This window comes from Strix uralensis, chromosome 6, assembly GCF_047716275.1.
Source record: "Strix uralensis isolate ZFMK-TIS-50842 chromosome 6, bStrUra1, whole genome shotgun sequence".
Taxonomy (NCBI): domain Eukaryota; kingdom Metazoa; phylum Chordata; class Aves; order Strigiformes; family Strigidae; genus Strix; species Strix uralensis.
The window spans coordinates 3,120,432-3,264,610 of NC_133977.1; the positions used below are offsets into that span (position 1 = coordinate 3,120,432).

At 42.5% G+C, this 144,179-nt stretch overlaps 1 protein-coding gene across 4 annotated transcripts; it reads right to left on the minus strand.

Annotated features, from left to right (window-relative positions):
* Positions 1-508: 508 nt before the first annotated feature.
* On the minus strand, positions 509-112,287 carry DRC11 (dynein regulatory complex subunit 11). 4 transcript variants are annotated; one of them, XM_074872515.1, is made up of 20 exons: positions 112,159-112,287; positions 101,125-101,449; positions 97,459-97,572; positions 95,079-95,267; positions 94,287-94,358; positions 92,363-92,482; positions 82,530-82,717; positions 58,906-58,990; positions 50,641-50,769; positions 45,658-45,733; positions 39,402-39,508; positions 39,093-39,188; positions 32,080-32,141; positions 29,202-29,284; positions 26,261-26,368; positions 22,681-22,880; positions 13,089-13,175; positions 8,959-9,136; positions 5,504-5,742; positions 509-1,088 (listed from the first exon to the last, which is right to left on the minus strand). In XM_074872515.1, the coding sequence occupies exons 1-20, from the start codon at positions 112,167-112,169 to the stop codon at positions 984-986; spliced, it is 2,574 nt and encodes an 857-aa protein (XP_074728616.1). In that variant the 5' UTR covers positions 112,170-112,287; the 3' UTR covers positions 509-983. The 4 variants fall into 4 exon arrangements, with proteins under 4 accessions (XP_074728616.1, XP_074728619.1, XP_074728618.1 ...); XM_074872516.1 differs by lacking the exon at positions 509-1,088 and adding an exon at positions 1,523-2,597; XM_074872518.1 differs by lacking the exon at positions 92,363-92,482.
* Between the last annotated feature and the right edge of the window lie 31,892 nt (positions 112,288-144,179).

Consider the following 144,179-nt stretch of genomic DNA (forward strand, 5'->3'; position numbering starts at 1 on the left):
ACAGGCTACATCTGTACACAGCTTCATGCGTGGGTCTGAATGTGATGGGGCAGCTTTCCACCAGTGGGCTACTTAAACAGGAGCTGGCAGGACTGGATTTAGAAGAAGCTGAAGCAGGCCTAGGTGGATTGGGTTTAACGCAGCATGAAACAACCTTTTAGAAAGCTCAACAGGCCTATTTCAGATTGCCATTGCAGCTGCTGTTCTGTTACATATGGGTTTTTTAAGCAACAGATATATTGCTATTTGTGCAAACAAGGTAATTTGGCATTGTTTTCTATTGCAAAACAGAGTCTCAGGACATCCACCAAAATGAACACCACCTGACTGCTTTGCTTTTGCTTCTGTTCTGCTTATTAATGTCTTCTGCTGACATCCATGGATATGAATTTGTTCATAAGGCACCAAAAGGTGAAACGGTGCTGGTCCTCATGCGGCTGTGTAAATATTCAGCTTGTGGTAGATTGCATTAAGTGTCTTATAATCCATCCCAATTAAAAAGCAGTCTTTATAGCTGTAATAGTTTTATTGAGAACTGTAACACATTAGACCTACAGATATATAAAGCAGTTAGTTTTATAAAGCATATAGGATATTAAAGTAATGAAAGACATTAATGTGACATCAATTTTTAAGGAGAGTTACTTGCTGAAATAAATGAGTATAGCCTAAAAGTTGATGGCATGTTACAGTCCTGAGTAATGAACCCTTCTGCCCCCTAAAATGTCTTAGAATAAATAATGCTTGAGCAAGTCAGTGGTCATTAACTCTTTATCCTCTGAGAGCTACATGTCACATTGATGTCTCATCTGATTTTTTTTTTTTTTAAACTTTAAAAAATTTATTCAGAAAGGAATTCTCTTTCCTGGAATACCTATAAATTGGGGTGTGTTGTTCTGATGTGTCTGCTTTCCGAACATCTTCCCCCTTTCAGTGAAGTAGAGCTGTGACTGGTATTGACAGATGCAAAATTCTTGAGGAAGTTAGTTTTTCCCTTTTCCTTTATTTGTTTTTCCTTTTCCTGCTTTCTTACTGCCTTCCAGTGCTCTGATTCGTGCTCTACCCAGTGGTGTCTTGGCATACCAAGCCTGGAGAATCAAAAAGCATGTGTATGTTTTAATAAAACTTAAAAAAATAAAGAACACTTAAATTTTTTACTGGTATGATGGAGCATTCCTTATAAAAAACAAAACTCTTAAAATCCTGGCTGGCTTGCGGAGAAGCAGAAATGAAATCCTTAGATCTCTTGAGGACATTATTATAACAAGAAGTATAGCAATTGCTTGCTTGAACTGTGTCTCATTAACAGGAATACTTAGCTGGGCCATTTGTGTTGCTATAGTTATGGAAATGTTAGAACTTCTACGATCAACCCTATTTCTGAGGTATATAGCTCTTGTCCAAACTCCCTCTGGTCTGAAACTTGGCAACAGTCAAAGCATATACTTCTCATGGCTCTGCAGATCAATCCAGACAGTTTTTATTTCAACGAGAGAGCTTAAGAAGTAAAACAAACCCCGAACATTAAAAATCTGTTTATTGCTTTCAGATGCCTGTTCACAGTCCTGTGACTTGTAAATGATTTTGGTATAGTTGCTCTGCAAACTTGCCAAGCTCCTGGACTGTAATGTCAACAAGGCAGTTCTAGGCCATGTGAAAATAATGTAAAGTGAAGGAGAAGGCAATGCTTTAGAGTTCATAGTGTGTAGGAATTAGTCTTTCCCCATATATACATACAGGAACCTTTATCAACAAAGTCCTGCCTACACCAGAGATTAAAATGCCACTAGGTGTTGACATGATTGATAAAATGCCTTCCTTCTTGACCGTATTCATCCATGCGCTGCCTCAGGAATGAATGTCTTTCCTCTGACCACAGACCACTATTTAATGCCACAACTGTGTCTCCTCTGCCCTTCACTTGGGCCCCTGTTGTCTTCAACCTTCCTACCAATGTGGCATTCTGTAAAGTCTGCCTTTTCCATATGACCCATACAAAATGCTGTTTCCAGCTTGAGCCTGGTAAGGGTACCCCTAGGAATTTGCCTTGTCTAGTTTCCCAGTATGTGTTACAGACAGGCAGCAGCAAGAGAAGAAGTTGGGAGAAGAGGTATTGGAATTGTACAGGGAAGAAAAACCCTTGATGTTCCTCTCCTGGCCCCAGATAATCTTTCTTGGTGTCATGCTGCTCAAAGCCTTCCTCTGGGTCCTGGAAAGGGGCTGACGACAGGCACCTTCTTTGGATCTCTTGTCTTGCAGATTAAATACTGTCACCAGGGAAATGAAGTCTGACAGCTGTCAAATGTCCAGCTCTAACACTGTGATGTCTCCTCTAACTGCCTGAATTAGCTGAGCGCTCCTCCTCCAAGAACCCCAACTCCACTGACTAAAACATCATGCAACCTCTCATGCATCCACACCTAGATGGCGTCATGAGAGGTGTTTGGGAGGAACCCCTGGGCTCTCAGTACAGTGGCCTGGGCAATTGAATTTTACTGTCCTAAAGATGGTCTCGGGCCAAGCTATTGCTGTGTCAGGGAGAACAGACACGGATGGGGCAGGGAGAGGTCTGGAGATGGCTGTTTCTGGTCCTTCACCTGTGTGGGAAAAGAAAGACAAGGTGGTGGTTGTGACTATTGTCTTGGGGAGGAGTTGACTTCCCCAGCAGTGGCTAGCAATCAAGCAATGTCTCTGGCTTTCCATGCGTGGTAGGCCATAGAAATTCTATTTTCCCCTCAGCTTTGTTGTTCTGGGTATAATGTTGTCCAGAACTTAAGTGGGAGATGCAAGGAATACCACCACCCCGCCAACAGGTTGCTGGGTAGGGTGGAAAGCGTTGTTTGGCGGGTGCAGACTGGGGAGGTCATCTCATTGCTGCATGTGGCAGGAGGAGCCGAGTCACTTGTGATGTCTCCTCTTGTTCTCTTCCCATTTCTTTGTGCATATATTTCAATCCACAAAATTAACCTGCCTGTTGGCATGTGACAATGGCTGCTTTTGGCTCTTTAGCTAGTGGAACTGCTATTGTGGGATTAATGAAGCCAGCTCCTCAGGTATGGTTAAAATAAAAGCAGATTTATCACTAATGCACTAGCATCTGAACGGGGGACGTTAGTTACTGACAGCAAGTGACTGATCAGTTAAAATGTTTGCTTGTTGGAGGAATGATGTCTGCAGTCCTTGGTATGGGTTTTATTACATATTGTAAGTATTTTGTACCAGTCACTGCCAGGCAGAACTAGTGTGTTAGTGGGACTGCCCTTTGCTCCTCTAGGACTACTGTTATTTCTGTGTAAGGATTTGTATCGATCACAGTGGTGCAATAATTTATAATTTCAAAAATGCGGAGGTGTAATTGGGGCAGAAATTTGAGTGAATTGAATGAAGAAATCACATTATCACAAATTTTGCATTATTTATATTCATTTTAGAACACTGGCAGAATATAAATGTCAAGCAGGGAGATTCATGTTTCCAGTGAACCGAAATCAAAGATCCATCACAGCGCTAATCTTCACTTTGAATACTGCATTTTAGCTGCCCCACTTCAAAAAGGACAAAGCAAAGCAACAGAAAAGGTCCAGCGATGGCAATGATTAGAGGCTCAGGAGGAGGGGCCTCTGTGCAAGAAGAGAAGGAGATACTGGAGTTAATTAATGCACGAAGCCATTTTGACAATCCTCTTCCCCTGTGCCATATTACAGGTGCTGGGGCAAGGTTCCATGACATTTAAGGGAAACAAATTTAAAACAGATAAAAGGAAATACTTTCTTAAGGGCTGTAATTAATGCAAGGAAATGATTGCCATGGGACGCTGAGGACAGTATCGTTTTAGCTGTGTTCAAAATGAAGTGCTGCCTGCGTACTTCGTGCTGTACAAAACAGGCACATTTATAGTAAGTGGAATAATATTTTCAAGTTAAACTTGCGCTAAATACTAGCTCTCATGTTTCAGGGTACAAATGGATTACTACTTGGAGCTGGGAATGATAGGGGTTTTTTCTTTGCTGCAACAATGAACCATTAGCCTTTCCCTGAGGAAAGATATTGGTTTAGATAGGAAGCATGAGGAAAAAGAGTAATTTGCCAAATATCACAAATGCTGCCTATGTTGAGTGAGCCAAATGGCTCTAAATGGAAATTGGAAAGTATTCAACAGGGCTGGGAGAAATATGCACTATCATTAGGTTAGCAGTGGAAGACGACTTGGACAAAGTTGTTAGAAACCACATCCTGTTTATTGTGCGAGGTGCTGTGGGGATTCAAAACCAGAGGGGGGATTCAAAGAGCAAAACGAAAAGGAAACCTTTCAGCCAGGAGAACTGGGTGGTTTATAAGTGGGTTTGGGTAGAAGTTGGCAGGGTATGGGACCAAGAAAGCTCTTTTGGGGTCTCTTGGCTTCAGCGCACAAGTCCTATCCTGTTTGGAGCCCCTCGTGTGGGCTGCCTGCAGCTCCTTGGTACCCAGCAGGGTCTTCCTGCCTGGCGGCCAAGGCTTTTACTACAGCTTAGTAGGCTTGAAGTGCCTTAGTCAAGCACTGTGCCATTTTTCTGGGGTGCCAGTGCTGCTAAGCTGTAGTGCAGCTAGTTCAAGTAGTGGACTTGAACTAGCTGTAGTCGCTAGCTAGTTCAAGTCCAGTTCAGCTGTCCCTAAGCTACACTGAAGTCACTACAGTAAATAAACCGTAGACCTGTACTTAAGCCTAGTAAACTGTTCCCATCAACAGGAAAACCAAAAGCAATACAGTGAAAGCAGAATTAACCACTACATAAAGATAATCCTAGTCTAGGGGAAGAAAGAGTAATTATTACTGAGCTACATGTGGAAAAAGTAGCTGTTTGCAGGTTGATCCATGTATATTTGAGGTAGGTATAACGCACCTCAAAAGCACTAGGTTTTGCCTTCAGGATTTTATAGCCCTGAGGGTGGGGAGATGGACTGAGTTTGAGGCAGAAACTATTTTTTTTTTTTAAACCCTGAAATGGAAACTCTCTTAAGGAAAATTCTTGTTTGAAATAATTTAAAATAAGGACTTGGTCCCTATGTGGAACACCCTGCAGACCCTGCACACCCAGGTTTTTTACGTTCTTGGGGCAATAGAGCTAGGCTTCCTGAACATGTCAGCTCTGAAAGAAAAAGGACCAATGCATTGTACTAATGACACCTGCATAATTTATCCATGCATGTGAAGGCCACTCTGAGATGAGCGGGGTGCAGGCGGTCGTTTCAGCAAAGCAGTATGCCAGGCGTGTTGCCGTGCAGAGTTGCTGCCTGTAATAATGACCATTTGCCTGGCACGTCCAGCTGTCCAGCAGCTTGGGCTGCCAAACATCTCAAAATGGGGGAGATGGGTATTTGGTGCTGCTGAGCCATACATCATCATTCAAATAGTGATGTGCCAACCCATCAGCGGAATTAGCAGGTCTCTAGATCAAATGTGCCTGGACAAGGACATGGCAGGGGACGATGAAAGACAGCCAGTTAACATAGCTCTTAAAGTCACCTTAAATGTTTCTTCCTCCTCTTTGTACACTGGGTCCTGTCTGGCCAGAGAAGTCATGAACTCGGCAGTCTTCAGTGGCTTCCTGGTCATCTGCAGGAGGCGTAGCTCGCTCAGGACAGCTTGTACTGCCTGGACAATGTGTCCCTGGGTGAAACCATCAGACACCTTTGCGAGGCAGCTTATGTTCAGCAAGTTGGTGATTGCTCCACCATTCTGCAGGATGATGTGTTTCCATAACACTGTTCATCAGGACCCAGAAAATGAGAGAATGCCAAAGACACGTATTAAGGAAAGCAGGAGAAATATTTTTGCATTTTGAAATTGAAAAAGGAAAATAAGGGATATCAGTCAGGAAAGCCAAGATTCAAATTTTTCTTGTTTGCCGTTTCTTTCATCTAAAGATTTGTAGCACAGAGGCCTTTAGGCACATCTGTTCTTAAACCATTAGTGATCATTTGTTGGCTACCAGTAAGTACTTTTCAGAAAGTCATTAAGGGCACATAATGCGAGGTGGATATGTGTGGAAAAATGGAGAGAGCTACTTAACTATGCCTGTGTGCATACCCAGAAAGAGAACCTGTCCAGAATGTTCCCATTTGGGTGCGTGGAGTTAAGTACCTATATTAAAAGCCTGTTTTTATTTCTGTGACCCCGATCACAGGTTACTCCTGCTGAACTGAAGGCTGCTATGGGGACTCAATGTCTGGTTTGGAAGCCAAAGCCTTTCAGTTATGCAGGCACATGTTGCAAAGGCCAAGTGTAAATTTCTGTGATTGGCATTTTGCTTGTTATTTAAACGGTGAACCTGTTTGTATCTTTTAGCTGTGAACCTCTGACACAAAGGTTTTCGTAATGCTTGTGAAGCACCTGAGATTTTGTTTCCAAAAATAGATAGGAGTAATAACTTCTTTTGTTTTATCCTATGTAAAGTAACAGTCTGTCTCAGAGAAACTTAGTAAAACTTTCATGTCATTTCACCATACTTTCCTTTAAAGCCTGATATGAAAACATTTGGAAAAAAGACGTATTACGCATAGGGATTAAAAAGGGTCTTGAATGAGACACCCAAATCACAGATTGTCTATTGTGTGTTTGAATGCTCATATGTAATATGAAAATGTTGGGTGGAAAGTTAACGGTACTGGATGTTGGGACACTCATGCAATGGAGAAAACCTGTCTTATTCTTCCTTTGATTGCAACGTTGATACTATGGATTTGTGTCCATAACTATTGACGACTTTGTACTACGTTTTTCACTCGGGCAAACTGTGATCTTCCATGTGAATTATATCTATGCTCAATAATTATTGGTGGATTCACTAATTCATAAGAGAGGAATTGATGCACGCAACAGCGAGCACTACTTCTGCACAGCTTCTGTTGCAGGTAGGATCATGCATAGTACAAGGCACTGACTTGCTGGGTGATTAATAGCAAGAAACCAGTATAGGACTGTGTATCTTTCAGTTTAATTATTTCCATTGTATGTTTACTGTTTCCGTCATGCCTAGATTAGAATATTCTGGTTTGTAACAAAAGGGAGGGTTGTAGCAGACAGGTAGCTGTGCACTATGGCTATGAATATTTGTTATGTTCATGGCTTTTCTGTCAAAACAAGTTTCTTTAGTTTCCAAATTGGGTGTCGGGCAGTGAAAACTGTCAAGATTGGAAGGTGAGTGCTCTGTACTGTAAAGATCATGTTTCCATTGAACTTCAGGAAAGGTTGGAGCTAAAGAAGAAGCCAGGCACAATCTTAAATGGGACAATGTCAAAAAAGTAAAGCTACCAGTTTAATCTGCTTTAAAATGTCAAGGGTTAACTTTTTCAGGCATTCTTAAGTTTGCATTTGAAATCCCTTTAGCTGGCCCTTTTTTTGACTCCAAATTAGTGGTGAGAATCCCAGAATGTGACAGTTCCATCTCCAGAAGTGAACATAGCTAAATTCAGCTGCTATCACCTCCTTTCTCTAGGTCTTATTCATGTCCCTTATCTGTTAGCAATTTATCAGAGCTGTAATGTAACATGAAACACATGTTAGCTTGCTTAGAGACCATTTCCCATCCACACGATGAAAATTACTGATCGTGGGAGAGATTTACAATGTGCTAGGCAGTCAAAACCTGTCTTGAGCCTGCCGAAACATGCATCATCTCGGTACCTTGGCTCCCTCTGTGAAAGGCAGCATGAAACTGGACTTTGCAATACCGTTGTATGATTTTTGTAATAAGGTGACTCTGCAGAGCAATATTGTAGTCAAGGTACAATTGTGTAGTGAGGTCCCTGAACTGAATGTGGCTTCCTTTACCACTGAATGTGGTATTCTTCTGGGACATGATCTATCAGAGATCAGTGGCATGAAGAGAGTCTGTTTTCCTTCATGTGGTGAGCAATAGGGATATTCATGCTAGGAGCTGCTGGTAGGAGAAGCGCACCACTGAGAGTCCTAACTGGGAGTGTTTGGTGCCATTCTGAATAGCTCAAAACCTCTTTCTATGTTATCTTTAGACTGAACCTAAACAGCCCTTCTGCTCATGAGTCACACATCCAGACTCCTTTGTACCCAGAAAACTGTATTAAACCATGTGATATCTGTGATTAGACCACAGGAGAAAAAAAAATTATATTTTTGGGAACAAAAGCCCTTCCACCAGCCACTTATGAAGGGTGTGGACAAAATACCATTTTTCTTGTAGTAATTGATTCACATTACTAAGCTTAATTTGGAGCATTTCTTCCTAGTCAATGCTGAGAAATGGCAGACTTCAAGGTGATTCAAATTTGAAAACAAACTTGCGTTCCTGGAAGTTTGTCTTTTTTCTAGCCATGTAAATTTGTCTAGTAAAAGACACAGTTTTCCTTACAAGCTTTGACTCTCAGCGTATGGGGTACTCAATGAATTTGTTAGACTTTGGGAGGGCCTGTCTATCACTGTAAACATCTGATAGACTAGACATGCAAAGTCTTGGATGCCTTTACGATTTATCTCATGATCTCTAAGTACAGAAATGGAAGTTGATAGTGACAACTCAGCCCTCCAGACATGGTTCTGTTTATGGAGAGGCCCTGAAATGTATTGTTTAGAGTATGGAAACTGGATAGGAATAACAGAAATTCAGAATCGCCATGTAAAAAAAAAAAAAGTTTAAAATAGAAAATGTGCACTGAAATAGGATCTCATCCTTCATACAGGGAAAAACAGCTTGGGCTGAACTTGCTGCACACTAAACTCGTGGAAAAATATTAATCACTGCTGAACAGTATTTTAAATTCTTCTCCCAACTTCCTCTTTTATTATTTGACCTTTCAGGTAGCCTGCATCAGTATTATCTAAATTTTCAGGAATTAAGATGTACCTGGGGTATGAATTGAGTTTGTAGTCAGTTTTGAGGATAAACAAACAATAAGCATGGATTTTAAACAGTAGTAATCATCAGGATGACTTGAAATACTTGCCAAATCTTGAAGCGTAGTCAGGCCTAGGAATCAGAATAATTTTTTGGTAAACTTTGCAGAAAGGTTTAAGGTTAGCATCAAAGGGACGGTTGGTGGTTCCCACTAGCAGCACTCTGTCCTGTGCTTTCAGAGCCTTGAGGAATTTGGGGAGGATCTTTTCCAGTTGTTTTGGGTTCATCTTCAGCATGTACATGTAATTACAAGGAGGAAAGAGTTGTTACCAGTGCTGACAGTTTAGTTAATGAGGTGAAGTTGTAGACATGCTATATACAACAGGATTTTGTGATTTTTAGTAGTCTAGTTGCATTTAGCATAAGCAGACTAGATGCTCAACCTAAATAGAAAGCTTCTGTCTTCTGAAAGTCACTTGAACACTCGATTTCTGCTTATGTATTTGTGGGTTTGTGCTAGTGTCTTTTACTACTGAATTTGTTGGTCCTGTTATTGAAAAACAGGAAGGAAACCACTCATTTAAAGAAGGAAATTCTGATTTCCAGTTTGAGGAGAAATATTGCTTGGACCCCAGTACTTGATGGACCTTAACAGACAGAAAAAGTGCCAGAGTATGTAACCTGGTGGGAATCCTCCCAGGTCTTGGAGGTTATGATCTACCAACTCCTACCTATGGTTTACATGTGAAAAATACACTCCTTAATTTTTGCTGTGATTTCTAGCTTGATAAGGCTCTAACCTGAGAACACAAGGTCTCTGAACTCAGGATTCATTTCTTTGCAATAATTTACTATTTGACTTTTATAACAAATATTTAAGTACTATTTACAGAACAGATGAGTATTGAGCAAAACCTGGTATTGGATAGTTGTGTTTGATAATGTTTATGTGAATATTGGTTGAAGAACCTTAATTAAATTGCTGTGGTGTCACTCTACTGTTAATAAAGCTCAAAGTGAATAACTGGGTTAGGATAGTGTATCAGAGAAGTCTTGGAAGCCTCTTTTCAGAAATGATTGAGACTTAACATCGAGTCACCAACACTCACTTGGAAACTTTATTCTCTAGATCACCTTGTGATTTTTTTTTTTTTAGCTTTAGTAGGCAGCTTCCTGAAAAACTTGAGCTTCAATTTCAGATCAGTCTTCCTTAATGTCAATAAGGAAGAGACTATGTCCTGAAAACCTTCTCAGCTGAGAGGCAGTAATAAACACCTGTGAGGCTACATTGTATGTACGACCTTTGTGATCCAATTTTTCTGTTGTCTGTAGCAGCAGGCAGCTGACAGGAGACAAAACTCTGTTCTGTGGAGTGAAAGCTACAGAGGAGGGTAAATTGGGAAATCAATAAGAAATCCCCAAAGTCTTGGGGTAGTCACAGTTATTTTCTAGCTAAACTTGTCTTAATTACAATACATCTGTTTTCTCATTCTTTTTATTCTCATGGTCATACTATGCAGCTTCCTAAGTCTGCCAATTGCTTGATTATGACAATGAGTTGAGCATGTCTTAGCGCTGGGGTTTAGGTCCCACTTTGGAGCACGGGCACGTTGCTTGCCAGGACAATGCATCCAGCTCATGCTTTTGCTCTTGGACGAACTATTCCTGTGGCCATCACTCAACGCCAGCTGCCATCTTTTCACTCCCTCTTTGTTGTGCCCATGCACCCAATGGTCCCCGGAGAGTGGGATGTCTGCCCTTACTCCCAAAGAACATGCCTTGTAACCGCAGTGTATCTGCCCTGGAGCAAAGGAGAAGTCTTGGCTTTTCTCTTGCTCTGAAAGAAAGGATGTTGCTCTGTCTGCACCCAAACAGTATGTTTGCTGTCTGAGGGCATGACTTCAAATCACAAGTTCTTATCCAAACTTTGCCATTCCCTTGCTGGGAAGCTTTTGGTAATGAACTTGACTTCTCTGATGAGTAAACAAGCTTTTGTTACATATCTACCTTGGAAGTTTTAGTTAACCTTGCCACCTTTGCTCTGTCAGGGAGATCTGGTCACAATAATGACCAAAATGTGGATTTACTTTGTTTTTAACACATTTTATGCTGGATAAATTACTCTCCATGATTTATATATCCGTTGCTACCCGTAGGCTTCAAACTTTCCTTCTCTTCATATTGAAAGGAAACACAATCATTCTCCAAGATGTTTTGAGACATCAATATTGCTAGGAAAGTAAGAATTATCAAATTACTTTAGGTCTGGAGGTGGGTGGGTAGAGGAATCCTCTCTTGCTGAAATGACTGATTGACTGATAGTTGCTTCAAGTGAGACACGGTGTTTTCTGGGCTTGCTTTCTTCTTCTGGAAAAACTGAGTCTATCAGGAGATGCAGAGAATTTTTAAAACAACTGCCTGACTCCTATTTTGCCTCTTACTCATGAAAGTAAGTCCTAATTTATCCCCTGCATTTCGGATGTAATTTTTTGGGGTGACAAATTATATTAATGGATTCCCGCTGATCTAGAGTTGGTTACAACAAGTGTTCATTGCTCGGCTTGTAGGAATCTTAATTTTAAAATTTGACTGAACCAGTCTCAGAGACCAAGCTAAACACTCCACCCATGTTAAGCCTATTAAGCCAGACCGGCATTTATGTGTCAGCAGCTCCTGTTATGCTTTGTGAAACCAATGTGTGTCCATAGCTCACACATTTCAGGGATATGTCCTGAAAGCTAATAATATCTCCTCCACTTGGAAAGAAATCTGTCAGTAGCAAGAAGGGCTGTTGAAGAGGCAAGCTATGATTTCAGCCACCATGTGGACCTGAGCTGGAGAAGAGTGGGGTGAATTGTGAAGGTGACCCCTATTTGTTTAACTATGAGAGAGATACTACTTTTCTAGTGGGTATTTGAAGAACTTAAGGGTGCTTTTTACCAGATTCTCAGTCATGGTGCCAGAAATGTCACACTGGGATGAGCAAAGTGACTTCTACTCACCTCGGCTTCTGAGGGCTGAGCTTAGCTCATCTTCTCTAAAATTCTAGTGCTCCTAAGGAAGGCTCCCCAGATTGCCAGTTACCACTGTCTGTCCCTCCTGTTTCGTGCTCTCTGGCTCCAAATATGGGTTATGCTGTGAACTATGTGGGACATGAGTTATGTCGAGCCTTGAGCCATCTACTACCACCAAGAACACAAGACACCTTGTGTTAAATGCCTGCAAGTCTTAAGATATGATAGCAGGGACAGAGGTGATACCTCCAACTCTGAGGTGGGCAGGACGAGAAACTTTTCCACATTGGTGGCTATCAAAGCAGACAAAGATCATGAGTACTCCAGGCAATCTTTGGCCCCTAGTCTTAATTTTAATCCCTATCTGCACTTGCTGTCAAGGTTTGAGACCAAAAGAAAGGTTCCCTTTTGGAATGGGGACCACTACAGGGCATCAACCACTGCACACCCATCATCTCATGCAGTCCTCACAGAAGTAACAGCCTCATTTGAGGTGATGCTTCATTGGTCTTCCAAAATACAAGCCTGCATCCATCCCACAGCCTAAATGTACAGGACTCACCTCAACAAAAAAGGCTTAATCTTTCATATGGAGCTCTAAAAAAAAAATATTTTTCAAGCAGCATGAATCTAATCAAAATTTGGGTGAATTGTGCTCTGCTGTGGTGGCTGAGTTGCTGTGCCTATTGGGCAGTGTTTTAATTTTCTTTCTGGTGGGGAAGCTACAGAAGAGAGGAAGGAATGGAAGCAATGGCAATAGGACTCCTGGGAGCCCAAAGAAAATAATCTGTAAATGTAACTATTTAACACAGGCTCTTTGTTTTCACAGTGGAAATTTATCCTTGTTACTTTATTGTTCACTTTGGCTTCATCCAATTTCTCAAATTAATAGAGCTGAACAATTTAAGATCATCTTAACTTTTAGTTTCTTGCCTCATACTTTGAAACTCTCCATTATTCCCTTCTACTTTTCAGTGCACTGATGAGCAGTGACTGGACTATTTTTAAATAAAGCAAGTATAGGTGTAGGAGAGAAATGTGACCTCTTGGGGGCTCTTAAGAAGTCATAAGACTCTCTTAAAAGAAAAAAATGTTAGTGAGACAAGCTTTGGCAGGTCTGGTCATACTGGTATGTGCTAAGCTAAGAAATACACTTGTTCCTTTGTGTTGGTTGTAATGCAACAGGAGAAATTATCTGCACTGAAATAAAAAAGGAGCAACTCACCTCTTCTTCAGCCTTTGGCACTGCTTTAGAAAATATTTTTTCTGTGTCTCCAATCCACACAACTGAAGGCTGCAATTGCTTAGCCACCTAAGAGAAAATGGGGGAGAGAAGGCAAGAAGTTGATTAAAATGGCTACAATTTCATACCTGGGTGCCTATAATTATGCTTTTGAATCCGTATTTCAGCAGTTAAAATTAGCTTGGTTTATTTTTTTTCCAGAAATATTCAGCACTCATAGATAGCACTTGCTCTGCTCAGCAGCCTTGGAAAACCAAGCTCTCTCTAGTTAGAAATCTAACATTAAGAACCCAACCCAAATTGGATCATTTTGACTGCTATGCTTATCTTTCATTTCTCAACCCAAATTCAGTTGCAGTTTTGCAAAAGGAAGCCTGGACTTGGGAGTTCAGTGGCAACCACCAGCAGCTTTAGACTGGCTGCTCTTGCCTGCAGGATCCCTCCCTCTTTTTCTGAAGGCAATACAGGCAAGAGGTGGTTATTGCATGAGAAATAAGGGTACTAATATTTAAGCAAAATAGGCCGATATGGGATCTTCTGGATTACAAAACAGCGTTTAATTTGCAGTTAGCCTAAAAAATAAAATGAAACCTGTTAAATTTGAAGCGGGGGGTGTCTATACAAATGGGCTTTCCAGCTCCAAAGTCAGAGGCACTATACCTCTGGTTCACAGCAGGATGGCAGCAATGCTACAGGCTTTTTCACATCTTGCACTCTCCCTATTGCTATAGAAACGCCAGTGGTTTAGACATTCTGCTGCCAAATTTTAATCACTTTCCAGTGGCTCTCAGAGCCGTGCTAGTTTGCTCAGCAACAAAAGTGATTGGCTTGGAGTCAATGGGTAATGAGAGAGACAGCATTCTTCTGTCCTGCTTTTTTTTTTTTTTCTCCCCCCCCTCAGCTGAAACTGCTGCTTCCAGGAAGGAAGCTTACAAAATCGATAGGTTGTATACATCATAAGCTCAGTGTCTGATTGACAGCCAGTGCAGGAAGAATGAAGTCATGAACATCTTTCTTCAAAGCACTGCAGTTCATTTTTTTTTTTATGGACGCATTTCAAAAGTACCAAGCGTGTGTGTCCGTACAGTAAAAATGGATTGAAGATAGGGGAAAAGAATACTAGATGATGGCTGTTAAACTTGTTTGCTCTGCTGTGCTGCTGATGGGGTGAGGTGGAAACAATGCCAAATTCAGCATGTGACACTTTATTTGTGGTAACTCATCAGTCCTAGAATATTTCAAGTGGTACCTCCCAAGTTCAGAACAGTTTCATTGAGGAAAACAGAGCTTCTTCCTTTGTTGGAAGGCAGGAACTCAAATGTTTAGCATTAGTAATGAAGATTTTAAAAATAAAAACATCATATGGAAGATAATATGAAAATCCTGCAGAAACTGGCGTGTGGACCTAGGTAGTTATGTGAATGTTTATCTGCATGTACAATTTAAGGAGTAACTCCTCAGTCCAGCAGTGTATTGAGTATACAAGCCGGAATGAAATGACAGATTAAAATTGTACAGCAATAATATCTGCCATTTTAAGGCCAGATGCTTCTTTACCTACTTCCTATTTACCTATTATCAGAGATGTTCTTAAGCCTGCACACACTGCAAGGTATATTTGAGAGGGAAAGCTTGTGGCTTTCATTGAACCGAGCTGTTGCAGTAGCCTTAGACTTGGGGATTTTCTGCTGAGTATCCTGCTAGTCAAGGGCTCAGATACCTGCAGAAAATGCAAGTCAGTCCTACCGATTGGCCCTTGCAGGTGAATTCAGTTAGCTCCTGGATGTCTGTAAACAGGCTTGGAGACAAGTGGTGGAAGAAGAGTAATGTGGTAGCATGGTCATATAGCAGAGATGGGGCAAGTGACATTGTTTGTAAAATTAGACTTGGAAAGAAAAATAGGTGTAGTTTAAGTTGCTAAAAGAAACATACAGCTTCTTAACGAACTGCATTTGCATTTCATGCACCTGCTATGAAATCTACTGTGACGTGTGGAAACTCTGACTCAGAGACCCTTACCAAACCCGGCATCGCTAATGAATGGATTATCAGCTGGCGCTTTCTGATGCTTCTGATGGTGACTTTTACCTTCTGAAACGTAAGATAACAACCATTTTTTGCTCCTGCTCTGTGCGTGCCTGGAGAGGATGTCAGGAGGCAGATGAGGCAGTGTGACACTGTTTCCCTTGAAGCCTGCCTTTCCCCCGAGTGAGGACTGGGCTGGTGGCACGCTGTCTACTCAGGTTTACAGACTGAGTGATTGTGTACCACCCCGATAGACTGTCACTGTGGGATTTGCTGTTGTTGTGGTGCTTTCTCCCCACTTTACTCACGTTTACAACCAAAAAGGTGCCGTGTGTTTGCTTCGCAAGGAGAATAGTGGTGTTCTGGTATTTTTGCTTTGTGAGGCAATGCAGCTGTATGAAGTCTGGGGAGCTGTGTATCTGTTCTGCAACGTGTTCTCCATACCTGTGTCTGATGCTGCAGTGGGATGTGACGGGGGAATAAGGGTGGAGGAGGTTACAGAGGCCATAAAAGCTGTTGGCAGTGGTTGAACTCTGCTTGTGTACTTCAAAGGGAACCATGTTGTCCTTCCAGTGGGGCCACCGCAGTCAGGGAGGTGGAGATCTTCCCCATTTGGCTCAGCAATGGCCTCTGTGGTTAGCTCCCTAAAATGGAGCCTTAAGTTTTAAATCAGACTATACTTTAGTTTTAACTCTTAAGGAAGAATGCCCACTGTTGTCACACCTGTCATCATTTTTGTCCCCTTTATTTCCCCAGCGGGTAAGTGGAAATACAATGAATAATGTCAGTTCTGGCTCTTCCTTAAAGAGGTACTTTCCTGTGCTTTCTGTTTTGGGGCAATGATCTAAATCTATAAAGTGGCCTGCATATATTTTTCTGGTGTTGATACACATTAATACGACCAAATTCAATACACTTTTTTTGGGCCTGGCCGTTTCATTTTTGAAGACAGATCAGACACCCAGAATCCATCGGCATCTAATTTAAATTGTTGGCAGATACGTAGCAGACTGTATATCCCCCGTGAAAGTGCTTCATTTGAATTATCCATGGACAGTTTGAATCCATGGATAATTAAATGCACTGTACATAATTAATTTGTAATTGAAATTTTATTAGCTTTGCTGCATTCAACAATTTGTTGGAGCTGCCAGCAGATGGCTCCTTAACCCTTCTAATACCGCACCGAGCCAGCAGCCACCTGCGCTGCAAACCACTCTGGTGGGTCACAGAGGCTTGATTTGCTCTTCAGGAAAATAACTATGAAAAAAGCCTTCTCGTCCTGCTGTCTGTCAACATTCATCAAAGATCAAACAGCAGTTTTGAAAGCCTTGGGTTAAACTTTTCAAACTTGAGAGCCAGAGTTTAACGGTTAAATTGTTACACTTGAAAATACAGAAACCTGATTCTTGCTGGGCACATGTGCACAAGGCTCCTCCAAAATTGAAGGTTTTGGAATTTTTTTAAAAGGCCCAAGACTAAGATTTTCTGGAAGCTCAAGTTGTTGCTGAAAACTGCTCAATACTCTGTAGTTTATATTCACAGAAATGCTTCAAAGCGGCTAAAGCAGCAAGATGCTGAAACCTGTGATTAGACCTTATCTGTGGGAGCCTCACCAGGAAAATATTCCAGTGCTACAGTGATGATGCTGCTGTTTTCTGGTTTGTTGGACAGAAAATAACTATAAATACTATCTTCCAACAGGATGCATTTCATTTTTTGACATTAGAGTAGCACAATGTAAAACTGCTTTGTCACAGAAATAACACTATAGTTGAGCGCTGGTGACATTTAACACTTCAAGGGTCTGGGCTTCTAGCACACTGAACTGCACTAAGAGAAAAGAACTGCTCTGGGATGCCTGGAAGAAAGGCTGACTGTACTGTTCCAAAATTTCAACTGTAATAGAAGAGTCTTGTGAGGCATGGAAATGCTAAATATACAGAAACTAGGGTTTGCTAGGGTAAATTGTACCTGGTTCTTCAGGCTGCTAGAAAAATAACATGTCTGAAGGGACAATACAGCAGTGGTTATGAATAAATGAACCTGATTCAGTGGGAAAAACCTGACAGACTTCAAAATTATGTTGTCTCTAAACGCTGGGATTATATAATTTAATCTTAAATAAACTCCATTGCATTCCTTTTTTTGGTATAACACTTTTCTAATCACCTCTGACTTGCTAAATAGCATAACCAAATAGCCTGATAACAGAGTTCCCTAACAGTGATGGTGTTGAAATACTTCTGCAGCCTGCTGCTCTGGAAAACTCCATGTTCAGTAGAGATGGCTGCACAGCACACACTGAGCTGTTGATACACATACACGACTTCTCCGCTGGTATTTCCTCCTGGCCACCTCTTTCTCAACCTTTTAGCCTGGTCAGCATTGCACTAATAACATTTTCCCATGTGTGGCTTTTTGTACAATGTGCTTTCTGTGTGCTGCTGCAGCCCTGGTAAAGGACCCGAGAGGGGTTGTCTCACTCTGGTAGTGATTAACCTGATGGCTGCCTTATGGTTGCTAATGGAAGGCCAGTGCTTGTCATTTTTATTGCCTCAGAGTTAAGCCTTAGGAACAACCTGCATTTTTACACTTCTGTGTTGCAGAGTCATACATTCTACCTTCTCTCCCCAGTCCTTTCTGGATTTGTTCTTGTTTCTAAGCATTCTTCGCTATCCTTCTTTGCATCTTTTAGATAAGCTGTTGCACTGCAGCAGTGTTTTGTGCCCTGATGGGAACACAGGAGAGCAGAGCCATCAGTTGGTATGAGCTGACAGAAAGCTCCACTGAGTTCAGACTGGCTCAGTACATGGAAAATGTGGCTTAATTGAAATATTCCAGCAAGTTCTGGTTCATGCTTGAAGGATGAGTTTTGTTTTAGGGTTATAGTGCTTCTATATTAGAGACAGATCCTCTCTTTTCACTCCGAAGCAGAGCTGACCTGGCAGGCTTTGCTGTGTCTATGGAGAACACAAGTGCTTGGGCTTGGTGTTCGCAGCTTTTTTCAACAGTTTTCCTATTCGATATTAATCTTCCTTACATTTCCTTTGAATAGGCAGATTGAAACGTTGGTGTTTTCCTGTCCTGGTATACGAAGTCATTTCCTCTGTATGACACTTAAAATGCCTGCTTTGAGTAACACACAAGCCTCTCTTTTGGGTCAGGGCTGGTATGTCTCTTGAAAGTCTCCTCCCCAAAATCTGGGAGGGGGGGGAAAAAAGAATTTGGCTCTTGCATCTGAAACAAATTAAAGTTTCATTTTTTCCAATGCTATTCACTTGTTTAGGGTGTCTCCCACGAAACAAATGCTAGCAGCCAACACTCAGTTATGGACGGAAAGTTTCCTAATGGTCATTTTATGCTCTCCAGAGTTTCCTTTCATTACAGAAACCCCGTTTGCAGATGTGATAGGTAATCGAAAGTGCAAGGTTACTTCACCTTTACCACAGAGCACCATTAATTCTTATTTACTAAATCTTGGTGTTTAATGATGGTTATATGGATCATAAGATAACAGAAAAAGAAGTGTCATGTTTCCTGTCATTCACCTATAAGTGCAAGGTCTACATTCTGCTTGACTAACTCTATTATATAAAGGCACTTCTGGAAAGCTGGAGTAGAAAGCTTGCTTGACAACAGTCACAGTTGTTGTTTGCAAAAAAGTGTCTGATTATGGAGATGTGGTGAATCTTTCAGTGATCATCTGCACATGAGGCACTTTAACAAGGTGTACCACGGTGTGTCTGACTGAGAGGTGGGAATATGAAATACTATGTCAGCTGCAAGATACCATTTGCTTTCACGGCTTGTCTGCTATATGTGCCACTGTATACTGTAGTCTTACAATAATCAAAATATATTTACAGCAAACTTTTTTTACCATGGTGAAAAATAAACTTTTTTTTTGGCAAATACCAATGTTCAGCTTCCTCTTGTCAAGGAGTTTTGTTTTGCTTGTGTTTGCTTCAGTTTGGGTAACAGTGGATTCCTGAAGATCAGGATATAAAAGATTCCTTATACTTCGATTCCTTGTGAAACTATTTCCCTTGCTGCAACTTGTGTCTGTTGCTTCTTGTCTCGTTGCTGTGCTCCTCTGGGAAACGTCTGGCTCTGTACTGTCCCATGAAGCCCCTGAAAACAGCAGTTAGACTCCCTCTCACTCCAGCCTTCTCTTAGGCTGAAACAACTGGGTTTGTTCAGGTTATTTCATGCACTCCAGCCCCCTTATCTTCATGGCTTTCAACTGCACCTGCTTAGCTTGTCAGTGCCTGTCTTGTAAGAGGGTAGCGCAATACTGGACACAGTGTCCAGCTGTAGTCTTATAACTGCCAAATAATGGGGAATAATTAACTGCTTTAAGATGTTGGCTATACTCTTGCTGATATAGGCCAGTGTTTGACTTTGCTGCATGAACATGCTGTTGGCTCATGTTCAACTTGTTGTCCTTAAACTTCTCTGGGCAACTTGTTCCAGGGCCTCACCACCCTCAAACTGAAGAATTTCTTCCTTATCTCTAATCTAAGTCTCCCCTCTTTCAGTTTAAAACTGTTACCCCTTGTCATATCCCTACACCCCCTGATCAAGAGTCCCTCCCCACCTTTCCTGTAGCCCCTTTCAGTACTGGAAGGCCGCTATAAGGTTTCCCTGGAGCCTTCTCTTCTCCAGCTGAACGCTTCCAACTGTCTCAGCCTGTCCTCGCAGGGGAGGTGCTCCAGCCCCCTGAGCATCTTTGTGGCCTCCTCAGGTCCATGTCTTTCTTATGTTGGTGCACCCAGAGCTGGACACAGCACTGCAGGTGGGGAGTAGAGGTGGAGAATCCCCTCACTCGCCCTGCTGGCCACACTTCTCTTGATGCAGCCCAGGACACGGTTGGCTTTCTGGGCTGTGAGTGCACATTGCTGGCTCACAGTCAGTTTCCATCCACTAATACCCCCAAGTCCTTCTCCTTGGGGCTGCTCTCAATCCACTCCTCAACCAGCCTGTATTTGTGCTTGGGATTTCCCTGACCCATGTGCAGGACCTTGCACTTGGCCTTGTGGAACTCCATGAGGTTCACACGGTCCCACCTCTCCAGCCTGTCCGGGTCCCTCTGGATGTCACATCCCTTCCCTCCAGTGTGTCGGCCGCACCACACAGCTCAGTGTTGTTGGAGAAATTGCTCCCACTGTCTGTGTCCCAACACCCACCCCTGAGGAACAGCACTTGTCACCGCTCTCCACTTGGATATCGAGCCATTGACCACAACTCTTTGAGTGTGACCATCCAGCCAATTCCTTATCCACTGAGTGGTCCATCCATCAAACCCACGTCTCTCCAATGTAGAGACAAGGATGTCACGCAGGACAGTGTCAAAAGCTTTGCACAAGTCCAGGCAGATGACATCAGTTGCTCTTGCCTTATCCACCAGCACTATAACCCCATTGTAGAAGGCCAACGAATGGGGAACAATTTGCCCTTAGTGAAGCCATGTTGGCTGTCACTGATCACATCCTTATTTCCCATATGCCCTAGCATATTTTCCAGGACCATCTGCTCCATGATCTTACTGGGCGCATGACTTGTAGTTCCCTGGGTCCTGTTTATTTCCCTTCTTAAAAATGGGCATTACGTTACCCTTTTCCCAGTCAGTGGGAACTTTGCCAGACTGCCACGACTTCTCAAATGTGATGGATAGTGGCTTAGACACCTCATCTGCCAGTTCCCTCAGACCTGCAGCTGCATCTCATCAGATCCCATGGACTTGTGCACCTTCAGGCTCCACAGGTGGTCTCAAATCTGATCTTCTCCTGCAGTGGGAAGTTCTTCCTTCTCCCTGTCCCTGCCTTTGCCTTCTGTGTCTTGGGTGGTGTGGCTGGAGCCCTTGTTGGTGAAGACTGAGGCAAAAAAGTTGTTGAGTATCTCAGCCTTCTCCATGTCCCAGGTGATCAAGTCTCCCTTTTCCTTCCAGAGAGGGCCCACATTTTCTCTAGTCTTCCTTTTATCACTGACATACCTGTAAAAGCTTCTTTTCTTTTTTGTTGCCCTTGATGTCCCTGGCCAGATTTAGTTCTATCAGGGCTTTGGCCTTCCTAACCTGATCCCTGGCTGCTTGGGCAGTTTCTCTGTATTCCTCCCAGGCTATCTGTCCTTGCTTTTACTCTCTGTAGGCTTTCCTTCTGTGTTTGAGCTTGTCCAGGAGCTCCTTGTTCATCCATGCAGACCTCCTGCCAATCTTATCTGACTGACACACACACATTTTAACGTATGTTCCAGTTATTGTATATATTATATATACGCATGTATACAAAAAACCTTAATATCTTCAGATGGAATCTTCTGTACGAGTAAAAAGGCTGCCCTACTTTCTCCTGTGCTTAAAGGCCTTGTGCTATAGCAGGGACTAAATGATGGAAAAATGGTGTGTGCGCTGTTCCTGCAGCCAGAAATGTGCTTTGCTATTGATGAGGACAGAGAAACTAAGTGGAGAAGGGTGAAATTGCAGAGTGGAGGGAGGAGAAGGGAGTATTAACTCAGTCTAATGGCACTAGCTTGTGTCAGGGAGTGCTAGACCCAGTGTTAGTGTTATGTCATCAAAGGTACATGATCACAGCACCGTCGTTTTTCCTTAGGCACTACTCTGACCAGCAAGAAATGGGGTCCTTGGGGACTGCTTTGCTTTTAACTGTGAAACCTGTCTTTTCTGGGCATAAAGGCACCTGTCACAAAACCTGCTATAATACTGGATTTAATAAACCACATCTGATAAATCCCAGGGAAAGCCAATTTAAATTCAGTCTTTTAGTAGGCCTCTGGCACTGGAAAAATATTGTATCTTTTTCTAGTGTATGTGCTGTGTTTTTTCTAAGAGTATTTTGTCTGGAAATGTTTACCAGCTTCCTTCCTTAGCAAAAACATTGAGGACTCACAATGTGGAAGAAATCCTCCCAGAACCGTGTCTTTTTTCTGAAGAGGGTGTGGGATATGTTCTTCACAGTTCATATGCCTACTTTCATTTCCAGACTTCTCATACATTTCTGTTAATGTAATCCTGAACTAGGATTCCCTCTTTTGAAAAGCTTGCTGATAGGTAAACAGAGAGCAGTTTAGGGGAGAGTTGTTTTACAGCAACAGTCCCAGAGAGGAAATTTTTGACCACCCCCGGTCTAGTATTTGATTAAATGCTGCATGGCAAACATTCCTGACTGATGTGCATATAAACAGAGAACAGAATTTTCTCTATCTATGATGTTTTTCATATAAGGTAATATAAAGCTTGCACAAATGTTAATGTGAAAAATATGCCTACTACAAGCGATTTCTCAAGGGGCATTAGATCCTCTATGACGGTGCACACACTGGCTGTCAACAAGTGGTTTTTAAAAGTAGGAAGCAGGGAGGGAATTTCAAAGTGGGTTGGCAGTCCTTTGAACCTTGGGCAGCTTTGCCCTCGTATGACTGGTGTGCACGTTCCTCGGTATGGAGGAACTACAATTCAATTCCCTATTTGTTCCACAAAAGATGTGAAGAAGTGAACCAGCTTTGTAGAGAAGTACAGAAAACACAGTACCTTGAGAACCATGTGAAGCATGATCTGCACGCCATTCTTGCCTGGATATTTCCCAGCAATGTTGGAAGCAGATAAGTTGAAGAGATTGGCTCCTGTTTCTGTGCAGATGGCATGGACCAACATTTTCTTTCCAACACCAGCAGGTCCAGCTAGTAACAAGGCTTTCACCAAAGGAGCCTTCTCATGGACGGTTTGGGAACCTGTAAAAAGTTGTATGGCACTATTACTGCTCTCATTTAAGTCTGCCATAAAGGTGATTCTTCACTGTAAATAATGTGAATTCATTGTTTCCTTAATATGGCTCTTGAGTTCAGTTCTGTATAACCAGAGTTGTGGCTATAGCACGTCTGAGTTAACATCCCTGTTAGCAAGACTCAACCATCCTTATTTGCACCTTCTGATGGGCAGACTGGAGCTCTAAATCTATGTGAGCTAAAAGAACGGTAGTTTATGAGTAAATTTTTGAGGATGGACACAAGGTAAGAGCACTGAAATGAAGCTGCCGGTGGTGGCTATGTGTACAGACAAGCCTTGCACAGGGACACTTGCCTTCAGTGACACAGCAGCTGCCACCTCCCTCCCTGAGCTGTCAGGCAGAGGCAGTGCTAGAGATGTACCTGTGGCTTTAAGCTCTGCGTTGTTGTCAGAGCAGGTCCTCGCTTTCTGCAACTGGACAACGACGTAGACTCATGTTGCACATGAGACCAGCAGAATTCCTTCCTCCTGCTGTCTGAAATGACAATTTCCAGCTTGCCCATCTTTAGAGAAAACAAACTAATGGGACTATCTGTTGGAGCTGCATTCGTCAGTAATTTTGAAACCAGCTGTTACCGTGTGTTTTATTTTCTCTCCTTTAACTTCTGCATGCGCCTCCCTTTTTTGGGGTAATTTTTCCTCTTAAATGTAACTGCTGTTCAGTGAGTATTGGAGGCTCTGACTGTTTGTCACTTTAGGCTAGCTCTGCGCCAAAATCCTTCGCTGCTGTTATCCCCCTCTACGCATGCCTGCTGAGTGTAGTGTTAGCTTACGTGCAGCGGAGCTAACGTTATTCCCCAGTCTGGAGCGTGGCAGCTGCATGTTGCAGAGCAGGTACGATATATCTGCTAGGAGAAGAAGGATCCTTTTCTGTTCCCTTCATTTTATCTGGGTGAGCAAATGCAAATACCAGGGTTGCTATGCTTCACTTGTTCTGCCACCAGCAGTGACTGCTCAGCATTTCTAAATCTGTCTCTACGGCCGCTCCAGGTAAATTCAATCTGGGCTGTATGAAATATGCTCCATCACCTGGGAAAGCCTAGCAGAAATGCCTGCATTGTGAAAACAGAACTACAGAGAGAGATTTAGGTGGCTGATGGTGATAGAACTTGCCTTCCCTGCAGCTCTGTCACTGTCACAGGTGAACCTCCAGAGATGGAAGAAGCAGGAAATGTCAAATGCTTTATCTATACCCACTGGTAGTCCAGTAACCTCACTGTCTCGATGCCTAAAAACATCCTGGCAGTAGTGGTGGTGGTTACAAAATCAGATTTGAAAATTTCAGTGAGCATCCACTACTTCTGAAGGTCTTTGAGACTGGTGTTCTATCAGGCTACGGGACTCGTGGGGGAAACCAGCTCCAAAAGTGATGGGCTGTGGAGGGAGCCTATGGCTTAGCCTGGAAAAGTTCTCCAGGTTAAGGGGGACAGCTAGGTAAGAATAGTATTTAAAAACAAATCCAATCAGGCTGCCTATCTATGTCCTAATGGTTTAACATCCTAAATAAATGACAATGGACTGAGTGCTAAGATGAATGCCATTATTTCAGCACTGTGCAGGATGTAGTGAAGTTGTCAGCCACTCAGGCTTTATTAATATTTGGTCGTTCCATACCAATCTATTACTATTACACATAGATTTATTATGAGAGGAGCAGCAGACTCCTCTGTGGTTAAAGATGAAGTATATCTTCTACCATTATTTCTCCTTTCAGCTGCTTATAATTTTCTCAGTGCCATTTAAGCTGGAGCTTTCCTTGCCATCAGGTGACTATTTTGAGAAAAACTTTCACTTCTACACATACACAATTATATAATGATCAACTAGTTCTGAGGCCAATTAAGTAAAATGTCATCCATAACATATCACCTAAAAGGTGAAACCATTCCTGTGCCTTTTTTTTTTTTTTGGCTCATGTAATATCTTTTTTTTTAAATTGAAGGCATTTTTCAAACTGCTATTGTAAATACATACTGTTTGTTTAACTAGTCCAGGGTCTCTTCTCCCTAGATTTTTAGACAATTGTATAAAAGGCAGAAAATTTATGGGTTCTCTTTCCTCTTGCCTTGGGGGTGTCTTGGGGCTTGATTTAACTAGATTAGATGGTGCTAAAACATAACCTTGGAGGAGTTATCTGATATGTGAAATACCACATTGCAATCAGTGCAGACAGGGATAACTGCTGAGCTCTCTCAGCTGATTGCGGTCAAACTTGCAGCCAACCCCTGAGGGTTTACCCAAAACCAGCTGAGAGTGTTTTAGATGGGAAGAGCCCCATCTAGGTTGAAGGCAGGGGTGCTGCCAGCATCCTGTTCGTTAACCTGACTTCAGATTGAACTGTAGGGCAGCAGGAGCACACTTCTCTACCCGAAACCTGAATGAAGCAGACTTGTGCCATAGAGAGCTTGGTGCAGTAGTGCACATGGAGCCTGCTTTGGGGACGGGGAGCTGGGAAGTGCCTGAGGAGAGCCACAGAGCACGTATGTACAGAAGAGCCCGAGCATCAGTCTTTCTGGAAGGTGTGCAAGAAAAGCAGAAGCTCTGTGTCAGCTTTGCTCCATTTGCCAGAATGGGAGGCAGGGAGACATCAGCTATTTTGCCCTATAAAGGGGATCAGCAGACAAAATGAGACAGCCTGGGGGAGGATATGCCTTGTTAAAATCTCCCTGAAATCCAATCAGGAATGGAAAAGGATGCAAGCGAAGTATGAGCAGAGGCCCTTGAGACAGGCACTTCTTGCAATCACTAGAGTTTGACTTAATGCCATTCCCAAGTAAAATATGGGATAGATTTTACATTAAAAGCAAACAACATGACCCAGCAAAGCCTTGTTGGATATTGGCTAAGCCTGGCATTAAAACTGCAAGGGCATTTAAAAGTGTTCTCTCTGATGTACAAAATGTATTCAGACTAATTCCTTAAACGATTGCATTGTTTAGTGCTGAGTAACATTAGCCAGCTTGTAAAAGGTAAATTGCAACCTTAGCCCTTCCCTTAACTTGATTAATTTTGATCACTGGAGCTTGTTTTAGCTATTATCTTTCCCAAGTGATTTCCTTTTATGTGCTGCCATTCGCAAACTGTTAACATGCAAACAGAGATGGTATGGAAACGCAATACTTGACAATAGCATGTGCAAGCTCCTTTATGCACTATTAAAATGATATGGTCTTCACTCAGAAGGCTTAATTGAAAAACAATTATACTGCAAAATGCTTTAGATTACGATTAATCAAGCCCTGTCAAAGCCAGTAAAAATGCATGTTACTGACAGGAAGCAAAGCCATTGTATTCTGCCCTCTAGTAATTTTTGCTGCGCTCTTACCTAATGGCAATATTCCATAGAGCGCTATTAGCTGTCTGACATCTGCAAGAGAGGGCATTGGCTCTGTATCTGCCTGACGAAGTGTGGTCCCCAGATAGCTGTACTCGCCTGTAGGGAGGAAGCATGGGCTTAATAAATGTGACAGTGCATTGTTATAAAATGCATAACTCAAGTAATGAAAAACTACCATAGAATACCAATATAACGTGCTCTCAGCCAACGCAGTACTGTCAGGGGACAGGGACTCAAACGGGGCAATATTGTTGTGGAATGTGGCCCTGAGAAATTTGAAAGGTGAACTGCAAAGGAAAATGAAGTTAAACACACTGTGGACTTTCCCTTCCAGACTGTGGAAGGCAGTCAGTCTCGAGTAACCTTTTAAAGAAACTTTGTGGAGAAGAATCATTAGTAGCACCATAAATCACACTGCTGGCAAAGGATTTCCAGATTTGGGATTTTGCAGGGCTGGAATCCCAGTGAACCACGCTCTATCAAAAGGATTTCAAAAAGGGGGAAAAGAGATTTTTAACAAGCTTTCCTCTGGCTGCATCACATCTCGGCTTCTCACTATGTTAGACATTTAAGCGTGTCACCTAATTTGGTGGGGCTTTTTGCTTTTTTGCAGTTCACATTTTTGGTTCAGAAAAACCTCCACAAAACAATCCAAGAAAACTAAAAGTCACTGACATGAACTGAAACAATCTAATCTTGCCTCAGCTCTTGTTACAGAGCCATAATCACGTTGCTTGCCCTGTCAAAGTCCATATACAAGACATGCTAGAGAACAAAGATCCAGAGGATGGGCCGCAATCAGGAAAACTAGTTGTAACGATGCAGTCAATTATTATTTTTAGCATAAATTACATGTAATTATGGTGAATATTATTGAAAAATAATAGTATATTATGTTTTATTGGAGATAAAAAGGGAGAGCACTAGAGCTCTCTGGAGCAGAGGTAAATTAGCAATGGTTAAGAGAGAAAGTGGAGTTGTAATTTGGGGGCAAAAAGGCAGAGAAGCCCTGGTGCAACTGCCCCATCCCCTCTGAAGAATAAAATTCATTTCAGGTTTTATCTTTTATTTAAGGAGAAATCAAAAGAACTGGATAGGAATTAATCTTCACAGATTTAATTAGAAGGCATCAAAGGGTTTAATTGCAACTGAACATAAATCACAGTGGATATTCTCTGACTAATTTAGATAAGGTCACCAAGAAAATTAGTTCAGTGATGTCGGTTTGTCATAGAGAGGGGACATTTTCAGTGCCTTTACTTGCTGTGTAGCACAATTCCACTCTTTGTCCTTTTCCCAGGAACTGGGAGTAGGTGACCTTCCTTATGCTTCAGCCCTGTAAGAGATGAGCAGATGAGGACTTCTTTCTCCGCAGGCTTTTACTGTGTCCTTGGACCCTTAGAGGGAGGGGTTTTTTGGATTTTTTTTTTAAAAAAAAGCTAGATCCAGATCCTAGGCTAACTTTAAATACCTTCTGTATCTCGTTCTGGCAACTCAGAAGCATGACTGAGTTTGAGTGGGGAACAGCTGGCTTTGACAGTCTGGGCCACCTCCTTGCTGTCTGCATGGGTCAGCATTTGTGCTGGGACATGGGAGGGACCTGGCACGAGTGTAGGCAGCCAGGTGAATGTTGCTGGGCTCTGCACTTCTATGCCCAGTATCTTCTGCTGCTGGGAAGTGAATATTCCTAATGTAACTTGGAGCAGTCCTTGTGTTGCTCTATGCTGCAGAGGAGCCAAGGCTTCAAACCTCAGGGTCAAGGGAAGATGGCCCAAAGCCATCTGAGCCTGTTTCAGAGTTTGATGTTACCAGCTGTTAATTATTATCTCCTGGCTAAGATGTGCTTTAAAAGCATCTGTGGTAAGAAATGTTTGGACAAAAGCAACCTTGAAGGTATTGGTTGGGTGAATGAAGGAATAATGAAAATCTTCCATTACTTTACTTTATGATCCTTAATGAGCATAAAATGGATGGAATTACTTGTTAATTCAGCCTTCAACAGAGTGGGCAAAGACTCTGAAGGCAATAATTGGTGCTTCTAAGAGTTTGCATAGACATGGCGTTTAGAGGTGTTGTACAACAATCTAGCTTTTCTGGCCCAGACACATACTCTGCTAACAGACAGTGGCACTGTGGCTTCTGGATGTCTGCAAATTCAAATAACGGTGGCCTTCGAAACAACTGAATCTTGAGTTTTTTGCTGCTAAGGTTTCTGTGATTTTACTGTATATCACCAAATGCTTTTGGAGATGGTGTCAGAACCCTGTGCAGCCTGCATATGGCTTTTTTTTTTTTTTCATTTGGTCTGTGTAGAGCATAGGCAAGCATGTCTGACTGCAGCTGCAGGTAACAGAAACTGGACAACAGGACTATGAAATGCAGAACTAGGTAGAGACACATCTTACTCAAATCAAAGGCCAGATATGCCTCAAAGCACTGCTCAAAGTTCATGGGCAGTCAGGGAAGTGGAGGTAAGGGGGCGAGTCTCCTCTGCTGAATGAACAAATGCTGAAGGTATGATTTTTGCTGTTCTCTGGGAAATATTCTGCATGGATTATGACCCCTAGTCTGATAGACTTGCACTGTCTTGCCAATGTCTGTCCATTGCCCCTTAAAGGATGTCCTGGTTCCACCTCAGAGTGGCGTGTGACATCCAAAAACATTCAAGGCTTCCAGGTGCTGGTGCCTGGAGCGAAGCACCAGCTTTGCAAACAGGTCCTGGTTTCAGCAGCAGAAGTGAAAGGTACTAAGCACTCTGCAGAAAGAGACTTGATTTGCATACATGGCTTTAGATATTCAAGTTTGAAAGTCCTGAAAGCGTAATTACTCTTGAACTCACTCTTGACTGGAAATAGGGGTCAGTGAACACTGCATGGCTGGAGGTTTGGTTAGATTAAACGCCATATTAGCTGTAAAATGTGTACTTTACCAACATAATCGGAGAGATTCACGGTCTTGGCTTTTATTAGTAATCCTTCTTCTGCTAGTTCCCTGTACAGAGAATCGATGGTCCTACGGACAAGAGACATCACTCAGAAATTCTAGGGCACTGTAAGTAAAAGCTCAGTCCTTCAATAACTGAACTATCTTGAGAGTTATTTATGTTTCCTAGCTTTATAAATGTGTTTTGTAGCTCAGAGGTAAAGATGATTAGTGCCATCAATATGAAATCAATAAATACTGTTTTCTGCGTTATGGTGAGGAATCTCTTTTACTACCTCACACACTGCATGGCTCCCTCTCACACCGATTCCATTACCCATTTCCAGGTGATGCAAGATCAGTTATGACTTGTGTAATAGACTCATTCATTAATACCAATTACTGGGAAATTATTTTTAAATTATACAATAATAGCAACCCTAACACTACTATACCTATTCATTTAGCTCTCCAATTAGTAGTAATGCATTAATTCTTCTTGGAATTTATTCTGTTTGCAATAGACAGCCTCATCTCATCAAGAACATACTGGGAATGACTTGATCAGAGCAACCAGTGGTTTACCTACTGCAGTGTTAGGGTAGTGCTGGCCAAGGGGGGACTGGGGGAAAACATACAGTGGAAACCAGCAGAACTTTTCCAGTGGAGTGGTTTCTTTCTCTCTTAGTGTCTGAAAATAGCTCCCAGTAACTGAGAACTTAATAGACTTCCATTTGTATCTGGTTTTCTGTTGGTATGGAAGTTCTCCACACTCTCAGAGTTCTATCTAAGTATTCATTTCAATGCATTTTTGGCACTAGGTTCTACAGATTGATACTGCCTCAAGGATGATATAAAATGAATAAGCCTGTTGGAAAGCCTTGTTGTACTGTTAGTCAAAACGATACTGATTTGAACCTTTTTAGGTCTTCCACTGTTTGTGCACTTTTCACATCCTCTTCCTTCAATATCTGAGCATTGTTTGTCTTTGTCGCTTTTCATCTTTGTCACCTATCTTAATTGGACATTCTGGTACGGCTACAATAAAAATATTTAACAGCAACTCTCAGCTGGCTAATAAAACTACATATACAATTTGAGGTCTGCAGCCTTTTTCCATTTCAGCTGGGAAGTTTTATGTTTATGCAGTGTTAGTGGCACAATTAATATAGCAGTGGTAATAAGCAAATACAAAATTTAATGCACCTTCAACAATGTTGATTTTGCCACTCTGACTCTTGCTTTCATTCTCGGTGATTTTTGTATTGAGTATGTGTCATAAAACAAGCAGAAGGTAGAATGGGACCAACCTGACAGTTCTGTTGGGAGCACGACTTCTACTTTTCCTGTCTTATTATTTTTACTGTGCAAGCTTAATGATGCATGCCCTGAGTCTCCTCCAAGTAAGTGTGCTGTGATCGGTCTTTGTCGACTAAAGCCCCCTGTGCCTCCTCCACCATACCAAAACAGAGATGAACCTGAGCTTCTGCTCGTGGTTATTTCTGAAATGCTTCCTCTTTTCCTGCTCAGCAGGGAAGAGCAAAGCATGGAGCCAAAATGCGACATAAATTCTGATGAAAAACCAGCCTCTAAAAAGCTTGTGTTCTTAAATGGCTGTATGTTGTACTAAGTTTATATATAAAGAAGAATGTATGTGCAAGAGTAATTTTAAAAGCACAGACCTTGGCACTGTTCTTGCAAGAGAGGTCATGCTCTGTCATAATCTGTGACGCATTTATTTTAAATATTTGCTTGGAGAGGTTTTTTATTTTAAAGCAGGTAAAGACATCATTGACTGATTGTGTAGTGCTAGTACCCAAATGATCTAGTCCAGGTCTTGCTATGCATGTCTTATACAAATGGATTTGTGGGGTGAATCCTGTGTGCTTTCTCCTGCAGTGATTGAGTGTGTTTGTCTTCAAGCTGTTCTCCAGCCCTGCTCTCTTGGGAACTGGGTCTGCTCCTGCCCTGCACTGCTGCTGGGTCAGCAAGTCCTAGCAGTGATATCTCTGTGTAGGTGTCTGTGTTGTGTGTACGGGTGAAAAATGGCTGGATTATCAGTGAATGCATCACGAGCCCACTGAAAATGTAATGTCAAAAGAAGAAATCCTCTCAAATCCTCCAAATAAAATAAGGGTGCTTCAAAGAGCAAAGGTACACAAGAAATTGCCAGGTCTGCCAGAACTTTTATTGATAAATAAGGCTGACTTATGACATGTACATTATACCTCAGATGTGAAGGGTGATTTATAGAGTACAGGGGCCTGTCTGCAGCCTTCCTTATCAGGCTTCAGCTGGGGTGGAAAAATCTGACAGTCAACAAAACAGCCAGGTGCTTCTGCACCTGCAGAGAGGATGGGAAGGAGGCAAACATGTCCAATATCCTGCCTAAATGTTACATGTGCTTAGCTTTGCAACTGGAATTCACCTGACTGAAGTTAGTAGAGACTGGCCCTAATGGCGTGTCGTTGCAGAATGGGGATCTTAATTTGTATCTGTTCTTGAAGATGGTGAAAAACAAGGTCTGTGCTGTGTAGCATTAAAGCAGTGTTTTGTTGTCCTGTTATTTGTGGTGCTGCGAAGCTGTTGGCCAGGCAGGGGCAGTGGGAAGGTTGTAGCATTCACTGGGAATGCAAAAAAGGTTTTAGCTAAAGTGTATCTGCTCTAAGTTTATAAAATACTTTCTTAATTATCTAGGCTTTGAATGGATTTTATAGCTGTTAGTAAAGAGGTTTTATGTATTGTAGGGCTCTTGATGCTGGTAGGCGTAGCAGTGTTGAGATGCTCCTTGTGTAAATAAAACCTAAAAGGGTTGATAGCATATCTAATGCAAAGAGGATGCAGTCTCATTGTCTGAATCTCAGGTAAACAAGTTCTCTCTTTACCTGTCAGGAGTTAGATCTTCCTCCATCTCAGGTATCTTTTTCCTCATGACCGTCTTTTTTTTCTGAGGACCACAAAACCAGGCAGGAATTAGTGACCTTAGTACAGATATATATATTTGAATGTACTGAAGCAAAGTGAGGGCCAGAACAGCAAATGTTTCAGTGTTTGAATGTGGCCTTTGTTACTGAAGGAACCCAAAGGGAAAAATCATATTCTTGAATGCTCTGAGGGAAGGAAGTCATGTCCCTGTTTATAAAAGCACAGATGTTCTCAAGTGCCTCACCAAGGCACAGGAGAGGTGGAGCACCCCTGGGCTGAAGAGCTATGTCCAGCCTACGAGTCTCATGCAGAGCCTGTGGCAGGTACCCTTGAACCGGGCTCTGCATGAAGTAACCTGGTGGCTGCTGCTTTCTCCTAGAATACAGCTGTTGAGGGAGCCTGTACACCTGATCTGCAGCTGCCACCTCCCCAAGAGCACCGTACTTCCAAGCCATCAGTCCTGCTTCTTCCAGTGTAGGCTGTATACAAAAGATTACCAGGGTCATTTGCTCAGAGAGAAAACTCTTCTCTCCTTCCTTTTTGGAGCATGACTCTGTAGTTGAGTGGGTATGGCCCTTACCCAAGAGGGAAACAGGAAGGAAAAGGGTGTGGGGTCCAAGTAACTGCTCCAGAGACTGTTCAAGCTTTTTTTTTTTCACGTTGGGGTAAAATATATAGGCAGCTTCCTTGAGGGTCACACAGGGTGCTTACAGCTGGACCAGGACCCAAAACCAACCCTCCCGAGTCTCTGGCTAGTATCCTAACCATTAAATATCCTTCTGCCTTCTCTTTCCTAATACCTCAGGGAAGAAGCTTGAAGAGGTCAGAAAAACACGACCTGCTCTTCTCTTGATATTTTCACCACACTTTCACTATGGGAGGGCTTTGACTTGTGTGACTAGTTTCTTTACACACTGCAAAAAACCCATGGAAAACATAAATAAGAAAGATGTGAATCAGTGATGTCAAGCGCCTCCATTAATTAACTGCTCACAAGCCATAAATATGATTAGGGATAATTAGTAGTGGAGAGGGCATCATTAATCCATGTTAGTGCCCACCACTGGTGTCCATACTTAAGTTCTGCAAAGCACTTTAGAATGACTTCAGTGGAACTATTTACACCATGACATTTGTGCACCGTGGGATTTCTTCAACGGCTTAAATTTAAGCATGTGCTTAAATGCTTAGTTGATCAAGACAGCTTATTCTTTCCAAAAGTTTACATTCACTTTCCTGGGAATACAGTCGTTTACTTTATTATTTTTTTTTTTTAATAGCGAATACTTCTGCAGAGCTCTAGAGGCTATGTTGTTCAGTTAAAAAATCCTGTCCAATTATCTGGAAAATGCTGTGGTGGCTTTTTTTTTTCTAGAATGGATCAGTAGTGTCCAGAAATATATCAACTGTAAGTTTTCAAGGACAGTCGCAATGTAAATAACCTATGGTTCAATCACCTGTTAGTGTTTACAATACACAAAGATCATCTAGATGAAAATGTAAATTAAACCCAGAACTATATGGGTAAGCTAACTGGGAAAAGGTGATGTTTTTATGTTTTGGATTAGAATAATGCAAATAACTCTGTATCTGCAGAACTACACCTCAGGTTTCTTTACATAAATAAGCTTAGCAGCAAATACTTGTTAGAATGTGCCAGTGGGGTTTTGTTTTAAAGGAAAGGAATGGGAAGAACAAAGCATATGTCATGCTGTTTTAACAACTGAGGAAATACTGAGACTGTCAGCGGTTTATTTCTGCTGTTCCTCCAGCTTTGTCTCTTTAACCTTTCTTCCAACAAGCTAGAAATTACATATCATGAGGTCTGACTGGGGAGAAAAGCTCATTTCTACCTATGTAAAGACACTAAGCATATGTTGAATTTATTGGCCAACTGGTATTGTCCTCAAGGCAGCTTCACCAATAAAGTAACTCCAGAGCAAAACAAAAATGAACTATGCAGGGGAAAAATGTGTTTTCCTAATTAACATCAGCATTTATGGGAAATTTGGCAAACACTGAGATGCGATAAGGGGAAATATGAATTGTAGACAATGGCTTTCCTCCAAAATGTCTTATTGGGAACTGCTTATATTTAGAAAATGATAATGTTTAATGAATGTGAACATGCTCATCATTTATAACAGAAATCTCCTTGTTTCTATCTCTGAAATGTCAGTCTAGCTTCTGTGTAGCCATCCGTTTACTCGGTTATTTTCTGCTTTGATAAGTCACATGTAGTGAACTGCATTAGCTATTAGCTGGCAGATGACAGAAGACTGCCTTCCGTGCTCAGTGTGGTATCTTGTCTTACTGTGTGGGCACATGAAAATGTTTTGAGTAGCGCAGAGGTTGCTACGAGAAAACGCAGAGCTAATTTCAGTCCAGATTCCAGAGTAGAGCGTCTCTGGCACCAGAAGGTAGAGGGTAGCCAAAATGTCTCATTGAGAGAATTGTTCCACATTGGAACTGCAGGATCTGTGTCACCCTTTGGCTGTGATCACACAAGTCCTGCTGCTATCGGTTGTTTGCAGCTACTACCACCAACTATGTGGAAAAGTAACGAGAGGAAAGCACTCCTGTGATTTAAGGGAAATGACAGCGTATAGGCAGCAGTCTGTGAAGTGAGTGAGTGGATTCCTTGGATCATGGGTGATGCCTGGATGGGAGGCTGAGTAAGTGCAGATTTGCATTGTGTGTGTATCTGCTCTGGGTTGAGAAATCTTTTTCTGGCAATGCCAAGATACAGAGAGTAGTCTCTGATACTTGCACTAAAAAAGTCCTTAGACAAAGATGTTCCCACTGATAATTAAGCTCTTGCTAAATGAGGGGCTCTGATCTGTAATCCCTGTTGGATTTAGCTATAGCATCCAAAGAGGTTCCAGCCCCCACAGCTGGCTGAGAGCTCTGAGTGCTAATCTCCATCAGCTACAGAAAATCCAACACGGGTTGTTAATCACTGTCCTCAAACCCACCCTTTCCTCAGTTCTGGCCCAGCCTGTCTTCTGGGCTTATTCACTATGGCTCTTCTCTTATCAAGTCTCCAGACTGATGTCAATATTTTTGTCATAGCTATTGCTATAGTTAACCTCTTGTGGTTTTCTTTGTTTCTGTCTGGATGCATCAGAAAGGGGATATCCAAAGCCACACTGAGATGCTAGCAAGGCCTATTTCAGAAGCAACTTTTACACACTCAGGTTCCCATGTCCCCTCTTTCTGTTTTTTCTGAATTCTGGCCATGTCTTTGTCTATGTGTGGGTGTGTGGTTGCTTTACCTGCAGTGGGATCGGAAACAAATCCTTGGGGGAGCAGAGCAGGAAAAGCAGTACAATGGGCTTGATAACAAGCACTCTGATAAGCACTCAAATGTAACTTCCAGGTCACTAAATGCAGAGAGCAGATCTGTCAGCTCTTATGTTGGGTGGAAGCCAGTTTAAAGAAGTTAGGTCTGTGCTGGTTTACTTGGCTGCAGATTCCTAACAGAAAGACACTTGGCTGTAAGCCCTCTGCATACCATGGTTGGGTACATGGCATCCATCTAGAAGAAGTACTTGTGAAGCTGGTGGGTTGTGTTGAGCCACCCAAATCAGAAGCTTGGGCTGAGAGCAGAAAGGGGTGTACTCAGAACAACAACACTTCACTGAAAAGTTTGCGCTGGCACGAGGATGCCACCAACTTTTTAGAAATCAACTACTTTGGTAAATGATAGTCCTGTCTCCTCCACTTCAGGTGCTTTATAAAAGGCTTCTCTAGGCTGTGTGGGGACTTAGACCTTCTGACATCTCTTTGCCAGCTTTCCTAGACATCAATGCCATATCCCTCACTAGGAGGTAATCTCCCTTCAAATCTTTCCTCAGCCTGTTTTTACACAGGTTCTTACAGTACCAGCTTGCTGATCCATGGCTGGGCGGATGACAAGCTGCCACTGTACACAGCGAAGAAAAATGTAATTTGCAGCAGAGCTGAACCACATTCCTTTGTTTCTGTTGTATCCTCATCCCCTCTCCTGTGACAGTCAGATTAAGAGCTATCTGAAACAATTGGAATCCAGCACAGTGGGCCTCTTAATGAGGACACTTGTGCTCTATACCCCATCAATGCTGGACCATAAGGACAAATAATAGTGGGACAGTCTGTGGTGTGAGATGCTTCCAACATGGATAGAGGCACAGGATCTGTGCCTCACACGACAGCAGTGTGGCTTGCTGCATATTATCAGAAAAAGATTTGGGTTGGAAGGGACCTTAAACACCATCTAGTTCCAATCCCCTGCCATGAGCAGGGACACCTTCCACTAGATCAGGTTGCTCAAAGCCCCGTCCAACCTGGCCTTGAACACTGCCAGGGAGGTGCAACCTAATTAGTTTAGGTATTTCCAGACCAGTCTACTGGTCTGAAGACCTATTTGTACTGAGAAGAGCAATCTGCCTTTCCACCCAAGATGATTCTTCCACAAAGGTGGCAAAAGAGCTTTTTATCTTCAGGGGCAATAAGAGCAATTCTTGGTAGGGTTAAGTGTCACCTTTTAGCATTAAGTGGTATTTGAAGGTTTGGGAGTCAGTGATAAAGTTCAGCCTAGAAAGCAGACTGCATGGAAATAAAGGAGTGGCCTACTGATATGCCTGGAGCTGTTAAATTTTGTTTATTTAAGATTTGAGACATCTGAAACACTGACTGGGAGGGAGTTTCTGCTTTTCCTTTAGAGTGCAATTCTAAAATGTCCTTGCTGAATCACCCACAAAAGGGGCTTCCAAACAGAATTTCAAACTCAAATTACCTCTTGTGGGTAAGACAGGTTTGTTTGTTTTTTTTTAATATGGATTTGACAGAATTTTTAAAAGTTGTAAACTACTTATCCTAAGGTGTGCTTGAAAAGGCAGAGGACATCTATCCTGAACACCCCTGGGTAATGACTATTCCCTGACAATGAAAAAAGCCCTAGTTCTACTGGGGTGTCTACCTATGAAGAATGTAGAAGAAATCCCTCCTTACAACAGACAGGAGGCCAAATGTGGCATTGTGAATTTGGGGTAACTGCCCCTAGGCAGAAAATTCCATTTTTAAGAGTTCAACTTAAAAAAATTACGCTTGCTACCCATTCCCCACTGACAGAGTGCAGACAAAGGTTTGACTTCTCTGAAGAATGTTGAATCCTTCTAAGAATGCTTTTCTTTGCAGAATATCCCTTTTGGGTGAAAAAAAAAGTTTTACATTGTGCTCCAGATGTATTCATGGCTACGATGAGAATCCAAGCCTGCTGTTATTTCACATTGCATAGTTGGGGGGGAGACATATGGGACCTAGGATGTGGTAATACATGCCTTGAAGTACTGGAGGCTTTTTGCTGAATAACAAATGAATAAGCTGCTCCCAACACTTGCCAGCTCCTATTAGTTTTGTTATATAGGCCAGATTTTCATAAAGCACACCTGAAGTATGTCTGCACAGATATGTGCACACTGTGTTGGTTTATGGACTGAGATATTTATGCAAACGCTAATTAGAAAAGGCCTTTGCCAATGCCAATTGGACATTTCAAATAGTTCTGCACAAGGAAGATGTGTTTTGGCTAAAACTGGATACCTCCTTCCATTCCCCACCCGTAAAATAGAACCGTTTTTCTTCAGAGAAAATCTGTAGGGAACTTGTATTATTTAATTAGTACTTCTTTCCTCTCTTCTCCCCTCCCTCATTCTCTCAGGCTACTGGCACAACTTGGGAAAACAAAAGTTAAATAACCTCCCTCCACCCAAAACCATTCCAACGCTATATTGAAGGAGGAAAACCCCACCCCAGGATAAAGCTTTGTAATTCCAATGTGACATTTTGAAGCAGAGTTTTGACCAGCTGACCCGAATGCATCTGCCCACGGCAACTTTGGGAAGATTGGTGCAATATTTTGTCTGTATATCTTAAGCCACCCTATTTTTGAAACAGATTTAACAATCCAATTGGTGTCGGATTTCAGAGTCGCTCCAGTCTTGCATTATTAAATTGTCCCTGTACGTTTGTCAGGTGAAAGAGCATTTTTAAAGATAACTTGAGTAGAAGTACTGCAACAGCAAGCATTTGCATGCTAAATGGATTATAGAAATAAAATACAACATGAGATTAGGGTTGGCTATTTGCCCTGAGGATTTTAAGTGGATCTCCTGATTGAACAGTAGGGTTTGTAAGCTTTGAGTTATTTTGCACTGACATGATCTATAGTTTAGATGCTTGGGTGAGGGATTTGGGGAACCACAAACTGTGGAATTCTGCATATGGTAATACTGTGAAACTAGATGTGAATGTGACACGTGCTGTGTTTCAGTGGGTAACACACATTAAAAATAATGTATGTCTTTAACTTATTTTATATGCTTAAATAAACTTGGATTAATTGCAAGTTCCCAACCCCTTCAATAATAAGTAGTAACACAATTAAACAATGTGTACCTGGCTTTATGTGATATATGTGCTGTTACAGATAAATGAAAGGTTACACCAGAACATTCAAAGTTAATTTTTTTGGTGTACAGTTTTGAAACCAGTCCTCATTTAGGAGAACAGCCTGCAGCTGGAAAACTTACTGGCACCCAGATCCATCTTGGAAAACTGTATTAATCTGAAGCTGTCACCTTAAAGAGAAGGATTGCTTGGATTTTCCTGTTTGACTGGACCAGAGGATTTCAAGAGGGTGTGTATCCCTTTTGAAAATCTGACCTATCCTCTAATGATTTATCTCTGGAATAGTTCAACATGTCCTAAGCAGTATTTATAAAGTTCAAGGAATAATAACAGCTAAAGGAAAAGGCCCTGAAAAAAGCCACAGGTGAATAAATTTTTAAATGTTTCTGACTTGAGATTCAGTCAATGTTTAGGGTGGACATTTTGATACTGGTATCTGTGAGACTAGGGTTTGCACTGAATACCGTGGTATCTGGGCAGAAAGGGAGATTTACGCTGAATTCTCCCAACTTGCTGCTCTTACCTTTTCACCTTTTCTTCTTTTTTTCTGTTTGTCACTCTTCTCTCCATCCACAGCCAGTTTGAGATTCTCCAGTTTCTCTTGCATCAATTCATCAACCTAATCAGACAAACACAGCTGAATTTTTCTAAGTCTTCTGTTCTGCCACCACACTTCAGACAAACGTTCAGCTAAACAAGCGTTAAAGCAAAGAACAGATAGTAGGGAGTCTGGAAGGAGGTAAGGTCTATGCCAGGGCCAGTTCTTACAGCTGTAGAGAAATATACACAGGCAATGCACATTATTAGTGTCCTCCTACTATTGTAAGCACACCTGCACTCTGATCTCTTCCTCCACTTCTTCCCGTTTCTCTTCTTTGATCAGCTCCGGGTCATGATCCTGGAGAAAATCCCATCCCTCATCTCTGTTCTGCCAAATGGCTGTTATCCAAAAGACAGAAGAAAGGGGAAAAAAGTTACAGAAGCCATTGGTTTCTCCATCTGCTTCTGGAGGCAAAAAATAGGTAGTTGTAGGCAGCTTTTATTAAATTATTAGCTGTATGAAAGTATCAGGCTCTAGGGACCCTTACCAAGTTCAGAGCAGTGTTGTGTTAGGATCTGTAAATCTTGAGGTTAACTTTTTTTGCCTTGGGCTATAAATTGGTATCAGATTTCAGGAGGATAATGGGATATGGAGGCTGTCATTTTCTGGTTGTAAAACTGAATACCTGGAGTGTTGTTCATCTTTAAGAGCAGGTAGTACAGTATTGGCTGAACCATATCGTGCCTGCCGTTGGCATTCTTCTTCTCTCTGTTTAATAGCATAGTGCTTAAATCTTTACCATGAAGAAGTCCCAAAGATGGCTCCTGTCCTGAGGAGTGTGGTCTCTATGCATGTCTCTTGGCTGGCATAATGCAGGCTTGGGGACCAAGGGAAGGTGTTTAGTTTAAACCAGGGAGTTTCCTTGTTCTCTCCTGCTCAGTTATCTAATGCTAAGTTAAAGCTGCTGCAACCTTGTGAGTTAGCCTTTGTAGTAATTCACATGAGGCTGAAATATGGGCCAGGAGTACTGGTACAGGCATAAAAGCCTGCACAGAGAACATGGAAATGGGAGTGTGAGGGCACAGTGAGTCTGTGACAGAGCAATAACCTGCATCCACCCCACAAGTGACATACAGCCACACAGAGTTTTAACTTTGGGGAGTTTTAAGCTTGATGCAGTAATTGAGAGGCAGTCGAAGTCTCTTCCAAAAAGAGACAAGGCCCACCTGATATAGCACCTCTATTTCTTAGGGTTGTGTAAAGGATAAACAATGAGACCTAACTTCAGGAACAAAGCAAGCTTGTGCAAACTGATGATCAAAAAACCCACCCCCTGTTTATCATAAAGTAGCTAATGATCCTGAGGTGCAGTTTTTTATTTTTGTTGAGGCGAACCGCAATTTGCTCTTTAGAAAGAAAACTAAATTAAGTCTGGCAAGCTCAGTGCATATCTGAATTCTCTGCTCTTAGCAAAAGGTACCTTTTTTATTGGAAATGTCTCCCTTCTTTCTACAGTTTTTGAGCTAATTTGAAGGAAGACAAGTGATATCTTGCATTTCCTTGCATTTCAAGCCCTGATAGTATCTTTATAAATGACAGCTAATCTCCAGCAGTATGTGCTAATTCAATTTCCAGATGATTTAAAATGACAGCTTTCCACTTCAAGACATAGGCTCCATTATGAACCTGTTTTGTACAGGGTACTCTTTCCTGTACCCACTGCCATTTCTAAGGCACTATAAATTCAGGAAGGTTTTCACAGTACCCATAGGAGATCATTCAAGTTTTAGTCGAGTTAATATAGTACTGGCTGCTATTTCCATCCCCTACAAATTTCCAGAGTCCAATTACGTGCAGAGTATTTGTGGCTTTACACATAGGGAATAGTTTTTGCAGGTGAGTAGTCTTAATTTCATAACTGAAAACAGTAGAGATGGAGAAGGGCAGTGGATTTTTTGGTAATGAGGAAAGAAACTCAAAGGTATAGACATTAATTTCTTTAAATTACTTGCGGGTCATCAGATGGCATGACAGATGTCACGTAGTATTTCAAGAGGGAAAGCTGATTTGCCCTAGTTAAAAGGTACCTCCTCCAGGGTTACCAGCCTGGAATTTCAGCCTTGGGGAAAGGGGATGTTACATGGGAGTTATGTGAATTTTTAAATGCTTTCCTCACTGGGTCAACAGGTTGCAAGTGCTATGTTTTCACAGGAGTACTAGGTTTTAGGTATTTATTTTTCATAGAGGGATCTATAGATTTTTTTACTGTTTTTTTCATAATTGTTTATTGTCATTTTGTAAATTGATTAGTGGTTAATATCCACTGCAGGCAAACCGGTGACAGTCCCCACAGATTAGGCAGCTGCCTCTGATACTACCTGGCAATGAGTTTTCTGAGTGCTATATTAGCCACTAGGTTAGAGGTCCCTAATTTTAGAAGAGATCAGTAACTCATAGGTGTTAGATGCTATGTTGTTCTTTTATAGATCAACAAAATATTTCAAAGTTATTTCTAAAGTAAGGTCAGGAGGCTAAGGATGTTATGTTTTCACTGGCTGGTCAAAAGAGCCTGGTATTTTGTTACAGACAGGGTCCTCCAGCAATGGGAGCTATTTTTGTGCGTGTGTGTACGCAGTGCAGTTTATATCACCTCCTCTAAAATAGTGCATGGTTATCTTTGGATTATTTTATATGCATACCTCTCTAGCTCAGAACTCAAAAGACAGCCCAGTCCACTAATGTGACTGCTAACAACGCCAGCATTAGATTTTACTCTGAAGACTAGTAGGTAATTCCAATATCCCTGAATTTCAGCGAACAACTTGTGACTAATAATTGAAATATATTTATCTGAAGCATGAAGCTTTTTTAACATTACGACTTTCAATCTCCTGGTAAAAGGATTTGAATCCTTTAATGCCTGGTTAAAAAAACATAGTATCACCACACCTTAAAGTCTGGGCCAGGGAGTATTTGGGTTGAACTCAAATATCCTCTGCAACACTGAGCAAGTCATAAATATCAACTCGCCATCTGTATAGTGGGGGGGATAGCACATTGCTGCCTCACAGCACAGGGTACTGCAAAAACAAACCCTGGGAAGGTGAAGGTAATGAATCTGACTGCTTACATTTGTTCCACATAAACTCTTGCTGTGCCAGTGTAAAAGTAGATGTCACACAGAAACTGGCTGTTTCCAACATCAGTGTATAAAGAAAGTGTTTTAGGTAGAGCTTGGCAAATGTAGTTTAGCAACTAGCAAAACTGCTACCTACAGTTCTAGAAGAATACAAATCTTCATGAATTCCAGTGAAGTTTAGGTAGTAGTTCTAGCTTGGTAGAGGAGAAAAAAAAATTGGGGTGGAAAAGTCTGTAACTGAAATGCTTAGATATTTGTGAAAACTGATCTACATATTTTTAAATATTTAAGTAACCTAAGAACAAAGTAACCAGTTTCAGGGGATGGGATGACTTTCTTAATGGTAAGTATTGGGGGTGTATGTGTGACTAAACAATGTTTGTGGTTTTAGGTAAACTTTAGACACACTCATAAGGGTCTTTATCAGATGCCTACAATGGAATAAATTATAAACCTTTCTTAATCAAGCTCCCTTCAATAATGTTTTCAAGATAGATGCAGTAATAAATTTGAACTTCTGTGCAAATTGTTATAGTAACGGAGCTATTTCTTACATAAGAATAAAGTTCCTAGAAAGACCAAACTCAAACCTCTTTTTTCCTAAAAAAATTCTGCTACTGAAATGAAAGCAAGATAAAATTAAAACAAGAAACTGCTTACACTATTCTGGTCAGAAGTTATTCTAGATTTGATTCTGGAGGCCTTGAAAAAGGAACCTTATCCATGGCCAGATTGAAAGCAAACTTATTCTGAACCACCACCAGGTAGTATTGTGATAGTGTCCTGTAATAAAAAGCACTAAGTGCTTGTGAATGAGGCAGGGGATTGTGCTGCATGGAGGAATTAACAGCTGTTTACTGAAAATAAATACGGTGTTGAACAGACTTGGTTCACTAGAAGGAAAAAAACCCACATGAAGTTCAACTGAACAGCTATAGACTCTTACAAGTGCATAAGACAGAACTGTAGCTATTCTTTGAAGCTTGCAAGTGAGCTCTTTCCACTCTGAGGATTTCTGGTTGTGCTCTGTGTAGAAAATGGTTCCTTCTTATGTGCTTTTAGAGCTAGGGGAGTAGCTGTCAGCTCTGGCAGGATGGGCTGGTGATGAGCATCGGTGTTTAATTCTGAATGCCAGGCTCGAGTCTTTATCTATCACAAAAGGATGCTGCCCGTGCCTGACCTACCTGAGCACATTATTGCGGTGTACCTGCAAGTGCTGCCAGTACATAATGGGGAGATGGAGGTACTCATGCTGACTGGCTTTAGGCATCCCAATTCAGGTGCCTGAATAGGAACACAGGCTCCACAGACAGTTAATAGGCTGTGGAGTTGCCCCTGGGAGGCCTTATGAGATATACAGGAACTCAAGACCCTCAGTTCAGCACTCACCTTCATGCAAAAAGTTAGCATGAGTAACCCCAATATGTTATATACTTGCAGAGCTCAAAGCAGGTATCTTGTTAGGAATGGCAGTACTGGTGTTTAGATACAGTTTGGTGACAAACATGTCCCCCATCCTCTCATGAACCTTCTGCCTTGTTATTACTTGAGATAGTTGCGAAATTTGGGAGTCTCTGTTCCTATTAAACTAACCTATTGACCTCTGCAGTGTTTTTACTCCTAACGCTGGCATCCACTGCCATGTCGGGAAGCGCTGTTTAAACCCTCTGTGGGAAGTTACAGCCCAACATGAAGGAGAGTATATGGGTACAGCCTACAACTTGGAGGAGAGTTATTTGCACAAATACAAGGAGTTTGTGAATTCGCAGTTCAGCATGGTATCGAAGACTGTTAGACTGTAAAGCCTCAGCAGGGGATCCAAGCAGCACTGTGGGAGCACTGGAAAGCAGCTACTACATCACCTCCTCATTAGCAGAGTGCTGATGAGCATATTGCCAAGCCTACGTAGCAATGTGAAACCCTCCTGCCCTCTTGTTGCTATTTCACAACGGGTAGGGCCTCTACACTGCTCCTTTATGGCTCTCAGGACTTGCTGGATGGGAAACACTGGTCTTGCTATTGCTGGTCTCCAGTTGCAAGGTGCCATTTTGTCCCGAGTGCTTAGAAAAGCAGAAGTAAAGTTCTTGGCCAGTTAAGGAAAGAAGCACAGATTAATGTGATCCTTATTTAAAACTCTTGCTGACTTTAATGGGGTTCTGACATAGCATTCAAGTCTGGGATGAATAACTCCTCTTTAGCCATAAAACTGCTTTATGATTTATAATGTGTAAGAAAATCCTAATTGATAGAAGTCAGAGATCAGGCAAAACTGTGTTGGTGTGTATTTAGAAAGTAAGTTGTAAACTACTTTCTCTCCAGCCAACCCAAATCAGGCAGAAACCCTGATGTCAGTAATTTGTCAGCAGGAGGGAATAATGGAGACTTTTCATATGAGGAATTTTAGCAAGCCCCCTACTCTGCAGAGCAGGGAGCAAAAATTTTTAATTGTTTGAAATCAAATATATGCATGAAATATAGCAAAAATAACCCTGAAAGCTTTGATCAGACAAACTGTACAACTGAGAACTTCAAAGGTCAGACAAGCCAAACTAGAGTGCTATCATGCTGTTCACTTACAGTTGATGGGACAGATGCTCCTTTCCATTTCAGGCAAGTGCATGACTTCCTTGCTCACTGCCAGGCCCAGCACAAGTAATTGCTAACTCACTTGTGTATTAAGGGCACACACTGAAGACAAGTGGTTAGAGATAGACAAAATCATCAGGTGTAGAGGAGAGGGTAGAAGAGATATGGAAAAGAGCAAGATGTCCTTTTGTGAAAACCACTTTTTAAAATTTCAAAACCCCTACTTTTGGATGCTTTCTCAAAGTGAAGAAACAGCCAGTCTCCTAGCTGTGAGTTGTGTTTGTTAAGTTGTACACACTTTGAATGAAGGAAGTGTATTCATGGTCCAGCAGCATTTTTGTGCCTTTGCTTGAACAGATGATCCTCCTACTGAAAAACGTAATCAAAAATAATTTGACTAGCTGTAGTTTGTGTAGGTGAATGAATCTATGGACACTTTCCATGAATGAGAGGAAGACAGGATAAAGAGTTTCCAGGAGCATGAAAACATTGATGCTGAAGCCTGATCTACAGAATAGGGCTTCTGAACTATTTGCTATTCAGTTGTCATTTTGTTGTCCTCAGAAAACCCAAGAAAGCCCCTGCATGAACATCAAAGCACTTTGGTTTTAGTTTGGCCACTTTCACTTATATAGATGACTCCTAAGAAGACTCGAGGTACTGACAGACACCCTCCCTAAATACCGTTTTTATCTAATGTCCTCATTTCTATAATGTTCTGTAGTTTGGGCGGCTGCACTATTTGACCTTATAGGAATGACATTCAGATTAAGCTGAATTAGAAGAACATTCCAGCTGTAATTGTTATCTTTTTCTACTGACCTTTGTATTGACTGTTTCCTTCCTCCATTATTGAAAGGAAATTACTGGGAGCCATTTTCCAGCCTTCCTCCTCTTCCTAGAGGAGCAGGGGGGCATGGCGGGGTGAAAAGAAAAAGCAGAATATTAAGATGTAGAACCTTTGCAAGTACAAAAAAGTGTCATAGTTTTCATTGGATTTTTATAGATTTGGTTTAATTTGAGGAATAAAATGCTGCTGTCTCATCAACAAAAATCTTCCTAGAAGGCTATAAGGAAGTTTTATCCCATTGAGAGAAGAGAGGGGGGTGTCTGTTCATCAGTTGACCTACTAAGGTCACAATAATTAAAGTTAGGCTTGTTTGAACATGTAATATAGGTAGGAGACTTGCAACATGTAAATGAAATTACTTTGCTATTTGAAAAAATAATCTTACTGTAGGGCTGCTTCCCCCCCCCCCCCCCCAAAAAAAAAAAAAAAGAATTCCCAACTTGTGGGTAATTCAAAACTGTTGAAACCTCATTTTAATCTGTAATCAGAAAGAAAAATAGTGATCTTGGTGTATCTTGCAAAACAAAATATTTTGTTTCAACTTTATCAAAACATTCTGACATTTTCCTCTGTAAATTCAGTGACATTGACATGTTCCTGAAATAGTTTAATTTCGCTGAACCAGTATTTCTGATGGAAAAACTTGTCAGAAAATGATGAAAGTTTCTTCATGTTGTATCAGTCATAAGTCCTCAAAATGCTATAAGGTAACAGTTATTAGTGGGAAATTAGATAACTGTTTGGGGAGGAGATGAACACGGATTTATGCAAGACAACACAAGTTGTATCAGACTGTGCTAACCAATGTGTAGTCTGTAACCTACTGGTTATCAGTAAGAGATAAAGTGTAGTTCTTAGAATAAGTGAAACAAAACCCTTGTATATGCCTCTAATTAGGTGCCATTGCATAGCTGCTATCAGCAGATACAGTTGCAGCCAGGTCATGTGAATTATTAAATATCTGGTTTTAATTAAAGTGTTATTATAGTAATTAAAGTTTGGGTCCAGAAGGACATGCAAACCCTAAATACATTTATCACTTCTACCCTATGCTCTGTAGATGTATTTGAAAGAGATTCAGGAGTTTCTTGAGTAAACATTAAGAACCGTTGGGGTAAAATATAAGCAAGAGTTTGAGGATTTGATACTCAGAGCTCATTCTCAGTTACTTTAATATATTTGCAGTTTTTGCAGGGTGTGGCATTTTGAGATTCATCCTTGGGTCTTTTGCAGAGGCAGAATCCATTCTTTTAACATTTTTTCCATGGTATTTTATAGGAAATGATTAAAACATGATGTTAGTAATTATGAGTATTTCCTCTTAGAACTATTTAAAAAGAAAAAAAATCCCTTTCAAAACAGCCTAAAAATGGGTTATTCATTATTAGTCTGTTAATAGCATAGGACACATTAATGTTTCTTTTGTTACAAATAAGCCAATAAATCATTTTAATTACTAGCTTCAGTGATTTTATACACTGATGTAAATAATATTGTTGTGTCATTTCCATTGATTTTAATCAAAACCACTGTGTGTCTAAAGGACAGTTGCAGAACGCTGTTCTGTATTCCCTCTTGCCTCTATTAACAGCGTAACAGTCAATGTAATACGAAGAACTTCTCTTCCTTTGAAGTCAGTTGATGTATTTTTCTATGTTCAGTTGATTGATTCCACGCTTGTTCTGTGTTAAGTGCACTAAGGCACTTTGAACCAACAATATACGTTTCAATCTAAGCAGAGATATGGAAATAACAGTTTGAATATATTTCTGAAGCTTTCCAAAGCCTAGCCCACACTAGGTGATTCTCATTCAAAAGCAGGGAAAATTTTGAATTGACTCAAATGTGCGCTTTCGCTATGATTTTGCTAATGGGTTTCACTAAGCACAAAACGAGTCTCACTGTTAAAACATTTCTGGATGAAATCTAGGGATGCACACGCAGACTTGCTCATGTTTGGTGAGACAGACAGGTTGCAACATGTCACTGGGCGAAGCAGTACAGACCGGTCTAACGTGTTCTGCTATTGAAAAGAGGGATCACACGGTGCTGAAGTTGGGTTTTTTTTAGGTGCCCAATGGGAAATCAAATCAGCACCTTATAGAGAAAAGAAAACTAAGTTACTTTGATACCAAATACGCCTTTTTAAAGATTGCTATCAGGCTTTTCAGAAACATTTAAACTTCCTTCTGGGATCAAACTCTTGTTTTCTTTAAGAACTGAAGTTAGGAGCAGGGCTTTTTTCTGCCTGCATCACTATGACTTATAGCCTATACTTATTTTAATAAGAGTCCTGCTGTTAGAACTTTTCCAAATACTTCTCAACTGGTCTTAGATACTATTTTTTTCCCCTGTCAGTATTATAACCTTGGAGAGAATGTTCCCTTTGTTCTTTCTCAATGAACCATAGAGAACCTGATATAATGGCTCAGAATTTTACTTGACAGGACTTGTGATGGCTGAAGAGATGAGAACGACGTGAAGTTATAAAGCCCCAGAGCTCTATATTGTTATTTCACCCCATTTCAAAACAACCTTGCAGAGACTGTGAGGGGATTGAGATTCATTTTTGGTATTGTTGGTTCTTACGTAGTAAAATGTGCACAAACAACAAGGGATCAGATTTATACTGTGAAAGTCAGGTTTTTAAGCAGATGAGTGAGTCGCCATCCAGTTTCAGAACCTTGGGTTGGATTTGGCATTTTTAGTGTGCCTGAACATCAGTGTCTGACTTAGACTGAAGTGTCGGTAATAGCCTTTTCCATCGCTGGTGTTCTGGGGATCACAGGGCTTTGTTCTGGTCCAGCTGAGTAGGGAAGGAGCGAGGACAAGGGCAAAGCTACAGAAAACCATTAGAGGACACCCTCCTGAATGCTTCCAAAAGGAACTGGGCTGTCTGAGATGCTACAGGATTCTATAACTGTGAACGACAATGGTCTTTAGAGTCTCTAATTTCAAAAGCTTTTCTAAGCTTTTTGCCTTCATACATGTACTTTTATCTGATCTTTCCCATCGAGTTCTGCGGTGCATGTGCTGATTTCAGGGGTTACACCATGAAGTGGTCCCACAGAGCTCAACTTGGCACTGGTACAAGTCACCAGAAGTCTTATGGACAACAAACAACTTGGTATCAGTATTATCAGGCTTAGGTCTGCAGATACTACCCGTCTTTTCTTTCTTGTTGCTCCCCCAGGTTGGCTCTGTTCTGCCACTAAGATACAATGAAGTGGTACCAGTAATCACCTTCCACTGCTTGGAGTATGATGCCTTCACTAACGCTGTGATAGTGTCACCCTGATGACAGATGACTGTCTGAAGACATGTGTGACCAGAACTTAAAAAAATCTCCTGTTTGCACAGGAGCAGCCACTACCCGTCCTAGTTGGCAATGCAAGATCAAGCTTAAAGAGTTTGGGAAACAGAATCACAGAATCATCTAGGTTGGAAAGGACCTTGAAGATCATCTAGTCCAACCGTTAACCTAGCATTGGCAGTTTCCAACTACACCAGATCCCTCAGTGCTATGTCGACCCTACTCTTGAACACCTCCAGAGATGGGGACTCCACCACCTCCCTGGGCAGCCCATTCCAATGCCTAACAACCCATTCTGTAAAGAAATACTTCACATTTATGTATGCTGCTCCTTCAGCCTGCTGTGCATTTTCATTTACAAAGGGGAAAAAACACAACCCCAAAACCCCAAACGCTGTTTTGTATGACCCAAATTTTCAAGAGCAAAGATGTTATTTAAGTTACAAGTTACTACTTAGATATCTACCTCCCAATTAGATAGACTGATGCTTCCTAAGTTCATGTAGTTTAGGTTCCTGTTATGAGAGCTTTGGCCAGATTAATGGATCTTGTCCAAGACAAGCATCTTTTTTTGTTACATGGCTGTTCCAGGGTTAGGACTTAAAATTAATTTGTGTAAAAGCTGGAATGAGGAGTAAGCTTTGCACCAGAACACTCACCCTTCTCCTCCACATACTCAGTGAGAGATTAATGACCCTTATTAAAAATATATATATATTATTTCAACTTTGTTTATACTACAAAGTAAATGAGAAACAAAAGTTGCTGCTTCAGCAAAAGCCTACAATTTTTGTCGCATAGCTTGCTTTTGAAGATGCCCTCTGGTCATTGCACTGTTACACAGGTGTTATCCTCAATGAAGTTGCTCCTGAAATCATTTGGAAACATACCTTCTGTGAAACCAGATCTTAGCATATCAAAGATTTCAGGGAGTATATCATACATTAAGCAGTGTCGGCTGTGACTTGAAGCAAGAAAATAGTACACACCCTAAGAATGTGGATTGAAAATGCACGACCACCATTTACAGGCTTACAAAATATTGGCTTGTAGTACAGAAGATGCAGCTGACAAATACAGAACTGTACTTATAAATTAGTTTGAAATCCACACAAGCTCTGGGGTGGGTATCTGAGTGAGACTAAGGTTCTTGTTTCCTAGTTCTTGTGTGAAGGGGTGGTAGTCACTAACTTCTCAGTGCCCCACATTAGAAGTGGTAATACTTGGTTAGATAGCTGGGCATCCTTTTGTTATCTCCACAAAAAAAAAGCAACAGTGCTTTGAAGAGTGCTCACACACTGTCTTGGCAACAATGTCAAAGCCATAAAGTGTATTTTTCCCCTTCATCTGTGTCTCTGGCAGTCTGCACCTACGTAAGCTCTTCCCACTGAGCTGAGTCATGACCATGAAAACGGTCATGCCTAAGATATGAGAGGTAAAATTCAGTTCCCCAGAATCAAGGTAATTGGAAGGCTGAGAGGGAATGGCCTCAGGCAGTTCCTGTGTCTTCTGAACCCAAGCCTGAAGCCTTGGTGACCACTCTAATGTCAACTAATAGCCTCTGCCCACATGTGGCGGAATAGGCTGGACTCTGGTTCTGGTTTCACAAACTGCTAACTGTTTTCACTGCAGGAAGCCTTACTTTAGTTCCAGATTTCTGTGGGGTTTTTCCTTTGTTTTTTTCCTTTTCTTCTTTTTCTTTTTCTTTTTTCCCCTTTTGGGCTTTTTTCTGTGAAGCCATCTCCTTTTTGGCAGCCAGTTCCAAAGCAACCTGAAAGAGACAGGAAGGAATGTGAAGAGCTGGTCAAATGTTTTCATGTGCGAGGTGTGTTAGATATGTGCTGTAAGAGTTATGAACCACTGTGTATTTTTCCTCCCTTGCTTTCAGCTTTCCAATATTGGGGAAACACAATGTCCAATACGCTGCTTGGTAGCCCTCTGTGAACTCCAGAGCAGCTGACCATTACAGACAAGTCCTTTTAATTTATGCCGAGGGCACTCCCACCTGCAAACTTGAGCATAGGTGCTGACTATCCCAGTATATCTTTGGGAAAGAGGTGATTTCTAAATCCCAAACTGCGAGGGCTGTTATGGAGGAAGACCAATTCCTGAAACCACCCAGAAGCACAATATCCTAATGACATACAACTTAAAGTTCCCTCTGGACTTGGACTCAGATTATGAATTTGTCTTAGCGTTTCTAAGGCAGATGGATTTTATAGAGATGGATTTTGAGAGATTGCCCTGAGGCGTGTCTAATTTCAATATGTGGCTAAAGACTGAAATCGTTCTAGTGAGTGAGAGAGATTCAATAGAGATATTGTGACAAACTCTGACAGATATACACGGATAGCCCAGCATCTTTATCCCTGCAAGCTAGTAGCAGCTGATAACTGGGTATAGCTACATCAATTTCCATAACTTTAGTTCCTGGCCATTTATACTTTATTACCTGAAAAAGGCAGAGGGTGAAATTTGCTTTTACTAACGTCCTCTTGTTCCCAGGCATCTTTTGATGTGCTCTCTTGTCCCTGAGAGGAATTCTAAGATCATTTACTTATTGAGCGTAAATCAGAAAATCTGTGGCCATTGAAGTTTATTAATGGACCATTAATATTGGCAGTACCATGAAAGAGTAGAAAATAAAACATTTCCAATTGTAGGACATGTTTCCTGTAACAGTAAAAATATTTGTTTTCTAAAGAATGCCTTTTAATGCATTGACGATTGGGCAGTGGAAGGGGACAATGACAAGGGCTACGCTTTGCAGCCAGTGAAATTTCATTAGTGGATTTCCCCAAGCATTTCAGTATCTTACATTTAATTAAATATGGTAATTTAAACCCCAAGCACCGTTCAGTCATGTCTTGCGGTGATAAGCAGTGAAGCATTTCATTCCCTGGGATAGATTAACAGATTGACTAGAGTTCAAAATAGGTTTTTAGTGTCCCAGCAGACCTGTTGTATCCAAAACCAACAGAGCTACTCAAAGTGTATCCTTTACTGTAGTGCTAGTACCCTGTCAGAAATCCAACCTTGTCACCTCTACCTCCACCCTCTGCTCTGACTGCCTACCAAAGGGCAACCGTAACAGTTTCCAGCATATCAGGGGTGGGTTTATCCGGCAGGACACCTGTAAGCACACATGATTGACAAAAGGTTTTAATTTTAAGCAGTGTTTTTGAGTTCCACCGGTGATATTTTAAGTATATCCAGACTGATTGGAATTATTTGCTTTCATGTTTTTATCCAGATGACTGATACTGAAAGGGGTTATACAGAGTTTCTGTTCTCATGAACCTGCTACAACGGGCCTGAATTGTTGAACTGTCCGTATCCTTCTGTCTTGCCTTCATTTGTTTTGTAAGGTGGCAAGAGAAAAAGTTTGTGTTTACTATTTTCAGAACTGCAGTATGAGCTATGGCACTAAGTCTTTAACTGCTTGTAAGGGGAACAGAAAAACGGTGCTTGCAGTTAGCACTGAATGAAATGTACAGTAACAAGGGAAGCCACATCTAGAAACATGCACAATGCCTGCGGGCAGGGGTTGAATGCATCCAAATAACACCTGTACAGTCTCTCTCCTGGATGCCTCGGCAACATACATGTAGTCTGAGACGCCAACTTTTGGTGAAATGCTCCAAAGCCATGCAGTTGGCAACACCGTCAGCGTGTGGAGCTTGACTTTTCTGAAGTGGCTCTCTGCTTCCCAAAAGAGAATGACAGAGCAAACATAATTTTTCCTTTACCATGTCAGATACACCTTCTCCTCTATACTCTTTTGGTGCAGGCTCTCTAGCTCTGCTTTCACCTCTGCTCTAAGCAGCTCCATAATTGCAGAGGACTGGGAGCTGGGGTGAAGCTAGCTGTGTATTAAGCCTTGAATGGCTAGTACTCTTCTGTACAGAACAACTTCCTCTCCAGCTACAAGAAGATGCCTGAGGAATGTGACAAAAGAGGATTAAAGAAAGGGAAGGGCAAGCAAAGGTTAGTGTGAGATACTAAGCAATTCACCCACATTATAATATAGGTTTTTTTTCCCCTGACGAAAACTTCATAGTGGAAAGAAAAGCCAACATCTTCCTAAATTATTTTAGACTACCCTTTTCTTTGCTAGTTTTTTTTTTTTTTTTTAATTATGCTTAAAGCACTTAGAAAACTCTTAATATTGAGGAAGACATCTTTTTTTCCCTACTCTTGATGCAGGAATCCTGTTGTGCTAGTGATGACTCTTCTCCAGTAGCATTTTCTTTCATGGCTGGAAAGACATTTTCCTCTAAACTGATATCCCACAAAAGTCAAATTGACTTTTCTATTCATGCATCAGTTCAAGTGTGTTTCCAAACTCCTGCAGTGCAGATCCCCTTTTTTGGGAAAGAGAGGCACTGAAACAGAGTGTGGCCTATGAATGGAAATGCCTGATGTCAGTTTATATGAGCCAAGTATATGAAAATCTTCAGCTACCAGTGGGACTCACTTATGTTCTCTGTCCTCAGCCACAGGAAGCTTGGTGTTGGTGTCACAAACTGTTCATAAACAAGAAACTGTTCGTAAAGAGCATGTCTCAAACAACTCCAGTGGGATGCCCTGTGGGGCAGAAGCGGAGTGAGCTCTGCAGAGGTGGGGTGGTAGGCCGTTTCTCTCCCCCTCCCTCCTGTTGTTGCCCAGAGACAGAACTTGCCTCACTGTGCAGGTACAAGCCAGGGAAAATGAGAACCTTCTGGAACAACCTACTGCACATGTGTAAGAAAGACTATATAAAGACAATACCCCACGTGTGTCTTTGTCAACCCACCACCTACAGACCAAGCTGGCTACTCTGCGACAACATGGGATCCAAGGGATGTGATTTCCCCTTTTCCTATCCCCTCCTCCTCTTTCTCTTTCCTCTCTCGTGTATATATATATATATTCATGTGTATAAGTTTTGTAGGAGTTGAATTGTGATCAGTTGATCATTGATGGGTTATTAGGAAAGCAGTGTCATCACCAAAGTGCCTTTATTCGTTCCCCAGATGGTTTTCAGTTGATTGTTGACAAATTGTCTCCATTCACTCACTAAAGTGGTCAGTTAATAAAGTCACCAGCACAATAGTTCCTCTGAGTCATTGTGGTGACACGGCCTGCCCTGCGGCTCTGCCGAGCAGAGACCGGCTCTTCCACCTGCATGAGGAATTCAAAAGATTCACCCGCCTTGTAACCCACCGCATGGGACGAGACAGTTGGCTCTGGCAAGCTGATACTCGAGGTAAATGTTTCTTCCTCAAGAACAAGCCCTTCCCTCATTCCTTGAAACAAGACCTTACTTGAACTTGTTGTCTTTATTAGTGGTGTGGGCATAAATGAAATGCAGGGATAGAGTGAATTCGGGAATTCTGGATCTCCAGTTGCAGTGGGTGAGAGACGGGCTCAGAGCCTTGTAATTCTGGCTCTAACACCATTTTGAACAGAAACACTTTATACGCACATAGCCTAATGTTCCTGGAGAGAAAATGTGCTCTCTTTGAGTATTAACTCTACAAGAAGCAGCTATTTTGAAATCTAAGACCAAAAAAAGTTTCTTCAAGAAAACAGGATGATTTGAGATGGGGAAAGATGCTGTCCCCCTGTCCCAGCCTGCCAAACATCGGGCTCCCTGTTTGCATCACTTGTACAGAACATGAAATATGCTGTAAACGTGCTTCCCCCTATCCTGCCCCCCTAGCTTGAAGACACTTAATTACAACTCCTTCTATAGGCTGATTATTTCTGTAAGGTGATATTGATTTTTGTCAGTTAGAGATGTTATTTTTCATCACGGTGGGTCTGGGACTCTGTCCCATCTAGCTAGCTGAGGGCCAGTGTTTTGGATTCATTCCCTCTCACAGGCATTTGTGAATCTGTGTAGCTTTAATAATAGCGTTCTCCTGGCAAGGCATTTTTGGGTATGCACCTGTAAGCAAAGCTTAAGCTCTTAAAAACAACCCCAGTGATCTGTTTCTTGCAGGAACGAATCCAAAATTTTGGGTGGGATTTCACAGCTCTCTGTTTTAATAGCCATGCTTTTTTGTCCGTGATCGATATATGCTCTAGTCTTTTGCCACCTGGCAGATGCTGCCCAAATGTAGTTTAATTCAGTCTTGAGTTTGTTTTCTGGCAAACACTTCAAAATTTTAGTCTCCATTGAATGTGTTTATGAAAAACCTGTTAGTAGATATTTTTTTTTTTTAGGGAAGGTGGGTGGTAGAGGTGAAAAAGGGTCGTTGATATTGCCTGGCTTTAGGCATACAACCTAGGCTACTGACTTCAGCCAACGGCGATCACAATCAGAGGTAGCGGAGAGCCGCTGGCCTATGAGTCTACCTGTTGAATGGCTTCCTTGCACTGAATGCATCTGCCCACTGTGTAGCCTAGCAGTCTGAGTACCATTTCTGTCCTCCTGCATGATTAACTTGAAATAATCAGGATATTTTAAGGCTTTGAGGTGCCCAGCCCCAGCTGATGGCACTGTGCATTTAGCACTTGTGAAAATCCAGCCTGATAATTTCTAAAAGGAGAATCCAGAATAGTGAGGAACAGAGGAAATAAAGGGGAGCATAACTGCAGGCATCTACTTCCACGACTGAAAAGTACGCATGGTATATTTGCTGTCAGATTAAAAGCATATTTGCAAACTGTTGGATACAAAAAAGTACAACTCCAGAGCCTCTTGAGTTCTTCTCTGACATTTAAAGCTACTTGTGATACATTCATTTGTTAAAAGTGAGTAAGATATTATATTTGTGTGTGTGAATATTGCAGTACTTGATTGCATAATAGCATTTTACTGTCCCTACCTGGAAAATAGTCACTGTTACTAATAAATTTTAGCTAACTATTTGGGATCTCTTGCACTGCCATTTACAATCAAACTGATTACTGGGATTCATGGGGATCTTTAGCTGTTGGTAATAACGAATACTAATTAGCAGCATAGTATTGCACAGAGTGCCAAGTGAGGATCAGGAACATGTGTTTGCACAGCAGCTAACACATACTTTTTCTCACTCCTCTAGATGCTGCTGGATCAGATACCGTGATTACAGTAATGCAGAAACAACTTTGTTCTCCATGCAGCAATTGAATGTACTACCAAAATCTCTGTAAGTAAAAGCATTTTTTTTTCTCCTGATAGTTATTGAATACTGGAAATGAGGCGGAGTTGGGAGAGGGGGAATGTGCCTGCTAAATGGCAACTCTCTTGGCTTATTTTCATGGTGAGTGAAATGGAGACTTAAAGAACTACAGGAAGCGATCATAATTTTGTTGGCAGCAGTATAAGGGCAAAGCTAAAAATTGTCACATGTGATGATTATCTTCGGAGCAAAACGTAAAAAACCATTAGGGATAGACATCTGGAAGAGATGCAGGGAAATCACACTGATGTCTCAGAATCTTAAATTTCTCTTGCAGAGTATGTAAAGTAAAGAAAAGCTTCTTTTCAGTCAAGAGACAGTAGATATTTTTCTGACTAACCTATCAAGTACTTTGCATTGGGATCTCTTTGGCATACCTTTTGAAAGGTATTTGTAAAATGTCATGAAAGCAGTTTGTGCAGAAGGCCAGCTACATTACAAAGTCAAGTAAGGTCAGAGTTGTCAAAGGATAAAGAAATATAGAATGTATAATAATGCAGCAATGGTTCGTGAAGTGATTAATTTGTATTTTATTTTCCCCAAAGTGTCTTTACCTAAGTCTTATAAAATGCTCACTTTTTAAATACAGTTCAGTCTTGATTTTTCATGGAGTTTAACTTGGGAGTAACCAACCCATTCACAGAAGGTAATATATACAAGAGGTGAAATCCTGTCTCCCCTGAAGTCAAGGACAAAACCACCATTAACTTCAATGGGGCCAGGATTTCATTTACTATGTTGCCCAGTAGACCAGTGTGGAACAAAACCAGTTGCCTTAGGGATTTTTAATATGCAGGCTGACTCAGATGAACAAAAAATATTTTACTTCTCTGACATTCAGGTAGAATCACGAGCATACTGAACTTTCTTTTGCCAACTGTATCCTGATTATCTGTGAAGGTTGTGTGAAATACATTCTGCTCTTGGTTGTGCTGGCCAAAAAGGAAGGAAAATGGGCCTGAAAATCTTTGAAAATCAGGTAATTGATAGTGAAAATTGCTGCAAATATAGTTCCTTTTTTCTTTTTCTTCCAGGTATTTTTCTTTTATCAGGAAAAAACAGTCAATAAAGAAATCTCTCTAGACTTTTGGCTCCTTTTTTTTTTTTTTTTTTATGCAAAAAGAAAGCAGATGCCCAGGAAACACAGCAAAATAGCTGAAGGAGAGAATTCAAAGCTGGGAGTAGGACAGGAAGAATATATTTTTCCAGAATCTACTACCATATCCAGTTTTGCTCAGTATAATTTCTTGTAACAGTTTCTTTGAGTTGTGTTTATCCTTGTTGGTAGCATGTCTAATTAGCGTCATGTTCCCTAAAGCCTTCTCCAGTAATAAGCCATACTTACTGGGTGGCTCCCCTGCTGCTCAGAGCAGCCAACAAAGCCTTCTTGACTCTGGCATGTGTTTCTACTTTAGAAGCTGAAAACTTAACCGACGGGTCTCCTTCACTCTGTCTGGGACTGAACAACAGAGTGGCTTAGATACAGAGGCCAGCAGGGTTGACCTTAGCATACTCTGAACTTGGCTAAAACCAGGGGCGTGCCTTGAGCTCAGTTTTAGTGAGGCACGAGAGCTGTTTGTAGTAGTTTTATTGCCTTTTGTAAGCAAAGTAACTAATGGTTAGAGTACTGTGCTTTATGCTGGGCTAGTCTGTATTTATATCCACTCAAACCACACAGACTGCTAGTATGCCCTAGGCTTTTCCCTATGATTCCAGGAAGGACTGAATCCAAAATACTTTATTACCATACCTGTGTTAGATCATCAGCTGCAGGCAGCTGATGAACACAAAGGTCTCAATAGGGGAGCTTTAAGGACCGCAGAGGTCAGGTTTTGGCAGTTTAGTTTTCCTAGCCCACTAGTAGCCACCATGCCCAGTTCACTCAGGGGCTAAATCCTGCTCCTGTGTGCAGGGCTTCCTGTTTATAATTTCCTTCAACAGATTCATTATCCTGCTAAGATCATTGTGGTGGGTGGAAATGGCCCCAAGTGCCAGTCATTGCCTTCACTGCTTCAACTGGTCTTAATCACTTTCTCTGTGTGACACCCAGATGACTGGAGGAAGAGATTATCAGCCACTTCTCTTAGCCAGAGAAGTCAGAAGAGGGATTTGACCAGGAAAAACAACTGAGTTCACTACAAGAATACATAAGATAAACTAAAATACTTCCTTCACTTGAATATTCAAGTTCACTTAATGATCCTTGGCAATAAATCAAGGCGTAGGCCTGCCTGCGTAAGAAACTCTTCTCTGCTTAAACAAAACTAATTATCACTAGATTCTGTTGGTACTGAATGCAAACACACTGGAACCTATTTCAGCCTCTGGGGTAGATTTGGAGGCCTGTTTTAAAATAAGACTCTTTAAACTCTTTAATATATATTTCTACTGGTAGCTAGCATCAGTCTAACTACATGGATTTTGCAGCAGGAGAGCAACTCTCTGTAGCAGAGTCCTTTCCTCTTAGCTCCCTCAGACATTTATCCGTCCGTAACTTGCGTGCCTGAGTACCTTCCACCATGACTAAGTAGCTGCACATCCTGATAGGGAACAAATTTTGGTACGTGACTTCCATGGTTTACCCTGGAAGAACACAATTCTTTCACTTGCAGCAAAAAGCTTTTTAACTATAAGGTTCCTGGAGAACTAGAGGCCATTTTTATGAAAAATTGCTACTTTAAATAAACAGATGTGTTTTGTGGTAATTCCTTTCTTAATCCCATTAAACTTTGTTGTTAGAGGAGTGACAATACCTGCTCTGGAGTCTTCTGAGAAAGCATAGCCATTGAACCTCCAGCCTCTTTAGTGGGATAGTCAGGAAACTTGCCTATGATATGCCTGTGTGAGAAACAAAAGTGGAAAATGAACTAAAATACACAGTTTTTGATCGGGTTGACAAAGATGTTAGATGGCAGGGAAGCACACCCTCCCTCGCTTCCTGTTCAAAAACAGAGAGATGGATTGCTTCTCATGACAGTAGCTTTTTGTCCAGTAAATTCATTAAAATCATTATCAACACATGTCTCTTGCCCCATGGCTCATCAAACACTGAAAGTTCTTAGGGAATTTAAGACTGCTGAGAGGCTTCGCTTAAAGTGTTTATGTTTATAGCTCTGCTCTCTGTTTTCAACATCCAGCTTTTAAAAAAAAATTGATTTTATTTAAATCAGGTTTTGATCTACAAATTCCAGATGGTATTTCTGTGCGAGGATGTCCACCCTCAAAAATTTTCAACGAACTTGCACAATTAGGTGGTGATGGAAGCTGGTGAGGTGGCAATAAGTGACTTTGTGATAAGGTTTCATGGATGACACAGATAACACAGAGTGCTTCCAGACATTTCAGAAAGAGCCTAAAAGATATAAATAATAACCACAGTCCAAAGACCATTTATATTGTCAAGACTCTTCAGCTTCTTTCACTTTTGTAGCTTTTTGGGTTATATCAGTATATATCTGTTTGGTAATATCAGGAAGGTTTTCTGATTTTCTGTTCCAAAGAAAATTCTGACACTTCAGAAAAATCCTTGCGCTACTTTCAAATAGAATGGTAATGTTTCCTCTAAATGAAATGAAATTTCCCTTGAGAAGAAAATAGCTCCGAAAGGTCAATGTGATTCATAAAAATTGCTTTCATTTTTTTAAAACAACTGGTACCTTAAGGGACTTTCCTAGTCTACTGTTAAGCAGCAGAATCAATTTTAAACTGAGATCCTTGGAACAGAGCATCTGTTATGTTTCTATAGTACCATGTGTATCATTTGGATTCCTAGCTAGTATTAATGTAACACCAATTACAAAAGAATAAACAAGCATTCATCTGTGATTGTAAGCTCTCACTTGCATGTTCAACAATTACTGGTTCTATATGCAAACAGATGCAAAACTTTGCTCACTGCATTCCCAGAAACCAGTCTGCACGAACAAAGGGGTGTCATTGTTAGTGCATTTTTTAAAAAATCTAGTAAGAATGGGATTTTGGCCTCAAGAGCCTGCATCATCTGGTTTATTTAATGTTAGATCATGTTTCATTTTTTACAAAGAGCCAGAAAATAGCTCAATTTTATGTTAAATGCAGTTTTGTTTTAAATGCTGCTACAAGTCTGGCTTACAGCAACAAATTTCTCAAAATCTGATATTAAGGCTGTTGCTACTTTACTAATGCCAGCTGGAAGGAAGGAAAGGCAATATGCACTGCGGGTGAAGAATCAGTTTGGACTCCACTGCCCACTGAATGTGGTATCAGTGCCAGCTTTCAGTATTTATTAGTGTTACATTTGGTATTTGTATTAGCTTTTTAACTTTTAAATTATTTACAGCTCTTGGGAGATGGAAATATTTACCCTTTGGCTATGAATGATGAGCATATATCTGAATGCTGTAGAAATTCTATCAAATTCTGCAATTTGGAAGTGGGTTCCAGTTTGTTTATAATCTGTATTTTCTGTGTGATTTTTCTGCTTACAGCTGGTGCAGCTGTTTGGGATGACGTGGCTCATACTGTCTTTTTGTAGCAGCTACAGCAAGCGCTTCTGTTGAAAAATAACTTGAGGTGAAGAGCAGGTAACGTCAGTCTCTTCACACAAGTGGAAGAAGTGCCAGCTGTTTACTAACCAGTCAGCTGTCTGGGGTCTGGGTCTTCGGTTGAGGGCAATGAAGAATGTAAGTTCCCATGGTCATCAGTGACCTTGAGAGCAGATAGCTACCACACGTTTCAGTCATGCTAATTCTTCAGGGACATCTGTTTTTTCTTTCTGGATTTCATCCTTTCCTGTGTACTGTTGTTTAGCATATCAATTGCTGTCCAATGGTCAGGGAACCATATTCTTAAGTTTCATTTCCTTATCTGACCTCTTGTGGGTTTTTCTCTTTCTCTTCTAGGTTTAAATTACTACAGCTTCAGTCTGGTAATGCCTGGAAAGCATGCACATGCATGACCCTTACAGACAAATTCCCCTCTTTATGAAACCCTCTGAGTTCAGAGGTTAAACCAGGGATTCATTTGGCCTGTAAATCTGCACAGAAAAATGCAGTCATTGATCTTCCTGGTCAAAAGTCCACTTTAAATGTAATGAATCTCAATTTTCTTTTTCCATTCACTTTTTGGCAGCATTCTACTCGGAACCATCACAGTGGGTTGTCTCATGCATTTGTCATAAGATGTTAATTTGGATTCAACTGGATATAAACTATTTTGTATAAGCCTGTTTTGGTAATGACAAAACACCAGACTAAAATGAGCAGCCAGCATGCACTCCACGAACAGCCAAGGATGTTCTTACATCTTTGTTCCACCCATCATCTATGGCTCAAGAGGTTTCCCCAGGCATGTCCCACACTGAACAGCTCTTGAATCAGGAGGATCTCCCAAATATGTAGAATGATTTTGAGCTTGCTTTACAATAATAATTGTTCAGAATTGTTTAAACTGCACTCCCCTTTTGAAACTTCCTAGAAATAATGAAGTATTCATGATTAGAGCCAGTTCTAAGGCAATAATACTGAAAGAAAATTAATCCAGATGATGCAAGAACTTGCTCCAAACTTAAGCCCAGCATGCTGTTTTGTTTTGCTGGAAGTGTAGAGAAGAGCTTTATGGTGGAAGTCCTTCTAGGTTCCATCTATGTGGCACTAATGGCACAACCACCTTGTAAACCAAGATAAAGTAAACAGAAGTGGAGCTGCAGAGGTTCCCATAGTCAGCAACTAGCCTGAAAACTGAACTGGGGAGTAGAAGAGCATTATACCTGCACCTGCGTTGCTCATTGACTCCAAAAGTTGAGTTACAACGACAGTGGTGGTAAAGCTTTAGCCCACTGGAGATCGCTTGAGTGTGAATTTCAGACTGGTGTTTGTTATTTAGATTGCTCTCTTGGTTGAGTGAAAAAACTACTTGGTCTGCATTTCCTCTAATCTGCCCAGCATTTATTTTTGATATACATAGGACCTTGACACTTTCTTTGCACGTCAGTCACTATATCTAGCTGATGGATTACCCACAAATTTCACACACCCTGATGCTTTCTCTTCATGTCACTGAAAAGGGAGCACTATGCAAAAACTAAACTGGTGGTCAGGGAAGTCTGAAAGTCTTGTTGCATGTTAATGGGGAGAGGGGAATGTAAAAAGCTTAAGCTCTTGATAAGAAGAGTATTGGAGTGTGTAATATATTTGAGACATGGTACATGTCAGAAACACCTGGTTCTGAGGCAACTCAAAACTCAATGAATCTGTTACTTATTATTGCCTCATCATTTGCAGGGGGAAAAATATATCCAATTGTGCTTTTCCAGTATCTCGTAAAAATGTGCAAATGCCAGAACTGGAAGAAGCAACTCTTATTTTCAATGTGATTGCTTCAGTGGGAGTGCTGACAATGTGTTAAGGACTGCCAGCAAAAGCAGAAGCAAATTCTATTGGATTTCATATGGAGGATGCAGTTCTAGTAAAACTGTTTCCCTAAATGAACAAATGAAATTTGTAAGTGTGGCTGCTCGGTAGGACTGGACTCGGTGGCTGCATAGTAGCAAATAAGGTGAGACAGAAGGGTAGGGCTAGGAGGAAACCTCCACCTCGGGAGACAAACTTCAGCCCTTATAGACTAAGGACTTATAGACTAAGGGGAAGCCCTTATAGACTAAGGACCCCAAAGCCTGTCGCTTCCCAGTCTGCAGGCAAGGAGCTAAGGATGGTTCTTGTGGGTGACCTGCTCCCCGTTGTGTATTCACAGGCCACTGAACAGAAACTTGTGTTTGGGAGCTTTGCTTGCACTGCTGCAAATCAAACCGATGAGTGCCAGAGTTCATGGTAGGCAAAATATCTTTCTTTGGGTCAGAGCCACTGCTTGAACAGAACTACTAAATGTTTGTGTTGTGAAGGACATTGCTAAAGAAGGGACCTTTAGAAACTGGTATGTGAGAAATCCATTACTTTTCTGGGAAGCGGTGAAATCCTGTCAACGAGAGCATAGCATGGGTCTGGTAAACAGCTTTACAGAAAAGCCATCTAATTAGAATGAATGGGGGCCCTAAATCTGAATCAAACCAGCTCAACCGGAAGAGTAAGGGGATGAACAAAGATGGAGGAGTGAAAAGAACTGATCTTCCACTCCCAGCTAAGAAAGAAAAGGATCCGATGAGATTTTTGTGCTGTTTCTCAAGTTACATTCTGTTCTCTGGTTCACTGTTAACTGCTCTCCCCCTTTCCAAACCTACTCCTCTTATAATAACTTAGATCTGTCAAGTGTAATTGAAAAAGAATGATCTTTTATGGTCTGCAATGCAAACCCTTTTGTCTCCAATCATGTAGCATAGAGTTCTGGCTCTTCTGGGTTCAATTTTTGTCTTAGTGCACATCCCACATACATGTCCAAGTTTTAACTAGGTTCGAATGGTTCTTTAACATCTCCAAATCACCACCAGACTTGGTATGAGTCTGTGTGATTGGCAGGCTCTGCTGAAGTCTCTGCTCGGCCCCAAATGCTGCGGCACCTCAATTCTGACCTATCAAATAAATTCCTTGTCTGGGACATGACCCTACACTGTGCTCATCTCATCTGCAGCTTCCTCCCCTCCTCATTTCAGGAGCATCACCGTATTTTCTCATGTCTTTTCTCTCTTTCCACATTGCTCAGGGATGGTTATAGTTAAGGCTAAATATGGTTGTTGATTTATGAGAACACACCATTGATTTAAACGTTTTGTCTGGTAATAGACTCAACAAGTTACTACCTACTCTCTTCTCTGGCATGATTTTACATGTGTTATTCTTTCTCTTTGGCCATGGCTTCTCTAGCTAATTGCATAAAAGGCCTTGTCAGGAAAAATAAAAAATTGTTCTTTGGAGGAAAAGAGCATTTAACTCTTTTCAGCGTAAGAAAGGATGTGGGCTGTGTGCAGAAGAAAAGGCATGAATGATGGCTGTACGCTCTAGGCGGAGGGACAGGAGAATGCTCTGTGCAGAAAAGGAACAAAACAAAGGGTGGGGGAACCCTTTAAAGAAATAAACCCCTCATTGTTTTGTAGTCCTTGCCTATTTCTGTAATCCCACCTGATATGAGTTATCTCAGACTACTTAAATAGCAGTGTTAGTTTATTTTAAGTGTCTTTTCTGTGGCATTTTCTTTCCTTTTGTGTGTGTGCTTTCTTTAGCTCTTTGAAAATCACTTCCAGAAATAATAACCTATGCAAATACAGAATTACTTATAAAGCAAGATTAATTTCCACAGGCTTTTTGTCATCTTTAATGGGTTTGGACACAGACATATTGCAATTTATGTTTTATCGAAGGTCCTGATCCTCCAAGCATTTGCTCGTTATGCATGGAAGTAATTCAGCGGAGTGACTTGCAGGGAGAAGTGTTTGGAGGATTGGAGACTTTATTGTTTTGGATAAACATGAGGCTTTAAAAATTTAAGATCAAGTGTTGTGAGGCCAACAATGTGCAAGAAGAAACATTCCCATGGAGGAATGAATGTGAAAGGTTTGTGGGGAAAGGTGATATCCTTTATTACAGTAACTATCATAATTAGAAACGATAGATGGTCTTTTGGGTACCCAATGCCTGCCTTAGATCTAAAATGGTAGAAGAGAGCTTCAAAGCCAAGTAATAGTTGGGAACAGTCGTTGGAGGGGACAGACCTACATGTGGAATGTGGTAATTCTCTCTGATAGCTTTATTACATGTAGTATTATTGGCCAGGAAAGGTAGAACTTTGGCTGACCCAGTAGAGTTGTTAAGCTTCTTGAGTTCTTACAGTGAAATAGTCTGTTCTGCTTTGTCATAAAGCTATTTTACTTTTTCAAGGACCCTCCTGGTCTTTTAAGGATAGTGATAGGTAATTCGTGTACTGGAAAAAAGGGAATCTCTGTTCCCCTTCAGAGGGACTTGGGCATGAGCTTTCTCTGCTAGGACTCCTGGTTCTCCTGCTTCCTCCTGTAAACCATAAGGGAAAAGGAGGGACAAGGATTTTTTTGACCTATTGGTACCTTCAACATTCTGACAAACTATTCCTAGTTTAAGATGGCAATAGGTTCTTCTCCTTGAATTGCATCAGAGACATGGGAAGGCAGCACTGCAAATTACTGCTAAGTTTTGGAAAGAAAATAAAAGGCATTATGGGCATGAATAATGCCAAGGAGAAACAAAAAGATTTATTTTACAGTTCTAATATTAGCTTAAATTAAAAAAATAATTGGAAAAATCAGAAGAAAGATTTGGCAATATCAGCACTCACATAATGTTCTGGTGCTCTGATTTTGGATGTTCCTACCCTCAAAAAATGTTGCCAAAATTTTCTCAGAGCTCAAATCTGAATTCACTCAGGGCTGGGAGAAATCACATCCTGACCTATGTAACTGAACTCCTTTGCAAGAGCTAGTAACATCCAACCCATACTGAAAGCTTAGAAACACCTAGAGAAGATGAGTATTAAACTTACCCACCATGGCACAGAAATGGAAATAAAGGGAACTGGAAAGCAGATTCCTATAATCTGCCTTTTGACTTGACTCCTGCAATGGAGAACAGTCTTGAGCAGAGCTGCTGGCAAGCCTGGTGTAAGGCTCTCCGCAGTAACAGTGAAAGCATCTCCTTCCTGGTGGACCCAAGGACAGCTGGTTATTCCATCCCTGCCCTTGGAAGGAATGGTTTCTGAGCTAAGAGCAGGACATGTCCTGGTGTCACATGGCAACCTCTAGTCTGCAGTATTTCTGCCATTGGCCTTGTCAGGCCTACCAGTAACTGCCTTGTTAATGAAGAATTCATCAAATTGACTGTACGTACCTGTGTTGGGGTAAAATCTTGCTTATCAGAAACAGGCCTGAGAACCAGAAATTCTGCCTTTTTGCTTCTCTGAGAGCTACAGAACAGATAGTGAGAGCCAACACTGCACCTATGTTTTGTTTTCTAGATCTACACTTCTTAGTGCCTGTTCTCCTCTTTTGGACTTGTTCATCATCCTGTGTTGACCAACGCCATGAAGCAGGCTATCTCCCTCCAGGGGCTGTCTCAAAAGGGGAAGGGCTGCTTCCCCTCCTTCACAGGCAGCCTGCCCCCAGGCTTATTTCCAGTGTCAGCTTCCTGTTGACTGTCTACAGCCTTTCGAGGAATGTGATCCTGTCAAGCCAGCTGTAAGGAGAGAGTGTTGAGCAATCCTTCCTGCGGAGGAAGAACTCCCCTCAGGGCCCAGCACCATGTCTGGGGGACTTGGATGATGGAGTAATGAGTACTCTGGAGTGCACAACTCACATTAAACTCTCATCTGTTTTGATTTTCTTGTATCTTTTCATTCTCTTTAGAGCAAGGTCAAAAATACAGAAGCTGGCTCAAAGAAACGCCAGGTCAAATTCCGCTAGCATTTACTGAATTCCTTACCTTTGGTCAGCTTAACCTGCCTTTACAGAATGTCGGATCCTGACTCAAATTGGCAATATTTCCTGTGTTTAGTATTAAACTTAAGAGACTGAAACAATTATGGCCAGTTTTAAGCAAGATTACTTTAACTCAGTCTAGAAGCTTTGCGAGAATAGCTTTCCTGCAGAGTCAGCCAGAGGGAATCAACAGTACTTTATTAACACAATATGAATTCTGTAAAGAGGAAAATAAAGCATGCGATTTTTGTAGGAAGGCCAGCCAAAAGAAATAACTTGCCCTCCAACATCACAAGTTTCTTTGGGATTTGAAATGAAATGGAGTATAGAGAGCATTTTGTCTTACAGAATTTAAGACATTTGAGCAATCACTTTTGCTTCTTATAAGTCAAGGTGTTAGCAAAAAAAATCCATCTCAATGGAAGGGAAAGATGGCTGTAAACTGGGCATGGCTGCTTTCAATTGTTTTGTTATGGCCCATCGCTTTAACCTGAAGATAATGCTTTGGGGAGGGTTGAGAAACGGTGCCCTGGACAGGTCACCCACCTGGAAAAGTGCCACTGGCACCCAAGCTCTGTGTCAGCTCTCTCGAGGCATTGCCCTCCTCCTTGTTCTGAAATGGTTTTGCATATGCTGTATTTCTTCTGCCACCACCTGACTGTGAAAGGTACTTGAAGTATTTCAAGGGTATTAGTGGTATTAGCTGATCAAACTCTTTGAAACGACTGCGCTCTCCCTGAACCTATTGCTCATATGTTGCATGGATAGTTGTGCGCATGGATAATAAATTCAACACACTTGGGGCATGTCAAACTCCCTGAACGTGCTATGCAGCATGTGCACCCTTTATATCTGTCCAGAAAATCAGGGACTAATAGCCTGAAAATGAACAGAGAAGCCTTGTGCTTTGATCTATCCTATTTATATACCGGAATAAATACAGCATGGCATGTAAGAATAATACGTAGCCTTCTGTGCTGGTGGTTAAAACAACCCTGCCTACTTGATGCAAGTGCAGCTAAATGCTGTGATTTTTATCTGGTTTGTAACTGCTTGCATCATTTCACAGTGTGATGAAGATGGGTAAATGTGAGGTGATATTGAAGGTGGCATCAGACACATTTCAGTAGCTAGATCTCTTAAGTCTGCCTTACATCTATGATATCAATGCAGAAATAGTCCAGTCTAGCATAATTCTAACTTGCCTTGTTTTTTGCCTCCTTGGATTAAAATGATCTGTATGTGCATACCGTCCTCTTCAACCACTATATCATGGCTGTCCCATTCACGGATCACTGTGCCTCTGACCTGCTGCCTGCCCATGATTTGACTTTAAGCGTTTGTAAAGGACAATGTGTAATCAGCATCTGTCAGGCATCACATTACTGCTTGGGAGAGTGGCTTGCTACTTCATTTAGGACCCATATCGTAGTGCTGTGCTAATGGCACTACTTGTAGCTAAGACTGCACTTCCTTCAAAAGCACTTGTGATGCTAAAGAAAAACTTCAGTGGGGAATAAGAAGCTGAAAATGGCACATAGTGTGTTCCTAAGTTTTAAAGACAGCAACCAAATCTGCTGCTCTCTATTTCACTGCTGCTAACATTCTTGTCCACTTCAAGAGAACCGTTTCTCTGTGGTTTGCATGAGTGTCTAAATGAACTATTTAATGATAAATCTGAGGCAATTTCATGCATATGAAACCAGTCACAGTGCTTGATTTTTCAATGTTCATCCCAATTGGCTTGTGCAGCCTTATTTGAATAAATCATAATCAGGTGTATACAGAGTATAAAACCAGGAAAAAACTGAGATTAATATTGAAGAATGTTGCAGAGAATCCATATATAAAGTTAGAGATGTTTACATAGCTCAGTAGCAAGAGAAATAATTTAGAATCTCTGCTTTGGCAATTTAAAAAAGTGTGAGAAAAGACAAGGAGAAACATTCCAGATGAGCTCAATTAGAAACCAGTGTCAGGCTGGTATTAAGAGCATTCATTTATCAGCAGTGTTAACTGAAAAACCCAGTCATCTCTGCAGTCCAGGAAACACATTGTAATACCTTGAGATGCCAAGTTCATTAACCTTCACCTTTTAGTTTTGTGAAAGACAAATGGGAGTACTGAGTTCTGTACCTGTTTGGTGCATCTCTGGTGTATCATCTCTAGTCTCCTTAAACTGGCTGAAAAAGTGGACCATCTTAGACACTAATAAAGAATCAAATACCTTTTGTAGGACTGTGGTATTGCTTCTCTAAATGACTCGGTTCTTCTGCATGTGCTACAGTGGGATGCACTCAAATTTAATCAGTTTGTAAGCACAAAATTGAGCTTTTTAAAATTATTGTTTGTTTACATGGTGGCTTAACAATGTGCTTTTTAAGCATCTCTCTGGTAGATGGGGCCAGTGCTACAGAGAGTTGTGGGCAACGTGGCAGAAGAGGTGGACACCTGGCTGAAGACCCACGGACAAGCATGGGGTTGTCCTCTGGGAATCTGGAGGTGGGCCTGCAGCCCACTCTTGGTAGAAGCAAGGTGCCCCAACATCAGTCATTTCCTTCTACTACAGTGGTGTAATAGGTAAGGTGGTGTGGGAATTGCAGTTTGAAGGTTGAGACTTGAAGGGCGGGTTTACTCGCTAAATCTTAGGGCTCTCTTGTATTCTTTCAGTACTGGAGATTTGAATGTATTGCTTCACAGGCCTGTATAGAGGATCAGTTGTCTGGAATGGCCTTATTATAGGATAGCAGAGCTCCCCCAGGCAAAGAATGTAAAGATTAGGTTTGGACAGGAATGAAATACAGGCACATACGTGGGAGAGGCTACAATCAGCTGCTCCCACCTTCTCTCCCACTAGTTCCCAGGCCTCCCGCAATTGCAAACCTTGCAATACATAAAGAATAAAACCATGCATTATACATGATTTCCCAGAAGAGGATGAAGGTGAAATGTATTTTGGGCATAGCATTACCCCCTCTGTAGCAGCTATGAGAGCCGAGCCAATGATGGGAAGCACATGTATGCAATATGAAAGATGGCAGAGCTCCGGCTCTGGAATTTGCTCCCTTGGAGCAATTGTATTTTGACTTGGAATACTTTGAGGACTCCTGCAGCTACACAGACTGCAGCCTTTAACTTACAGCCATGCTTTAAACCAGTATCTTCAAAATTGGTTGCTGGATTAGATGCTTTCCAGAAAAATCTGCAGGAAAGAGCCAGTCTCCCTGTGTGATGAGGAGCACAAAACAAGAGAGTAAACTTCCTTTCCAAGTCACCAAAGGATTACAGAGTCAGTAAGACACTCTAAGAAGAGAGAGGAGAGTATTTGAACAGATTTTAGTTAAGGGTAATGCAGTTTCCTAGTATTACATAAATAGCTCACTAAATACTGAAACAGTTCTTCTCTGGTTCTATGCTCTTTGCTCAAGCCAAACAATATTGTATTTGGTACGGTATCTTACTGAATAGTATTATGCTGATATAGTTATTTTGTACAAGTAGAGCATAAGGAGAACTAGCAACCCCCTTATATGCACTGTTAAATGTCTCTTATTCAGCCTAGGATGGCAACTCTTAACACTGCTCTTGCACAAGTCTTAAGGATGCCCGACACAGCAGATAAAATATAGCTAGTTTGTGATGCTAATAGCTGGGTGTGTTTAAAGTAAATTACTATAAATAATTAGATTTTCTGTTGTTGTATCTGCACAGGACTGAAATGCAGCATGACTTAAAAGCCCTGGACTCTGACCTGGATAATAAAAACAACCTGCTTGATGGAGTCTGACTAATCTCCCCTCTGCTGAAATTCTCAGTAAAGCTGAAACATATTGACTCTGGAAGGAATGGATGAGACTCAGGTTTCAGGGAAGTTCTTGCTCTGCCCACAGAAACACTATCTTCAAACCTTTTCAGCACTGAGATTCAATCCAAGTATGGGATTTGGATGGACCAACTTTAATGCTAACCTTGCATTGGGAAGAGTTTACCTAGATGCTTACCAAACTGTGCAGCACACTGCCCACCTAACAAAGGGGAATTCTGGTGCTTTCAAGGGAAATAATCAGCTCAGGGAAAAAAATATGCCTTTGCCTCATGTGCCCTTGATGTGCTTGCCAAGCCTGGGATTGCAGTCAGTGTACTGCTGTCACCTGGAGCTTGTCCCAGCTAGTCCACTATGGGGACCTAGAGGCTGATGGGGTAACCTGCTTCTGCCTGTGTCCTCCCCCCTCAACTGCCCAGCATTTCTGCTTAACCCTGCTGGAATTTGACTTATGGCCCAAATGGAAGGGCATAAGATCATTCTATTTAAATGCCTCTGGAGGTTTTATTAACCACCTAAGAACCCACTTTCACTGCAGCTGTGCTCTAACCTGAGCGGTACCTTAGGGCAGCTGAGTTTGAGACTAATGGCGTATTTGACGTTTGACTCAAAAAGAGATAAGCTGTTTTGTCTAAGGTACAGGCGAGGGAGGGCAAGGAGAAATGAGACTGGAGGCGAAGTGCTCTCAGTGCTGTGGTAGATGTTACACCACTTTCTGGTGTAAGCCTGAATTTTCTGTGCTAGATGATGCAAATCTCCTGGGTGTGGAATTCACTTGAAATTCAGCACTTAAGTAACTTGTCAACAGTTTGTTAAGTAAACATGTTGACATACTGAAGCTGCATTGCTCTGAATCAGCCTTTTATTCCATCAGACGCTCTGCTGCTGTGGTCCCCAGTATGTAAACTCTGAAAAACCAACTGCCAGTGAAAACAGTGAAACTGTATTTCAGAATTAAATATATCCCTCTTCTCTTGTAAGAAAGAATAACATGCTGTCATTCACAGCCACATTTCCAGCCGTAACTTGCATGCCTTCATCATCTCCATAGTCAAATCTGTCTTCCTGATAATCAAGTCTTTTTTATATATCCACCTGAGCTTGCTTGCTGGCATACACTTTTGGGGACTGCTCTTTTGTCTTTGCCTTGGACACAATATTTTCTATCAGTCTTTGGTTCTAACTGTCCCTATTTTTCAAATTGGTAACTTACAGAGTTTTTTTTCCAGTTATATGCCTCTTTCATCCCTCCTCTTCTGATTCTGCCTCTCCAGCTCCTTGTGACTGTTTCTGCTACCCCTTTGCTCTGCTTGTGTCAGTCCATGCCACTTTTCTTTTTTCCCCACTTGCCTCCTTTCTTCTTTGCATTCTACAGAGCCAAGGCTGAAAATGTCTTTTCTACCTCCTCTGCTTGCTTCTCCAAAGAGATCATTCTGTGGAGCAAGGGCTGTAGCTTGGGAGCTACTGCTCTGTGCTTCGTGTTCATTTTTATTCTCCTTACTTCTAAGCTTTTCCTTAGTCTTTCTCTTCCCAGAATATCCCTCAAACACCTCTCCTCTGCCAGCCACTGGCTCTTCAGTGCCTCTCTGTCCTTCTACCAAGCACCAGTGGGACTCTGATTCTTTTTTCTCTGCCTGTTTCTTGTTCCTGTATCCCAGCAGATCTTCATTCACTTTGCTTGTTGGAAATGGGGAAGTGGGAAAATTGGTTCTTCCACCTGCTCTGTATTAACTTGCTGGAGAAGATACCTCTCCCTGTCACAGTGGAGTGAAAAAAGTAGCTGGGCTGGGTATCTTCCTCTTCCCCTTGGGATTCATCCCCTTCTTTCTTTCTCATTGATTAGGACTATGCTATGCTGGTCAAACCAAGAATAGATCAAATGGTAGAGCAGGCCCCTCTGGGCCAATCCTAGTAGGTATCTAGCTGGATTACTGGAACAGAAACCAGCTCTGAGGTGAAAATCAGGCCCCAGTTATCAGTGTTAAACACCTCATTTGTCCATTTCTGCCTTCAGAAATTCTGTCTGCTGTGTTAGGACTCTGCTTGAGAAAGGAATAAAGAAAGTACAGTGTGGGAGAACTGCAGCCTAACATACTCATTGAATGGGGCACACTACTGCAGCATTTTCCAGAAAAAGCCCAATCTGGTCTTTAAAACATGTAGAGCTGTATTATAACAAGCTGCTGGCAAGTGTAAGTCCCTGAATGTAACTGATGTTTGTGTCTGTGTGAGTATCTATGACAACAAATAAATCTAATGTTTGGGAAGTGTCCTTGAGAATATCAGTGGGGGGTTTGTTGCATTATGTTGGTAACACTTAGCATTTTCAGACTTTTAATTCCGAAGTATTACTATAGATGGGTATGAGTACTTTAGGAAAATGAACTAATTAGTTACAAGATTTTTTTTTTCTTGTTTGCAAATGGGACCGACTCAGAGTAATGCTATTTACTTTAGCTGATTCCAGACTTTTAGACATAGGGGAGTGAATATTTTTAGGAGCTTTAATGCTAAGCAGAAGGCTTAGACTCAAGGTCAATGGACTGTTGGTTATCTGTGGGTCACTTTCAGCCATTTGAAGAAGGTAGAAAAGGGAATCTAACCTAAATTTGTTGCAATGGTCAGTGCTGTTTCTGCAGTGCTACAAATCAAAAAGTAGGAAGCAAATGAAGCCAGGAATTCATCCTACAGAATAGTGCTCAGGATGGGAACGTCTATAAGAACAGGGCTAGAAGTGACTTGTACTAAGACTGTGGTTTTGGTCCTCTAATTCCTTCTTGCTGAACAGCAGCTGTACCACCAAGTAGGCATGCTGAGGTTTATCGTTTTGGCCTTACTTGTTGCATCCATTTTACTCCCATGTCCCATACTGCGCTCTTAGGAATGAGAGAGAATGAGAATAAAGAGGCATCCTGTTTGTATGTGCAGAACTACACCTATGGCTGTCTCCACACCACACTGCCTAACTTGCTGGAATTGGGCCTGTAACGGGAAGGCTACAGATCCCTATAAAGTATCTGGAAAAGTTATGCACCAAAAATGGGACTCAGGAAGCCCAGTCATTGGCAGCACGGTGGGGAAAAAGTGGTGCAAGACCTCCTTCCTCTCATCTCTCTGTGCCTTACCTGGGGCTTCATGGGGGATGTCTCTCTCATGTATGATCAAGTATCTGACCGCTCTTCTCCCTCTTGCATTCTAATCTCTGATGATTAACCTTATCTTGGTTCTTGTCTTGCATGAACAGCACTCTCTGCAGTGCACTGGGCAGGGATCGAGAGCACCAAAACAGCTGTACTAATTTTCCACTTCTGGTTTTAGCACTTCCCCAGTGTCACTGCCTGACACTATCTATTACAAAGCTCTGTTTCTCAGCTGATCACAGATTTGTCAAGCTATTAACCATTTGGACTGAAAGTTTAGATGTTCAGCATTCAATTTACAATATATAGGTCTGAAAATGCTGGCTAGAATGATTCAGGTTTTTCCAAGATGGAGACTAGTTAGAGACACAAGTCTGCTTACACTAAATAAATGAAAATGTCTAATTTGACCCTTTTGCTCCCAAGATTTAGAACAAGTAGTTTCATCTTGCTCTTTGGAAGAGAAATGTCTTTGCTGTCCCTGTAAAAATCCTACCTCCATAGCCTGAGCTAGTAGGCTCTGGACAAGTTTGCCTTTGTCTCCAGTGTTCAGAGCTTTACAGTTAAAAACTTCAGAGACAGAAACTGGGACTGAAAGGGGGTGGGGAAAAGGTTAAGTCTTTCTAGGCAAGGTGATTTAGAAGCAAGCAGGTTGAGGAGAAAAGTGGAGGAGGAGAGACTGGTCTGAAGAACTGTGCTCATTATGGCTCTGCTAAGGTGTGACTGTTTAGATCTGAATGAGCTTTTAATGTCGCTAATGCGTAATTTATATGCAAGCATGGCAAGAGGTGTGCAATGCAAATCGTGCCTGATGAAGAGATGAATATGTGCTTGCAGATGCTTGAACTTCTGAGCATTCCTGCAAGACGCGGAGGGGAAGCCCCATCACAGGCAGAAAGCCTATGATTGAGCTTTTCAGCAGAAAAGCCCAAAGTGCCATGGCACTGAAATAGTTTTCCCTGATCTTGCACTGGCAGTGAACTGCTTGGGGAGCAAGAGTATGTGCCTCTGCCTGTCTGTAACACCATTGAAAGAGTGCTGGTATTGATAAAATTGCTCAGAAACAACAATGTCTTATTCTATGAATTCCCCTGGAAGTTGATGGCAATCTGCTTAGTATGAGGACTTAGCTCTGTTAAATAATATCTGGACATGACCCTATTTTCAGTAACAAAGTCAGTAAGCAACTATCAGGGAAACGAGAGATCATTCTGGGAAGATCATTAATGACTTTGTGATTGAAGATATCTGAATATCTGGAAGGGAACAGTAGCGTTTGGAAAGCTGGTGAAGATGTGCTCATCTGCAACGTTGGTGCACTTGGTGATTAAATCATAGTTCGTGAGGATGACTTGTTATGTTGAAAACCCCTTGGGAAGCTTGATTTTGCACCTGTATTATTTTAAGCATCTTCTTTTTGTTCCTTAATTATTTCAAACTTTTGATAGTTCAATGAGCGAAATTAAGGATCATCAGCAGAGTCCTTTTCATGTGTTTTTAATCACTGTATAGAGGTGGCAATCATAAATTGAAGTCTAAATTCAAGGAGCCTTACAAAACTGGAAAGACAACATATTTCAGAGTTTGTGGAGATTTAGAAAGCAGAACTAGTGATGTTATCAATGCCTCTCTGGAGGCGTGACACCAGGGTTCAGCTGGTCTTACTGTTTCAGATACCCACCACCAAGATTTATCTGTGTTTCACCAAGTATGAGAAATATATGAATCCAGGGGCTTCCGGCTGATCCCCCCCAAAAGCCATCAAGCCACCTCCATTAATGTCAGCACACTCATAAATTTTTAGCTTGCACTGAAGCAGGCAACTTCTGCCACTGCACAGAAGCTTCCAGAGGTGTCCCCTGCCTCCTGTAAATCCACGGACACCCAATAAAGTAGATTAACTGCAGATGGACTTAATAAAAGTTGTCCCTCCTTTGGAATTAGAGGGGTTCACACTTTTTAAAAGCGGACGACATGGTGTTTCCATAAGCAAGAAAGGACTGAAGGTTTGGGGTTTTTTTTGTTTTGATTTGTTTTTTTGTTTTTTTTTTTTAAATGGCTATCAAAGCTAAGTAGTTGATTCCAATCAATGGGAAAACAGGTTGCAGAACTGTGGGTTCCACTCTCTCCCACTACACACAAACAATCCTCTTGTTATGATAACTTATTTTCTCTCTCTTCAAAGAAACCCGGTGGGCTGTTTGCTCTGGTACTCCTCTGGTAAGCCAGTGATGCATTTGCATTCCATTCCCTCGCTCCCTCCAGCCCTAGAGATGTCTGCCAAAATTAGTCAATAGATAACTACCAAGTGGAAGCTTTAAGAATGTGTTAGGAAAGGCTTAAACATTACCCATTAATGTTTACAGCTCCTAATTATGTTAATTAATCAGTCTTGGAGGTTGTCTCACCCAGGAGCCCAAAGGCAGGATTCTAGTTCCCACAGATGTACTTTAACTCCGTGGCATGGCTGCTTGCAGTGAGGAGCTCAGCATGGTCTAGCTGCCAGAATATTTATGCAGGGTCCTGGACAGGTTTGGCTGCCAGAGCTATGTGCTGTCATGTCTGTGTTGTTCCTGTTGGATTTTGAAGCTAGTTTTGACTGTCTACATGAGGTACAGTCAAACATCTGGGAGCAGGCTGAGCCATGTTCAGGAAGATTGATGTTAAATGTAAGCTGTTCCTGCAGAATGGCCTTTTGACATGAGAGAAAGGCATTCGGAGAGCATTTTGTACCAGCACTAATTGTTCTGATACAGAGATTTGCAAAATCTGGAGTTGTTAGCTCTGTCAGAAAACAGAGGTGCAACTACTGATAGAGAAAATGGACATTGTTTCTTTTATTAATGTTTCTGTAGTTTTGCAGGAAGACAAAGTATTTGGGCCGAGGGTACTCGAGCCTGTGCCATCCTCTTTCAGAGCTCCATTTCCACAATTCAGAGCTTGTCTTCACTCTCACAAGGAAAATCAGAAGACTCGGAGAAGAGAACCCAGAGAACTCGGAGAAGACAACCCAGACTGGCTGCAGACTGATTCAGAAGGAGCTTCTACTGGTTTTGTGTTATTCCCTAAATAACGTGGTTTGTGTAGGCTTTCAGTGCCCAAAGTACAAGAGGGTAGGAGAAGGTATATTCAACTCCAGTGAACAGGTAAGGACAGGAGAAAACTGGTGCAGATATAGACCTCCTTCTAATTTAGTTCAGTTCATCCTCATCTGGTTGAATTAGTACACGACCACTTATTTATCACCATTTGCAGAATATCCTGAGCTCAGAGGTACTTCTGGCTAGTAATTTTTGCTCCCAAGTGGAATGTTGCATACAAGTGGCTTGTGAGTGTGTGACAATGCTTTAATGATGACAGGGAAAACAAGTAATGACAATATGGATTAGGTGAATAAGAGTGGTTCATCACCCATCTATAAACGGCTCCTGTAGGCAGTAACTCCTGCCTGTGCTGAATATAAAGTACCTGATACCAGAGAGGCATTTTTCGGTAGGTTCCTATAGGAGAAATGCCCTTGCAGGGGTGGCAAAGAAGAGGGGAATGCATTTTCCAGAGTAACAGGGCGTTGTATGGAAAGAGGACTGTGATTAAGGGGCTGGTGATGTCTCGGGTTGTGTTCCAAGGATTTCCAGACTGAAGCTTGCTCTTTAAGAGAACTGTCTGCTGTAGTGGTTCATTGCACTCAAACTGGTTATTAAGCAATTTTCCTATCAGCTGTTTTGTGAACTGTTGCCATATTGTGTAGAGACTGCAATCCATGCTCCTCGGTTACTTGGAAAGCACTTCTGGCAGGCTGAGGGCACGTATGATGAGCCAGACAGGACTAAAAAACAACACAGGTCCGGGTGGACTTAGAGCAACAATTCCTCTGAACCAGAGCTGAGGTGGTACGGGGAGGGGGTGCCACTGCTTGGCGCTGCCGAGGTGTCATCTGTCTCTGTCCCGTTGGCAAGACTTCAGTTGCTGATGGATTGCCTGGTAACTTTCACGCACGTCAACATTAACTTCATAAAAAGCAGTGTGTACAGAGTGTGAAATGCGATACGGGCAGTGCCTGACACAAATGAATACTTCCCCTATTCTGTGGAGTTTCAGTGCAAAACCTCTCTCTCCATTCATCTTCCTCCTGCCTCCTCCTTCCCCACCCCCTGCTACCTAGGGAGCCCCGTGAACAGGCGTATTGGCAGTAAACTCAGCTCAACAAAACAGTCTTGTGAAAAAGGGAAATATAACATGATCGCTTCCTATTTCTTTCTCCCTTCCTCTGCATCAAAGCCTGGGCTGGCTGTCAGGAATGTTCCAAATGAATAAATAAAGCGCAGGAACCCCCCGCTTCAGAAGGAGCCTCATTCACTCACCATGAAGCTTGGCCAATTCTTTTTCTGACAGTACTCAAAGTCAGCAGGCAGAGCAAGAAGATCATTCAAAGCTAATCAGTAAAGTGTAAACCTATTATGAAAGCACATTTACCCCTCGCCTCCTCCCTCCTCCAGAAAACCAATCCCCAAATCTGTGGGAATAACACATAACGTACATAAAAGTTGCTATTACTTAGATCCCCTGTTATTAGGTCAGCAGTGCCACTGATGAAATGCTCCCCCGAGCACTGAGCAGCGGCATATAAATCCTCCAAGAAATTCACAGTATAATTTGTTACAGCTAGAGGGCATAAGACACATTACAGCAAAGCCTGTGTATTAGGCTCTTCCCTGTGATTCTTGAGGCTATCTCTGGTAATAAAAACCTCATCTTGATTTCTTATTCTTTGTATTGATTTCTGTCAGAGAAGACTTTTCTTAGACAAAGATACTACTATATTTCTCTGTATAATAAGGGGATCCTTCTCCCCTCTTCTTCCCACCACTGTTTTTAATTTATTTTAGGGATGACTCCAAGGAAAATTCATCATTTGGCAACTGTTGGTATGTACAGTGGGTAAAGAGTGGAGAAGACGACAATGACAATTTTTGCATGTGCAGTGCAAAACCCTAAATGTGAAATGAGAGAAAAATGTTTTTGGTCTGAAATAGTACAGGAAATTGAAACTAAAACCCCAGCTATGCAATTGCTGTATCTTAATATGAAACTCTGTTATTAATGTAATGGATGGAATCTGTGGGAGTCAAGTGATTAAAATCCATACTCAGATGTATATAATCATAGAGAATGCTAATTTTGGAACACTTGTACTCCTGCTCTATGAATCATATAGCTATCTTGAAAAAAAGAGAGGCCTGTAGGTATACTATATGATGCTTTCATAAAAAAAGCATTAGAAAAAAAAAAATTATCTTTCTTTTTTAATTTGGTGCACAGGGAAAAGGCCAAACAGAAATCTCGAAAGCTTTATGCGAATAATTTGCAAGCCAAGTAAGAACAGCTCCATGGATGTCAATACACATAAACAGAACGGTGGATGGCAAGGCTGTGAAAAACACAGTGTTACATCAAAAATATTTTGTCTTCTCAGCAATAGGATTTCTGTAAGCAACTGGAACGTTCTTGTTTGATCTATTCCTTTGAGGTTTGCTTTATTTTGCTTTTTTAGAACCTATCTTCATATGAAGCTGTCTTGGGTCTTGAAATGACTGGAGCTATGCCTGTTCCCTTGTGCAAAGAAAGTGGTAAATATTTATAGCAGTTCTTACAAGTGGAGAAATTTAATATATGCTCATTGCTTTTGTAATCTAATAGCAGCTGTGCTGAAAGACAATACCTGCTAATTGTATTTCCTATCACATCCTTTTCCAATTGAAGCATAAAATATGGAAGTTTGGGTTTATTTTTTTTAGTACATACAGCAAAATTTATTCAAAAGAATCTTTGTTCCCCTTGAACTATCTGTTTATTTAATAGACTATGGACAATGGTAGACTCTGTTAAAAAAGCCTAAAGACTAATTTATAAGCTACATTTAGCTGTTGATCTCATAGACTGGCGTAGTGGAGACCCAAAATATATCCTGGCAGGTAATAATTAATGTAAACCTTGACACTTCAGACCTGGCCACTGCTCAGCAGGCCAGGCAGGAGCAGGAAACAACTTCTGCTAGTTCTGCAGTGTCTCTGGCATGCACCACACGGAAAGCTTGGCTCTGTGTGACACACATGCTCCCCATGTGTAGAAATTTGCCGATTTTTTTAATCTATTTTGGATGCAAATGAATATGTCTGCGGGAAAATGATTTTGGTCACTTAAATAGAGGCCTCCTGTGAAGAGCAGGATGGCAGGCAGCTTACGCTGACTCCTCTCAGTCCCGTAAATCACTGCATCACTCAGCCAGATTCAAATGAGCTAAAATATTGGGTGATGTCCAGCCTTTGCTGAAGCTGATGGCAGCTCTCCCACTGGCTTCACTGGGGGCAGAACTTTATCTACCACACTGCTAAATCATCAGAATGGCTTTTGCCAATGAGATCTGCCTAGTCTTGGCTGAAAACATGCCTTACTGATTTTTAGAGATCATGATGGACAGTTAATTTAAAAGAAGAGAGTAACAGGGACCATGATCAAACAAACTGCTCTGACTGCAACAAGTCTGTCACTGCCCCTCTGCCCTCAGAGAAGACCCTGCACTCAGGTATACCACATAACTGCATGTGCAGCATCTCTTTAACTGTGCTCTATCAAAATGGTCTGATTTAGCTTAAAACTGCTTTTTGGTTAGGCTTTTTTTTTTTTTTTCAATATCAGAAATCAGTTTCAGATGGGTGGGTAGAGAAGCAGCTCTGTCCATGGTTATTCTACAAGGTTGGAGGGGAACTGTTTTCTCAGTATCTCAGCTGCAGCAGAACAACAGGTCTGACTAAAGGCTTATCTATAAGCAGTGGTGTCACTGATTAACTCTGTGGGTATATCTTAGTCCCATTTAATATAATCACTTGCTCGGGAAAAGCATACCTATAAAGCTGTCCAGGATCAGTTAGTGTGGTGCTTATACTCAAACACCTGCTTTAATCTTTGTTAATTTTCAAGTCTAGATGAGATTAAGGACTGCTGAACCTGACTAGACCAGACAACTTAAAGGTTAGCTAAAGAACTCCTTATAACTTGTTTAATCACATATTTATATGCTGAGATACTGACTGTAGCTGCCTATAGCCTTGAAGTCTCACCTGAAGTTGGGCCCATGGGCACATCTGTGATATAAATGCAGCAATGAGGTCCCATTTCACTTGTAAGAGCTACTGAATAAGAAAGCTCAGCATTTACGCTCCACCTTACATTGTCAGAGTATTTCATAGATACATGAGACTGAGGTCGCTTATACATTAGGTAGCAAGGGTTTTGATGAACTGCTCATTCAGCCATTCCTCTCCACCTCCCTTGATCGAACAATGGCTTCAGTTTTCTCCAAATGATCCTTTGGATTGGTTAGGCTCTTGGTTGGCTCTGCTGTTAAGTGTCTCCATGGAATGGATTTTACTTTTAATAATGTCTCATAACTGTCTTTGAAGAGGTTTATGGCTCAGCCTTATTCTCTGGGAGATTGACTGTTCTCTGCTAATCTCCTATAGAAACACTGTTATTGGTTCACACAGTATTTCAGTTAGTTCTCCTCAAGCTCTAGACTGAAGTTAATTGGACACGATTGACCTACGTTAGAGAATTACTATTAGATGAGTAATATTGAACAAAGGAAATAAGATCTTTCTGTACCTCTGAATATGCTGGGAGTTGTGGGGAGCGGCAGGAAATGGCAGCTCAAGAAGTGTGCAGACCGGGCCCTAGGAACAGGGTTGATTTAGGGAATGGGGAAGTGCTTTGTAATAACTAAGGTTTTTAAAACCAGCAGTTCTTTCTAAGGGAGAGCTAGGTGGGGTAAGAATACAGCAGAGTCTTGAACGTCTATATGAGGCAAAAGTACAAGAAAGAAGAGAAACAGGTTGTAGCAGCCCTGTGAATGCTCTTTTTGATTGCTGCTTTTTTTTTTTTTTTTTAACAAACATTATACTGTCGTATAGCTACCAAAACCTGATTAAAGTAGTCAGGGAATAAATAGAACAGGATTTCATCAGAATGCATTTGTGTTTCCAATTGTAAACTGCATGCTGAAGGCAGGTCCAGTACATTGAAAAAATGCTGAATGATTAACGGACATGACACTAGTCCACAAGACAAATATGAGCCCTGTAACATCACCAAGCAGCTCAAGACACAAAAACACTAGAAGTGTTTTTGCAGAGCAGCTGAAACCTTGCTGCTACATCCTGGAACTTTTGGGTACTGCTTCCCAATTTACTTTTACATACTAACCTATTGGATGGGGTAAATCCTGGAAAAAATTACCTCTATCATAAAAGCAGCCTATGTTCCTTAGTACAAGGCTTTACAGTATTGCCATATTAAAATTGCCAGTCTCAAAACTTCTTCAGCTAAAGTAAACTTCCTGAGAGAACTATAGGTGTCAGCACTCAGTTTAAAAATGTGTAAGTATGTGCTTAACTCTACTGAGACGTGAAGTTTCACTGAGATCAGCAGCACTACTTAAGTAAAGTTACATTTGGAGGAGTGTCTTGAAGGTCAGGCCTCAAGTACAAAAGTATTTCAGATTCATATTGGCTGCTGGATAATACCAGCAGCAGACACCTGGACTGCAGCACCAGTAACGTGATGTGATTTGCTATAGCAAATAATTATACTTCTATTTCATCGAAGGCTGCGTTCTCTCTCTTAAACTTCATGTATTCAGACAGGGAAAAAAGTCAATGTTCCTAAAATTTACATATGCTTCTTATAATTACAAAGCCGGAGCCCAAGCGAACGTGCAATCTGAATGTGTCCCCACTTTAAAGTCTGTGGACCTGATTCTGCGGTCAATCTTTCAAGGTGCACCTCTGATCCCTGCTGGACTGTTCAAGGAGTGATGCACTATTCTGGTTTCCCCCATTAGGAGCCCTGCTGCTCAGGAATTTAGCTCTGCTGCTGGTGCAGAACCAGTTCTGCAGGTGGGACTGGGATCACCACTTTAAGATGGATTTTGCAACTTGTAAGAACTGCAAAATCAGGCTCTTTGGGGCAATGGGGTTTATCTCTGCTCACCGGCACTCGATGAAACACTGGCCAATCTGATCCTGGAGAGTTTCCTTGATGTTGAGCCCCTCCATTTCTCTCAGCTTGTCCTTGATGAATACCTCCTCTTGTCTCTCCTGGACCTCACCTTGCAGTGTATTTACTTGCTCAGCGTGCATCTGCAAAATACTTGTTGCCATTAAGTGAGGAGGTAGGCTCTGAAAATGACAAGAGAAGAAAACAAAAGGTATGAATTAAAAGAAACTTAATATAAACTGGAATGTCAGGTTGACAGTGAACCCAAGCTTAAGCCTTAATTTATTTGCGGGAAGCCAGGAAAAAACCCTGTGCTCATAAAAAAGTGCCTGGATGCACACAATGGTCTATTGTTGGTGTTTCAGCATTAATTAACAACATTGCAATGTACAAAAACAACCCTTCCAGCGTGGGATCCCAGGATCTCAATGAGACAGGTGAGAAAGCTGCTGTTCTGCAAATGCCAACTTTATCCATGTCAGAAGGGTGCCAGAGATTTTTTAATTGAATTTTCAAATGTTTGGACTTCCTATTGGTACTTTTTAATTAGCCAGTATTGTTTTTAATTTGTTCACTTGAATTTTTATATACACTGCTTGGTCAGTGGTTTCCTGGTATTTTGTTGCAGCTGGTCATATTCCTCTAGGAAATCGACTTCCCTTGAGGAACAACAACAACAAAAGAATAAACAAATCCCCAAACACTGTAATAAAAATCATAGCTCCCCCAAGTTTCCCATGATTTGATAACCTTGGCAACAAGGGCTTCTAAGCCAGTTTACGGTCTTAGACCATAATTTCTGCTTTGTGATCGATTTTGCATGTGTACTTTGAGAGAGAAAAATGAAAGTCTTTCTGGTATGCAAATACAGAAGCATGAAAAATACCATCTGTGTGGGTGGTCTGAAACTTTGCATTTTTTATTTTGCAATGGCTGATAAAGTTAAGATGTTCCCAGTGTTTTATGAGCTATTACTACCTTATAAGTGTAAAGGGGAAATGTATTTTAAAAATTAACTTGTAAATTAGCTTTGTTGGGGTTTTTTTTGCAATTCTAGAACAAAATCTTTTCTACATTCTTAAGAAATACTAGTCTGTTGTCTGATAGCATATGTCAAATTTAAGAATGGAAAAGAGGAGAAAATATGATAATATGTTTCTGTAATATGGTGTTTTACTCTTCAAATTTAGTGACTGTCTGACACATAGGTGGCAGCATATGTGAACAAAAGCCTAGGACTATTGGTTTGCATAAAAAACCCCCATACAATTCTGCTCTGGCCTTCCACCTTCAGAATCTATAGAAATTGCCCTTAATCAGCACATCTCAGACTAATTTAGTGTAATGCATTCTCCTTGCTCTGGTGATGTATTTGCTAGTGTGCTCCAAGTCCTAATTTCAGAGGTCTCCCGCAAAGACAAAAAAGCCTCTATCAAAGGCCAGCTTATATTTAAGATCTGTTATTCGGTCTTTTTCCATGCTTCGACCAGGTTCCAAAAATCACTAACAAGTGCCAAGCAAATTTGGTTTCAGAAAGCACACAGCGGGACTGCACACTACACAAAGTAAGCGCAGAGGCCCTGTTCAGGAAAGCAATTTACTGCCTTCCCTGCATCTGCAGTGTATGACTCGTGCTATGCAAAAGGCATTGGCCAAGGCCACCAGTGAGAAAATATTCAGGAGGAAGCAAGAAGAGCAGCATGCTTTTGAAAGGCAGCTGCACATGCTCTCTTCCTGAATATATGACCCCAAACATTGCCTTTCACCCTGAGATGTTACCTTCACTCAGTTCTCAGTTTCTATGGAAGTCAAGTGTTTCCAATCTTCACCTTCACCAGCACCTATTTTTAAGTATAGCACAACTAATATTAACACTATTTATTTGGATTTCACCTGGATTTCACCATTGTGTGCCTTACTAATATTAAATGAACCTCAGAATAGCCAGATGTTTTCTCAGGGTTCATCTGGAAATCAGAGGAGGACCCACAAGGACTGCTTCCCACATTGAGATCTAGAAACAAGATCTACTTCCCCCAGGCAGTTTCCCACTCAACTATTTGTTTCACTACAGCAATGCTCAAGGGACTGTTGTTCTGAGAAGTTCTCATCAAAGTGCTGTTGCCTAGAGGTATCAGTAGCAGGGCTGCTACCCAAGAGATGAGCCAGCTAGAGCCAACATGACTCTTCCATGACTTTGTATACTGCCATAACATGGTGAGAACAGACTCTGCACTGCATGCAGAGGACAACCTACTAGATTTCGTAATTAGATGCTCACCAGGGAAAGCCAGGGAAGGGCTGTTTCATTTAGAAATATGTTTTCTAGTTGAAGATATGTGAGGAGAAAAAGCATAAGGGAAAGAAATCTGGAAGCACAAGAAGGGGGACTTGAAAGAGTATTTCCGTGAGCAAAGGTAGGTGTGGTGAATGCTGATGATGTCTTGCTGGGTGGGCAGAAGGTCCCTTCCCGTCTCCTTTGGAAAGTGATAAAATCAATGTTCAGGCCTAGGTAACCCTCATGTGAGGGGCACGAGGATATCTTCAGCTTTAGTGAGGGTGATCTGCAGCCGATGGAGAAAGATGGGCTCCTCCACAGCACGCATCTGAACGTAAGGGTGAAATGTCATGAGATGGCTCACCAGATAAAAACAGCTCATTGGTGCTGGGAAGGGGCAGTTCCCCCTACACCCTAACTGCTGGATGTGTGGTCTCTCCCTTCTCCTGCACAAGCTCTGGCACTCACCTGACCCCTGCAGTGAACCAGTTCAGCTCTCTAAGAAGTGGAGAACAATCCCTTTTGTTGTGTGTGTCCCCCTTCCCAAGCCCTACCTCTGGTTAATTGTCTCCTAGTATGATGAGGTGAATCAGCTAGCCAAGGAGGCAGCTGAGGGCCAGAGCCATAGCAAGAAAAGTGGTGGGTGAGCACAGGACCAGACCAATGTGGAGAGCAGGATGGCCCATGGCAGCAGCCCCGACAGGAGAGCTCCTCTGCCAGCTCTGAACCTTTCCTCCGCTCAGGTCCTCCTCTGAACTGCTCTCCCCTGAGTCCTGAGGGAGCCCTTGATGACGAGCTATTTGTCACTGTGAATTTACTATCAGCATATCTTTCATCAGTACCAAAGCCAGGAGAGGTAAGAACTGTTTGAACTGGCAAGAACATGCCCATATGAGCAAGACCAGAAGTAGGAAATTCTTATCTTTAAGTGAATTAATACAGACCTTATCTACACTTGGGTCCAGAGTCATGAAGCTGGTGTGGACACAGTCCAGGTAGCTCTAAACTAGCTGGCTTAGATGCTGATAGCAAGAAGGCTACAGAACATGCTCTGGTTGGCAAAATCCAGCCAAGACCTGAGTAAATATTTGTGCAGCTATCTGTCTGAGCACCATACAGTTATCAATATACCTGCTGGTACTAGTTTCTGAGCTGCACTCAAAGCCCTAAGGCTGAAGTACATTCATAACCTTGTAGAACATCTTATGAAAAGAAGATCTGTTGTATTTGACCTTCGTATTTCTTTCGTTTTCTTTTCCAAAGACTGTTTTACCACGAGAAAACAAAAAAACCAGGAACAACATCTACCAATAAGAGTCCAGCTACCCACCTTTGATAACTCACTAAAGAAAGGAATGAAAGAAAAGGGAAAGTTGTTAAGACTATTCTCATTTGACCATCTTTTTTTCCAGTCCTATTGATTTCTTGTTATTAATATTTTCTAAATTAAGGTATGTGGAAAAGGGTTTATTTACATGGAGAAAAAGGCCATTGCTGATGTGAAATGTGCTGTTGCTTGATTGCTCCTATTGCTGGGAAAGAGAAGCTGGCTCAGACCTAGACGGCCAGATAAACTGGGGAGGAGGGTAGGTGTTGGAGAGGAGCCAGCAAGACAGGATGACACGGCAGGTACAAAAAGACACTTGATCTGAGCAGGAGTCGGCGCTGCCAGACAAGCCGTTGCGATGAGTAGCAGGGAGATCCGTTAATAACAAATGACATCCTTTGAAGTTGGCCTAGCAGTGGCCAGACAGTTGCCAAACCTGGGGGTCCTCCTGTAGTGCAAAAGCCTTGGCAATAACACGCTCCAGCTCAGATGGGTGAGGGAGAGCGTGAAATGAAGAGCGGAGCTGGCTGTGATAAATGAGTCCTGAAGGGTTCGTGGCCGTCTAATGTGGAACATACGCAGCATGCCCTGTTTACGAGTGAAGACCAGGCGGCCGACACATGTCAGAAACTGAAGGCTGGCTCCTGTTCTGGGGGAGGAGAAGGAGAAAAGAGCTGAATGACATTGAGGAAATTATGCCAGTTATTTGATTTTTAATTAAAATATTACAGGTGAATGTACAGCTGGCCTGGCTTTCTATTTTTTTACTTTGAAATCAATGCAGTTATGTCAGCAAAAAATGAGTTGGACTTGAGGAAAACAAGGGATGAGGAAACATCAAAAGAACTTACATGTAGGTGGGCTAACAAGTAAAATGGAGGCTATCTTAAAAACTGCTTCCTTGGCCTATGAGAACTGATCCAAGTGTAGTTAAGGGTGTGAACGATCAAGAAAAGGAATCTGTTGGTAAAGTATAGAGAACAAGAAGATGAACTAGATAAAAATTGAGTGTGGAAGTGAATTTAGCAACACAACCTAAAAATAGATGATTCAGCAGCAGGAGCTGCTGAAGAGATATAACAAGATGTCCAGAGGATGTAATTGTACCATTGTTTTAGCTGTCAGTTCTCTACCATTTTTCATAGAAAATGTTATTTTTCATAGAAAATGCTTTATTTTGGTCACATAAAAGATAAACAGAGGAAAGAAAACTGAGTCCTCAGCACTTAATGGATAGTATGAAACGTTTTAGATTATTACAGCACCTTAAAAGAAAAAGCTATGAATAGCATAACTGCTATGAATTGGAGAACACTGCTTCCACCTTCTTGCTTTGCAGTTGAAGAAAGGCACTATGTTAAGCTTGCTTTCTTTTGTCCATAGTGTTCTAGTCCTAATCACAAACGTATGTGTCATCCTAAACCTCACCAGCTTCAGAGTTTAACGCATTCCTAACCCTGCCTCAGTGATGAGGAGACAACTGCAAAACCTGGGGAACTTATTTTCATCTTCAAGCACTCTTGTGTCTTCAGATGGAGACAGAGTCTCTATGACAGCCCTGGTAGAGTTTGTGTTCTCTAGCCAAGGAGCAGACTTCAGAAGAAAGTATGTCTGAAAAAGCTTTGGCCATCTGAGGAGGCAAGAGAGAACCGGTAGTGAAATGGCAGAAGGAGTGCCAAGACAGATGGACAGTGTGAGAGGATGGTTTCAAACAGCTCCCGCTGGAACGTCTCCCAGCTGGCCAGGCTCTGACCTGTGTGCCTTGCAGTACTGCAGATCAATGTTCCATGTGGCTACATGCTTGTTCTGGAGCTCTAAAGAGTTATACAGACACAATATGACGAGTGCTGCTGTTATGGCCCTCTATACTTAATGTGCACGTTAAGGAAGACAAAAGCCAATTTATTTCTAACATCGCTTCTCTCAGCACCTCTAATGTTTCTGCTTCTGAATCAAAGGGGGGCATTCTACAGTAGGACACTAATAAATAGCTTTTCCTCGGGGGAAGAAGCGTTTTCCCATCTTTAAGAAATTTCTTTGCCCATGTGAAATTCAAATTTGTTAACTTGCCCTACAAACAGCAACTCATTTAGAAACAAATTACAAATATTAGATGGAGACAGTGAACTTGATAATGCAATGCTGCCACATCAGTTGTAGAATAATGCATCTTAATGAAGGCTTCCCATGTGAATAAACCATTATATTTACAAGCTTTTCACAGTTAATGACCCAGAACTGGATAACGAAACTCACATTTTTAGTGTGGTCCTCTGTCAGCAAATGTATACATATTAATAATTGATGTTGCTGTAAAAATAGGACATAATATGAAGATTCCTGAGTTTGTGGGAAAATAGGACTACATGGTCCATTAACTTAAAATGCTTATCTAATGTTTGATGGGCTTTGTCTTTAAAATCCTTGTTTAAATTAATAAGGCAAAATGGACATTTGTCTAAAAGAGAGTTTTATTCCAACTCATCAGTCACAAGTATGCTGATGAGAGTGCTGTTAGATTCTTCCGTTCTTTACTCCTCCTCCCTCTATCCTCCCCAAAGAGAATTTAGGTTTTATAAAAGTGGAAGACCCACCGGTAGAAGGAAGGAAGACGCTTCCTACACCTCCCAGGTAAGCCAATGTGATGAAAGTCTGTGCGTTTTCCCTTTTTGACTTAGGAACTCAATTGCACAGATGACTCTTTCCTAGCTTGAAGAGCCTGCCTTTCTGCTTAGTCAGCTCAACAGCTCTTTCCAACGCAGACTGCTTTATTGTTCATTATAAAACACTTAGAGGTGTGCAGGCTGGCTGAACATGCTTAAGGCTACAGCTCTACATATAGGAGGCCCCATGCTGTGGAACTAACTGCTCTTCAATTGTTCCATTACGACTACACTTACAAGGAAAGATAGTCTTCATTTCAATGAAATAAATACATTTCATTTTACTTCACGTTTTAAGGCTAACATTCATATTATGCCTGAAAGGTAGATTTACTGCAGTTTTTATTACCAGGTACTTAATTTAGGGCAGCTTCTTTTCTTAGGCCTGAAACAGCACAGCTGAAACACATGCTGTATGGTTTTATGGGACTTCTTCCAGTGAATGTTCTGCTACAGACAGCATTGCCCATAATTGTAATCTTTCAAAAGATGTGCTAGTTGTGTAGCGTTTTACTGTAGACTGCTTATTTTCAGTACTAGTATAGTTTGCTTCTCTGGAGGACTTTCTTTCCTAAGCAAAGTAAGTATTTTTTAAAGTAAGTAGTTCTAATGGTCACTTATTTTCACCAGTAGTGAAGGTGAGATTTATTTTTTTTCTCATATTTGGGCTACACGGGCAAGTAACTCCTTACTAAGTAGACTAAAAGAATTCACCACCTAAGCAACTGTAGTCTTGTTCTTTACTTATGACTGTTATTCTACTGAATTGTAAAGTGTGATCCAAATTATCTTTAAAAGTTTGATGTAGGAGTTAGCTATGTTCTTGTTTTCTCATTTCCTCAATGTATTTTGTCTGGCTGCAGGAAGAATGTATTTTAAAGAGGTCTCTTGGCTGATGAAGCTTGTATTCATATAGGTTCCGCGGTACACGAATGGTGATAGCCACATCAATTATATGGCTGAATTCCTAAATTAGGCACAAAAAAGGAACAACTAAGCAAAATATATGGCATTCATTAAAGCTTCCCTACTATATGATTCACTCCAATGGCTTTGCCAATTAAAGTAATTGTCATACGCATTCAAACAAAGCATTTGTAGTAAGAGGCCTTGTTAGAAAAATATTGAAAATGGCTGTTTTATAGATTTATATTATATTTATAAAAATATTGTCATGTAACACTTTTTAATAAGATAAAGAAAATTTGTACTAGAGAAAACATCTATATTCATGACCATATAAGTTTACATAATTTTGGTTATATTTATTTCTGATATTATAACCGGCCATGCTGTTAAACTTCTATTAAAAATGGCAAGTATGTTTTGGACTCTGAAAGGCAGTGATTTCATTGTTAGTGTGACTCCAGCCAACGAAAGCCAAATTATTTAGCGGGCTTCTTGCTTCCCAGAGTCTTTCTCTTTCAAAACTAAGCAGGTTTAAAATTTCTCTTGAAAACAGGACAGATTAGTTATCACTATTTAAATGTGTATGCATGCCTGGTGAAATAACATATAACTTTGTGCTGACATCAAAACGTCATCTAGGTTGCAAGTAAAACAGAAGTTATTTTAATCTTATGCTTGATAAAAAAGCAGGCCTGGTGTGTACCACTGCTGTAGCTGCCCACTTTCAAGAGCTGAAGAAATATTTTAAATTTCGCTTACTTATGGAGTTTGTAGTTTCTTAAATCCCATATAACATTTATTTAGCCATAGTCTATAATGTTTACACAGAAGGCTATTATGGGAAATGCTAATTTTTTTTCTGACTGGATGAAATGAATTATATTTATCAGGAATTCAAAGAACAAGGAATGTTTGGCAGACTGTTTTCTCAGATATAAATAAAAGCATTATCCAACATGCCTAAATTAGGGTATGCCTAAAAGAGGTAAGGAGGAGAGAACAGTTTTTTATTTAAGACCATATAGATTTTTTCATGTGAAAAGGATATAGAGGAAGGAAGAATGGTGAAAATACTATGTGAGAAAATCATAGATCAGCATGTATTGTGCCACTAACTCTTTGGTAAGGGCTGAAATTACGGAACAGAGCAGCGTGAGAGCTGTATAGCTGTAAATCAATAGATGTATCTGTGAGACAAGAAGGCGTTTACATGTGTGCATGTACAAAGCATGCAGGGTTCAGTCCTATAAATTGTTTAAGCATGTGGAGCGCTTGGCTCCAATGGGATTGATTACTTGTGCTTGTTAAGTGAAAACATGAGCAAGGGGATGTCAGGCCTTTGGAGTACTCCTGCCTCAAAGGTGCAACAGCAGGCTGAGCCCCTAAACCGGGACAGATTTTGTCTTGTCTTTTTGTATTCCTTGTTCCTAGGCTTCTCCTACCCTTCCATAAATCAGTCCGATTGCAAACCGTTTATCCTAACATTTCACGTTAAAAACAGCTTTTCCTCTTTCCAGTAGCCTGTGTTCTGAGATTGTAAGTGTAACTTCCTGCAGGGTCTGCCCTGTCAGGAGAGTCTGTTAGGGAGAGCGCTGAGTGTAGATCCATTATTAGGCTTGGGCTGTTTTGTACCGCTCTGAGACAAAGTGGTTGCCAAAAACCAGTTCACACATCCAGTTACACCAGGCTGATAGCTAGCTTGAGCTGCAGCAAAATGAAACAACCACAGCAACCTCTAACTGGGGTGTTTAATGACACAGAATTTATAAATGCCAGAAATAGACAAGTGGAAGTACGCACCAGTTTAAAAAACTGCAAAAATGGAGTAACTGAGCTGTAAAATAGTCAGAGCAAGTTAACACAGGTTTGTTTGGACGGTACGTGCATGTTTTCAAGACAATTTAATGTGGTTTCTTGCAACATCAGCATGGTCAGTGTGGCTTAAACACAGACCTATGCCTGGAACATTGGTTATGGTGGTCATGCTGGAGTTGGTAGTAAACAGCATTGTGGGAGCAACGTGAGAAAGATCAGGAAACAGGTCAGGATACAGTTATCAAGATATATGTGCTCTTAGTGAGGCTTGCTTCTCTTTACAAATTAAACCGGTATTGCAAATTGTGATTTATCGGAGATTTAGAAAAACATGTGCTGGGGGAATCATGCTGTTTCTGCCATTAAGCTTTAATAAATAATAATAATAATGAGGCTTTACTTTTGAGCCAAGAAAAATCTCTGGAACATAGACTTCTACTCTGTCATCAACCAAAAGATGAAACAGAATCGAATTCCAGAAAAGATACATAAATTTTTCTAAAGCAAGTAGACAGTAAAGAAAATAATACTGAATTAAGTAAAAGACTGGACAATTCTTGGTCTCTGCATGTTTTTCTATACTTTTTAGGCCAACGCAATTGAATTTTTCCAAAAATCATTATTCAGAACTTCAAATGGACTAGCTCTTTTTGCAAAGCAGTCTTTATATGAAAGTAACATAGACATTTTTAAAACAGCTAGAATTACAAGAGAAATTATATTTATTGCAGTAAAAGTCAGGCCTCCTTTGGGATGGACTTGGAGTAATGGATGGCTAACTCTTCTAATTTATCTAAGTCGTGCAGCATTAGAAAAGCAAATTCAACATATTTACACATGAAGATCTGTGGTCATTTTTTAGAGGGCTGACGTGATCATACATCAAAGGGACTTGACCTTTGGAGCTCGCTGCATATCTATCAGTGTGAACCAATGTCTGCTTGCCACTCACTTCCTTTGGAAACCATGGAAGGGAATGCAGCATGAAAAGTAAAAGGGAAACACAAATGGAGAATATAAAAACACTAGAAAGAAGAACGGATTTTTTTTTTTTATTTACAATTTTTTCCCTATATCCTTTGATTATGTACTTCATAAAGAGTAAGAAGGCTGACTGCAGAGTTGCAAACATCAATTCTCTTGCTTCTAAACGGAGGTCAGGAAATGAATATACTGTATGTGTTTGGTTTTAATTCCCTTAATCCCTATGATCATATAGATTTTCTCCCCATAAACTAGGCTGTTTACATCCTAGTTATCAGTTACTCCTACCATTGGCCACCCTGAAAATAGTGCTTGGCTGTGAACCCTCCAATAACTGATACCAGACTTAGATTTTGGTTTTAGTTTTAAGACTTGACAGAAACCATCAGGGGATTTGAGAGGAAATGATCCCTTGTTTTGGAAAAGGTGTAATTTCTAATTCATTTTCAGTACATCCCAAATATTCACCATTTTAGGTCAGCCCTAGTTAAAATCTCTGGGAATTTTCTCTGTCTTAAACAGAGGCAGAATTGGCACCCAAAGCTCTGTTTAATTACGCTGGTCACATTTAACTGTTAATGACCAGCACGTATTACGGGCAATAATCCATAATGTGTTATCTGTATTTAACATGGCAAAGCTTAGGTAAATGTACATGTTACTTCCTAAAGATAAGATTTTAAGGTCATTCTTAACTCATGATACACGTTCGACAGATGTATGGTATAGGGACAATTAGTTTTCACAAACCTATAACGTAGCTAAGGGCAATTCCATTGCTGGGCAAGAAAATAATCCAAATTATCTGGGAGAAGGAGAAAGCATGTTCTAATTCAAAATTATTAGTTTATAAATTAATCATTTAAGAACTGTAGAACATGAAGGTGTAAATAAATCTACCGAACGCGAAGCAGTGATGAATGTTTCTGTAATGTGGTGCTGTAAAGCAGCTTTACTAGAACTTGGTGCAAGGGCTGTGCTGCAGTAGCTGGAGTTGAAGCTGTGAGGCTTGACGCTCGTTAGTGCCTAATGAAGGCACCCAAAGAATTGGTGGTGGCCAAAGAAAATGTCCACTGTAAAGAGTTTATCCTTTTTCTCAGGTACTTGCTAGGAAGGAAGATGTTGGTGGGAGGAGGAGATGTACCTTCTCTAATTGTGGGAGAAAGAGGTTCCTTCTGGAAAGGGTGCTTTCCTTTTTTTCTTTCACCCCATGCAATCTAGTTGACCATGGACAGCTGTTCCCTGCCCTGTACTTTTGCAGTACGATGTGAGGAATATTTTGATTATTTCTACATGGACTTATGGAAATACTGATGTATTAACGTGGGACTTCTAATGTCCCTTTTCCCTACTCTTTGACATATATACGCAGTGGCTTGCTAAGGGGTGGGAGAAGACTTTGCTGCTTTAATTCTATTCCAGGAATAAGACACCTCAAGTGTCCTGGAATTATGAATTAAAAATTGATTCATAACATTTCCTTGCTCTGTCATGCCTGGGTCAAATGCCCCAGAACCTGGGGCAAATTCTACACCGCCTGTTTCCACATCTGCCATATACATTGGACTATATATATAGCACAAAAGCATGCAGCATAAGACAAATTGTGCTACTTCTGTGCCATCTATCATTTCAGTTTAGTTCTGTATTCCTTAGAGACTCCTTTTAAAATAGGAAGAATCTTAGAAATTAATTTCTCATCTTCTACTAAATTACAAAAGTCTGAAGAACAAACAGACTGTGGCATTTAATATTCTCTAGGCAGCACTACTTACCATCCCCAGAAATACCATTTCCTCTTCTCTCATTTTCTCTGTTTTCTTGCGTTGGATATATCCACGCCAAACCTGAATTGTAAACAAAACTCTAATGAGATAAATGGGCCTTGTTACAGCTTCCTTTACTGTGGCAGACACAGGAAAAAACAAATAGAGGAAGGAAAGGCACAATATACAATTGAAACTATTACTCTTTAACAGGTTGCCATCTGCTATTTTTTTAAAACAAATGCCAAGGTTTGTTATCCCCTCACACTGTGGTATATCTAGCTTCTAAACACAACAATATCAGGGTTTCAAAAAGTGTTTAGACTTAAGGTTTAGACTGAGCTTCTGTTCTCATCATGCTAAATTGTCTGAATTATTAATGTCTAAGGATTTTTTCTGGAATTTAGCAGCGATCTCCTTTTGTCATCTTTTCAAGATACGGAATGAACTCTTTCCCCAGAGATCACAGGAAAAGGTATGAATTCTCTGAGATGCACTGGATTCCAAGGGGATGCCAGAAAGAGCAACTGAGGTCATAAAAATCAGAATGGAAAAACAACATGTAGGTTATAAAGTCATCCTGCGGTGCCAGTACAGGACTGTTTCCATTGATCTTACAACTAGGGTCCTGTCTCATTTTGTTAAGTGGCTTAAATGATGCATTTCACCTTGCTAGACACCCTGAAAGCTATCATTTCAGAATGCTTCCCATCGTATGAGCTGTGTGTCTGTCTACAGCTGTTCTGAACAAAACACGGTTATTTGGTTTCACCAGAACTATCGTTAAATCGGAGATTTCACCTTTTGAATGCAAGTGGCGGCATCATCTGGACCTGGACCCATCTGGACCTGAAGTTTAGTTTGTCTGTCCTTCCTCTCTTCAAGGTAAATTTGCTTCATGAATGCTGCTCGACAACGGCCTTGGCGAGCCCGTTCTGCAACCTGGATCACTTTAATGGCTTCTTCAAATGTCATGACCTTGAGAGGTTTCTTCAACAGTACAGCCAAAAAGGAATGGACAAAGCAAAGTATTAGTTATGTGTTTCGTTGACTGCCTACCTCAGCAAATGAACCAACCAATGAACTTCTTGTGGACACTTTCTAAAACAAAAAATCCCTGTCACAAACAGCAGAGACTCCTGTCTCAGTGCTATCTTGCAGTATCTTGGAAGTTTGATATCTTGAGACATGTGTTTGTCTGAGGGCCTTCAGGAGAAAGTGAACCTGATGTGTTGATGTGTGCCAAGGAAAGCCTGATGGCTTTCGTGGCAAACAAGAACAGCATGGTGCTGAACTATACCCATTTGAGAAAAAAGACAAAAAGAACAACAGGGGTTTGTCCTATTAAAAGGAGAATTTCTTAGGCTATGGAATGTCTTCCTTTTACTTTTCTGAAGGGATGGGTTTCAGAATGTGCTGCTAGGACCCCAGCTCTCTTGCTGAACGGAAGGACAGGCTGTTCTAAGCCAGCCCAGGCCTGGTCAGCCCAGCCCAAGTAGAAGAGGCTTGGGGAAAAACATGTGAGAACAATGCAGCTGGAGAGAGGGACTCCCCCTTCTCGCTCCGAGAACTCTTGTTTAACCCCTCATGCTCCCCATGGAAAAGCTGAATTATTGTTCTTTCTTGACGTTAATCCCCCTATTGGAGACAGTTCACATTTGATGTTTCTATATATATTGTGTGGAGCTCACTACACTACAGTTTCAGCAAGGCTTTCTGTAACAGAATTGCATAGAAGGACAAATGATCTGCAGAGCAGGCTCCCTCTGATGAACACCACTGTTTTCAATTTATGTTAGACTGCTTCTAACAGCACTGCCGTGGACACTGAAGAATACAGTGGTCTGTTACACAGCAGTTTGGATTTCCTGAGTGTACACAGCTTGCTAGGATGCATGCAGAAGTGCTGACGACCCTCTAGCAATCCCAGCGGTGACTGAACTGGAAGTGCAGCACAGGGCACTGGCCTCATACTGTGTGAGATTATTTCATTCATGATTATTGAATCCTGTGCCTCTCGTGGCATCCTGGCAAGGGAGACCTGGATCCTGCCAGAGCCTGAAGTGCAAAGAGCCTGGTGCTTCCAGGTGAGCTGGCTGTATGCCACATAGTCTCATCTTAATGGATACCATGCTGAAAAGGGGTGAGAGCAGAACCGTGGGAAACAAAAAGCCTTCAAGATGTAACGTGCTGAAACAGAGGATCTCTACAGACCAACATCAGACTAGAAGAGCAGAGAATTTACCCGGAGATTTACTGTGGAGGCCAAGAGGACTGCAGCTGCCCATTAAAGTAATCTAGCAGAGAGCCTGTGCTCTGTCTCTGCAGACTGCCTCTGTCTGACTGGTGCTGTTTCCTTCCCTGGGAACCTTTCCTCCATTGCTTTGTGGCATCAATACGCAGACTTCCCTCGCCGGCACAATTACTGGTGGAGGATTCAACGGTTGGGGCAGTGCAGCAGTTTGACTGAGTGGTCTGGTCAGGACTGTCTCTTGTGGCTATAACATCTATGAATCGAAGTTGTCCAGACATGTAGGCACAGTTGTTTATTTCAAGGGGTTAGCAATGACTGCTTGGAGGCAATGTGCCATTTCCAAAAGGTCAAAAGTATATCAAATCCAGAACAGTCTTCACTGGACTGCTCATGTACTTCTCTGTAATGACTTTTGCTCTGCCAAAACACAATTTTCTACTCCTCCTAGCAGCTGCAGCTCTATAGCTGTACAGAAGAGACTGCAGTCATTGTTCAGAGGTTATAAACAACTGAATACTAACAGTTGTGCTGACCTGAACTCTGAGTTTTGCCCGTTCCAGTTAGGAATCCTGGTTCAGTAACTCTTAAGCCCAACTTGATTTCAGTAGGACTAATTAGGTGATGAGAGTTAGCTAGACAAATAAAGCATCTACTATCTTGGCCAAAGTGCTGCCCTTTCTCTGACACTCTCACGCATAAAGCAGAGTTGATTTATTTCAGTCTTAACCAGACTCAAGATGTGACTGGATATTGTTAGACAGGAAAATTTAATGTTACTTTCTATTTGTGCCTTATCTGTAAACAGACTTTTACTTCCTAACTGCTCTAAAAGTACTTTTCACTTCAGCGGTTCATGCGTTCAGACACATGTGGCTATAAACTAACACAAGTTAAGCATGTTATTATGTAGGTATGTGGTACATTTACCTGTGTTTGCAATCCAGCATCAAGCAATATCTGATCAAGGATTTTTTCCCTCTGCTGCAGGACTTCCAGCTTTTCTTTAATGAAATACCTTGGGATAGGTACTTCTATGTCTTCCTAGATGAAGAAATAGTCATGATATGCTTTTTAGAACTGCATTAAAATCACATTACTTTTTAATTGAACACCTTTACCAAGCAATTAAATTGGACCGAGATTGCTGCATATTTTGGAGTGTTGGAAAATTTGACCTCTGTAACAGCCGCTGAGCTGTTACTTTGCAATTACTTAAGGCCTAATTCAACAAAAACAAATAAATCAACCCGGTTTCTGAACCACGGCAGCCCAGAAATCTTTCCTTTTATAATGCCTCAATTATATTATCAAACTGCTAAAATATTTGGCAGGGTTGCTGGAAATTTAAATATGATTTCCACTGAATTGAATACCTCTGGTTGTATGATTATCCTACTTCTTTTTTTAATCAACATGAAAAAAAGATCCGTTTTTAACCATTACAAGGAACCAAAGCACAATTCTGTTTGTCTACAGGTATTTCTACTTGTAGACAAACTGTCACTGTCTGTGCCACTAATATCTCAGTCACCTCTCAATATCAGGTGTGATTAGAAGCAGCTGTATTTACTTGTTTCCATCATTAAAAAGATGTAACTGATTCACATTTCTACCAATTCTTCTCCTATAGAATTTCACTCTTGTTGAGAAATGAAAAGACACAGGCAGACAAAAAAGCTCCCTAAAAGTTAAGATGCTGCAGAGCGGCATAACCTGTTCTCTGCATCGGATTGAAGACTGGAGACAATTCTTCAAGAATAATTACTGGCAAGTATACTTCTTTTGTGGTGGTGGGGGGGAATGTCTCTTCATAGGTCCAGTTCATACTGGTCCCATGTTCCCTATATACTGTTTCAGGAATATTTAGAGTATCTCCTCAAGCAAATGATTTACCCAGAAGGATAGAAGGTGGGATGGGGAGACAGCAGTTACCCTGTCATGCTGCTCAGGAGGAATTGCACAGTCAAGTTAAACAATAATTTATCCCCAGGTATATGTGGACACTTGGGTCCTTTTGCCCAAGTAGCCTAAGACAGGTCCAAGACTTAATGCTGCACTATCAGTGCTCTCTGTTCCATCTGCTATGGAAACTGGTGGGCTTTGACCTGCTTAGGGAGACCTTTGACTTGATCCTTTGCAGCCTGGATGCCAGCTTTGGTGTGGACAGATATGGAGGAGAAAAGTGCTGGCTGTAAAGAACAAGCACCGCTCCTGCCTTGACACGGGCGCATGTAAATGTGCTGCCTGTGAGCTCTAAGGCCTTCCAATTTCTAAAGCAAGAATTTGCAGGGAAGGCTGTGGCCAATGAAAACAGCCCCTGTGAACTGCTAACTTAAAAGATTTCATTACTAATTCCCTCAGTTGCACACTGTGCAGACTGGGACATCCCTATTATGGCAGCATAAGAAAGCTTCCAAGTAGGACTGTGTTTATCCCTGTTGATTTTATCAATGCAGAGGTCTGGTCTACTAAAGTTTCTGAATATTTATCTTAAGCTCCCTGTTTGCACCTTCCAACATCCTTGACTGTTGATGGAAATGATTATACTTTGTAGTTTATGAGTGTAAATCACTCCAGGATGGATTACAAATCTGGCTGTCTTTAGGTATAAGAAATCACACGGTTAGTTTGGACACCCTTGCGTAGGATGAGAGGGTTCTTAGGCTGTCGGGTAGCAGTGTGAGTCAGTCAGTGTAGGGGTGATGAGTATCTCTGATGTCTAACCTGGGCTTTAATTACAAGTGATTCTGGACTGTGACTTTTACTGATTGTAAAGATGAGATCAAAGCCATAATACTGGGGCTGGAAGGGGTGGGGAATAGGGAGCCTGTTTCTCTTCATAATCTCTTTTTGGGGCCTAGCATTGCAAAGTTAGGCTTGTGATGTTTATCCTCAAGTCAAATTTGTAGCTTTTTAGCCAATCCCAGCTCCACATGGGATTTGTGTATCCAAATACCTTTACAATTACCCCAGGAAATGGAGTGATTGAGTGTTGGAAGGCAACCGTACAAAAACATGAGGCACAGAACTACAGAAAGATGAAGTGAGGCCTTACAGCGACACAGTAAAAAGTACGCAATATCATTGCATAAGATATAAAATGAGGCTACTCCGCTGTGTTCTCTGCCTACAATCGTGCTGGATTTTAGCCCATGATAATACAGTGAAAGGAAGGACTGGAGATACTCTTTCTGGGCAGATTCTTTAAGAAACAGAAGTTATTTGTCAAGTATTGGCCAGCAGTTTTGTTTTGTAACCAAGAATATGTGATTATTTTATAAAAAAACCCCATAAATATGTATTCCTATATACTATGGAAAATAATGTTTTCTTTGAAAAAGCCTGAAATCTCTTCAGTGACTTCTTTTTGGCAGTAGGAAGGTATGTCATGCCTTCTTAAAATTAAGGTGTGGTGCAGGAATTTGAATTTATGCTTGTTTTTTAATAAATGTCAAGCATAACTTTCCAGACTTGCCAACTTTTTCCTGCAGGTGGATTTACTGATAAGTAATGAAAACAGCAGTCCTTAACGATTTCAAAACATGATTTGAAGGATGAACTTTCCCAAAGATGTGTTCATACTCTCTAGTACGCCTTCTCATAGTTTAAAGTAGTTCTCTGCTGCGATTAACGTAGAAGGTAAAGAGCTGATGAAAATGAATGGTAATTACTATCCTAAATTTGCAGAGTGAAATACACACGCAGTTGCGAACAGAAACATGTTTGCAAATCTCAAAATAATGCTATAATGATATTTGGCAATTTATCTCATGTTATCACTGGGATCCTGAAAAAAGCAGTAATTTAAGCTTCAACTCTTTTTCTTTAGAAAAGCAGCGGTACCTGAGTTTGACAATAGGTGGAGCTGTCTGCGAGACAAGTAACCATCTTTTTGCAGCTGACTTTTCATACTGCTTTTAGAGCACAGCTTCAAGACTTTGCCTTATTGTCATATTCATCTGGTTCAGTGGGCTGTCTGTCAGGGGGCTGCTTTTACATCAGGCAGTCCTGAACCCTGGACGTTGAACATGCTCCCAGCTCCTGCCTCCTTTACAATACACGACTTGTCTCAGATTTCTTGTTTTAGTAGTTTGTTGTACTACGAACCAGTAGACCAGACTATGCAACTTTTAGCATTACCTGGAAGAGGTCTGGGGCCAGGCTGACTCACAGTGATGCAAAGGGCAGACTCAAGTGGGACTGTACTTTAGTTATCAGTTGCCCATCCCACGTTAAAATCAGGCAGAGCCAAGCTGCTGACATTAATAGTGAAGCTATCTAAGTTAGTACAACTTAATGTTAGGACACGTGCAAGAGAAAGATGCACAGAGCTTGTGCTGTTAGGGAGAAGCAGAAACGCAACATAATGATTGAGCAGATCAGCATTTAAAATCTTGCTCACTAAAATCTAACGCTCATCATAGGTCAAATATACTCTGATCTTTAATAATTACTGATCACCCAGTACACTAGTGAACATGCAGGAAGCTAAATCACTTGGTGGCACTTCACAGACCACAAGTAAATGACTGTCCTTAAAACGCGGGATAGGCAAAGTTCCTATGAATTTTCTCATAATAGAGGTAGACCTACCGGGAGAAGCTTTAGATCTTCCAGGATATTATCAATGTAATGAAACTCCGAGTTGTCCAGCCCCACCATCTCTTTTTTTACTTCCAGGATCCGACCCATCACGCCATCTAGCACTTGCCGAATCACTGTCCGTTTCTGCCGGTGAATGAGTTGGTCATAGGCCATCTCCAAGTTACGGAAGATTTGCATGTATTTGATGTAGGAGGTGACCAACATCTTGAATACTTTCACACGGTCCTTCTCTGGCTGGAGGAACTCTTCTCTTTCTCTCCGCAGCTGGATGTCAAGGTCTTTCTGGGCATCTGTCCACACCTTATTGTAAGTGCTAATTGACAAGAGGAGACTATGTTAACCCGACATGAAAGTAAGAGTTAGCACACAATGATGCCAGGGCTCTATGCATGCAGATTTCTCAAAAAAGCAAGCTTGGAAATGTGAGCCATTATATTTATAAGAAGATTTCAACTAATGGATTTTAAAAAGCCATTCGCAAAAGTTTCTCTTTTTGATCATTTTAAAAATAGGAATCTTAAAATGTTATTTTATTAATGAAAGTTTAAAAGTTAAAAACTTTTCGACTTCATCCTTAACATAAGCTCGAAGCTGCAACCCTGATAGGGTCATGAGTTTCATTCAGTTATGCTGAGATGATGATTTAATAGAAAAGGTGTGTCCCGTCCCCACCCCCTGTCCCCTCCCCACCCCCAAACCCTTATGATGGGGGAAGGTCTCTTTTAGGTCTTCCCGTGTTTGGGATAAGAACCAATTGATGATTCTAAAGTGTGTGCTGCTTTTCTGCCTTTCTGAAGTGGTTGCTCAGAGCTAATTGTAGGGTAAAGGCTGTGTTGGTGCTAATGCTAGAGCGTACCTGTGGGCACTACTTTGAATGTGAAGTGAGGAAAGTAATTTATTTCTGTGGCACCAACTGTTGCACTCCAAGCAATTGCTAAATGTTCGGTCCAGTAACTAGAAGATTATGTGACATGGAAGATGTCACCTAAGGCCAGCTACATTTCCAGAAGTGATAATGCTGTTTACTTGGCAGTTTTGGTAGGAACAGGTGGAGCTCTGATGTGAGCATGGGCTGGCTGTCAGTGGCTTTTCATGGTAAAAGCAGACCAGTGGCAGAATATTGTGGGGAATCATCCTAAAGGAGCAAGAAGCGGCCTCTGGGCAATGAGACTTTTATTCAGAGAACAGCTCAAACAGCAGGTTTGTCACTGAAAGATGCTAACATCTGTGGTAGTGAAAGGCCCTTCTGTGTTCTACTTTGCAACCTCTCTTTGCCAGGTGAAGACTCTCTCTTGGGAGTAACAGGCGTCAAAAAATCTTATGTCTTTGAAAATCTTCTCTACCAGCAGAGCTAAGAAATCTCTTCTGCACTGGCTTGTCAGTTATGCTGGGAGAAAAACTTGATTCACATTGCCAGGTTCGCAGGAGGAGGGGAAAACAGTGGGCTAAGGTAACAGGGAAAGTGGCCTTTTGGTTTTTTTTTTTTTAGACCAAGAAATAAAGGCCAATGGCCTCAATAGTGCACTCTAGACCCATCCATGTGCTTAACCAAGCTAATGCTTGCTGTTCCTAGATCCTCTCAGAGAAGGATGAAGACAGCAAAAGGCTCTGCTTCCATTAGGTGAGCTTTCAGAACAGACCTCTTGCTGGTCTGAGCAGCACTGGGGGGAGTGCTTGTGTATTAATTTTGACAAGAAAGCTGGGCAGCTGTTAACATTACTCGTGCTTGACAATAATTGCCTACGTTGGAGCTCTGTCAGCTGATTTTATCACTTCCAATCTCAGAGCACAGAACGACCCCAGGCTTGTGCTGCAAGAGGGACCAGTGAGATAGACAGGGCAGACTCCAGCCCCCAAGTGCCCTGAGCACGGGGTGTGTGCTGCACGTCCAGGATGCCGATAGGGCTGCTACAACTCCCTGCAGCAGTCAGCAAAACCACCAACAATCCAAGCCCTGCTATTGAATTTGCACCATTAACTTTTTAAAGTGCATATTATACTTTTCAGCTGACCTGGGCTTCTGCAGGATGCAGCTGGTCTTGCTTTTCCTAATGCCTCTGCAGCCCACCCAGGTCTTTCCCCTTCCTTTTTTCCTACTTCATTTACATCCCATTGCACCACCCGAATCACTCAATTGCAGCAATTAACCCAGGTGCAGGAGATAAACAAAATAAAACCAGCAGAGTAGAGAAGATTGGTATAAACAAGGCCAGCATTAGCTTTGACCTAACAGCTCTGCTGGTTGATCAATGGGAGTTTTGTACGCTTCCTCTGAAGTCAGGACACGGAAGAACGTATACTGGTGTGAGGTTCATGGGGTTTTCCAGCACAGAAGGAAACAACACAGTATTGTACTCACTTAGCTGTGCCTACTCACAGACCATTTGATAGTGGGGAGGTTATAAATCTTTGAGGAAGCCTAGCCCTGTAGGTTGTCCCCACCACCATACTGCTGATTTATGAACAGTGGGTATCCTCAGGCTAGAGCATTCTGAATGCAGGTTATTGCATGGAGACAACAGATCGTACCACAACAAGAACTGACTCCACGATTGTCCTCTCCAATTTACAATAATCTCCCTTTCTGCCTCCTCTGACTGAGGAATGTCAAGTGGTTCCTCCTGCTGAGCCAGCTAATACCCAGTTTCTTTTTATATTTTGAATGACTTTTTGAGGGAGGAGGGGGACGGAGTGCTCTAGCCCTTCAGAGTATATTAACATAAGGCAACACTGATGGAACATAATTGCTTCCATAAAGCATTAGTTTATCAGATAAGTGTTAAGATGATTGCAAGCACGTTGCTGTGGGTCAGATGTTAAGACTATGGATATTATGGTATGTTTGTAGCTTTTGCAGCAGTGATGCTCTGTGTAAATGAGGGCAAAAGAAGGGACAGACCCACTGGAGAATGACGTATTGAAGGAAAAGATTGATGCAAAACTGCTAAATTTTCAGCTGTGATAAGCTGATATCTCCTGTGTACCTGTGGCAGTCAGGGTGACTGACACCTTGGGGGACCTGGCCCTAGTGCTTCAGGTCGTTAGACATGTGATGAGGAACAGCAGATACTTGATTACTGGACAATGCAAGCAGAAATGTGATTCAAGTGTTTCTTTGGTTCACCCTGATTAAAAACTACAGGACATGTACACAGTCATTTGTTTCCCCTCCCCAAAACAGGATTAAAATAATTATTACAGGTTTTACTAGTGTCCAAATGGGAGCCCTTCTGGACTAGTTTGGAAGATCAGATGTGCCTGGTGTTTATAGACTTTTCTGGGGGACTTGGCAGAGCTGCTATAATCCTGAGGAGCTCTTCAACTTTGGAGACAAACGTGTTCAAGGCTAGTCAGGAGTAATGCATGTCTTCAAGGTTACATTTTAAAAGCAAAGGACAGGACTGACTCTCCCTGCCTGTTAATCAGACAGCATGCGACCCCTAAGTCCCTATTTGAATTTTTGCCTATTTATTCAGTCTCCCTTTGCATTAAGTTGTAAGCTCCCTCAAAATTGTTTCCACGTGCTGAAGGGGCAGTACGACAGAGTGAGCTGGCCTTTTATTTACTGTTACTGGTTTATCTCGTAGACTTGCTCCCATTCTGTAATGGGTAGGTTGTGAGCTGTATCTGTGCCCGAGGATGATCTTGCATCTGAATTAGATTGGATTAGAGCATCTAACTAGCCTACTAGTGCAGGTAACCAGCAGGACTGAGCCTAATTCTCCTATTCAAGACATGAGATTATGAAATCCTGGAATAGAAGTCTGTCTCTTCATCTCTGCATCTGTGTATATACTGTAGAGCAGTATAAGTAATGCTGTAAATTGTCATAGCAACTACAAAATAAGAGTGTTATGGGGAAAACAAGCAACGCTGTAATGGGATGAGGGAAAAACACATAAAGTGACTTAACTCCAGAGTCCTCAGAGTGTTTTCTGGCAGCTTACAGCTGGGAGGAGAGGTCAAGGCTGTACCTCCTGATGTTCCTTCTCTTCACTCCCACAAAGTAGAAATGGAGTCTAAAACAAGGGCTAAGGAGACTCTTTTACCATAGCATGACTTCTCGTTTGAATATCACTTTTATTGCTCAAATTAAAGCCTGATCCGCTTATTTAGAGTGAAGCTTAGAAATATGTTTTTCTGCTCAAGTTATAAAGAGCTGTTTAAAATCCTGACAATTAGGCATTGCCTCATTTTAATATTCCAGGGCCCTCTAACTCTGCATGTTTGCTTGACCCATCTCTTCTTACATTTAGAAAAATGTCTTGGGTTTGAGTACAGCTGAGGTTAGCCTGCTTACTTGTGTTGAACTGGTTTTGAGACTTAAGCATGCCCTTGGAAGGATTTGTGCTGAGCATGCAAACTGTCCCTCACACCACTCTTGAGCCAGTAGTGGAATCTGGCATCAGTGGGGTTACCTTTGTGTGTGTGGTTTTTCTGTTTTCCCCTGAACTGTCTTGGTGTTCTTATTTAGCTGCCAAAGGGAACACTATTTCTGTTATTCCAGGACACGGCGCAGTTTGCACTCCAAGTCTGTCTCTGGATTTGTATATGGGCTGAACCCAGGCTGCTTTGATGCCTGCTTTTTCTGGGCTGTCCTCTGAGGACAGAAGTATCTCACACTTTCACATGCCAACCATGTAAATGCAGAGTGTAGTACTGCATGGGCCCTACTGTTTCTCCTGATGGAAGAGCATGTGTAAAGAGATGGAAGGGAAAATATTTGACTCTGACTTGGTCCAGCTCTCTTCACCTAATATGGAAACTCCCATTTGATTAAATGAATGCTAAACCATGTGTGTTTTAAAAGATTTTTGAAGCATCTATGCTGCCACTGCAAACCATCTGCACTTCTCTTTTCTCAGAAGATGAGCTTGGGCTGTGTTGGGCTATATAACAGGGAACGGAGAAAGCACTGTCAGGGCTTGTGAGAGCAAGGGGGTGCGGCGCTGGGCTGCAGCAGGGGTCTGTGTGCTGGAGCAGGGCTTCTGTGGGCACAAGGAGCCCAGTACCTATTCACCACCACCCAGATCAAGCCAGCGGTCACGGAACAGACGGAGAGGGGACTGAGACATGTGTCTAACGACAAGGAAGTGTATGCAGGGGCCAGTCCTCAGGGTCTCCTCTGGATACTTGGGGCTTGACAGGTCAGCCATTGTGCTAAGCCCTGGGCAAACACGGGGGAGGGAAACCCTGCCCTGCAGCCTCTGTAAAATAAAGAAACAAGAGACAAAGGTTGGGAGGGGAAAGTGAGGCCCCGAGAGGAAAAGGGGCTTGCACAAATGCTGCTGCTTTTCTTCTTTTCTCTTTCTAAAGATCATCAGACTTAAAATGACTGCTGGCTTGCTCAGGTCACCAGAGTTATCTGTTTGCCCACTACAACCTGCTCAGGTATTGCATGGTGATTGCTGGGATAAATACATTATAGGCATAGCCCTTTCTTTTCTTTCTTCTTTTGTCTCGTTATAGACAAAACCTTTTTGGGAGTGGAGAGGTGCAGACAGAAACAGAGACCAGTTAGGCCTTGTGACACAACCAAATTGACTGAAAAGTGGTCTGAATCCCTGTTTTAAAAGTCTTTAGCCTGCAGTCTGGAGCAGTGCAGACTCACAGTTCTGAGCTTGGTCAGGCCTGCCTTGCTCCTAAAATAAGATTAGGCTCACAACTATGCCAAACTTCTTAGCTGATGGTAAATGTAACGCTACCAGATGACTTCTTCTAAGCATGCTTGCTCTAGCCATGATGTTTTACAGAGTTTGAAGTGTTTGGAGGAAATAAAGGATAAACCTCAATAGGCTTTCGTTGTGACAGGGGAAGAAAACATCCAGCCTGCTGGCGTTGTTAAAGTGAACAGCTCTATGCTTCTGTCATCTCCAATTTCAGTCTTTGGTACTATGACAGAAAGTGAATACGGGATACAAGATTTCTGTGGCATAAATGCAATGGGAAACTGCAGGGAAGGTGAGGAAGCCTGCTTAACTAAGCAGAGGAGGCAACACCACACCTCAGCGGGTCTCAAGCACCTGCTCTAGCCAAACTCACAAGGCTGATTAGAAAAATGGCTCTTTTCTTACAGGAGGACACTGCGAAGTGATTAAGGTGGGGGAGACATTATTCTAGGCTGGACTTTGCTGTAGCAGGCTCCAAGAGCCATCCTTCTGTCTGTCAGGCTGCAGGTCCTGCCTGGGCTGGAAGCTGCCCTTTGCTTTGAGGTAAGGAAGAGAACAGCAGCATCCTCTGCAAGCAGTATTCCTCCTGGCCAGGGATGCGTGAAAGGATGGGGAAGGAGAGCTTTGGTAACTTATATCCAATTACTGTGTAGCACTGCTGCAGCAGATGATGTAGTGAGCGCTCTGCTGAGAGATGGATAGCCGAAATAGGCTGGAGCTGAGAAGACCCTACCTGCTCAAGATCCAAGCAGTATTTGCCCATACCACGCTTTACTGGGTGTGGCAATGAAGTTTATTTTAGCATTAACCATCCTACATGTGTAATTTTCTTGTTAATTTTTTCTTCCTTACAAAAGGAAAGAGCAATTGCCCGTCCAGCTGCCTACAGTTGCATGCATAAAGGGCAAATGCTGTGTCTGGGTGCTGCTCTACCTCTGCTAAGATCAGGAAGCTTTAAGCTCAAAGTTAGAAAGGTCTATTCAGTTCCTGGAAAACTGTAGCCTCTTTCACCATTTTCTAGCACGAGTGCTGCTGGGATATTTCCACTGACAATGCTTTTTCCCAAAGGAGACAACGTACGCGTAACACACAAGGTCTTTCCCTACCTGCTCATTAAGGATGAAGGGAGGCACAGGAGGGAGTTGCAGCTTTGAGTCTTAGTTGTGATCATTTTGATTCTGTCTCTCTTTTCCTGCTTTAACATAAGCAAGATGACACTCTAATGCTCACCAGGGGTGGAAAGAGGGGCAAAGATGAATCTGTGAATGCTTGGGAGATGTATGAGAGAGAACATGCTAGGAATGCCCAGGAGGAAGCTAATAATTGTGGCGTTTGGATGGAATTTGAAGAATATGGCCTGGGGCCACATGGTGAATGAGGGGATAAAAAGAAATATTCAACAACAGGCCCAATCGCTGAATGTGAGGCTGGGGCCCCGTGGGAAGAAAATAGGATATGATCACAACGTAAGAAACTGCATCGTAATGCAGCCACATAAAGTGTGGGAGAGAAGACAGGATTAAAAGTTGCACTGACATTTTCTTACATTTTGGTTTTGCTAACTTAATTTTCTTTAACTGGCTTTGGGGATGTAATATAAAATATGTAGCTCTCCTTTGGTTGTTTCTGTCAGAAGCAGAAGGGGAAGATGCTAAAGATCTTAGACCAATATTTAACCACTGAATTGATATACGTTCTATTTGTGACATGAGATTAAATTTTAAAGCTTTTTGACTGTTTAAAGCTCCTTGGTGGCAGTGGCAAATGTCTTGTAGCTGATTAAAACCTGGTACAAATGGTAGTAGTGCCAAGACTCAGCTTTGAACGTGTCTGGACTAGGACTGTTAGGGCAAGTTAAGAAATTACTGGTCAGGAGCCTACACGTCAAGTAAACGGTAAACAAATTCATGAAAGAGGAGGAAATGCAGCAGGAAAACATAAATGCAAAACCATCTGTATATGTCCTGTTCAACGTCCAGAACAGAATGTACATCTATATGCAAATGCTGAGGTTTGAGTACTTTAGGAAGAGCGACACGTCCAGCACTTCTTAATCAACCCTACAGGAAATGTGATGGGTATGCTCTCTCGTGAGCCCTACAACTGTCCTTAGAAAATGTCAGCATGTCTGGACATGCTGACTTTTCTTTTGGCTGGCTGCTGGAGCTTACTGACCCTAAGAGAATGCAGCTGAGCGCTTTCCAAGTGTCCTGTCTCTATCCTGATACAAAGCTTACTAAAGCAGTGGAATAACACGCTTCCATGAGCTTTAGATCACACCTCTGTTAAAATCACTGGGCCTTAAGGATGGTGAACATGCCTCATAAACCGACTGGAAATACTGAAATTGCAGCCACGCAAATTGTGTGCTCCAGAAGTTGCCAGGCTGACGGCCCTGACCTGCAGTGCACGTGAGACAACTGCCCTGCACGCACACTTGGTATGTTCAGCATGTCCAACTGGCTGCACAAGACGCGTGCAATTTCTCTCTGTGTAGCAGCTGTTCTTCCAGATGTCTAAAAAGCAGCTGTTTACCTCAAGCTCAAAAAAAAATATGGGCTGTGTAGCATTTCTATACAGTACACAGGATGTGACTGTACAGTATTGAAAAATCAGTATTATAGACTCGGCTGTGGCTTACTGATGTGCCTACCTCTTGGTAGGATGGAGTCAGTCTTACATATGACATGGCAAGATCAGCAGCCATCCCTATGCCCAGCCAAATAAGGTGGTATCCACTAAAATATTGTTGCCTGAAGTACCAAAGTTCTTTCTCATAAACATGCATTATCAGCTCTTTACTTCACTGCCTTCAAGTAAGACAGTCTGTTGTAAGGCATTTTTTGTCATGTGGCTTTTAAAATGCTTTTAATTTGGCATGATTTATGGTACACAGCCAGGATAACCTCACTACCTACAACCATCTAACAATAGCCTCCGTAACTTACTTGAGAACCAACTCCATTGTACCTTGCAAAACAAGATAGCACGCTTTTCTTTCATTCTAGGCTCCTATTCTGTAACTACTGGCACCGATTGCAACTCAGCTCTGTGCCGGGGAGGAATGCAGAAGGCTGTGAACAGTAAACATCAAGATAAAATTTTTATGGATTCGCCAGCGCGGTCAGTCCAAACCATTTAAAAAATAGAATTAAACCTTTAAGGCCATATGTATTTAGGTGAGAACTTAGTACTATTTTCCTGATTGTTTAGAAGCATTTTTGATTCACATTTTTTCTGGCTTTTTAAAAAATTATTTATTTTTTAAAAGGAATGCTGAGATTCTCAGGTGATAACATGAATCCAGCTGCTGGGGCAATAAAGAAAAGCACAAACTGTCCAGAAAACTTGGTACACTGACTGACGTGTAGGATACAGTAAACAAAACTATCCAGCCCATTGCTTAACTCAAGCTCTGTGGATGCAGTGATTGATGAACCGGTGTATATTCAGGTGTTTTTACGAAGGATTGGATTAGCCTAACTATAAATGCCATGCTGTGCACAGCTATAGAGGGATTATAGTTAAGTGAGCCAAGTAGCATCAGTGTCTAATTGGAGTCCCTTACCAGCATCACTACCACGTTTGCAAACAGAACTGTATACATTTTTGTCATCTGGTGGGGAGATGTGTATCTCCACATGGATTTGCTGTTCAGTGCTGGCAATGCTAAAGAGCCCTGTCCCCATTAAAATTCAACCGAATCAAGCCAAACAGTTGAAGCACAAGTATTTTCCAACTATACTCAATTCCTTTTGTGTTAATCTAGTTTAACTAAGAACAGCCATGATTCAGACACTCAGTAGGAATGTCAGATTCTGAGATGACTCTCTCGTAAGAGATCAAACACTCCTTTTGTGGTTTTGGTGGGGTTTTTTTTGTTTTGTTTCCTTTTTTGTTTTTTCTTTTAAACAATGCAATTTAGATAACTATCCATTACTTTGTGAACTTCCCTTAATGGAGTCACCATGCCAGTGCAAGGTATGGTTAGTGCTATTACAAGCCAGGCCCTGCACCGGCTTAGCCAAGGACATAACCAAGCCTTCCTCGAATTTACAGCTGCTCGAGGCTGTGTTGGGTCTGCGTCCTTGGACAGAGCCCCCAGACAGTCTCTGCTGTGCCCTTGGTGGTGACTTTCTTTATTCTTCTCAGCCCACCCTTCTCTCCAGAGCCAAGGAGCAAGGACAAGGAAGCAGTGGAGCTGGCAGTGGTATCTCGCTGGGATGGCAACTGCATTGAGGCAGGAGGCTGGGTTTAGGGGAAACCCAACGTGGATGTGTCCAAGATCTAGTTCTGAGACTGGAAGGATGTTTTAGAGTCTGAGCGGGTTTACCTGGCAAAGAGTTGGAGTTCATAAAGATGATACTAAGCAAAAGAAACGGGAGGTTTTGAGGCTGGTACCAGTGATGCCAGGGGAGGAGAAGCCCATGGGTAAAAAACCAGCAGATGCTGTGCTCACCAACCTGCTGGGGCAGCAGTTTGGATATGGTCAGGTTTGACCAGGTCAGAGCTTAATGTGCAGGAGAGGAGCAGCAGGAGGTAGCAAATACTGCCTGAGGGTTTTTTTTTTTCCTCCCGACTCCCCCAATGTACTATTATTGAACTTGAGCAAGCCACATCCAGCTCAGAATTGGGAACAAGAGCTGCCCCAAACTGGGCTGTGCCCAGGGTTTTTACTGCTGGACGTGGAGGCTGCAAACAGCAAAATATTGAGGGATAATGTCATGAAAGACGCTCACAGTTAGGTTCCCAACTTTGTGGTGCAGCAGTAATAATGTTTTCTTAATACGGGGGCTTGGTATCTTCATAGTACTTCTGGAGAAATGAGTGTGGATCCTTGCAGGCGCTTTGATCCAACGCCATCATCAGCGTCTGGTTATTGCAAATAAACTTTCAAAGCTTTGTATTGTGCTGAAAGCATGAGGAGTTCATTACAGAATAAAATAGCATGTGCAAATTTTGGTTCGTAAAGAGAGGAAAAAGTATTTTTTGCAAGCAGAAAAGGGCCAAGTGTGTGAGTAGGAATAACATTAATATTGGCCTGAAGACTGCTGAGGTGATCCGATCACTTTGAGGGGCTGGATCCCGCCCCCCTTACAGGGCCCCCCCCCCCCCCCGCCCGGGTGCCTGACCCCCGCCGCTGCCTCAGGGGAGGCCGCGGCCTGGCGGGAAAGGGCGCCCGAGCCTCGCACCAGCGGGCCGCACCGCGTTTGTACCGGCGGCCGTTCTGCTCTGGAGGTACGGAGAGGAGGTGGGGGTGCTGTATATTTTTTTTTTTATCCCTAAATGGGGTTTTCGCCCGGGTACCTGCGGCCCCTCGCCCCGCCTGGCCCCCGCGCCCCGCGCTACTCACGCCTGAGACATGGCGGGGCTGCTCCTCCGCCGCGGGGCTGGCCCGCCGGGCACGGCGCCCCGAGGCCGCTCCCGAGGCCGCCGCGGAGACCCCCCGGCCCGGCCCGGCTGGCGGCGGCTGCTCCGCGGCTCGGGCAACCGGGCGGGCGCCCTGCGCGGGCCCCGCCGTTACCGCGGAGACGGGGCGGGGGTGTGTGTGTGTGTGAGGCCGCCCCCCCCCGAGCTGCTTCAGGACCGGTCCTGGGAAGAAAGTAAATGTTTTATTTATTTGTTTTCCCAAATATTTTTTCCCAAATATTCCCTCGCCCCCTTTTTCCCCCCTTTTTCCTCCCCTTTCCCCCCCCCGTTTTCCCCCGTTTTTCCTTTTCCCCTTTTTTCCCCTTTTTTCCCCCTTTTTCCCCCTTTTTCCCCCTTTTTCCCCCTTTTTCCCCCTTTTCCCCCTTTTTTCCCCTTTTTTCCCCTTTTTTCCCCTTTTTTCCCCTTTTTTCCCCCTTTTTCCCCCTTTTTCCCCCTTTTTCCCCCTTTTTCCCCTTTTTTCCCCTTTTTTCCCCTTTTTTCCCCTTTTTTCCCCTTTTTTTCCCCCTTTTTCCCCCTTTTTCCCCCTTTTTCCCCCTTTTTCCCCCTTTTTCCCCCTTTTTCCCCCTTTTTTCCCCTTTTTTCCCCTTTTTTCCCCTTTTTTTCCCCTTTTTTTCCCCTTTTTTCCCCTTTTTTCCCCTTTTTTCCCCTTTTTTCCCCTTTTTTCCCCTTTTTTCCCCTTTTTTCCCCTTTTTTCCCCCTTTTTCCCCTTTTTTCCCCTTTTTTCCCCTCTTTTCCCCTCTTCCCCCCCTTTCCCCCACCTTTCCCCATTTTTCCCCTTTTTTCCCCCTTTTTTCCTTTATTTCCCCTTTATTTCCCCTTTTTCCCCCTTTTTCCCCCTTTTTCCCTTTTTTCCCCCCTTATTTCTTTTTTCTCCCAAGGGATTGTCCCAGTTGCATTCACATTTTTCTTTTATTTTTTCTTTTTTCTTTCCCCAAGTACCTATCAAGGCAAGTTTCTCGTGGTTTTCCATTCCTTTACCACTTAAAAAACAGTTTATTATTATTTTTTTCTCTTGCAATAGCTGGACACCTGCCTCAGTCATTGTATTTCCCCCATTATTTGCATCCCCAAACAGAGCACGTCTGTATGCTGGGGTGGCTGGGAAGCGACTGCCAAGGCTGGGGCCGTTTCTATCCCACCTATTGGTGCTTCATCATTCCTAGCAGGATTTGCTCTTTTTTTTTGCTTCCCTTAAAAAAAAAAAAAATGGGGGAAATGGGAGCATGTTGCAATGCAGCCTGTAAAATCCCATCTGTAATTTCTGAGCCCTGATTTGGTAGGAGGCTGGCTTTGAGGGCAATACAGCTGTTTTGTCTCCTTGTAAAATGATGTCTAGCTGGTAGTGAAGCTGGAATTTTTAAAAAATAATGGCTTTAATTTATTGCCTGTGTGCAGACTGAGAAGCATCCGTTGCAGAACATTAAAAGGTTCCTTCTTTAAAAGGGGAAAAATCAAAGCTAGCAAGGCAGGATTACAGCACATCACATTTTTGGGTGGAAGAAGTGCACTCCTCCACAGAGCAGGTGGGGAGGAGAAAAAGCAAGAAGTTTGGGACAATGAGTGTTTTGCCAGCAGTTGTATTTTTCGCCGTAAATCTCTGGGTGTCTGTGTTCCTTTGCTTTTACCTCCCACCCTTGAAGCCCCAGCTCATAACTAGGTGAGACTCTTGGCTATCGAGTTTTCAAAATAAAGTTCCTAGGTTTTGGAGGAAAAGCTTAAAAATGTGAACCTTGAAGGATCAAAATGTAATAAAAAGCATCGAATGCATATTATTTTTTTGAGCTGTACGATGGCTATGCCCATTGCATGATTTCTTTTGGTGTGTTGGATCGGTGGGGTTTTTTAGGAGTAAGTGAGCTTGAGTACCTGTTGCTTTTTCTTTGGGGAGACCGTTGGAAAATGGTGTAGAATCAGCTTGTAATTAGCTGTGTTAATGTGAAAGTGCCTGATTCTAATCCATCTGCAGGTCAGGAGGGGTCTCAAAAGCAGTAAGTAGCTTATATTTTGTTCTTACTTAGTACCTTAACCAAGTCTTCACAGCCTGAATGGGAACTTCACATTTTTATTTTCATGAATATGGACATTTGTACATTTCTTTTTTTTTTTTTTGCTAAACTAATTTTTTTCAGCCAAGAATTTTACCCGCAGAATCCCAGCAGTACTGTCTCCACCAGTGCGTGTGGTTTTAAGAACCAGTTGGCCACAACTCCTAAGCAATGTACCTTTTCCTGTAGACCTCAAGATACTGTTATCAAGTCTTCAAGAGAAAGGGAGTAATGCTGGCAATTCAGTAAGTAAATTCAGGAATTGGAGTCAGAATAGAATATGACTTTAGTTCTTTTCTTTTGCAATGCACCGCTCAAAAATAGCTTCTAAAATTAATAGCTAAGTAACATATTGCACGTGTTCAAGACAAAAAACTAGGAAGTTTTCTGAAGCAATTGAAATGAGAGCAGCAAGACTGCTCGATACGATGTGGGTGTTAATTATTAATCTGAATTTATTGCCCTCCGTTAGCACCTCGGTGTCACAGTGCAAAGGATGGTCTTTATTGTCTATTAAAGATGAAGTAATGCCCGTTGCTCACTCCCAACCTGGTCTTCTCCTCCCCCCCAAAGAAAGTTGGAGGAAAGCAAGCATCTTCTTTTTAAAAATGGGAAATTAAACTACAAAAAAGTGATGTGTGTAAGAGCATACAGGGAGCCTGTGCACAAGCTGAGGGGCTTTTTATTTTCATCATTTTATAGGGAACTTGGAAAAAAAAAAAATCATGTTGCTGCGAAAAGTCATGCAGTAAAATTAATTATGAAATAAGCAGAGTTGGTACTTTTTTTCATGGGAGAGGAGCCTGCTTTGTAGCTGAAATGGGAGTAGTGTATGACTGAGAATAACTAATTGGTTTAGCCTAAGAAAACAGACATAAACAAGAGAAAGGAGGGAGTGTGAGATGTTCTGGTTTGCGGTAGGTTTCCAGTTGAATCCTTGAGCTTTCAAGTAATTTGGAGTGAGAGGATGCAGGTCTGCCTGAGCTGTTTGGACAGTGCTATCCTTAAAGGACTGCCCCGTGATATATTTTCTGCTGTGGCTACGTCTCCGCTTCAGGTTTGGCACAGCTGCTCTCCATCCCCATCTCCAGCTTTCTCCTTATCTCCCTTCTTGCCTCTTCCCCTGGAGCACCGCAGCCTGAATTGCAGCTGAGGTCCAGCAGACCGTTGACGGTCAGTCAACACCATGAAGTCTTTCCAGTCTTTCCAGTCCAGGATCACACGTCTCCAATAATCCCTACAGGCACCAAACCATCTGAGATCTCTAGATACCACCAGAGATTAAAGGGATTTGTAGTTGTTATTCCACTTGTATAGCATCGATAACAACTTCCTCATCCAGATCATGTTGCATTAAAAAATAAAACTGTGTTATTTAATCTATCCAGCAGGAATAGGTGATGGGTTTTATACAGCGTGTTCCTTTTGGCATCTGTAATTCCTTAGGCTCTTGCAAACATGAGCTTAAAAGTTCTGCTGCCTTGGAAACTAGGTGCCATCATTTTTCAAAAAAGTCTTTTATTACGAGCTTAAGAGGCGACTAGTGAGCTTACAAGGGGATAACATATAAAACTGGAGGACCTTGTTCCTCTAAATGCAGGTCCCTGGCAAAGAGCTTAGTCCACCTGTCTCTTATTGAGTAAGGGCTTAAGTAAAGCGAGGAACGTAATAGGAAAAACGTTCTGCTTTTGCAACTCGTATTTCAAAGCACTTACAAAGGTCTGGATTGTCACTCAAGGCACAGGATGGAGGGTGGAGTGGGGGTGTTTTTGCATGTTGCTGGCCCAAAGAGCGTGCAGAGGGAGAGGCTGTGGGTCAGGGCTTTCTCCATGACGTGGGACGGATGAGCTGAGGCTTTGGGCCACCACTTGGGAGTCAAGGATCCTGTTGCTTGTTTGGCCGTGGGGACAGGCGTGAGGTACCTCTGCTGCACCTCCCTGGGGTGTAGGATGTTATATGCTCTACGAGGCATCTCTTGCTGACGTGAGGGGTTGTTGAAGGGGCCTGTTCGCATGCTACCAATCAGCTGGATGAAGCTGGGGTTGTGAAGAAGTTCTAGGAGGGTGGATTTTGCTGGATATCTCACACTGAAAAACCACCTTGTTCCATAGCCCTACCCTGCAGCACTGGTATGCCTCTTATCCCAGAGGGCTCGACAGAGGAGCTTTCCTGCAAGGAACAGTGGCTGTGACAGCACTTTGGCAGCTGTCCCTAAATTGGGGACCTGTTTGTAACTGAGTTGCACAGCAGAACCTGTGAGTCCAGGAAAGTGAGAAGCAGGACCTCTGATGGACAAGCCCGGGGAGATGTTGCTCAGGGCTTCCTTGCAGATGGGTGTTTGGTTTTCTTTTAGGCTTGGATCAAAGCATGTAAAGGAGCTCTGGGTGGCTCGTTGCTGCACGCTTGAGAACTGAGGTTTGCCTTGTGGCTTCAGAGCTGGCTTCCAGCTCACGCTGACACCCAGGAGGGATGGCTCTGCCAGCTGGGCTGCGCTGACCAGTTCATTTAGCCTTGCAATCCGTCACTGAGCTATTTTGCCAGTTAATGTTAACTTCTGGACCTACAGGAGGTTTGCTGCTTACTTCAAGGCTAAGTGAAGGGGATTTGTCGGCAGTCAGGTCTATTAGACTTTGATATAGCACCAGCATGTTCATCAGGCCTGAGCGTGGTACATGGAGGAGGAGGATTGGAGCAGAATTAGAAGGTATAAAGTTCAAATCTAATTTGAAGAATTTTCCCTCTATCACTTAAATGTGGGAAATGTTCCTGTGGTTTCAGGTATAAAATGTCATACTTCATAAGGAGCGTGCGTTTTAAATCTCAGCCAGATATTAAATGCCATGCCACACTCTACTTCTCTCTTTGTTAAAAAGTAAAACCCCAAATCATCTCTCCTGAAATAATGTTGTTCGATAAAATTAAAGCTTTCAGAAGAAGCCAGTTCAAATAGCGTCAGCTCTCTATCATTAGGAAACATCAGGGAGTGTATTGATTTTATTCTGTATTGACAATTGTTCGTTGGTGTTCGGCTATTTAATTATCTAGGATGCTGTATTAAAGATGCCTACCAGCATTAAATCTTGCAGTCGATACAGATTGACAATTAACATGCACCAGATGGTTTTTTTGGTGAGAAAGAAATAGAAAAAGGGATTGGACTCGGGCTTCTGGCAATTATCCAAGTAATTTGTTAGCAGAGGTTTTAGAAAACTGGTTGACTTGAATATTTGGCTTCAGCTAGCAAATTTTTAATAAATTAATGCAAACACTCTGTCAAGCTTTAGTCACTTAGGAGGGTAAAGGTTGCTTCTATATTATTCTGCAAAACAAATATTGGAAATAAGTAGCATTTCTTTTGGTTGTGTAATGAGAAGATGTATTCAATATTGCATGTGAAATGGCATTTCTGGACAGACATTTCAGTTCTTTTAAGATATGCAGGTCCTCTAACCATTTGCTCACGTTATAGGCTCACCAGTTAGCAATTTAAAACATTGTCTATGCTTCTCTTAAGATTTTAATGGAAAAATGAGAAAAAGTTTGACTTAATACTGGCTGTGTGTGCACATTAATCACTGAAAACTTCAAAAACTATCATGTTTTTAAGCAAACAAGAAGAAAACACTACAGAATATAAGATGCTAGCTGCTCCTTTTGCTTGCAGTGAAATTTTAGGTGACCTGAGCCCCCGTGCTTCACGCTGTGGTAAATGGGCAGGAGGTTTCGTGGGACCAGCCTGCCAGGGAGCCCTGGGTTGGTGAGAACTCAGAGCAGCAAAATGCCACTTGCTTTCCACGGTGGGAGGGGGGACAAAGATGCTGGTCTCTGATGTGGTCAGTGTGCTGTTTAATGGTCTTTCTGTTCATGGAAATAAACAGCTGTGAGGTGTTATCATGAATTTATGGGGCAGCAGTCTTAGCTTCAGCCATCCTACTCAATGTATAAGACACAGAGGCTGTTGGAAAGTCCTTTGTACTCCAGCTGGCGAGCTGGTGTTTCTGAGGGTGACCAGGATAGAGAGGACCATGAGTTAAGGGGCAGCGGAGGTAGCTCAACCCTTCAGGGGTCAAGTCTGCATCAGGAGGATCCCCTTCCAGACCCACTGTCTGACTGAAGGGAAGCATTTGAGCTCTGGCACTTGATGTCTTTAAAGCCAGCAACTGAGAGTGACTTGAGTCTAAAGGAGAAGGGGATGTTAGCCATCTGCTTTAGCAGTTCATTGCCCAGAAGAGAAGTTCATCTGTTATTCGTGCACGTAGGCTGTTGTTTCATTGTGTTTTGTTTTGTTTTCCCTCTCGCTCTCCAGTAAAGCACCTGTTGAGTTAATCCTCTTTGATTCAACTTGAAAGCAAGGAAGTCAAACTCCTTGGGAGGCTGAGCAGCTCAGCTCTCATTTCCCCAGGTTTCTGTGCAGGGGCTCTAGCTGGTGTGTTCTGAAGGCTTCCAGAAGTGAAACTATCAAAGCAGGGAAGGGAGAATATGAGAGGAGGGAATGCTTGATTTTGCTGGACGTAAGGATGACCTGACTTGTGAAACTGTAGCCTGGAAGGGGGAGATACCTTGGAGCTTTCCCAGCTTGTTCTTGAGGATGGCGAGAGATGTTCTAGAGGTTCAATTTTGGTGCATCTTCAATGAAAATCAATTTGATTAAAAAAAAAAAAAAGCCTCTTACTAAATTGGATGCATACTGCTTCATTTATGCTGAAAAGTTAAAAGAAATGAGATCATGATGTCAGTAGACGATAATCCCAACATACAGTGATTTTGTAGGGAGCCATAAGCCATGAGCAGCTGAAATTTGTTGGCAGCCTTCGGTTCTGCAAATATGCTTGATGCATTGTGCATTCACATTTCTGACCCCAAAAGCTGGGCAGCCAGTGCCGCCTATGGAGGAAAAGAGGTTCCTCCAGTTGGGTGTCTGGGGAGAGGATCCTTTATGTCTCCTCTGAGCTCTGGAAGAGCGTCTTTTACTCTGCTGGCCATCAAGATCCAACCTTAAGGCTGAGATAGATGAGGAGTTTCCACAATCCCTCCCCTATAATTGCTCGTCTCTTTGTCTTTAGGCTTTAGGGACATTATATCCTGTGCGTTGGGACTCACTTTCCATCTGGAGTGTCCCAGAATGAGTTAGGTTCTGCTGATGGGGTTTACATGAATGAAGCAAAACCAACAACTTATGCCTAGCTAATTCATTAGTTACAGCAAGAGCTCAAGGGTTAATAATGTCCCACCTAGAGCTGAAGGAACAATACAAGCCAAGCGCCTGGCTGTCCATGCCTTCCACGTTGCACGTGCGTCACTTCTGCATGGAAATGAGTGTGAAACAGCTTCTTATTTTTTTCCCCTCCTCCCAGTTCAACTTCTTGTGCTATAAATAAACAGTGCAGTGTGAGAGAAAAATGAATAACAAGGGGCTGTAGTTTTTTAGGTGCCTGTGGCAGGATGTTTTGTTGATTATCCTGTTTCTTGTAAACACTGTGATGGCTTTTGTAGCCCAGATGTAGAGGCAGCCTGGGTTCATTGTTCGAACACCTGCTGTCCTTTCAAATGGACCCAACGCAGCCCATTGATAAAATTCAGGCTCAGAAACCTGCAGCACCAGGCTGAGCTCCTGTAGATAGCTAAAAAAAAAAAAAATCCTTGAGGATCTGACATCCGCCCTGTTGAGTTTTTTTTTCCGTTATATTTGATAGCGAGGGGAAGGGAAGCTCAAGATTATTTTTTTACCCTGCTCTTGTTCTCACAATAGCAATAAAAACAATACACTCTGGCTTTGAGGTGGTAAACGGTGAGAAATAACAACAATAGTTCACTGTGCAAGGATGCAGCCAAATTTATGAATGAAACTGGCGGCTGCAATTTAGTTTCCAGGCCTGTCTCTGCTTTTGGTATGATGAGATGAAATAAAAAGGCTAGAGAAAAAGCAGCTTCTAACTATTGCAGGGTTGTAGCTGAGAGTGAGCACAGGGAAAGATTTTGTCTTGAGTTGGAGAAGGGTAGCACGGGGTTTTTCAGCTTCCTGCATCAAGATCAAAGCATGAAACAGGTGAATTTGCTCTGTTAAACAGTGGCTTTGCAGCATTTTCTTTATCTGACATTAGCATACGGTGGGGTAATGCTGGTGTGATGCCTTTGAGACTGCAGTTACAGCTCTTCCCAGGTTGGCCATGTAGGGTAAATGAAGTCAGTTAGACCCTCACTGGGACAGGACTGCTTTACAAGGTACATGGTAATGCCACCAGCCCTTGGAAGAAAGGGGTAAAAGTTAGACCAAAGGCACTAAGTACACGTGTCTCTGCAGGTACAGGTCAGTTATGCATCTTCTGTGCACCCATTTCTTTGGCTGGGACTTGAGGGCTAAAACCTGCTTTTTGGAGAGGTCTCTCTGGGGAGAGGAGACACTCCCAGGCTCTGAAGTGAGAGGTCAGAGAGTCGAGGTGGTCAGTCAGGGCAGCATGTGGTTTAGCAGCCTCTTCTCAGGTGGGAGACTTGTTTTCCATGGTGCTGTTCAGAGCAGGAGAGGTTTTTCTTGTGTTGAGGTCTCTTGCATACTTCCCTCTTCCTCATGCGTCCCCCACCTGTGCCTTTGGCTGCATGAGCAGAGGAGACGTGCTGAGATTTATTTACTGCTGCTTTGAGCAGGGGATTGGACCAGATGGCCTCCAAAGGTCCCTTCCAACCTAAATCACTGTATATTTATCTTGCTGAGAGTCAGATGCCAACAGCGAGTCCTTTGCAAAGGCACTTAATGGATCAAAGGCTTTCTCCCCCCACCTCTGAAAATGAGATCTGGGACTGTAAAGGAAGCAGTCTGGTTCCAATGTAATAATTTTGTCTGAGACAGGTGAAATCAGGTGGCCAGACCTGTGTGTGCCGTGGCTTCATCCTGCCTGAACAGATGTGGCCAGCCCTGGATGATGTGTGGAGTGGAGGGCAGGGTTTGGAGGACGCCTTGCTTGGAGCATCCCACGTGTCCTCCTGCACTCCCTGGGCTGGTAGGGGTGTCCTAGGAGAGAGGAGGCCTGTGGGATGAAGTCGTGGAGGAACCCATGGGCTGTTGGGGAGGGGGCTTGTCCTCCTGCTCTCACTCCTTGGCCCCCCCAGCCTGCGAGTGGGGTCCCAGGGAGGGAAGCACCTAAAGATAAATATTTGTGCAAACCGCCCTTTGCATCTGCCTTTAATTAAGGCACGCGCCAACCAAATGCAGAGCAGCGTGTTGGCGTGTGTCGACGTCTGCGTGCGAGAGGAGCACACGCTGTCCCTGGACCACAGAGCAAGCAGCACGTAGCGCGTGTGTCGTCGCGTGGCTGCGGGAGGGTGCCACCCCATAGGCAACGCGGGCGGGAGAACTGGCACGAGCCGACCTTCGCTGGAGCATGGGGTGCACGGAGACCCTCCCGGGCTGGAGGTGGGACACGATAACCTCTCCAACAGCCAGCACCCAGGAGGAATTTGGCTGTTAAATCCAATTATATTTGCAGACTGAGGTCTTCTGTACTTGTTTCAGGAGGTGGCTCTGTCAGCGTGAAGTCCTGTGTGTGCAGCCTTTCCTTTTTACCTGGAGTTTTGGTTGGTTTGAACTTTCTTTTTACTGGCTGTGTTTAAGAGCAAGATAGCAAGGAGCTGGAACAGGCTTAACGTCCTCAGCTTTCTTATGAGTACGCTTTCTGAGAAAAATGCCTATTTGCTGATATCATCTCATATGGCATGATGTCAGAGCTTTGCTACATTTACTAAAAAAGCTGCACTAACCACATGAAATGCTTACATGAATTTTTCTAGCTTGCATAGGGAGGTGTCCTTGATGACCTTTCACGGTAATTACAGCAGTTAGGAGATGTTTGCCCCAGGCAAACCTCTCTGTAGGTCTTCAGCATTGTGCACTTAGTTGTTTTGGATTTCCCCTTCCACCTTATTCTGTAAAATAGCATTGTGGCCACTAATGTCTTTTCCCCTAAAATCTATCAGTTGCTGTTGGGAGGCAGTGAAAGCTGCTGGGTATTTTCACAAACAAACCAAATATGGTTTTAAGGAAGCACTTGTATTTCCTATTTATGTTTTGCTTTTAGAACCTGCCTTCCAGAAACGCTTTTTGCCCAAGAAAAATGGAGACAATCAGACCATTATTTTTTTTAAAACAGGTAGGAGATGAAGGATGAACATCCGTGAGCAGCAAGTTTCCTTTCAAGCGTATCTGAGCAAAACCGAAGCCTTTTTGAAGTGGTTTGCTGCACTCACAGTTTGTCTTGTTTCCTGCTCATGCTTTCGGCAGTTCATTTCTTGGGCACACCTCCCAGTATGGTGTCTGTGGTTACAGGCAGTGGAGGAAGCTGGAAGGCCAACAAAAGGCAAGGGGGCTTTAAAGCCTTACTTATTTCTTTTTCTATTTAGAATGCTGCTAACGAGACTTTGCATTTTACTGCGCCTTGATGGTAGGAAGGAATATCTCCCCCAGCATCAGCAGCGATGGAGACAGGGGAGGAGGGGTATGAAAGAAATGGGAACAGGAGATTTCATGCTGGATGAGTCTCCAGTTAGGGGTCCAGACTGTGGGCAGTGTAAAAAAAAAGCTTTGCTTAGTCTGCAGTCAGTAGCTGGTGGTTGCTTTTAGCATGAGCCCTGGGGGCCGAGCTGGGAAGTGGGGTGTCCTCCTTCTTAAGCTGGTGTGATTTACAGCGTTGGGATAGAGCTCTAGCGCAGCTATGGGATCGATGGAGCCAAAGCAGAAGGAAATGTGTGTGGAGAGCTTGTCTCAGTGCCAGAGGGAGAGATGTGAGGGCTCCTTCCTCATGCCCACGCTTTGCAGGGATGTTTCTCTTGACGGCCATGTCCTTCCTGCCTGCCGCCCTCTGCAATATCTGGACCATCTGCTGCCCCATGGTTGTGCTGGCAGAGCTGTATGCAGGACCTCGGGATGCACTGGGTGAGAATGAAGGAAGGTTAAGATAGCTTTGAAACCACAGCCTAGAGTGGTGCCGGATGGTTGGGACATAGTGAGTGATGAAGGCTGAAGACGTCGCTGCCCCGCCAGCTGTCTGGCCCCATCTGTGAGACTGGGAAGCACCTATTGAGTCCCTCCTGGCCTAATTTCTTTAATAAATATGTTGTCAGAGCAGGACTCTGCCGACTTGGTGAAAAGCTGTGACTTGCAGAGAGGCTGCGGCTTTATGTCACCATGGTCATGCCAGCTCCTCCAGTGGTGCAAACTAACTCATTGCCTTTGGTGCTCGCTGTATTTCATCAGTTTGTACCAGCAGAGGAGCTGAAGGCCTGAATTTTACTTGGCAGCTGTTTCAAAGCAAGATGCTGTTCTCTTTGCTTGATCAGCGTGCGTGTTAACGTATCTGTTAATCACATTAATGCAACCTGACGCTGGGCTCTTGCAAAGACCTCCTCCTGCTGTTGAAGGTGGTGATGGAGACCCTCGCTGGAGTGAGTGATGAAGCAGCATGTGGGGGATCTGGGCACATCTAAGCCACGTGAAAACATGCTGGATGGTGAAGATCTGTCCACTCTCTAATGTCCTCGTGGGTGTGGAGTCATATCAGTGTTGATAGTGCCACACTGGCCTCAAATCGCCTTGCATGGCTTGTAGCCAGGAAATGTACCTTCTGGCAAGGCTTCTTGTCCAGGTCTTCACCCTCCCACAGTAGAGTACCTTGGTCCCGGGCACATGTAGTGCTATCTCACAGAATCACAGAATCATCTCGGTTGGAAAAGACCTTGAAGCTCCTCCAGTCCAACCATGAACCTCACCCTGACCATTCCCAACTCCACCAGATCCCACAGCGCTGGGTCAGCCCGACTCTTCAACCCCTCCAGGGATGGGGACTCCCCCCCTGCCCTGGGCAGCCCATTCCAACGCCCAACAACCCCTTCTGGACAGAAATACTTCCTAAGAGCCAGTCTAACCCTGCCCTGGCGCAGCTTGAGGCCATTCCCTCTCATCCTATCGCTTGTTCCTTGGGTCAAGAGACTCATCCCCCCTCTCTGCACCCTCCTTTCAGGTAGTTATAGAGGGCGATGAGGTCTCCCCTCCCCTTAGTCTTCAGACTAAGCAACCCTCATTCCCACACTGGTGGGGAGGAGGTCCCATGACAAGAGGAGAGGGGAGGTGGTCGTGTCTCCCTCTTGATGTGTGGAATGGGGCAGGTTTGTATCAGTAGCACAGGTTTCTGGCTCTTTTGAGCTACAGCTTGGTTAGATGTGGTTCCCTCATTGAATCGCCTGTCTCGTGAGCAAGGTCCCAGGTTTAATTAAAGCCTTAGTTTAGCTTTCAACCCTTTAAATTGCACTGATAAAGAGCAGCCTTGATGCTAGTTTTCCCACTGACTTGTGCTGTTGTATGCTGTTCCCATGCAGATGGTACCCCTGGGCTCCAGTGTTGGTGTGAGGTGCTCTCCCATCCCAGCACGAAAGGACCACTTGTGTCCTGGAGGGCTCACGTGTTAAGCAAATGGGCTTTGGCTCCAAACCCGGAGTCTAGCAAAGAGCATATGGTCCCTAAGAGGTGCAGCTTGTTTTTCTAAAAGTGCCTGGAAAACTGGATAGCAGCCTTTGCTTCTTACTAGTGCCTGACCTGAGGAGGAGCAGGATTTAGGCACGTACTTATATTTCAGTATGTGCTTAAGTGTTGTCCTGAATGGAGACCCTCTTGAGCTTTTGCTGAAGGGCTTTCCTGAACCAGGGCCAGCAGGCTGTGAAAGACGTCTCTAACTGTTTCTGCCCCGCTGTGTAGATGCTCCTTGTGGCTTGCTGGCTATTCATCACAAGGAGAAAATCACTTTATTTAGTTGCAGATAGCTAAGTAACTGAGAGCAGGCAGGTTAGGAGAGTCACACGTGAGCTGGGAGCGAGACATCTGACCTTGTCTCTTGTCTGTCTTGTTTCTATGATCCTAATTCTGCTCTAAATTAATTCTTTTGTTTAGCTGCTGGGTGGTTTTTTTTTTTTTTCCTCCTTTTTGTTTTCACATGAATGCTTGTCTCTATATTTAGGTCTGCCGGGGCGGGATGTTATGAATAATTGTTGATTGATATTATTAAACACTAACACGCTTGGCTGTGTTGCACTAATGATGGGGCTTTGGGGATATGCAAATCAATTAATTGCAGTAATTGCTGTAATAGCTGTTTTGGAGGATGCTGTTGAAGAGCCCTTGGGAGGGCAGACAAAGAGGGAGACATTTAGAAGCACAGAGAAGAAGGGGTGCTTGAGAGTCACTGGAGATGGCTCATTCAAGCTGCTGATTTGTAAAGTTTGGTTTGTTTTGCTCTCAAACCTGCTCACGCCAAATTCTCTCTTGCTTTGTTTCAGAGTTACCCCAGTGTGGCTACTCCTGGACTTTTCCCATGGCCATTTCTGCTGAGGTGGAGCTGAAGAAGTTCACAGATGAGACAGAGCCTTTTCCAGGTAATGTGTTGGCTTAGAAATCTAGGAGACCTTCTTGGAAAACAGCTGAGGAAAAAAAATATTTCCAATACTAGACCTCTGCATCACCTTGCACTGAACAGTTTTGGTTTGCTATCTGATTCTCATTCACGATAAAACCTTTTTTCCCCTTCTGTGGCAACATCACGGGGGCCTCACAGTGGGCACAGAAGGGACGTGAGATGCCTCAGGAACCATTGTGGGGAGGCTGTGAAGGCAATGGGATTTCGGGTATTGTGAAGATGGGGAGGAAAACGTCTCTTCTGGCTTCTTCCCCATCCTATATGTGCTCTCCCTGCCTTTGTGTATTATTGTATATTCTTTTGTCTGGGTTTCTATATGCAACGTGCTTTAGTCTCCGTGCTCTGGGGTTAGTGCTCAATGTGCTGCACAGATGGTGCTCCCAGAAATCCCGTTATTTGCTAATGGGATTTTGTGCAAAGCGTTTCCACTGTTCTTTTCAACAGTCTGCATGTTTGTGTAAATATGACCAGACCCTCATCTTGCTGAGACACCCCTTCCCGTGCAGCTGAGAACACGGCTTTATTTTTTATTTATCTGGATTTTTTTAATCCCCGAGAAGGATGTCAGGCCAGCTACTGTGGGAGGCAGTGGCTGCAGGATCCGGGCAGCGCTGCAGTCTGTACCTGTGCCTTGCACAGTGAAGGAGTGTCGGTCCCTGCCGGCTCTGCCAGATGTCACAACCCTGCCAGGTGGCCTGGCCACACTGCTCGGGCCACTCCACTCTCATGCCCTTGTTACCTTTCTGGTGGTCTTGTCCTTACATTTTGCACTTGATGTATGGCTGAGATATGCTTATCTATTCAGCATCTTCCCTGCTCCCTCCCCGAGTCCTGCAACATTTCTGTAATGCAATGTTCAGCTATTATGTAGCTATTCCCCTCTGTGCCCTCCATTCTTCAAGTAGTGCTCAAAATCATGATATAAATAGCAGAAGCCTAGAATATGTTGCTTTTATCACCAGAGGCCTTTCAGAATAGGTTAGATGTGTGCCTGATGGGGATAATACAGTGCTGACTCTTCCACAGGGCACAGAGCTGGACGAGGTGACCTCCCGAGGTCTTTTCCAACCCTTATTTTTCCATCGCTGTGTGACATTCGCTGCTAGTGTTGAAATGGGTAAGTGGAGCTTTGTTTTGCGTCATGCTCACTGGAGGGAGGTCAGGGCTCAGCAGCCGTCGTGACTAACAGACAGTTACGGGGCGTGTGTCAGGAAGTTCCCTGTCCATCTGCGTACTCATGTACTTCTCATCCTGCAAAATGCTCTTCCCCTAAATGCTTCTCAGGCTCTTCTGTGATGGGAAGGTGAGTCATATGAGGGCAGAGGTTCTTCTTTAGCTGGCCAAGGACTCCAGGTGGTTCCTCTGGAGCTGGCCTTAACCAGAAAAATGTCACCGCAACCCTGGTTCAGAAAGTACAGGCAGCTCAAGGCAGGAATCCTGCCAAGGACTGTTCCCATTATGGTATGGTGCTGTTGAGCTGGCTGATTGGGGATCCGGGGCTGGCCATGGCTTGCTGACCAGGCAACGGAGAACCAGCTGTGGGATACTGCTACATGCAGATATAGGATTGACGCTTACAGCCCCACAGTGCTTCTCTGAACATCCAGGACTGTATTGTCCTCTAAAGTGGGGTCCCGGTCTCAGAAAACCCTCATCTCCAGCTCTGTGCCTGTGCCAGGGTCCAGCTCTGGGCTGGGGAGGTGTGTGAACAAAATAAGACTTGTGGTCATCTCTACAGCACCTGGATCTGTCTCCTGTGTTTTGTTTGGACATCACTGCACCTATTAAGCATCTGGCCAGCATGGTGTCAGTCCATCTGTAGTGGTTTTGTGACCACTTTGTCCAAAATTTAGGAGCCATGAGGGATTTTGGAACAGCCCTCTGTGCCTCATACCCCTCTTCCAGCAACAGAGTTTAGGAAATAACGTTTTTTCAGTCTGCCAAAGGTGGCAGAAAACCTGCAGAGACACTGATCTCCAGCAATGCCCCACTGTGATCTGATGTCCTCTGTGAGGTGGGATCTTTATCAGAAAACACCTCTTCAGAGGTGTTGGCTTTCTGTGCCCATCAACAAATACTGCCGCAGCTTGTGTTTTTGTAGCCTCTCAGTTTTGCTGATTTTATCGCCCTTCTGATAAGGGTGATTAGATCTGATTTGTTTGAATTATAGCCTGACGGCTTTCAGCTCTCACAGACACAACACCGTGCTGCGCTGGGTTCACACCAGCTTGTGTATGGGGGGAAGTGAAGAGGGGAGAGCCTTTCTCCTCCTCTGATAATAGCTAGCAGATGTGATATCATTACCAGGTCGAGACTCTGAAAGCATCAAACAGCAGGAAAAAAGCTGTGCTCCGATGGCACTTTAAAGCTGTAAAGGGGAGGATGTGGCAGAGGCTGAATCATCCCGTGCTCAGCAGCAGGTCTGAGCGTTGCTCTGCGAGGTTTCACAAGCTGTGATATATTTAAGTAGTCCTGGTTTGGTGATTTGGCCCCAGGAGCTATTTCTTTAGGTCTGTACTAAACCATTAACAATTTCTTCATAAAAATCAAGTGTGCCCATGTCTCGTTTATGTCTTGGGAGCTGTGTGCAGTCAGTTTGTTAGTGTGTCTTGTTTATCTGGAGGTGTGATGTCCCATTTCTTTTTCCTTTTTAGAGGCTCCTGGACCGCTAGAAAGGCTTTTCCCCTCTAACCAGGTTTTGTCCGAGGTTGGTGACCTGCTGTAAGCCAGACCATATTAAGACCTGGCTCTTCTGTGTTATTGGGAGCATTGTTTTTTTTTTTCCTAAAGTCCTTGCAGTAGCTTTCCAGTTCAAAAAATCTGGGGCAGGTCAGACTGCAGCTTATTACTATGCCCTTGTGCCTTTGTCCTGTGATCTGGTGGCTGAAAGTCTGAAATAAGACACGATCCAGCTGTTGTTTGGGGACCTTTTGGGCTCTGGGAGAGAAGCTGAGTTCTGTCTGTAGGTGCATCTTTTCTGCAGGGCTTGGCCAGCTGCATCCTTGGCTTGCCCTCCTCATCCTCCCAGTCTCCTCTGCCAGGTAATTTAAATCATAGTAGCAGATCCTTGTAAGATTGCTGTTTAGAAAACAGGATCTGCTTTAACTTAGGATAATGGTCTCAAGTGAGAACTATATGCTTTAAAAGCCATGTTGCAGTCCTGGGATCTATACGGCCCCTGGAAAAAGAGCATCCCAGGTTCTGGCCGAATGTGGTCATCAAAGAGTATGTGGTGGCTCCTAGCATGATGCTGGAGAACTGCAGGAGTTTTAAGGAGAGAACTGAGTGTGCCTACAGCATGCCAACGAAGAACAAAATACCTAAAAGTACAGGAAAAAGTCTTGAGGAGCCACTGTGGATAAAAGAGGACCCAGCCTTACTTGAAAGTGGGTGGGTTGCATCTTTGAGAGCTGCCATGGGGAGGAGGTATGGAAGTGGGCTGGAAGGGAGGATGTGGCAGGAAAGCTGCATGGCAGCTCCATCGTAACATCAGAGATGTGCGTTGCGGGGGAACAGCTCAACCTAGGCTATCTTTTCATTACAGCATTGGGTGGCTGTTAAATGCTCTAGTGGTGGCTTCATGGCAAAAAACTTGTCCCTTTCTCATTCCTCTGCTTCTTTCCCCCCGCCCCTGCTCCCCTCACCTCCAGCAAGGTGTTCTCCAAGTTAACTTTAGGATAAGAGAAGGAAAGTCTATGTGTTTAACTTAATGGCTGGTACATGCTGTGTGAATGCCACGCAGGGTCGTAGGTGCAGCCAAGAAAATACAGTGGGGGCACAGGTGTGTGTATGTGTGTTGGGAGAGGTTATAAATAGCATATAGGTGTTCATTCTATTACGTTGTATTTTGCTTTTCTCTTATGCTGGTGGTACATTTTCTGGCAGCGTAGATGACAAGCCCTTCTATGTGGTATTTGCCAATATGGAGAGCACTTGTGAACTCTTATGCCACTGTGATTTGCTGTCCAATGGACATGGGAAGAAAACTGCAATGCTTCCAGTGCGCTTGCTCTCTCCCACCTCCCCCCTACATCTTCTTCCCCAGCTGATTTGACCAGGTCACTCCCCATCTTTGATTCTTTCCTCTTATTTAAAGACCTCCTGTGGCTGCATTGTCTGGAAAAGCTCTGGTAGAGGCTTCAGAGCCGTACTTCCACCTAACTAGAGAACATGCTCTCATTAACAGCCCTCGAGGAGGGTGAATATCGCTGCTACCTTCAAAGGAGAGACGGAGGTACAGAGCAAACTCCTGGCCCTCAGTCGGATGGAGCTCTGCTGAAGACATCAGCAAGATCAAAACGTCAGCTGGTGAGAACAGAAGTGATGCAGCTGTTCCTCTATGATGCAGGAGCTGCGGTGGCTTTGTGGTTCCTGGAGACATGAGGTGAACTGGCTTTAACTAGCTTTGGTACCGATAAAAGTGCAGCAGCCACTTGGGCGAACGGCCCAACTACTTGCTTAGCCTCTCGGGAGGGTTTCAACGCACATGCTGAACTCTGCTGCCACTGTCAGCAGTGACTGCTAGTTATCTTAAAGTTAGCTTAGGACTGCCTGCGCCATCTGCAGCTGCACCATCTGCAGAAGAGATGTACCCTCAGTTGCTGTCAAGTGAAACTGCGCTGAAGCTTGGGAGCCAAAACTCTCTTCTCAGCTGCTATCTGAACACCTCTGCCAGGCACTCAGTCTCCTTCCTCAAAGTTGCACCTCGGTGGATGAGCTCCAGGTGGTTGAGTGGGAACCTTGCCAAGCATGGAGGGCTCTCAGCAGTGTTACGGATGACTGTAGGCTTCCTGCTGGGAAGTATGTAAAGATCTGTTGGCTTCTTATTTTAGTCCCCTAAAAGAGCGCTCTCATAACTACTTTTGGCTTTCCTTTTAGCCTAATGAGTTCTCCCTTTTCCAAAAAGAAGCGAGTCAGTCCTAAACTATCCACAGCATCTATTTGTCTGATTTCCCCCTTCTCTGGAAGAGTATCAGATGAGTGCAGTGGGGTGGAGGTAGGTTGGACTTCAGCCATCCTTTGGCTCCTGCTATGAGTGCATAGACTTTTATCTTTTCAGTGTGACCATTAAGGGGAGGAAAAAAAAAAAAAAGGAAATTAAACCACAAACAACTGCATTAAAATAATAATCAAAGCCTTATGAAAGCACACAAAACCCCAGTAAACTCTGTTCTTTGAAACTTGAATCTTCTTATCTCCCCCTGTCAAGGTTAATTGTTGCTGGGTTCAAACCATGGACAAGCTTTCATTATGACTGGAGATCTGAGCCGTGGCTGGCCAGGTTCATCTGCCGGGTGGTTTGTAGCAGGGTTGAATGTGGTCCAGTCTCATACAGATGGAGTTTCATCTGTAACTCTGCATTTCATTATATTTGTGGATTTAAATCTGACCTTTAATGTTTCTTGAGTGTCTTCTCCCAGGATTATATTCTGTGGAGCTATTTTAAAGGTGGTCACTTTATTTCTTTCCATATTACATTGAAAACTACAGTATGGAGAGATGAGGAACATCTGATAGAAGGTCCCCTAACATAAGAGACCTTTCTAGTTTATGTGGCGGGGAGCAAATAGTCTGTTTGGGAAGCAAGTCCTCCTCATTTCTCAGTTAATTAAGCTACCAAGAGCCACAGACTGAATTTTTTTTTTTTTTCTTTGACCGCTGCAGAGTCACTGTTGCAGCCCAACCTGCATGTTCAGGATCCCAGCTCTCTTCTAGTCATGGTTTTCACTCCTGCAGCTCTTGATGTTGTGAAGGGGTGCTTGGAGGAATGGGCTATTAAGAGCATTAGCCATGAAAAAATGCTAAACTACACCACAATATTAAAAATACATTAATGAAATGGGCATAATGAGTATTGGAAATAGTTTTATACCCCCTTGAGCTAGGAAATATAAATATACATATACTAAACAACAGTTCCCCCCTTGCCCCCCACAGAGTCATATTTTCAACTGGCTAGGTTAATTTGGGAGACAGTATTTCTCATGCAAATAAGTTGGGATTATGGTTCTGCTTGGGTAAATCACAAACTGTTTGATGCCTCAATTTACTCAACCTTAAAAGGGGGTTATTGGTGTTCTCTTCACCTCTGCACCATCTCCTGAGATCCTCAAGCACAAAAGGAGGCTGAGGAGATATTAGGAGAAAAGGAAATGAACTTCTTTTCTCACTTTCACCCATTTTATGAGATGGGTAAGAGAGTTGCTTGTATCAGCGCTGGACTCTTTCCTGGTGTTTGTGTTAGAACTAGCGATGGGGAAAACAAGCTTGTTTTTTTCAGGAATTTGCATGACTTATCAGAACTTGCCAATTTTTTAAAACCAAACAAAATTCTTTCCTATGAACTCCTTTCCCAAAATTGCATAATAACTTTGTAAAGCATTGTTGAAAACATTGATTTTACAGGACTGAGCCTTCAGTGGTTTCTAGGTGTTTCTGTTGCAAAGCGATGGAGCCACGGAGCTGCCGATGCGTTGAAGGAGCCTGTGTCCAACAAGAGAGCCCCGGGTGCTGCAGGACTGGGCACACAGGATTATTCCTGTGCCACAGAGGTGCTGTGTTGACATGAAGAACCCTCAAACACAGCTAACAGGATGTGGCTGGCCGTGACTTGACAGTTGCTTAGCGTTACATCTCCATCTTTTCCCCCATCCCACTTAATTCCTGTGGCCTGTTTTCATTTCCTTGCTAATTCAAGCATGTCTAATGTTAGCATGAGGAATTTCTGTATGGTGCAGGCAGGTCAGGGAGATCTGACTGAGATTGCATTTTACAGGTGACCTTCATACATACAGGTGGGGGAATAGGATAACAGAAAGGTCGTGGAGATGGGACCTGTGAAAAATGCTGTTGTAGACAGTGGGGAAGTCTGGGAAGGTGAAATGTATAAGAATAACTTGCAGCAGTAGGTGAAATGAGGTTGAAACACTTGAGAATGGGTGCAGATAGGTGCAGTCCATTGGGATTTGTGTTACCTTCTGCTGTCAGAGAAACATGAGCATCCGCTCCCTGTCTTTGGACACCAGCCTCTGGCACTGGGTACCATCACGCGCTGTCCTTGGCCAGCGCAGAAGCGCTGGTGATAAGCAGGTGTCCCTTGCTGGCGTGTCGAAAGAAGAGTCGGCTTGCTTTGTGAATGCTTTCCGCAAAGACAACTTCAATTGTTGCATTTGTGGGGCTTAGTCCATTCACTCTGACTGTGAATTACAGAAACCAGACCTCTTGTTTTCATATGGACTATATCCACTAGCAACCAGCTGGTGCTGGTATTTGATATCAGCTGGTCAGGAAGCTTTGACTTTCCCTTTTTTTTTATTTTTTAAATTTCCATCCCTTTCTCAGGCTTGCTCCCCACACCCTGCTTGGTCTGTCTGGTTCATCCCCTTACACGTGCCCCAGCAGCTCACTTGGCACAGGGACCTACGCAGTGCCAAGCTACAGGAACTTCCCTGGTGTGTCTCACTTTGGGCAGTCTGAACTCAGCATAATTTCTATGAAACTGGAGAAGAAGGCTGCATAGCTCTGGAGCAGTAATTTTTTTTTGCAGTCTAGTGCATTTCTATGCCTGAAAATGGGTAGATATGAAATTTATTAAAAACGATGCTTAAAAAACTAAGGGCTGTATCTTTTAAATTTCTTGTGTGTTTATTTTTATGAAAAAGAATTGCCATGCTTCCTCCATTGATGGATAGTATTTACTTTAGGTACAGGAGAAATCTGATGTTGACTTTCAAATTAAGTCAATCTCCATTTATGAAAACCCTAAGTGCCTCTGTTTCCAGATCTCTTCACGGTACATTTAGGCTCCCTGTCCGTGTTGGAGACTTAAAGTTCAGCAGCCTGAACTTGGATCTAGCAGGAAGGGATCTAAATATTGGTCTGACTTTTAGGCTGTGTTAAAGGCTGGTGCCGAGGAGGGGTGTGAAAAGCCTTTCATGTGGCCAGAGGAGGACCCTCCAGAGACAGCCAGGGGCCAGCCTCGGTGGAGGAGGGTCTTAGGAGCAAGGTGAAGACAGGAATCCAGCCCATTAGAAGCACAAGATAATGTTTCACTTCTGGGGGCTGGTTCTTTTGCTCTAAAGCAAACAATACCTTGGTTTTGACTTTGCTTGGTTGGTTTTTCTTTTTCTGGAAATGTATTGCTTTATCAAGCCGTGCAGGAAGCCTCCAAAAGCTTGGTCCAAAAAACTGGATGCTCAAGCAATTTCTTCTCATTTTAAAAGATTTCTGTGTGTCAGATCCAGTCAGCTGATGACAGACAGCTGGACACTCTTCCAGATTTAGCAATTGAGGCACTTAGTGTCACCAGCAATGTCATCCTGCAGTATGTTATGCCTGGTGGCCAGTGGCATGAGAAAGCTGTTTCACATGTATGTTTGCTGGGTCAGGACCACAGTACTTGGCATTCTGCAGGATGGAGTTTGAGAGTGCTGCTCTCCCTGGTCTCCACTTCATTAGCAGTTTCTGAGTAACAAAGTTTAAAGGAGAGGTGGTGCCTATCTCCAGCGCCAGTGCTGTTGTGCTTTTTAAACTTTGTGTCCAGCTTGGTGTGACTGTGTGCCTTGCAGCAAGGATCATTAACAGATAATTGTCCCCTTGGGAAATCAGGTGAAGCCTTTGGATTTGTCTTTGATTTGTCCAGTGTCAAATGAGTACTGTAAGGCTCTCCCTCCTGTCCAGAGGTGATTAGTGCCCAAGGATCTCAAGATGAGGTAGGTTAATAGCAACTGTGAAAATCTGTCCTTTCTTTTTTTCCTAGCACTTGATGCTGTGTTAGGGTGGATGCACCATTTTTAGAAGAGAGGAAAACAGTTGCTCTATACTTGCACAAGCAGATTTGGCTCTGTCATACACTTTTGCAGTATTCTGGTGCTGGTATTATATTAACTAGAACTGGTAATAATAAAACCAAATCATCAGCTCAGCAAGGAAAAAAAAACTCAACCAAAAGCTCCAGAAGACATTTGACATCTCCCCAGCCCTCCCAGTGTTCAAAATGTCAAAAAGCTTCTGTGTACTGGAAAAATACCTGAGGAAATGTGCACTGCTGCTGTTAGGCTATGCAGGGACTTGCATCCAGATGCCACGGGTGAGGGTCACGAGGCGCTCTGCCCTTGGCTCTCCTGTGTGGAAGCCTCCCTGCAGCCATCTTCCTGTCCTGGAATAAGGAGGCACATTCCTGCTTAAATCACATTACATACCACACCTTCTCCCCATCTCCTCTGCCAGGCAAAACCCACCCCGAAGTGATAGGCGTTAGCATAAGCAAAGCTAATTCACTAACTTATCTCCAGTGTACCGTATAATTGATTTCATCAAATAAAATCTGTGTAATAAAGCTCTGGAAGTTAAGGGAAAGCTACAACTTAATTGTAGTTCAGCCAAGAATCAATCCCTCGTTTTCTTTCTTGTTTTCTGACAATTTCTGCTTGCTGGTGAGGGCCAGAAAGGGTGGAGATTTTACAGATGCGTTGATATCCTCTGTATCATGGGCATTTCATAGCCAGACTAAAAATGAAAGGAAAATTGTGCAGATTTTCTTGGATCAGCCACAGTAAGGAAATGTCTATGTCCAAATAGTTGTCCAGCAATGAAGAGCTTTACCCCTGCATAAAGCTAAATATGGTTTTTATCTGTAAATTTTTGTTTTAGTTCTTTCTGTAGTTTCCCTTGAACACTGAGTTAGGGAAGAAATGGATTAAGACTAGCTTTTTTTACGGTGTCTCCATTTCAGAGATGCAATAAAAATTTAAAGCACAGTAAGAAGTTAAAACCTCAGCCCTCTTGCTGAGTGAAGACGTTTAGGAAATGTTTTAGATAAAACCTCTGCAGTAAAACCCTGCAGTCGTTCAAGTTGATAGATATTTAGGGTTTTTTTTTCCAGTTCAGAATAAATGCATTATCCAGGAGGAAAAAGGAAGAATTGGACCACATTTTCTGGGATGCCTCGGTAGCTGGAGGAGTGATGGATGGTCTAGGTGAACAGCTGTTGCATAGCCATAAGTTGCCTGTGAAAACATATGCTGTAGGAGTCCAGCCCATCCAAAATGCAACATGTAGTTTTTTCTCTAGATGGAACTGTTTGCCTTCCAAGTGCTTTTTTAGGAATGGCTTGGATCTATCCAGTGGGTACATCAGCTGCAACTTTTGAAAGCTTTATGAGGCTGATTCTTTTAGAAAACCTCCATTCTACTCCACCTCTCAATTTGTTGACCCTTTTCATGACCAGAGCAAATGCAAGATACGTTTTGGGCATGTAATAAGCCTCAGGCTTTTCAGAGGAAGATGCTAAGGGGAATGGTGAAGTGAGAACTGGCATCTCCTCTCCCTAATCTTGTCAGCCTTGGAATTTCAACGTGGGCCAAGTAAGAGGTGGCTGCTTAAATGGAAGCATCATCTCGATTCAGACAGTACATCTCACTGGGGCACTAGTTTCTTTTCCAGGTAGGTTGAACGTGCCAAGTGCAGCAATCTGGGTTCAGTAAGGGTTTTTAAAGCGGTCATATCATTGCAGGCTTTTTATTTTGGGGATGCCCCATGTTTGTTTTGCAAGCTGAGAGACTGCATAGATCAGGGAGGGTCAGGGATGGAAGGAGCAAGAAAAATGAGCATGCTATCCAGAGCCTTAAATTTCCCTAGTCCACTATCCACCTTGTTTTTGAGCTGACCTCCAGCCCATGTGCTGCAGAGCTGGGCTTCACCAGAGATACTTCTCCTTGCTTGCTTTGCTTACACAGCTGGTTTTTAAGTACGCTCTTGAAAAACATACATTCAGTACAAATATTATCCCTATACATCCTCCCCCTGTTATTTCTTGCGTGCAGGATCAGCAGTTTGCAGTGTGTACCTCGAATCCCATAAGACGCTAGAGCTACCCTGAAAAACATTGCCTTAAAAAAAAATCCTTCACCAGGCCAGCTAAGAGGAAAATGCAGATGGTGACTGAAAGGTACCAGTGTCTCTGGGATGGGCTGTATTCAGCCAGATCGTAAAAAGGCAGTGGATCTTGAGAGAGGTTTCGGTCTGCGGGGAGAAATGGCGAGGTGTGAGATGGCTGGCTTTGTGCAGCTCATTATGCTCCCGTTGCCGATTTCTAAATGGAGTCCTGTTGCTGAGAGAGGCCAGGTTTGCTTTTACTAAAAACATAGGGGTGGATTTTTTATTTTTCTTGTACCGAGGTATGTAACTTTAGATGGCCATCTCTGTGCCTGGTCACCTCTGAGATTTTTTTCCACTGACAATCACCTTGACAAGCTACAAAGAGGTAAAAACTACAGTGGCTTGCTGCGTCTTGACTAGTGTCTTGCTTTGATATAAACCCTCAGGGTAAAAAACCCACCTTGTGCAGCGAAAGCAAAGGCTGAAGTAGCTTTCATGAGGCAGGCTCAGTTCCCCCGGAGGACTGACGTCCCCATTTTTGAGTACTAATTGCATGAAGTCTCCTGTGATAATTTCTTAGACAGCGAGGAAAAGCGGCTGGAGCCGGCCTCTGGCATTGAGGGGTACGAGCCCAGCGGGTCAGTGTAGTGTCTTGATAGGGCAACAAAGAGATCCAAAGACTTGGACAACACTCATCCTGTTGGATGTGGTTAAAGCTTTTTTTCATCCATTGCTAACACAGATTCCTCACGTTGATCAATATTAAACCGCTTCACTTAAAGGTGCATTTCCTTTGCAACTTGTAATGATAAAGGAATTGGTATTAAGTTGTTGTTTTTGAGTGGAGGCAGTGTGTGTAATAGTCATGGGTCTGACACCGGGCTGATGTCAGCCTGGCCACGCAGAGCTATCGCAAATACCCATTGGCAGCATCTGCCCTTGCGCTAGCCCGGAGGGACCGCAATCCAGGCTCCCTGATACCCCCCAGGTCTGCAGCAGTACCCTGGAGGTGTTGTGTTACTGGCTCCCCTCCTTCACTCCCGACTGCAGGATCAGCCAGAGCTGTGCTTCCGACCTGCGCGTTACCCTGCGCTGAGGGGCAACTGGCTGTGCCTGGGGCTGCCAGCGTAGCCCTTCCTTCTTTGCTTTGCTAGTGATACAATGTCACGACCCCCTGGCTCAGCTTGTAGCAGTGTGTGGGGTATTGATTTCCGTTTCACAAAATGATAGCCTTCAAAGGATGGCTGGGCATAATGAGTTGGGCAGCTGCCAATAGCTCCCTGTCGCCAAAAGCCTATAACTCTCCATGTGTTAAAGCTTTCTTGCTCCTCAGTAGTTCAGATGGCTTTGTGTCTGTAAGAGCAAGCACAATTTCTCAGGTTCTTGGGGTGCGCCTACATCTTCTGAACCCTTTTTGAAGCTATTTCTGCATTTGATTTGACAGCCTAAAGCCCGCAGAAGGGAAGAACATAGATAGTTTTTAGGCATGCAACCCCCACGTTTAACCTGGACATCAGAAGCCCGAAGTAACAGCAGTTTTGAAAGCCCTCTGCAGTATTGATTTATATTTTTCTGCAGCATCAGCATCACTTTAAAGGACAAGGGATTTTATAATGCAGTTGTAAATTATTCCTGTAAGTATCTTAAGTGCCTCATGGGAGTGTATGATCACTCAAGATGCTTCGTAATTTATTTCTTCTCATGTTTTTCAGCTGTGCAATAAAACACTTGTAAATACCCAGGAATGAGGGTCCTTCCAGATGGCACTGACATGCACCAGGCTCGCATGAAAACCCTTGTATTATCTGCAGGAAGGAGGAAGGGATGATAGGAATAAGTCTAAAAGTTTCCTGAACCTGTGTGGCAAGTGTGTGCCCCTGAAACTCCTGAAAACGTTATAAACGTGGTAGTTTTGCTTCTTGAATCCTCCTCCTGGGGTCCCCACTGGAATCTCTCCTTGCTGTGTTGTGGCTCATGCTCTGAAGTTAGCTGCTCTCCTGACCTGATGAAAACCTAGGCAGGTGCAAGCCAAACTGTTAAGAGGGATTAGCATCAGTGCTTACATCCCCCAGTTTGTGCTAATATGTGCTCTGGTGATGAGGTAGAGGTGAAAGATTTAACGGCCTTGCAGCTCCTCTGAGAAGCAAAGAGCTTTGTGGAGAGGACTGTCTCTGCCAAGTACAACTGCTGCTGGTGGGACCCTCAGCTGCAGAACCAACGAGCAGCTCATTTTTTTCCCTGCAAGGCTTGGTGAGCCTTTTTTCTCAAAGAGTGTGATTCTCTGTGGGTGAGATCAGCTGTATTTTAAAACTGCACAGCTCTGCATTTGGTGATAAGAGTGTGTTTGTCCATGTCTACCCTTGGATGGCTCAGGCAGTAACTTGTATTATCTTCAGCAGGTTTTGACTCTCAGTAGTGTTGTTTTATCCTCTTTCTGATTAAGTGATTGATAGGCTGTTTCATATTGAGCTTGGTAGCATCAGGCCCTAAAGGATGTCAAAAGCAACTGTCCCAAAGTGTGATGTTTCATGTGTAACTTGGAGAAGACCTCAGCGACCGAATATATGCAAGGAATGAAAAGTCTCAGTTACCTCTTTCTGGTGAGGGCAGGCTTATGTCATCCCAGATAATTTTTCAGTGTAAATAAATGGCTTTGTTTTACATCATTTGAGAGAAACCCAGCATGAAATTTGCTGGAAGAGTGCTCTGTTGACTTCTAAAGTGACGGGTACCTGTACAGTGCAAGAGCCTCGAAGCTCAGCATTCCTGTGCGACAGCTCCCCAAGATATTGATAATCTGAGGCTTTGAATGAGAGCATCAGATGTGCTGTTTTGTCTTCAGTCTTTCCTCTAAACTGCCACTTTGCTTTCCCAGTGCCTCCTTATCATCTGTATTATGTAGCTTTTAACCGTAATGACCTCAGAAATACTTGTAGCCACTTAATCTGGCTGTGTTCCCCTGTTGAATTCTGTGTTAATCTGTGTGGATTTGTTACGGGGAGGAAAATGCTGGTTGAAATCTTAGAAGGGTATGTTTTTCTTGAGTGGGAAGGCCAAGAGATTGCTGTTCAGTAAGTAAAGATAGAGAAGTAGTCTTTATTTCTGGCTTGATGTTGGGATTTCTAGCTAACCGCTCCTGCAGGCACACTTACTGAATGCGAGCAAATTCTTGTAGGTAAGGCAGGGCATGGTGGTCCTTTGACAAAACAAATCTTGAGGGGTTGAGATATCATCAACGTTACCCCCCTCTCTGCTTATATTGGCTGATGCAGAACTAGTAGTGGTTGTATCGCTCAGGGCATAAAGTAAACACCAGTCACAGCAGAACATTGATCTCTGTAGCAAAGGAATTGTTTGTGGCGTGTTGACCTGCCCTGAACTCCTGGGCAATCACAAAGTGTTATTGATACTTACAGCACACACGCAGTAAGCGGTACCTTTTGCTCCGTGCAAACAGACTGTGCGTGTTTGTGAGACCAATTAGGAGTCTCAGTGACTGCCCTAAATTCATTCTTGTTTTGCTGTGACCTCCCAGCATATCCTCACTCGCACAGGAGGTTGTTCTGAAGCGACTGGTCATGGGCTCCAGATGTTTGCCCCATCGTGGCTGGCTGTCCCTGCTAACCAAGCACCTGTCCGTGCTAATAAATACTTCATGCCCAAATCTTGAAGAAGAAAACAAAATGCCTGCCTTGAAAAACCAGGAAAGCCCCGAAAGCGTGTGTAATGTCTGTTTTGCAAGACCAGTCATCTTTGATGTGTGGGCCTCTTGCCTTGAACAATTAATTGCTCGGTGAAGATCTTGCAGACCTATTGGAAGTGCCTTTTGACCCTGCTTTTATCCATCTGGCCATTAATAGCTTGTTCGGGGATCCAGAGGATTTAGACCAACCAGCAGAAATTGCAGCTGGCCTAGTGGCAGTCCTGCTGCTCACAGCTCCGTCTCCTGGCTTCATGTAATAATTCATAAATAACCCTCCCTTGCTTCTGGAGCCAGTTGTGGGTGTGTGCTGATTACACTGCTGTGGTTGACATCACCATCTTAACTCTCATCATTGCAGCCTGGCTTAAAAACCAAATGTATCTTTCCCTTTTTGTGTCAAGAACATGATTAACTCCTCCTGTTTCTGTGCAGGAAACACGATGGGGCTGCGCAAGAAAAAAGTAATCCGTGTGGAGCAGCTGCCTCCGTTCTCTGGCTGGACTGTGTTTCTCAAGATACAGGAGGGATGCCAATGAAGCAATGTCTCTCTTGGGAGAGAGTTGGATGAATCATGTTAGCGGAGCTCCAGCAGAAAGCTTCACCCACAAAGGGTGGGGAGTAGCAGTTGATCTAGACCAAATGATGACTTAACCTTGCCTGCAAATTAAGATGTCGTTCCTTCAATTTTTGTCCTTCTGCAAAACTCAAATATTTCTGTGAAACCCGACATTTCTTCTTCTGCGGAAAACTTTTTTTTCTATCCAAAGCCTGCCTGTTGGAAAGCTCCCCACCAGCTCTATTGGTGGGCCAGGGAATTTTACAGGACTAGTCTGAAGTTTCCATTGGCCAACACAAGGCGTTGTTGGGTTTTTTGTTTGTTTATTTGTTTGCTTTTAAGCCAAGCAAAACAACTGCTGGCGAGAACTTTAGTACCTGATTTGTCCTTATAAAATTCTCTGCAAAGGGAGAAGGCATTTTCCAGAGCCATCTGCAACTTGCTTTTAAAACTGAATTTCCTTTAATACCACAAGCAGGGGTTAATAAACGGCTTAGGTGTTTGTTTCATTTTGGGTTCTTAATCTGTTCTCAATTTGTTTCAGATGAGACATGTTAAATTTATCCCATGACCCTGTAAATACAGTCTTTCTTTCTATCTCTTAAATAGCCATCCTCTTCTTTCAAACTTATTTTTTGTTCACCTTCCTGGCATCCAGTTTTAAGTAAATATTTTAAACTTGGAGGGGCGTGATTCTCTGCTTTCCGCTTTCCTGGCTTCCATGAGAACGGCAAGGGCTCCACCAATTTACGCCGGTAGACTTGAGATCAGCTCCAGATTTCCTTCTGGCCTCTCATTGGAAAGCTATTTTGGTGGAGGACAGCTTTTTTTTGGCTATTTAGTGAGTGGATAGGAGCCTCAGGGAATCTGCTTTTTCTCTTTGTCAAGCGTCAGTAATATCACACTCGAAAAACAATTACTTTTCTTTTTTCTTTTCTGCCTCGCGAACTCGGTGCAGCTGAAAGGTGATGGAGCAGACCCTGGATATGAAATATCCTGCAGAAGGAGGAGAGAATGGGCCATCCTGTCTGCACTGGGTGGAGTGGGGTGGCCTCTTCAGCTCTCTGGTAAATCATATGTAACACTACCCATCAGAATTCTGTGGATGACTTCCGACTGGCTTGGGGATGGAACAACACCAGGGGATGATATTTTACTTGCATTTTTTCAAGTTCTAGGCAGAGTCTCTGGTCCAGATCTGTGGTAGCATGTCAGTGTGCACTGGGAAGGCTTGTAAGTGAGCTCATAACTTTTTATGCATTTAAGAGGGAATGCTTGGCTTCCACTGTTTCACTAGGGGTTTCTTCGTGTGCTTTGAAATGTGACTGTCTGTGAGGTAATACCGGGGTTTGTTCCACCTGTTCTCCTTAGTGACTTCCCTTCCTTGCATTTCTTGTCCTGCTTCAGGCATAATTACACCAGTCGGGAGAGATGGAGTTGAAAGGGCCACAGCTTTAAGTTGAAGACTGCTGCATTAAAAGAACTGCTTAACTCCCTCTCCATCAAGCTTATGATATTAAAATCAATAATTCTCCCCCTCTTCCAATTAGTTTTATTGGTGCTAGCTGCCACGCTGTGCAGAAAGGGCTCAGATACTTTGACCAGTGCACTTGATACCTGAGCAGAGAAGGGCAGGTAGTGGATAAAAGACTGTGCGAATCTCCTCACTGTGACCTCTGCTGATGGGTGGGAAATCTCCAGGATTGGTTTTCCTCATGTTTATGCTGTTCTAGGTGGAACTGACTTTTAAAAAGGAGGGTTAAGCTGGTCCTGCAAAGGTGTGTCTCAGAGAAGACAGGGGTTGAGAAGTTGAGCTGCTGTGATGATGGATCTTTTTTGTGAAGGAAAGATGTGTCCATTAAAAAATACTTGCACTTTCACATGTATAACCCCTAGACCAGTCCTCAGCAGAGCAATCCCTACTACACCGCAGGTTAGATGAAATGTGATTGTCCCAGAGCTCCCTGAGATGACCAGTGCTTGGGCACCTACCTGTAAAGCCACTGCACGGAGACTGATCCATGCTTTTCTTCTCTCATTCCTGATCTGGAGGAGACACATGTGTTGGGAAGGTCTTTACTAGAAAGTTCCTGTCTGATGGCATTGGTAGGCTGTGAATATTCATGTGCAACTTGGTTTTGGAGCGAAACGTGAGCAGGGCTGTGGTACTGCTAATTGCAATTGAAAGTGTTAATTTTCACACAGTGGTAAAAGAAATCCCAATTTGCAAAGATTTCACTTGAGTCAGGGGTGAAGTTCCTGACAGTTTTAAAGGGTGCAGATGCGAAGTGCTGAGCTTGAATATTGAGTCCCTCTTAAAATACTTTATTTCATCTGAAAGATTCCCAGGCTCTCTCAGCAAGTTACTTTGTCAAACTCACCTTTTTTTTCCCCTAGAGAGGTTGGAGTCTTGACTTATTATTCAACTTTCTATTGCAGCTTTGTTTAATGGAGTTTATACATTCTTAGATCAAACATTATACAATCTGACCAGAAATCGTGCAATCACAGTGGGAGATGGGAATAAGCAGCATAATTTATTCCATAAACAAAGGGACCATCTACATTAGAGCACAAGTTGGTTAATAAAATGGGTTTTAGCAAAATAAAAATAAATATGCAGTTTTCCCTGGGCTGTGTTTAGAAATAGTTGCACTCAAATGAGGAATGTGGTGCTCATGCCTTACCACAGAAACTGCCTTCATCTCCTGAAAGCAGCTACCCTGGTCAGGCTTGTCTGAGTTGATGTGTCCTCAGTGAAGCTCCTGTCCTGTCCGTGTTGCCAGGGCTCCTGGGTGCAGCACCACGCATATCTACGCTGCAGTGAGCTGAGCTGCTCTGCTTCTTCCCTGCCAAAGCACAGAAGGTGTCTGTCCCTTTGCATGCTTGGGAGAAGGGGATGGTGTGGAAAGACTAGAGGGATTTGACCAGATCTTTATTGCAAAATGGAGTGGATAATGAATGCCAGTGGCAGGACTAAACCACGTTTAATATTTATCCTGAGATGAACCAGCTGTTCTAGGTTGGAAATACATGCAAGCTCAAGCTGAGGGTAGCTCTGAGGACACTAACCAGGCACGTTAAAAGGTGATGTCCAAGGATCACTAGATCTTGTTAATATCCACAGCTTGTTCTGGGAGTGCATGCATTAGATCCTTGTAGGACAGCTTTGCATTCTTAAAGCGTTAACTTTGGTAAAATTAGCAAATTAGTGTGGTTTGAGTGCTGGGTGGACAGAGGATCCTCCTGAGCATTTGCTGGACAACCAGCAGCTCCAGCCACATTGAGAAGCTGCAAAATTTATTGAGT

Bases quoted from the DNA above. Each gene is read 5' to 3' on its own strand.
- DRC11 (XM_074872515.1), bottom strand. The intron at 97,573-101,124 runs GTAGGTCTACCT...TTCTTCATCTAG, and splicing joins AAGATCTAAAGCTTCTCCCG to GAAGACATAGAAGTACCTAT. The intron at 39,509-45,657 runs GTCAGTAGAAAA...TTTGGATAACAG, and splicing joins AGGAAACAGTCAATACAAAG to CCATTTGGCAGAACAGAGAT.